General features: G+C 36.2%; 6 protein-coding genes and 1 long non-coding RNA gene across 11 annotated transcripts in view; 3 read left to right on the top strand and 4 right to left on the bottom strand.

The window, feature by feature from the left end:
- Positions 1 to 255: 255 nt before the first annotated feature.
- On the bottom strand, positions 256 to 5,606 carry LOC117405531 (chromosome alignment-maintaining phosphoprotein 1-like). Its single transcript, XM_034008648.3, has 2 exons — positions 5,406 to 5,606; positions 256 to 2,048 (listed from the first exon to the last, which is right to left on the bottom strand). Exon 2 carries the CDS (start codon positions 1,978 to 1,980, stop codon positions 931 to 933), a length of 1,050 nt encoding a protein of 349 aa, XP_033864539.1. The 5' UTR covers positions 1,981 to 2,048; positions 5,406 to 5,606; the 3' UTR covers positions 256 to 930.
- Positions 5,607 to 11,576: 5,970 nt separating this feature from the next.
- LOC131737995 (F-box only protein 36-like) lies at positions 11,577 to 15,611 on the top strand. The gene is made up of 4 exons (XM_059030553.1): positions 11,577 to 11,720; positions 12,659 to 12,767; positions 13,508 to 13,680; positions 15,297 to 15,611. The coding sequence occupies exons 1-4, from the start codon at positions 11,622 to 11,624 to the stop codon at positions 15,474 to 15,476; spliced, it is 561 nt and encodes a 186-aa protein (XP_058886536.1). The 5' UTR covers positions 11,577 to 11,621; the 3' UTR covers positions 15,477 to 15,611.
- A 692-nt stretch (positions 15,612 to 16,303) lies between these two features.
- Positions 16,304 to 34,139, bottom strand: LOC117405147 (regulator of nonsense transcripts 3A-like). 4 transcript variants are annotated; one of them, XM_034007971.3, is made up of 11 exons: positions 33,916 to 34,139; positions 30,281 to 30,387; positions 27,726 to 27,832; positions 27,197 to 27,295; positions 26,644 to 26,754; positions 25,844 to 25,899; positions 25,019 to 25,177; positions 24,517 to 24,662; positions 23,234 to 23,516; positions 21,372 to 21,449; positions 16,304 to 18,079 (listed from the first exon to the last, which is right to left on the bottom strand). In XM_034007971.3, the coding sequence occupies exons 1-11, from the start codon at positions 33,997 to 33,999 to the stop codon at positions 17,915 to 17,917; spliced, it is 1,395 nt and encodes a 464-aa protein (XP_033863862.1). In that variant the 5' UTR covers positions 34,000 to 34,139; the 3' UTR covers positions 16,304 to 17,914. The 4 variants fall into 4 exon arrangements, with proteins under 4 accessions (XP_033863862.1, XP_033863861.1, XP_033863865.1 ...); XM_034007970.3 differs by lacking the exon at positions 33,916 to 34,139 and adding an exon at positions 31,128 to 31,267; XM_034007974.3 differs by lacking the exons at positions 27,197 to 27,295; positions 33,916 to 34,139 and adding an exon at positions 31,128 to 31,267.
- A 7,345-nt stretch (positions 34,140 to 41,484) lies between these two features.
- Positions 41,485 to 61,087, bottom strand: LOC117406108 (cell division cycle protein 16 homolog). Of its 2 annotated transcripts, none has more exons than XM_034009927.3 (18): positions 60,818 to 61,087; positions 60,436 to 60,490; positions 59,515 to 59,612; positions 59,036 to 59,074; positions 55,278 to 55,418; positions 54,112 to 54,271; positions 52,909 to 53,003; positions 51,749 to 51,882; positions 51,466 to 51,545; positions 50,767 to 50,816; positions 49,866 to 49,939; positions 49,659 to 49,784; positions 48,105 to 48,257; positions 47,581 to 47,644; positions 44,171 to 44,232; positions 42,723 to 42,858; positions 42,248 to 42,338; positions 41,485 to 41,982 (listed from the first exon to the last, which is right to left on the bottom strand). In XM_034009927.3, the coding sequence occupies exons 1-18, from the start codon at positions 60,863 to 60,865 to the stop codon at positions 41,732 to 41,734; spliced, it is 1,857 nt and encodes a 618-aa protein (XP_033865818.3). In that variant the 5' UTR covers positions 60,866 to 61,087; the 3' UTR covers positions 41,485 to 41,731. The 2 variants fall into 2 exon arrangements, with proteins under 2 accessions (XP_033865818.3, XP_058885978.1); XM_059029995.1 differs by lacking the exon at positions 60,818 to 61,087 and adding an exon at positions 60,636 to 60,660.
- A 3,422-nt stretch (positions 61,088 to 64,509) lies between these two features.
- Positions 64,510 to 68,038, bottom strand: LOC117405520 (sperm axonemal maintenance protein CFAP97D1-like). The gene is made up of 5 exons (XM_059029996.1): positions 67,841 to 68,038; positions 66,983 to 67,063; positions 66,581 to 66,699; positions 66,037 to 66,229; positions 64,510 to 65,821 (listed from the first exon to the last, which is right to left on the bottom strand). The coding sequence occupies exons 1-5, from the start codon at positions 67,934 to 67,936 to the stop codon at positions 65,564 to 65,566; spliced, it is 747 nt and encodes a 248-aa protein (XP_058885979.1). The 5' UTR covers positions 67,937 to 68,038; the 3' UTR covers positions 64,510 to 65,563.
- Positions 68,039 to 68,067: 29 nt separating this feature from the next.
- Positions 68,068 to 82,936, top strand: LOC117405521 (uncharacterized). The gene is made up of 5 exons (XR_004544868.2): positions 68,068 to 68,148; positions 69,344 to 69,443; positions 69,583 to 69,693; positions 81,630 to 81,690; positions 82,239 to 82,936. It is a non-coding gene; the product is annotated as an uncharacterized LOC117405521 (long non-coding RNA).
- Positions 82,937 to 99,168: 16,232 nt separating this feature from the next.
- Positions 99,169 to 144,179, top strand: part of LOC117405706 (fibroblast growth factor 14) — a 172,315-nt gene continuing 127,304 nt past the window's right edge. Inside the window, exon 1 of the mRNA XM_034008998.3 lies at positions 99,169 to 100,009. Within this exon, the coding sequence (XP_033864889.1) occupies positions 99,802 to 100,009 (208 nt within the window). The 5' untranslated portion in view covers positions 99,169 to 99,801. The remainder of the gene's footprint in view (positions 100,010 to 144,179) is intronic.

The following is a 144,179-nucleotide window of genomic DNA, read 5'->3' on the forward strand; positions in this document are numbered from 1 at the left end:
ACGATTGCTGTTCTCCAGTGTCTAAGAAAAGCAGCAGTCATCAAAATCAAAGCAGCTGTTTCTTCACATGTTTCATTTTAATCAACAACAATGACCTGCACCTGATTGTCAGCACCTAATTTCAGTGGAGCTCAATCCGAATAATCAAATCATTATTTCATGCATCACTATTGTCCACATATGAATTTTATTGAACACATGCAGTGTGAAATGTGAATTTAAATGTGAAAAAAAAACATTGTGTAAAACAGTGAATTTTTTGTAACAATTTAATTTTTTTTAATTTTTTTGGGATTCTCCTATTCATTCATTTTGCCATACATTTTATACTTAAGGAGCACTGGATATTAAAAATTAATGGCATCACATAGTAATTGGTTATTTGGATTAAAATATTCATAAATTACAAAAAATAATAACCAAACGAAAAGATATGATATTAAACAGATTAAAAAGTTAACAAAAATAAATAAATAAGGGGAGTGGGGCATATTGGTGTAGTATCTCTCTATCTCTATGTCACACATACACTGGATAAATACGAATTAAACATATCAGAAAACATCCTAACCATTACTAACACAATATATTCACCAGATAGCCTACATCTTACAAAAAAGGACCATCTGTGATGTATTCAATAGCTTGGTATTGTTGCCAGTTTCATGTTTGTAGACTTTGAGGCTTTCAGCAAAAGCTGTGGACTGTTCGAGTTGCTGTGACAGGACTATGAAACACTTTGTTGAGTCGTATATACTATATACCGGAGTATTGATCAGTTTGAGATGGTTTCCCTGTGAACACAACACAACACAACACAACACAGGCAAAACCACAAACAAGCACCAGACCTGTGGCTCAGTAATCAAAATAAACAGAGATGACAGGAAACCCACTAGAGGTAACCGTGGTAACCTAACTGACTTCATTCTAATCATCCATTTGCTCATCACTGTCCCAGAGTTCATTGTCAGCACTCTCCCCATGCTGGGAGCTACAGTGTTTTAAATGCTTCCTAATACCTCGAAGAAAGTTCGATTCGAAAGGACAGTACGGGCATTTGTACAAACCCTGTTTGTGGTGAAGATGTATGTGATTATTAAGAAGGCTCTCCAGAAAAAAGGACTTGTCACATTCTTTGCAGGCGTAGGGTTTGGGAATATTATGTTTCCGACTCACATGATACAGAACAAAGCCTTTCATTTTTCCTCTCCAGTTGCAGATTTTGCAGTAGTACCTTCCTACTTTGCGTTTGACATACTTTGAAAGAAACACAGCTTCCTCATCCTGTGCAGCACCCTTTGATCCCTCTTGCTCGAGGTGTTTATTGGAGCTAGATGAACTGCCATTCGGAGAATAACCACGGTCGTCACAGTCTTCAAAGTCCACTGGCTGATCTTCAGAACTCCCGTGGAGCCTTTTTCTTTTAGCCGATTTTTCCTCTTTAGGTACATCAGGACTGTTGGAATCGTTGTCACCTGATTCCCGATCATCACTTTTTATGCTATTAAGTGGCGTGAACTTGGCCGGAGTTGTGTATAGGCTATCAAGGTCTGCATCATTCACTTTCTCACTGGAATTTTCAGCCACGTCTTCACTCGTTTCTGGCTTGTCCTTCTCTTCTTTTACAAACTCTTCCTGGATGCCACTAAGCGGTACCTTCGACTCCTCATTTTCGTTGAGCTTATTTTTTGATAGCAGAGTGTTGGGATTCCCTGAGAGGGAGTGGCTGATGATCACATGATCATACACACTGGTGTAGGTCTTGCCAGTGAAAAAGCACACCTGGCAGTGAAACAGTTTGGCACTTCTCTGATAAATTACAACCTTACCCAGCCTGCCTATATCAATTTCTTCACAGTGTTCTGGATGACATGTACCGGTATGAATTTGAAAGTTTTCATTGCTAATACATTGGTAACTACAATAGGCACATTGTAAATGCCCAGTTATATTAAGAATGTGCTTGTTAGCTTCCATTGTCTTTGATGTACTCTATAAAGACACACAGTAGAATGTTACAGCTCCATGGAAAAAGATGAATGTACCTGTAATGGGGGCGGGGGGGGGACACAAAGAAAGTATTAATAAAAACAATCAAACAGAATGACTACATTATTCACTCACTCATTTAGTCCGTTCCTTAATATTTCAGCTGATCAGGACCTCTGTGTCCATGTCTAGACTGTCGCTACTGGACAATGACCTTGCGACTTATTCATTTATTGTTTTGGACCCTGCCGAGTCTCACCGAATGTCACTGTGTGTCATTTGCATACATCTTTTTTTCCTCATCAGGAACGTGCCCGTTCAAATTACACTTCATTGGCTGTCGATTCAGATCACACTTAGCTTTAACAAATTGCATTTTTCTCTGAGCTTTACCAAAGAAAAGACTGGCTAGGATCATATGGAGGTTTTAATCCTATCCCTATATATGTTTGAGTTGAAATATTGTTTAGTTATCTACAAAGAAAACAATACATGTGAATGACATTACAAGACCATTAATTCTAACTGGTTGTAGTTGTAAATGAATACACCCTTCACACACCTATCAACTCTCTTATTTGCGGGTTTTGGAGACTCCTCCCAGACAACTCCTGGGACAGGTTTTTTTCACGTATTTTGCTCAAAAGACTACTGTTAAACGCCTTTAGGTCAGCAAACCTTAATTTATGCAAAGGTCAATTTCTCGCTAACATTTCAGGTACTAAAATCAAGGATACCATGTCATCTAAGGTGTGTGGTTACTGCAATTTTGAATACTGACTTTGGATAATGTTTGAATTCTGGAAACTTTTTTTTTTTTTTTGGTTTTGCTAAATTGCATTACTTTTTACGTTTTACGCAGTTCTGTGCATGGATAACATTTAGATTTAATTTTGCTGTTAGGTCGTTAATAGGAAATTTTACATACCGCTACAATACATACCGGATTTAAATGTATGTACTGTATTACAGTTAACGTGTCGTCTCGTTAGTTTTGGCAAGTGATATTTTCAGAATCACATCGTTCTGAATTAAAATACTACTTCTGTTAAAAATATAGTACTGTACCAACAAAACCAATACAGTACGTCTAAATGGAAGCCTACTTATTTTAAAACAGTCCTTTCAGATATGTGTTTTGATATTGGGTCATTACATGCCAACTCAACCAGAAAAGGGACATTTCGTTGCCCGTCCGTCTCAGATTTTCCTAGAAAAATTCACCTGGGGGTTTTCTGACATGCTGAGTTCAGAAATGATAGCCATTTTTTCCCCTTTTGTCCCCTTCGACTCGTGACCTTGCAAAGGTCAACTTAAAGTGAGAAAGGGACCTTATCCAGAAAAATCACCCTTTACCCTGTAGGGAATGTGGGTCCTACAATGTAAGTATAGCTGTAAGACCCTTAGGTACCAGTCTTCCAAATTATGTGAAAAACATTTGGTTTCAAGTCCCACCATTGGTCATTAAACCCCCTTGAAATTTGAATTTTTGCTATTTATACCAAGTTTAGGCCGTAATAACTTGCGTGGGGGACTCAAAAAAATCACCCAAAGATATGTTTGGATAGATGCTTGGAGCTGAGGGGTTATGAACTTGCATGGGACTTGGGACTTCTGTGTTACGATGACACATTTAAAACTACCAAAACCTTACTTAGTTGGGTTTTCTGGTCAAGGTCCCTTTCTCACTTTAGGTTGACCTTTGCAAGGTTACAGGTCAAAGGGCACATTAAAAAAAAAAAATGGCTAAACGTGTACTGCCTCTATACAGAAGACATGAAAAAGTCAATATGGCAGCCATGTTAGGTCAACAACACATTAACGATGGATTTACTGCATACTGTAACCCTGCAGTTATGAAGTCACTACCTAAAATGGTTTCCAAAAAAATACAGCTTTGACTGAGACAGCACAAAAACTGTTGTTTCTCTTGCATGACACCCACCCATCAAACTGAAAAATTACATACAGCGGTGCAACATTGAAAACTAAATAAGGGTCTATTTTAATGATCTAAACAGTGGCAAATCGAAATACTTTTAACTATAATCCAGCTTTCCCCCCCTGGTGATTTAGGGATCCACTCATTAACATTACTTCATATGATAAAAAAAAGAATGTACCTGAGAAACTGGGGAAAACCAGGGGGACTTGTAATTCTAATGTAAAATACTGAGTTATTTTATTTTATTTATTTTTTTCCCAGAAATGCTTTTTTTAAATCGAGTAGTGACATTTTGGGATTTCCTTTTGAGGGCTCATAATAATAATAATAATAATAATAATAATAATAATAATAATAATAATTATAATAATAATAATAATAATAATAGCTCTATGATGTACTGAATGGGGGTGCTATTTTATAATAAAACCATTTTCAAGTGCTCAAGCATGACACATTTCCAGCACCTGCAAAATCAGACTTGTGGGTTCACTGCTGCAGCCAGTGGGGTATCAAGGGGGGTTTACTGACATTGAGAACTCTCTTGCCCCCCCCCCCCCCCCCAGGAAAAAAAAATAAAAAATTGCTCCCGAATAATGAATGCATTTAAGACTCGGAGTTTCTATCTGTGCACTCCCTATCACCTCTACCACAGAACTCTATTCCTTCATGTTTGTACTTATGTGCACTGTGGTATTTTGGCAGGATGTTATGACTGAGTTTGTCATATGTAATGGTTTCACGGTCTATCTGAACTACACTAAAACGTGTCTTGTTGAAAATAACCTAATCAAAAATCCAGAGTTTGAGTTGAGCCAAATCAAAACCGTACACGGAAATCCTAAAGCAATCTAATGTGTTGTGGGCTTGCTCGAGTGTAAAATTGTACACAGTTACTAGTTTTAGAAGAAACTCACAGTGAGACGCTTGGTTCTTGTTCAATACAAAAAACTATGGGCACGAGTGTCTGTCGTTATTTAAACTTGCCCGCTATATCCCCCTGAACAACAGTAATCCGTTTTTTTTCTTCACAGACAGGCTGCTAACACGGTCCTGTTCTGTTGAAACGGCGCTGCCTCTCGTGAAACAAAGAGACACGAGCGACATACAGCAAAGGGAGGCAGAGGTGAGCTGTCAGTCATGCAGGCTAGCGGATTCCGGTACCTTATCTTAACTAAAAGAAGATCTCGAACTGTGTAAAAAGAAATAATGCCTGATAACAGTGTTTTTTTCTGTGGTGATAAGTGGTCAGACATATCTGAACAGCATTGTATCGGCTCAGAACTAACACTTTTAGATACGGTAACCATCCAGATGATCCCGTTTGTTCTCATTATATACGACTACATATTACATATCTCGATGTTATGCAAATGCATTTAGATTCTCTGAATATACAAATATGAGAAAAAGTCATAAGCATATTAAATTAAACAATAATCTGATGCACTAAAAAATGCAAGTTTACCTTCCCTTACAGTGCTTCCCCGACGATCCCGGATTACATAATCTCAAACATACAAAGACGTATGATAAAACACTGAATTTTAAAATTTATTTTATGATTATTATATAATTAAATGCAGCGTAAAAATGAGTAGAATACAGTACAGCTCAGCTTGCAATGTCCTCTATCCGCCGCGGTTATTTTCCAACCAATCAGCGCTTAAGATGTGCTACGCTTAACCGGAAGACAAGAGTGTGGAGCAAAAGATTATTATTTTTTTTTAAACCAACGTATTGTGGTTATGCAGTAAATCCGACTTTTGCGATGGCATAGGTAGGTTTTCAGATCTCACAATTCTAATTTACTAATTACAGTACAGAACATAATATTACACACACACTCACACACAGTTATATATATATATATATATATATATATATATATATATATATATATATATATATATATATATATATATATATATATATATATATATATATATATATATATATATATAACTGCAGTGTACAAAATTTAAGGAATATGAAAAAAGGTTTTTTTTTTTAATTGTGCACAAAAAGTTGAAAAGGTTAAAAAATATTTTATTTTCAGGACGTTTCGGGCAAAAGCCCTTCTTCAGCTGTTTATAAAGAAAAGTAAACACAGTGCAGTAAACTTGTTGTTATTCAAGAATGAGTAACATTCATGAAGAAGGGCTTTTGCCCGAAACGACCTGAAAATAAAAGATTTTTTACTCTTTTAAACTTTTTGTGTACATTTCTTCTTTCATTATATATATATATATATATATATATATATATATATAGAGAGAGAGAGAGAGAGAGAGAGAGAGAGAGAGAGAGAGAGAGATGTAGTCAAAAGTTTACATACCCCAATGGAAATTTATAATTTCTAAAAATTTCTCGAAAACAAATAATTATAGGAAAAATCTTTTGTAGCAAAAGTTTTGCTTGTGGATGAGGAAAAAATAATAATTAGATACAATTATTTATTTAAGCATTTTTTTGCAAAACTCCAAAAATGCTAATTCAAAGGTATTCATACCCCGACAAGGAAAATTGAATTAATATCTAGTTGAGGCACCTTTAGCAACAATAACCTCTTTGAAATGATTAGGATATTTGCCAGTGAGCTTTTGGCATGATTCTTTAGTGATTTTTGACCATTCTTCAATGCAAAATGGTTCCAGTTCATTCAAATTCCAAAGACTTCTCTTGTGCACAGCCTTCTTCAACTCATACCAAAGATTCTCAATCACATTTAGATCGGGACTTTGACTAGGTCATTCCAGAACCTTGATTTTATTCTTCTTTAACCATTCTGAAGTAGATTTTGAGGTGTGCTTTGGATTGTTGTCATGTTGAAACATCCAGTTGCGCTTTAAACCAAGTTTTGTAGCGGAGGGTTTCAGATGATTGGTCAGTATCTTTTGGTATGCTATGGAATCCATTTTACCACATATTTCCTGTGCCATTAGAGGAAAAACAGCCCCATAGAAAGATATTATCACCTCTATGCTTGGTGTTCTTTGTACGCCTCACCAGACTTTCTCCAAACATAACAACTATCAGCGTGGCTAAATAGCTCAATTTTTGTTTCATCACTCCACAGAACTTTTGACCGGAACTCGTATCCATCATTCAAATGCTGTTTTGCAAAATTTAAGCGATTGTCCTTGTGACGTTTTCCTTGGCCTGCGATCGTTGAGACCTTCACCATGCAATACTCGACCTATGGTTGAAATAGAAACCCCAGTCACACTTGCAGCCAATTCACTTTAAATATCTTTGACAGTCAATCTCAGATTGTTATTAACCTTCCTCACAATTCTTCTACTTGTTCTTGGTGAAAGAACTTTCTTCCAGACTGAGGGAGCGCTGTGACAGTACCATTAGTCTTGTACTTCTTGACAATAGAAACAATAGTTGAAATTGGGATATTCAAATGCTTGGAAATATTCTTGTATCCTTTTGTAGCTTTATGACAATAAATAATTTTCTTCAGATAGCTATTTACTTTTTCCCATATTGACTTATTGGTAATGACAGCAGTCATCCTATGCCTACCCCTTTTATACACCCTCAGAATGTTCATCTACAATCCTGCATTTTCTAGACTTTTCAAGAGTTAGGTTCTGCATTATCATATTGAAATGTCTAGCACCTTGTAGACAATACTGTCATAGCATCAAAGGGTATTAATACTTTTGAATTAACATTTTTGGAGTTTTGCAAAAGAAATTGCTGAAATAAATAATTGCAGACATCTATTTCTTGTATTTTTTCTTCATCCACTAAAGCAAAACTTTTGACTACAACTGTATATACACACACACACACGCAGCAAGACTAGGGGTGGAGTTTGTATTGTCCATTTTTTCTCACTCATACCCATTATTTACTAAATATCCTGGTATCCCTGAATAGATAATTGTCAGATAATTGTGTTCAGGTAGCCTCCTTCTCTAATCTGTTGTTGCAAATACCCACTGACTGTGTATACAGCACAGAGGTGTGGAAAGTGGCAGATATGGAGACAAATCCATATTATGTAGAGACATTAAAATGGCCCATGGTGTGTCCAGATTAGTGTATTTATGTGAGCAGACTGAGATGGACTTTCCGTAACTGTCCTGCAAGGGATTCCAAAAGATTTGGTTTGAGAGTAATAATCTCCAGGAATAAACTAGCGTCTTCGAGACACCCAGATTGTAACTGTGACAAGTGCCAGCAAAGACAGGGCCCATTTAAAAAGAGAGTTTGTACAGTTTGCTCCCCTGGAAGATGTTGTGCTTTTACTGAGGTTAGTTCAGGAGAGCCAGTGTTTAATTTCAATGGAAAGGAAATAATAAGAGCAATCTGCCTCAAGTGTAAACAGCCAGTAGACTGGAGAGTCATGGGAAGCATGGTATGTCTGCAGTGTAGGGAGCTTACTGAGGGAGTTGCAGTACATGCCATATTAGGTGTACATGCAGTACTAGGTGCCAACCAGAGAGAGATCACCATACCTGTGATGCAAGATAGTGGATGCCTGGGACCAGCTTTACTGTTGGAGGGAGAAGAGGAGCACTGAAAAAGATGGGGGTCCCTCTTGACCTGAAGAGAAAAGCTTGCTTGCTGCTAAATCGTTTTTCTCATAAAGTATGGTTGCATACTACATTTTCTTCACTAGCACCAGATTCTTTAAAAAAAAGATGAACTATAGCTGTCTTTTCTTTTAACACCTTTTTGGTGAAGCAGCAACACCTTGAATTTGTATAAACTAGGCAAGAGCTGGGGACTTTTTCTAACTAACCATTTTCTCTGAGAAATTAACTTATAACCCATACTATACTCGCCTTTTTAATGAAAAAATATATTGTAGGCTACTTCAATAGGAACATTAGCCTGCTATATTATATTCCTAATTAGGAACGGTTTCGGATAAAACATTGTTAAAAACTTTGTAATATTATCATTGTTGTTCTGGATTAAACATAGTCTCTCTGAATAAGATTGTTATCCTAATACAAGTATCATGTCTGTTTTTGTTTCTCATAATGTTTAGTGGATTCAATGTGTTCATTTCACTCGGGCCCAGTGCATGAAAATTAACCACTAGGAGTACTGCTTCCTCCTGAGTTTTACCTTTATAAGGCTTGAACGTGACAAATCCATCTCACAAGTTCAGTGGTACCCTTAATATGATTAATTTACTAACAATGCTGAATGACTGGTGAAGCATTTGTTTTCTACTTTACCCAGAAAATGAGCCTTCAGCCTATGCTCTGCTATACAGTACTTGTGGGGTTGCCCAAGGTTTCCCCGCAAACTACTCACGTCGACAGTAATAATTCAAATAATAATGTCCGTTCAAGCTGTCTTTCTCAGCTTGGCTTGCCTGTCTGTTCCCTTATCTCCAGACGCTGGAGATTTTTTTGTTGGAGTTGTTCACCAGCTCCCGCTGTCCTTCTTCCTATATGGGCAGGGCTGAGGAATAGCAGAGCATTATTTTTATAGGTCGAGCACCCCTCAAGGCCCGCCTCCCGACCACTCTGTGCACAAAATATAAGAATATAATGGAAGCCTTCTTCCCAAAAATACAAAATCTCTGCATAGACTTCTCAGACTTGCCAGACCCAGAAAAACTCCCCATCCTCCTCGGTGAGCACACAAGCTGTATAGAAGTGGCAGCCCAGTACACAAGCGCCTGCCACGGCCTGAAGGACAGGGAGTGACAATGAGGCTCCTCACACAGGGAGGAAAAGAAAATAAATAAATAAATAAATAAATACATACATACATACATACATGTTATGGAATACATATATAAATGTATATCATTATTGTTATTATTATTATTGTTGTGATGTGTTTGAAGTACTGTGTTGTTTTTGTTTTATTTTTAAAAGTTTTAAAGTTTTAAATGTTCATTGTAAAGATGGAATTTACCCATCATTGCTTTGGCAATGCTTGTGAAAAATCAGTCATGCCAATAAAGCACTTGAAATTGAAACTGAATTGAGAGAGAGAGAGAGAGAGAGAGAGAGAGAGAGAGAGGGAGAGAGATTGACAGGCGGACCCTTCAGGGTTCCCGAGCTCCTCCTGCAGGATCATTCATCATCAGGCAGCCAGCACACATCTCGCCCTGTTACACATGCACATTCTGTATGTTTGTTTTCAGATTCCAAACAATAAATTACAAAACCCAAGTCAATATTAAAACTGCTGGAAAGTTACCAACTCTTAAGGAGCTGTACACTTGTCATGTTATATATGGTGCATAACTGATTCATTGCTTTAGGCTTTATTGCAGTCAAAATGTTAACTGCCAACTTGAAAAGTTGGAAGATATTTCTTATAGAAAAGTAGTGCAATTGCTATTACTTTGACAGCAAAGTAAACATTTAGAAATGTCTCTACGTGGACTACTTGCATTGAAGCGGGTATGTTAATTGTTTCTCTTTTAAGGCTATGTTAATAATCATTAAGCATGTATCAACACCTACACTGGAAAAAAACTTGCACTTACCATGCAAATATCTATACCTAACACAAACAATGAAAGCACTGGAAAATAAAAAAGGGGGTGATTGATTTCGGCTTCATACATGCTTCAACCTGCCCCAGAGGGACCACCCTGACCTGGTTAACTGTCTGGAAATGTGCCTAGTGCCTGTTATGACAAATTGTGTCATAATCTGCGGCCAGCTAACCCAGTGACCTACACCCTGATTATTTTGGCTGAAAAGGGTTAACATTTTAATTCTTGTCATTATCAGAACAATGTCCATGCAAGTCCCTCATCATACTTCTATATTCTATAGCTTTCCTCATTTAATTTAACAGTTTCTGGTGAAGCCTGCTTAATCTGCCACCACACTATAGATTCACATGAAATATTCAGCTTTCTTTGGTGCACACACTCTATGGCTTTAAGAGGTGTCAGGTGGGCCCTAGTACTGTACCTGAACATACAATATCAAAAGTTGTTTTGCAAGTGAGAGGTACTGTAAGTAAGTGTTTTAAAGCATTAATCACTAACCTTTTAAATTGTTGTGGAGTAAACATGGCCATTCCTCCATGCTGCATGCCTCCTATAATAATAATAATAATAATAATAATAATAATAATAATAATAATAATAATAATAATAATAAAAAGGAATTAATAAAAGCAAAAATAATGTTTTCATTGATGTTTACATCATGATCAGGTGAACATCTGTACAGATCTATGTGTACAGCTATGGCCAAAGATTTTGCATCACCCTATAGAATGAACTAATTTTGCTTCATAAAGTCAAATGAAACCTGTTGAATAATGTTACATTAACATATTTGAATTGCATACCATTTTGTAGTTTTTCATATACTTAACGAAAAACTGACAAAAACTGAAAAATGTGACATTTCGAAATCTGACATGAAATACTGTAATGCTAGTATGGCTTCTGGTAGACTTTTGCAGTATCATTTTGTAGTTTCTTTGATTACATGATGTTAAATAAAATATCTAAATTATGATTATATATATATATATATATATATATATATATAGTTTTAATTATGTCTCAATCCTAAAATTCAAGGTGATGCAAAACTTTTGGCCATAGTTATAGGTGGGTTGGTGTGTGCATGCATGGGTGTGTACTGTACCTCCCCTCCTGATAACATACGGTACGCAGCAACACACCACTGAAGATTATTCTGCCTTGTGAGGGAATATTAGGTACAACATGGCATCGTTATTGAAAGAAGATAAACTGTATGAAACCAGTCAACAGGCTCCCTCCCCCTGCAAGGATTTCTATCAGCTTTTAGTTACCAAAAAAGAGGTATGTAGGCTCTTTATTTATATCCTTCAGCCTTAAGTTTTTGCTGCTGAAGATAGTTAAGTTAGTTTAGATTTTTGTTTTTAATTTAAATTACTGAAGATGCATTCTATTGTCTTTTTTTGTAACTAGTGACTATTTTGGAAAAAAAAAAATTAAACTAGCGCTCTTGAAAGTTTGTTTGGCTGATAGTACATGTAGGGTGCAATGCAAGCTTCCTCATGCGGCTTTACCAGTGCAAAACAATCCTGCCTTTCACCCAGGAGGACCTTAGGAATCAAGGGTCTAATTTGAGCCCTTACGTTGGTATACCATTGTAAAAGCATTGTAGAAGTATTTAGTAAAGCACAGTAAACGCGTGGTGAAAGTATATTATACCACAGAAAAGCATCAAATGCTGCATTTGTAGTGATGGCTTCAGTTTTCCCGTGCAAGATTGCAAAAGTAAACTACTGTATGTAACTTTTGCAAAAAAAAACATAGGTTCAGTGTCTTAAATAGAAAATAATTATATACAGTCATATCCAAGACCAGTCTGGTTAGTTATGCTGAGTGGAGCTTTCCTACAAATAACATTTGGAGTAGATTTATTTTCCTCCTTGTGTTGAAAGAGGTAACGTCATAAAACTAGCAAGCAACCCTTTGAACAATTGAACTATTCTGCCATGAAACTTAGTTGTTTGTTGTTAGTTTCATTTCAGAGGAAAAATAAAAGAAAATGTGGCTTCAAAATCTGCCCTGGGTTTTACATTTACAGTGTGATCCCAGTTGGTAAACGTGAACAAATATAGTCAAGCCTTGTTTTGTGACCGACTGAAAGTGATCTTTATAAGCAGGTGGTCTTTGTGTGAAAGTGTTCATTATAAGCAGGTGGTCTTTGTGTGAAGGTAATTGAACGAGATTTCTGCTGACTGTATCTGTGATCTTACTCTTGACTACAGGTGGTCTGGAGAGTTTGGAAGGTGTCTAATCCATACAAGCGCGAAAGGGCTCAGCCAGGGGAAGAAAGGAAATCTCACAATGACTTTCTAGTTGATGACCATTTGCAAGGCAAGTGAAGTATGTTGTACAGAACCATGAATGATATTCATTGCTTAGCTTCTACTCTGCTTAGTGTGGTTAACTGGTCTGTTGCTTTGAGTCTTATTTCCGCTAGACCTGAGGTCTGCAGTGTTAAAAGAGTTAAACACCAGGGCTGACACTGATGCTTCATCCCTGTACATGTGTAATGTACACACCTAGTCAGTTGCTTGCTTTTAAATCAAGCCTGATAAATGTCACAATGTTGCAACTTAATACACATAGCAATGGCATACTACAGAGTCTAAGGAAATGCAGATATTGTAAAAAAAAAAAAATTACAGTGTAGCACAAATGTCTATTTTCTTGTTGAGGCATAAATATCACAATCACCGTTTTTTAAATTAAATAACATCTTATTTATCTTGCTAAATCAGTTATCAGTGTATGTTTGACCTTTTTATTGCCTAACTGTATCATCATTTACAGTAACTTTAATATGCTGTTGATGCAACATCATCAAAGAGTGTGCAAGACTAAAGTAAACAATTTAAAGAAGATTCAATGTAATCTGTTTTTAGCTCTGTATGTACAGTAGGCATGATAAAATAAATCAATATATTCAATAAATAAATAAAAACGTACTTTTTCAGGCATGCCTAGACACATCTTAAATTCCCCTCCACTTATTATCAGGAAATAAAACTAAACCAGGATGTTGACACACAAATTGAAGTATTGTCAACCTGTGTTTGTCTTTCTCTACCCAGGACACATAAAGACAGTGTTTGGTTCAGAGATGTTGGAATACGTTATGAACCTCTGCCAACAGCGTATTGACTACCTTGTTCGACTGCCCAAAAGCATGGCTACACACATCCTCTCATTTTTGGATTGGGAAGATATTAAGAGTATGTCTAAAACCTGCAAAAGGTTTCAGCAGGTAACTTTTTTTTTGTTCACAGTTGGGTCATGATTATCTCAAAGGAGTGATAGCCAAAGTTTTAAAATGATGTTTCTGAATCTGGATATCTGATAATGATCCGCAGCCACTGCACTTTATACAGTACTATAAGGGCTGCTGACATAACTTTCCACCAGTTTCTTGCTAATGCTTTAGGAACACATACAGTACAATTGCTGTTGTTCCAGTGGTCTCCTTGTGACAGAGTGGTGCTGTATGCCACATACAGAACATAGTAGGCTGCGTGGCAAAACGCATACACCCACACACTAGCATATTGGAGCTACAGTTAACAATGTGAAACTAGGTGTATGTAGAGCTTCATGGTACCAGACCTGGTTTGCAAGTTATTTAAAAACACACGTCATTCACAGATAAATAGGTTAATTATTACCAAGGCATTTTAAGATGAAAAAGTCTGTGATAAAATCTGTTAATTAAAGGCTAAGGATGTCAACTGCACAAAAGAATAGACATGCTTTCTACTGTACTGTATACATTTTCCAACGGTTACCTATAGATTCTCCTAAACAAACGGATGTTGTACATGAAACTAGGGCAGTAGGGGGTTGTTATGTATGATGACATAAGAAAAATAATAATAATACATGGCCCCTATTACATTGCAGTGCAAGCCCTTGATGGTAGTTTTGTGCTTTCTTTTACCTTTTCATTTGTAAGCTAGAGGAGATTGGGGACAGTTTGAACATTTTTTCTCCATTACGCACAGATGATTTGAGCTAGTTTGACCAGACTTTAATACAAACAACTTACATCGGTCCTATACCAATCCCCATAGTTATCCTGTTTTAAGAGCTGATATACATATGGCAAGCGCTTGAAATGTAAGGTGTCCGATGCTACAGTTGACCCCATGGCCAGGGTCAGTTGTAATGGGGGGTGGGGTCAGATGTAACATTCTGTGAAAAATAATTAAATAAATAACAACACATTTCATTTAACTCAAGAATTGAATGTTTTATTGAATAAGATCAATATCCACATGAAGCAAATGTTTCTTTTTATTTAACTCAAAAACTGGGTATCTTTATTGAAAAATAAAAATGTTCTCATAAGGCAATTTTTTTTGTGCTACTTTTAAAACTTTTTAACATCCCTAAAATTATAGGCCTTATCAGGCAAGAATATGTCAGTCTGAGACACAATTGTGAGATAAGAACATTTTGTTTCCTTCAGTGCAAGATTAATGTGCCCAAATATAATTCAGCTAATAGTGTATGGGGTCAATTGTAACACATGTTACAACTGGCCCCAACCCAGGGAGCCATTACTAAACCCCAGGTTCCAGTAAGAAACAACAAAACTAAGAGCAATCAATTGTGTCAATTATAAATACAGAGATCAGGGATGAGAATGCTGACACTCTAGCTTGCTTCTGATTGGAGAAATTCAAGGTGTTACAACCGTCCCGTGTTACAATTGTCCCCAGTCTCCCCTACTGCCACCTGGCTTCTTAACATAGTATTACTAGCCAAGAAGTCATTTATTTATTTGAACTTTTTGTCTATGGATACTTTGTTCTCCTTTGCTTGTTTAGGTATAAACTATGTTTTTTTTTCTTCATTTTGTACCAGCTATGTAGTAGCGATGGGTTGTGGGAGCGTGCTGAAAGGTTGCGTTGTAGCTCGGGAAGTCTGATGATTGAAGGGGTGAGTTCAGCAATACAAAAGAAGCTGCTCATTTTCCACAGACGACATGCTCTTCTGAACCAAGCAAGGCAGCAGAGGAGGATGAGCACCAAGGCATTGAATTAGAAAAAGTCTGACTGAGATTATCTGTGAAGACAGGCTTTTAATATGTATGGTAAACGTGAAGAAACTGTACCGTGTTTCATATTACACAACCACTAATAATAGTAGTGCACTATAAATAAAGATGTCTAGACCTTGGTATGTCTGTTTGTGTTCTCATTTCCAGCTCTGTCCTGGTGGGAATTGTCCAAACAAAGGGTTCTCATTAAAAAATGTTGACCCTTTTACGCTGACCGTGTCAGTCTGTCTGTCATGGTGAGCATAACTGACTTGATTTTGCACCAGTGTTCATCAAACTGTCATTCCTAGGCTTCTGTAAACGTTTCGTATTGTCTGCAATCCGATAAACTCTTGACTTCATACACATATTTTTTATGTTCTTTCCTTAAGCAGTAGCATTACATCACCAGAAAGAATCTTGTCGCCCAATGAAAAATCGCATCACATCTGGTGTGTAGCGGCCTTCAGGCTTTATAGGACACAGCTGATCAAGTTTCTAAAACCGGAGTTGAGCGTAGTTGTGTTGGACCTTAACTAGAGGGGAGTGTGTGAGGAAAAAAATAACTAGGTTCAGATTTTAGTTGTCCATTTAAGAAGTATTCAGGTAAACAACAGCACAGTAATTGCAGACATCAGTATATATTAAAATGCAGTGTTGTTTGTGTTTGATATGAGTGACTCCCAGCAAGCAAACAACCAAGCAAGCAAGCCACACTGCCACTCTGAACATTTTTTGCGTTTAAAATGTAAAGGTGTAGAGTGTGGTTATTGTAGGGGAACAGCAATTTCAAAATAACATTCCAATGTGTATAAAACACTGAAGTCGGCAGTTTTATTTTCCTTTTCTTTATTTTCCTTTTCAGAAAAACAATACATTCATAATATGAAATAAATAAGTAAGCACATTTACATATCTACGAAGTAAATGAACAATAAATTCAGCAGTAATACATTTTCTAGTCAATTAGTAGCTCTCTACAGCCAAAGTATAGGGACTGTTTTGCATTGTATGAAGGATTCATTCAGTGAACCATCATTTAAATTTTAAATCTAGCGTTTTTTTTGTTTTGTTTGTAAAATAATGTTAAGCCATTTCATAAGTGCAAAAACACACTTGAAGACTAGGTTGTACTGATATTCCTGTACACCCTGTGCCTCACAACACGCCACAATATACTGAAAAAGCACACTATACTGAAAAAGGAATATCCTTGTAATCTTCATGTATATACTGTACATAGGTATGTGCAAAAAATATAAATAGAATAATGTAGGGGTCAGAATTCTTTATCACACAGTAATATATGTCTCGAGTTGGTTTGGGGCTGTAATGCACAAGCGGCACAGCCAGAAATGCGTTACCAGCCCAAAACCAACCAGAGACATAATATTGTGTGATAATAATATATTCTGACACATATCTTATCTTATATATTTTTGGCTTCTTAAAAGCAGACAAAAGTGAATAAAACATCAAACATTTCTATATGTATTGTCTGTTTTTCATCTGTTGCAAGAAATGTAGAATAAAGTGTTTTATTTATATTGTTATTCATAAACTGAAAAAAACTCCAAGAAATTTCATTTTTTTAAAATTTTGTTAGAAATATAAAATTATGTTGCAAAAATGAAAAAAAAAAGTTTTCTTCTGCCATAGCTTAGCCTTGTGCTTAGGTAGGTTTAGGACTGCTGTCTGTGAGAGTCCTGGAGCACAACACACCAACATCTCCTGCACAATAACCTTAAAAATACATTTAAAGGTTGTAATATTGTTCTCATACTTCGTATCTGGCAGTGACTGGTAAGGAACAGTGAATGAGAACTAGATCCTTGTAAAGACAAGGAAAAAAGACTTCCACTTACTACAATAAAAACAATTAGTAAAAGGCAATACATTAAAGCACTACAGCCATCAAGGCAATAACTTTAAATATAGATTTTTTTTTTTTAAATAGAGAACTAATTTTAACTATATATCATTTTTCATAAATATGAATAACTTAGATTTACAAACATATATATTACTATTATAAACATATACCAGAAAATACATTTAATAATACCATCTTATACCAAATGATGAGGTATTTTACTTTAGGAGACAGGTGGAATAAATGTGTGGGCAGGTAAAGTGCATCACAAGTAAACATTTCAAATTAAACTAAACACTGTATTATTTCATAGCATTGCATAAAGTAGTTGATGCACAAAAAACTTCTATCGGTAGTAAAGTCTGGCACTAATTTCATAAATAACAATGAAGACTTGTCAAAACAACTTTTCCATAGGTAGCTCCACTGAGTATTGCAAAGTGTGTATTGTCTTTTTAACATTTTTTCTCTATATAAAACAAATGTAATTTGAATGTGATACTCTTAGTAATGGTTACACTAAATGATGTTGAAAGAATTGTGCCTTAATACTCAGAAACTGCTGGGATGCTACTCTTCCCCACTCTTCTCTGATCCAGTTCCTGTAGCAGCTTCAAACTTCCTGTCGACAATGCGATCTGGAGACTTGCTGGAGCTGTCGTAAGATTTTCCACCAGATCCCAGGCGTGTTCTACTGCGGGCTCCGGGTTGGTAGAGCTGCATTGCCGGACGGTCCTATTAGAATCAAAGTGCAAACAAAAAACAACAAGTATCTTGAATATCTTTAATCCAAATGCTTTTTAGTTTTATTAGTTACTCTGTCAAGGACTTGTTTATTCATCTTGCGTATTGTTTTATTATTCAAATATAACTTCTTCTATATGCAAAATATGCAATCTATAAATATAAAAAAAATGGTTTGGAATGGTAAAATAAATACTGACAATGTAGAAATAAATGTAAATACAATGAAGGCCTGTAACAAAAACTATCTATCTATCTATCTATCTATCTATCTATCTATCTATCTATCTATCTATCATCTCTGAATAATACGTGATACTTTATGTGCATGTTTGGGTGTAGATGTGTGTGTATGTATGTACTGTATGTGTAGATATACAATACGAATGCATTTTACTTGCTTTAGAATCCTATACATTTTTGTGATGATAAAATACCCTTTAGTAAATATATATTTTCTGTAATTGTTAGAAGTTAATACATTTGCTACCATAGACAGTACCATCAGCTGCCAAGATTTAAATAGGATGCCACTTTCCACAGGTGTTTTTCACGTCAAAGATATTGACAGCAAAAGCCTGCATAATGTGTTGCAGTTTTCAGTTTATAGTATTTTTAAAACTGTTCCAAAGAATGTCCCATCCCTATTTGAAAGTTGTTTCTGTCATTCAAATTACCTTAACATAAATATTAAAACCAGAACAAAACACAACCAACTTTTTAATAAAGATGCAAACACAGCTCAGTGCTCATCTGAAAATGCTCATCTCTACTGACAATGGGATACAATACATAAGAGTTTAAGGAAGAAATACTGGAATTAATTAACAGCAGAGCAACAGAGCTTAAAACTGCCTCCAAAACATAACATTTTATATTTTGCTTTGCTATAGTCTTTTGCAAGATTAAAAATATATATACTGTATTTCAGTAGGGACAATCCCTCTCACCAAATTGAACTGAGGCTTCAGCTGTTTCCAAGATACATACATACCACTGCAGTGCTTGTCTCTAGAACGTTCTTGAACTTCTACTTAAATTCACAAGTGGTCTAGGATAGTCCATGGAGGTTACTCTGAAACACGGGGGGACACTACACTACAAACATAATTGTGCATACTGTACATGCAATGACAGCTTTACAAATAATCAAATCTTCAGAAATGCTGCACTTAAAAAAGAGAAACATAAGAAAGATTACGAACAAGAGGAAGCTATACGGCCCATATAAGGTCGTCTGGTTTCTAGTAGCTGACTGAGCTACTAAATTAGACTAAATTTATTTTATTGATACATTTCACAATTAAAGGAATACTTTATACAATCTACATTTTAAGAATGTTTATTTCCTGACCTGTTTAAAATCATGTGTGTTCTCTTATCATACCATGTTGTTGTCACAGCTTAGATAATTATTTATCTTGCTTATTATCTATTCCATGGTTTTCCAGCCATTTCTAAAATAATTGCTGAAGTGAAATGACCAGGGCATTTGCAGTTTGGTTAAACTTTTGGGGCTATTGATAATGTCTTCATAATGTGTTGTGTTCATAAAGTGAACATTTGAAATCATGTTGGGTAGTATAGTGGTGTGATAGATACATGTAGTAATTGAAGACCAACCCTTGTATTTTTTGGTATTGATGACGATGATGGACTTTCAACACCTCCCCCAGATGGCATTGATTCATTTATTAATTGAGAATAAACGAAATGGAAAGTCAACCCCTTTACAGCATTTTTGTTATAGATGTCACCCCCCACACTGTCTTTAAAGTGCAATAATTTGAGACAGTAGAGTTGTATTTCTTATTTCCAGACCCTTGCCAGAACACACTACTACATTTTCACCCTGACTTTTTTTTTTTTTCAACAAGAGCACTTTGTTTTTTAAAATAAATTATGTTACCTTAGGTACCCTGGGGTAAACTAAAGTGATTTTTGTTCACAATTTAACATTAATTATTTAACTGATAGTTATTATACTCAACATAACCAACTTCACCACATGGTAAAATAGTTAACAACTGCAATGAAAATGTCAACAGGTTGAATACTTTGTCACTATCGCACGAACATAATGAAAAAAAAAAAAAAAAAACACGGTTTAAAACAAATACAGTTACTGTTATTTTCACAGATTATATAAAATAAATGGAAAGAATAAATATATGCTGTAAAATATAGAGATTACTGTACATGGGATGTTACAGTTTATGCATCCATATACTTCTAAATAAACATTTCTAAAATGTAGAATATCACAAAATGAATTACATAAATGTATCAGATGCTTTCATTGTCATTTGAAATAGAAAATACAAACAAAGTTTTTGTTGGGCAAATCTGTGAACTTGGGTGTATGAGAGAGTGACAGCTGCACTATCTTCAAAGCAAACAGCCTATTAATCAAGCTGTGTAAGTAAAAAGAGGCAAGTCTGGCAGGTTCGCTAAGGGCTTGACTGGCTGTATACACAGTTTGCTGCAGTTTAATGATGGAATTCTGTAGTTACACAGCTAAGACAGGACGCACAGCGCAAAACGGAACGCAGCCAATGGCGGCTACCCAAAGACCACTAGGGGAATCAAACATAGCTGATTGAGGCTGCAAAGGGGTTAAGCTGTACAAGTGGCTTACCAATACCAGTACGAAAGAATGGTCTTTCGTACTGCAAACCGTCTTACCTTGTGGATTCTTCATAGCCCAGTGGGCCCAACATATTACTGAGGAGCGTCCCTAAATCAATGGACAGTATTTGACAATACATATTTTAATTTTGTGTTTAAGTTAATTCACAAATTATTTCACCTTCTGTAAAAACAAAACTAGCTCACTGAAGGTATGTTTATCCTGTTAATAAAAAAAAAAGAAATAATTTTAATGCATTTCACACAGGCAACCCCTTATTACAGATTGAGATAAACTAAAATCATGAGGGGTAAAAAAAACAAAACAAAAAACACATTTTTTTAATATAATTTTGTACTGTATATAATAAATAGTAAGCAGTGTGTTTAACACATATTGATCATGCATTTTTAGGAAGTATAATACTGTATTATATAAAATAAATCTGTATATCACGTCATATTTCCTTTTAGTGAGTCAAATTAAACACTTCCTTCAAACAAGGAGGGGATGGAACAAACTTTGCTTTCAATGTTTTTGTAAATGTTCTTACTTTTGCTGTCAAAAATCAGGCACTACCCTGGATTGAGCCTTCTCCCAGACGTAACAACATCATCCCACCCTTGATTAGAAATCCTCGAAAGCTAGCTGTACCTTCGCTGGCAGAGCCCCTCCTATCACGTCACGACCCTCTGAATGGGAGGTCCTTTTCTCTTGATGCACTAACACAGACTGAGAAACATGTTCCTTAAATCATTTTCAGCCCAACGAAGCCCTAGCTCATTTCAAGCTAACCGAATAATCACAGAGTCACAGAAACGCAAGTGTACAAAAAAATAACAAATATACACTGCTGTGCAAAAGTCTTAGACATGTTGCATTTTTCTACTCTGATGCATTAAGAGCATCAACAATTTACTCAAAGCCTCCACTAGTGTTTTCTACTATTATAACAACCTTGACTTGCATAAGAAGGAAAAACATTAAGTACAATGAAATCATCTGTAATTGACAAACCCAGGACTGGAAGCACCTTTGACTATCGTTCCACAGTCCAATTTCTGTGTTCTTGTGCATATTTTAGCCTTTTAGTCTTGTTCCCTTTTCTAAACAGAGGTATTCTTACTGCAACACATCCTTTGAGTCCTGATTTCAAGAGTGACCTTCATACTGTTGATTTGATGGACAATGACACCTGTGCCTTCTGCCAGTTCTGTTGTCAATTCAACACTTGTCTTCTTTCTATTCCTTAAGGATATTATTTTCAAGTATTACTTATCCTTGTTAGACAGCTTTTTGGGTCATCCAGTCCCGGGTTTGTCAATTACAGATGATGTTTCTCTGTACTTGTTGATTATGCTTCGGATACAACACCTTGAAAATCAAGTGATGTGAGCTATTTCACTCAATGTTTTTCCTTCTTTATGCAAATCAAGGTTGTTATAATACTAGAAAACACTAGTGGAGTCTTTTAGTAAATTGTTGATGCTCATAATGCATCAGAGTAGAAAAACGCAACATGTCTAAGACTTTTGTACAGCAGTGTATATATATATATTTTTTTTTTTTTTCTGTCACCTTTTTAACCATAGACTCCAAAAATATTTAATACAGCACCTAGATAAACAGACAAGCCACAAACAAATTGGTTTGATAAGGACAATTAAATTTATCATTAATTTATTTTTTATATTGTAAATATTTTTCATTAAACCACTCAGATTGAGTGGTATTAGAAATACATGGGGAAAAATAATAATGAATGCCCTAATGTAAAAATGTGTTAATGTGAAATTGTAATCTTAATAACAATACACGTGATTTTTGATACAGTACATATCAGCACTGCATTACATAGTACTTTACATATAAACAGTAAGTTGATGGATGTCTATTCAGCAGTTTTCCAACTCTAGAACAAACTATGATGTGGTGGTGATGTTGTACTGTAATTTGTTTTGGAGTCTACGTTATGTCCTACATATATGTTAAATAATGGACAAAAATGGATTCGAATATGGAAGATTTTTCCCTTGCGAGATACAGTAGAGAATGATCTGTAGCACTATGGTACTGTGGAAATGCAGACTTTCCTATGTTATAAGATGCTTCTATAACATGTATCCTATATAAATGTGGCAGAAATTAGGATTTGACTTTTCTTTTAAAAGAAGCAGTGACACTTTATTTATCAATTGCAAAATCCATCCATCAGTTGTCTAATCAAAGTCACCACCAGGTGTCTGACAAAAATCAAGCAATAACAGTAAATGTGTTTTTTAGTAACAGTAATTTTTTGCACCCTTCCAACATCCTTCTTTGTATCCTTTGTGTATGAAAAATGTAAATGGGTGAGACGATGAGAAATAACTTACATGTACTTCTGCATATTTATAATAATATTAATAATAATAATTCCAAGATTTTAGTACTGCAATAAAAATGTTGACACCACATATTTCTTTAATGTAGCTGGAAAATACAATACTGAAAGATGCACAACCCAACTCACTCACCTTGTTGCGGATGCGGTCTTTTATATCATCACCCCTGTCTTCTTTTCCCAGTTTGTCACCATCCAGACAATATGAATAACTGTTATGGATGTCTTTCTTAGCCCTGTCGTGGCAGTATCCCTTCCCCCACTTGGTCTCTTCCTTTCGTCTCATGAACTTGTCAAACTCGTAGTGGTGTCTCTGTCTCTTGCGCTCATCTTCACGGCATCTCGGCCTGTCGTGGTCCTTCTCTCTTAACCTCCTCCCATGCTCTCGCTGCTCTTTGTCACTCTCTGTCTGTACTCTGGAAAGAAATGTCAATTAAGCAAACAAAATATTACTGACCACCAACATTTTGCTGGTACAGTCAGCGCCACTTATATTAGGACACTGATAGTCAGTATTTATGCTTAAATAGGACAGAACTCTGGGAGATGGTTCTTCCCAATGCTATTTATGTTGTTTAATTGGGACGTCACTTCATTTAATTGTGATACAGTATTTTCAAATGATGAACGGAGATGGTTTTTCAGAGCATGACAGATTCGCTTAGCGCAGTGATTAAGTGATTACACTGTGGCTTGCGTAAATTGCATAAACCAGTGTTTTTTTCACCTCACCTGCCATTTGCGAGGTGTCATCATCATTGCTGTTTCAATTAGGGCTGCTGCTAAATCCAACACAGAACTCTCATGACTCATGTTTTATGACTCCAATTAGAAATAACAATTATTACATTTTGGGAAAATGCAATTATAAATTTGCATTTTTTCAATACTTTTTTTTATAGATGATTCTTTCCTATTATACAGTACCTTGTTCAACAGGCGTGGCTGCAGAGTAAGTAATAAGCGATTTATTTTGTTCAGAAAAAAAAACAAAAAAACAACTGACTTGTATTTCAAATGATGCATTTAGCATTTATTCATAATGTGATGTGATTTCATTGTTTTTCTTTCATCCGTGGGGGTTGAACCACCACTTTGGAATGACTCCAAATGTTGGCAATAACATAACAATAACTTCCCTTGTGCATATTGTAAATGCCTCTCGTTTAATTGTGTCTGTCGTTATGTAGGATATTTTTTACATCCCCCAAGGCGTCCCTATAAAGTGTCGCCGACTGTACTTCAAATATGGAGCTTGGCATTTACAATATTACATTGCTTTATCAGTCTGTTTTTGAGTATTAACAAAACACAATTACATTTTTATGATTTACAAAGAAAGACTAATTGTACAGTATGTGAGAACGCGCTGGCGATTTAATGAATGCGGTGGGTGACTAATACAAGTACACTTACTTCTCCTTTTGGTCTTTGGTTACAGTGTCTAACTGTTTTGATTTCATGTTTTTATCCCACTTCCCCTTTTCGATGTCTCCACAGTCTCCCTTTTCCTTCAGCTTGTCTAGGTCCTGCTCATCATCCTTATCAGGCTTTTTAAGGAGCTAAAATGTAAAAACAATTTCAGTGTTCCCTTCTTATTTTTCTAAATGACCATAGAAAAAAAATAAAACATTGAGGGTAGAGAATTAATGGTCCTTTACCCAGTAAACCAAATTGTCAAATAATAAGGGAGCACTGTAATTAAAAAAACAAACTTTTATGATTCTCAACCAACTAAGCGAATATAAATAAATAAAATGTCAGTAGATATCAAGAAAAATATTAAATTACTGTACATATGAATATAAACCAAACTAACCAATATTTACATTCATTTTTGTTTTCTTATTTATGCTTCTTTTTCTTTCTTAAAATGTCATACCATTTTTGAATAAAAGATGCTAAAAAGAAAGGAGACCTTAATCTTGATTTCTTTCTCTGCTAGCTTCTTCTGCTTTTCAGTTTCCTTCCTTTTGCGCCGTTCCTCTTCCCTGCGTTTCCGTTTCTCCTCCTCTCTCATGCGTTTTTTCTCCAGCTCCCTTCGTCTTCTTTCTTCTCGCTTCTCCTCCCTGATTCTCTAGAAAATGATGACTGAGTCATACAAGCTGTCCAAAATCAGGAGCTACACTAAAAAAGACTACTTTTTGTTTGTTTGTTTTTAACCCCCAGAAAAAATGACTCTCCTCGTGTCCCTTAAAAAGGGAGAACATGCACATAGATTTGCACATAGATGCACATAGATTTACTGTATATTTTATTTACATACTAAAAACACAAAACACAGCAATTATTAAAAGGTCATGTATTTTGGGTCTAAGCTTTGAGAACTGCATTTTAAAGATGATTGCTACATTTAAAAGGTAGAGGTAAAATAAATAATTGCATTAGATATTATTATTATTTATTTCTTAGCAGACGCCCTTATTCAGGGCGACTTACAATTGTTACAAGATATCACATTATTTTTTACATACAATTACATTATTTTTTACACATTATTTTTACATACAATTACCCATTTATACAGTTGGGTTTTTACTGGATCAGTCTAGGTAAAGTACCTTGCTCAAGGGTACAGCAGCAGTGTGCCCCATTGGGGATTGAACCCACAACCCTCCGGTCAAGTGTATCTAGTGGTACTGTTATTCTGATAACAATACATTTAACTTTATTTATACCTGGTGATCATGTTTTAATTGGACTGTTTTTACTTGAAAATCAATTCAAACAAACTTACTCCTACCTGTTTTTCTAGTTTCTTATTTTTTATGTATTCCAGAAGTGGTGTAGTTCTTTTAGCTGTACAAAAATAAATAAAAATACAGACAATCATTATTACTTTAAACACATCACAGTATAAGTACTTTTTTGTATCTATCTTCCTATTGATTACACAAATACAAATTATACAAACATGTCACTACATACAGTATAATCATATTTAAAATACAGGTTGTTGACTCGTCCAGGGACCATCAACACTTTGAATAGCATCTGTTGTACAGAGAATACTATATCAATTGTCCCTCTGAAGGATTGATTTGCAATTGTGCAATCTGATAGTGACTTTAAGATTAGGGTTAGGTTTGGGGTCAAATTGATTTAGGGTTAGGATTAGGTTTATATGTAGATGCTCCTGGAAGAATGGATGTTCCTAGAGCATTTTTCGATTCCTGACAAATCAACAACTACTTCACAGATCACACTGAAAAAATGCACTATTGTTAGTGTCATTGAGAAACAGTGATATCCAGTATTTTCAGAAGCCAGTGATTCTACCCAGAAACAACAACAATAAGCAAAAAAAAGAAAAAAAGAAAAGAAAACCACTAATTCTATATAGATCACAACAGAAAGCTTTCAGAAAAAGTTAATATGAAAAAGTAACAGTTTTGGATAACTGAAAAGTGATTCTTGTTCAGTTTGCTGTATGAACCACATCTGTAGCTCTAGTGAAATACTGGATTTATCTTTCTTCAGGACAACAACGCTAGTGGAACCACCACTTTGGAATGACTCTTGTACATTTTGGCAATAACATACCAATAAGTTCCCTGGTCTTTGCTTCTATCTCTCCAAGAAGTGTCTCAGGATTGGCAGTGGCCTTCTCTTCATCCCCACAATAACTCTCCAAAAACTTTTTGTATTCAGGATCTGCAGTTAGGAAAAACAAAGTCTACTGTTTCCACGGAAAGTGGGCACAGAACCACAAGATGTCATTTATCTGTAACCTGTGGCAAAGGTCAGTATACTTGGATCTAGAAATTATGGATAATAATGACTGCTGATCCAAAAGATCTGTGTTAAAAAATTTTGTTCACAGGGAACGTATTACTGAATATCCATGTGCCAACCTGTAACAGGTATGATATTTCATTCAAAATTCAAAAGATCCTTGATACCAAACATGCCATATATGCCTAAATGTTAAAAACCCAGCATAATAGATCATTTAACCATAGTATTTACTAAAAGAAACCAACTTTACAAAATCAACTCTGTCTCGTAAAGGACATTTAAAATCAGTGATGTGGTTTTCTCTGCCTAAAATACAATTAAAACCTTTTTAACTTTGGGCATGACATGTCTTATTTACCTTCTTCAATACTGCCAGATTTGGTATCTTTCTTTTTTAGCTTCTTTTTGGATATCTTTTGGAATGGCGCAAATTCCACAACAGCAGGATATTCCTGGCCTAAATTAAATTAAATATTTATTAAAATGTGTGCAACAACAGTCATTCTAATTTTGTTAAACATAATATTAATTTGTTAAGAAGCTTACTACCATCTTTTTCCCTGGAGATCTCGGGAATCCTTTTTTTTTTTGCCATTCATAAAGCAACGCCAAGGAGTTTGATATTTGGCTCTTTTCACAAAGCGTTGAAACTGTTCTTTACTGCTGTAAATAGTGTGCTTTGTGAATAGAGTCCATCATAAGAACTCTAGCTCTTGAGATATTAGACTACACCTTCAGCCTCATCAAGCCCCTTCATGCTTTTAACTGTGGTACCTAACAACAGATGATTTATCTTATCAATTTTTGTGAAAAATAATGGTATATTTTAATTACTTTTAAGTTAATATTAAATTGCAAAAACTGTACTACAAATATAAAGACCTTACCCTTGTGATCTATAAATACATATCCATCAAAGCGGTCTCTGAAGAGAACTATGTCTTCAGGGTTTTTAAAGTTGATGTATGCTCTTGAGAAAAGGTGTGGATAAAGGCTATAAAAAAAAATATATATTATTTATTTTGAAATTTCAAGTTCAAATGTGTTTAAAAATACACACACACATATATATATATATATATATATATATATATATATATATATATATATATATATATATATATATATATATACAGTGCCTTGCGAAAGTATTCGGCCCCCTTGAACTTTGCGACCCTTTGCCACATTTCAGGCTTCAAACATAAAGATATGAAACTGTAATTTTTTGTGAAGAATCAACAACAAGTGGGACACAATCATGAAGTGGAACGAAATTTATTGGATATTTCAAACTTTTTTAACAAATAAAAAACTGAAAAATTGGGCGTGCAAAATTATTCAGCCCCCTTAAGTTAATACTTTGTAGCGCCACCTTTTGCTGCGATTACAGCTGTAAGTCGCTTGGGGTATGTCTCTATCAGTTTTGCACATCGAGAGACTGAAATTTTTGCCCATTCCTCCTTGCAAAACAGCTCAAGCTCAGTGAGGTTGGATGGAGAGCATTTGTGAACAGCAGTTTTCAGTTCTTTCCACAGATTCTCGATTGGATTCAGGTCTGGACTTTGACTTGGCCATTCTAACACCTGGATATGTTTAATTGTGAACCATTCCATTGTAGATTTTGCTTTATGTTTTGGATCATTGTCTTGTTGGAAGACAAATCTCCGTCCCAGTCTCAGGTCTTTTGCAGACTCCATCAGGTTTTCTTCCAGAATGGTCCTGTATTTGGCTCCATCCATCTTCCCATCAATTTTAACCATCTTCCCTGTCCCTGCTGAAGAAAAGCAGGCCCAAACCATGATGCTGCCACCACCATGTTTGACAGTGGGGATGGTGTGTTCAGGGTGATGAGCTGTGTTGCTTTTACGCCAAACATAACGTTTTGCATTGTTGCCAAAAAGTTTGATTTTGGTTTCATCTGACCAGAGCACCTTCTTCCACATGTTTGGTGTGTCTCCCAGGTGGCTTGTGGCAAACTGTAAACGACACTTTTTATGGATATCTTTAAGAAATGGCTTTCTTCTTGCCACTCTTCCATAAAGGCCAGATTTGTGCAGTATACGACTGATTGTTGTCCTATGGACAGAGTCTCCCACATCAGCTGTAGAGCTCTGCAGTTCATCCAGAGTGATCATGGGCCTCTTGGCTGCATCTCTGATCAGTCTTCTCCTTGTATGAGCTGAAAGTTTAGAGGGACGGCCAGGTCTTGGTAGATTTGCAGTGGTCTGATACTCCTTCCATTTCAATATTATCGCTTGCACAGTGCTCCTTGGGATGTTTAAAGCTTGGGAAATCTTTTTGTATCCAAATCCGGCTTTAAACTTCTCCACAACAGTATCTCGGACCTGCCTGGTGTGTTCCTTGTTCTTCATGATGCTCTCTGCGCTTTAAACGGACCTCTGAGACTATCACAGTGCAGGTGCATTTATACGGAGACTTAATTACAAACAGGTGGATTCTATTTATCATCATTAGTCATTTAGGTCAACATTGGATCATTCAGAGATCCTCACTGAACTTCTGGAGAGAGTTTGCTGCACTGAAAGTAAAGGGGCTGAATAATTTTGCACGCCCAATTTTTCAGTTTTTTATTTGTTAAAAAAGTCTGAAATATCCAATAAATTTCGTTCCACTTCATGATTGTGTCCCACTTGTTGTTGATTCTTCACAAAAAATTACAGTTTCATATCTTTATGTTTGAAGCCTGAAATGTGGCAAAAGGTCGCAAAGTTCAAGGGGGCCGAATACTTTCGCAAGGCACTGTATATTGTGACAGAGTAGGGTGAGGAAAAGACATGTAGTTCTGAGGTCTAAGTGGGAAACTTAGACCGCCGGTTCATAGTCAAGACTTGTCAGAGCTTTTGGTTTTGTTTATTTTGTAACCAATAAAAGTATTATTATTATTTGTTTATTTAGCAGACGCCTTTATCCAAGGCGACTTACAGAGACTAGGGTGTGTGAAATATAAATCAGCTGCAGAGTCACTTACAATTACGTCTCACCCGAAAGATGGAGAACAAGGAGGTTAAGTGACTTGCTCAGGGTCACACAATGAGTCAGTGGCTGAGGTGGAATTTGAACCGGGGACCTCCTAGTTACAAACCCTTTTCTTTAACCACTGGACCACACAACCTCCCAATACCTGTTCAAATACCTTTTACTTTTTCTCCAGGTCTGACCACACAGGCCTCTAACCCAGAGGCAGACAGAAAACTCGTTAGAAATTGATTTTTTAAATAAAATAATCATGGAAAGCTTATTTTATAAATAATATTCATATAATGTGAAATATACGGTAAGACATACATTACAAAATACCATGCACTTGTCCGTAACATAAACACCATTTGATTTAATTTATTAATGTAGTAGGGCCTTTGTTTTCTTTTCTGTATGTATGTATGTACTTGTGTATTTGTTTATTTGGTCTATTTGCACCCACCTTTGATCAGCTGAGAAGAACTCAAAGTAGTCATAAGCAGGCAAAGGGTTAAGTTGCTCCTCAAGCTGTTCCTTTGACAGGTTGGGAGGCAGGCGTCGAATAACCACCTGTAATATGAAACAATATATTTTTCTGGATACATTATGTAACTAATATATTGCAGCTGAACTACTAAGACCTGAGACAAAAATATATACAAGCAATAACCCTACTTTCTAAGCCAAAATGTGTATATTAAAGTATATATCCACATATTTATTTATTATTATTTTTTTTGTATCTTTGTTATTCGCAGGCTCTGTTCTGCTTTCTGTTGGTGTCATGAAAGCTAACGTTAATTTCTATCTGTTTGGCCTTTTGGGGGAATTTAAAAGTTATTCACTTGTAAAGCTTGGACTCCCTCCCTACATTGGCATTATTAGTAACGTCCCTCAGCTAAACGGTTTCTTTGAAAGGCACTGCACATCTCATGTTTGAGTAACTAAAATATATAACTGTTTTAAACAGCTAATAGCAGAATATCCCCCATGGTAGAAACCAATAAACATACTGCGGTTTTAAGTAAATAATTTATACACGGACACCTACCACCAACAAGGGCTAGATTTTAAAATGAAGACGTGGCTGAACGACCAGTTTGGTCTACTGTTCTATTTTATTTTTTACGAGATATATTTATTACAATGTTCACATTTTTTTTTTCTTCCTATATTTTGTAACGCCACACTATATCAGCTACACTATATCGCTGTCTGTGGTGCTGATATCAGTGCCAGAACAGCGTCATCCAGTCACCTATATGATTCTTGCACCTCCGAACCAAACGGTGATGAATATGTAGTAATACCTTGGTAAAGACTTCTCTTTTCTCTTCTTTGTGCTTGATGTTGGCTGGGTTAGAATCTTGGTCCCTAAAATGTATTTCGACTATCTTTCTTTCCCTACCCCCGGTCATCACCTCCCTCTCAGACCTCATTGCTCTCTCGCTCTCGCTGTCAAGGAAACAACACACAGCTAAGCTCGCGAGAACTGTGCAAACTACCGCGAGCTTTATGTTTAATTGACATATTGAACTGCAATCCGCAGTATCGGTACACAGGGTAGCAGTGCTGGCTTAGTTTGAAGTTATCACACTTGGCTGCGACCGATTAGCACTAATGTTAGACTACCCAAGGTACAGTGGTCCAATATTAATGTCGACAGTAGCCGACAGTGTTTTGGTTGCACTCGTTTTAACCCATTCCATACAGGGCGGCACTGCTATTTGTATATTTTTCTGATTACATATTGTTTTTGGTCTGAGGAATAATATGTACAACACTGTAATAAATCTTACAATGTTATGTGCGTGTGTTAATACACAAAAAAATACATTAAAAAAAACGGAACTACAGTTGTAAGCAGGGTGACCACCTTTTCAAAATGCAAAAACGGAACACCTGCCATTTTATTTGTATTTTTTTTGGGGGGGGGGGGGGTTATATTTACACAGTTTATACTACTTTATATTTATTAACAGTATTTCAAAATCAATATCAACTTTGATTGCTTCTTAATATCGTTTCCACCTCAGTATTCAATTCTAAAATCTTTTCTACAAAACGTATCGAAAAAACTTGAAGATAAATTTGCACTTTTCCTAATCCACGTGCATGACCTAATCCATTCCTCTCTGAATTTGCACTGATGCTGCGAGTTGTATATTGTATGTTTTAGATTGGCTAGCCAAGATGTCAATCATTCAGGGGCTGTGTAGGCTTTGCACAATGATGGGGCTTTGCGCCAAACATATACGTTATGTGGCGTACACGTTTCAAATAAATTACTACGTGTAGTACTGCGATACACTACGCGTTCTACACGTACACATTTGGGCCAATCGGTTCTTTATAAATGAAATAAGACAATGAATATAACACTCAGCAAATTTATGCTTGCACCCAAAAGAACATCGCTCGCCGACATATTTGCAATATTCCATATTTTAAATGGATGTCTTCTTCTCTAAATGACACAGCAAAGGTTATTGGCTACTGTGCCAATTACGTTGTGAATAAGAAGCGATTACAAGTATGGAGGGCCATCTGGGTCAAAAACGCATTGTGTAGTACACGTTTCAAATATTCGCTACTGACAGGTACTCATTTGGACCATTCAGAGCACATAAATGACTACGTGTACCAATTTTAAATGGTACGTGTTATAAAAAAAAATGACAGGAGCTACGTATTTTGTACGTTGGTGGATAGTCATTTTACATTACTGGCTTGTCATAACAACGTATTCGCTTTTAATCGCTTCTCATGCACAACGTAATTGGCATATGCGTATATATACATATGCGTGGATAAAAGTGACTGGGTTCTGCAAAAAACAAAAAAATACGTTGGGAGAAAAAAGAGAACATGTTTATCTTACTTTGGCGACTTATTTCTCTTACTGTATGACAGGTATTGACTTTTGTTTCTACATTTCACCTAAGTATTGGAAATGGTGCTTTTGGCTGATTTACTTCTGCTACGCCAATACACTGAAAACATGTAACTATCCTTGTTGTAAAGAGTCTCTGACAGTTCTCGCTGATAACTTGGCGCGAGGAACTGCAGTATGGCGAGAAATAGCTATCAAAAATCCGTGTGTGCAGAAACGCAGTTTGTAATTGTAAAACTAAGTTTGTAACTGTAAAATGGGAAAAAATACAATTACGGTTCTAATTTACACGTACGGAACTCAGTCTACGCTTACAAATCTGCTTTCTGCTCGCTCGCCACTTTTGAGAGTGAAATTGCTCTAAAAAATCCGTGTGTGCAGAAACGCAGTTCGTAACTGTAAAATGAAAAAAAAAATACAACCTCAATTTTTTTTTTCACTTACGGTTCTATTCTACGCGCGCTCGAGTCCCTTTTCACAATTACAGTTTTTTTTGCGCACGCACGAAACTCGGTATACGGTTACAATTTTTTGTGAGAGTGATTTCACGCTCAAAAAAAAAAAACTGCAAATGTGTAACTCAAGCAGCCTAATTAGTTGACTGTCGGCACTGTTTCTGCGCACACGGATTTTTGACAGCTATTTCACGCCATACAATTCTGAGTCTGTACTGGCAATGAAGATCTGAGGCCCGCCTCTCAGAGTGACGTTTCATTTGAGTCATGCGCTGGGAATCATGGGAGCTGTAGTTATTTTACAGCATGGTGAAGGGATTTGGTGGCATGCAAAAGCAGAGCAGGTACTGTCATTAAAAACTTTCTAAATGTTATTGTTAATCCTTCTGTAGTTTTAATAATGCTCTTAAATATGTTTTATGATGAAATACTGATAGGTGGCTTCAGTTTCCTAGCCGCTGCCTCGTTGATTTTACATGTCGGATTTTAGCTTAAGTCTGAGTTGTTAATGTAAATGAGGCTTAGAATAATTATTATGCAATACAAAACCACGTTACCCAACTGCATGCTTTTAAACACCTTGCCCCACCCTAGAATTAATTCTGTGGACACCCATGCACACCGATGTGTGTGTGTAATAATATAGAATCCTAAAGAAACACTCTTCTCCATTCCTGAAAGGAAGGAATATGGATAATGACCCCAATGTCTGTAGAAAGATAACATAATAATAACACATTTTCAACACACCTGTAATATTCTGTCCTGGGTTATAGGTGCTTCCAGAGACTTGTAAATTGTAAGGGGCAGCGGTCGTTGAGGCTTCCACACCATGGCCAGGTTTCATTAAACTGCACGCAGTACTATCAGGGCTCCAGTTCCATAAGTGTACACTGTAGTGCTCAAACACAGTAGTACAAGACTAAACAAGGTCTGGCTCACAAACTCCATTCTTTTTTTTTTTTATTAGCTCCCGTTTAACTGCTTTTACAAAGCGAAATGAACCACTTTTCTAGAAGCCACGTTTTTATACTGTGACAGTTGACTTCAAAACGAGGTCGGGGTGGGTCAGGCAAATCACATTGAGTATGTACAGGTTTTTTTTTTAAAAAAGAGACACTGTTATGTCATGGAAAGAGAGAGGATTGCAAGCCAGTGAAAAATAAAAATACTTACTTCCTCGCAGCTTCATTTGAGGAAAGTGTAAGCAAAATACGAAGATAACCGTTTACATAAAACATGAAAGGTAACATCAGACAGATGGAATTCTGCTACCTCTCAATAGCTGGCGCTAATTGGATAAGCAGTTCTCAAGATCAGTGTTTCCCAAACTTTTTGACTGGCGACCCAAATAAAGTATAAACACAGGAATAATGAACCCACGACACAAATTTATTTACTTCTTAAATTTAAATACTTCTTAACCAATCAAAAAGTGACGTTTCATTTATTTGTAAGTACACTACACTATATAAACAGTCTGGCTTTGATAGTTTTACAGTTTGCTAAAATGTTTGCTTATCAAATTAATTATTATTAAAAAACAAACAAACAAACAAAACAAAAAAAACACACACACCGACAACAGTCAGTTGCAGAGGCGCTGGAACAATTTTTATAGTGGGGGTGCTGAAACCCATTGAACAAAACTATAACCTCCTATGGAAGCCATGCTGCAGCACCCCTAGCGTCCCTGGTCAGTTGTGCAGTTTTTTGTTTTTTGCAGTATGTATTGTAACCAGCTAGGATACATTCATCATCTTCTCTGAGTGATTTTTTAAAGAACGTTCATGCTGTTTAGCTAATTGATCAGCTTTCTTCTGGAAACACTCGTGTCCTTTCTCAACTGAATCTGGATGCCGTGTCTCAAGTTGCCGACGGCTCAAGGTTATCGCGAGCTAGTACTTCAAAACACATGACATGACACACGAGGACGCAGATCATTCTCGTCACCAATGTAAGAAAAAAACAAGTTAATATAAGATGGTAACTGCGAGTTTTGTTTGTTTGTTTCTTTGAGCTGCAAGTAGGATTATACATTTTTTTCTTTTTGCATCCATTTTAACAACTGTTTTCAAAATCACAAGTAACCGCTCATAAAATGCCCTCATGCTTTATTTTTTGGATCATATTTAAAGTAGAAGACTGGTGATAAAACAATACATTGTTTACATAATCACTGCTAATGATTTGTATGTGAATTATATTTATTTTGAATATAAGTATAAGAAGTTGTATAGTGAAACAAAATCTTAATAGTGTGCACTGAACATCATATTTTTTAGAATGTTTGGCAAGCCATATTTGGGTCGCGACCCCCACATTGTGCATTTGTTACACTTACATTTCAGCATAGTGTGTAACAAGATACTGCTTGTCCAATTGTGGATATTCAGCACATAACAGTGAGGGTTTCATAAATGATTTAGCCTCTGACTCACACAAAGATCATTTATCTTGAAAAATTATGATTAAACTTGAAATTGACATTATTTAGGGCAATATATTATTTCATAATCTGGGGGTATGGAGACATCTTGATTATCTGTGGCCTGTCTCTCTGTCCATAAGTCACAGATACAGTATCTCGAGATGCATTAATTCACTAATGATGTAACTTGGCAAGAACATACTTAAGCACATCAGAATTTGAGGCTATATCAAGTCATATGTGAAACTACACTGCGTATAGGTCATGTTCATCTACTTTCTCATGATTAATGCACTTTTTTGTCTTTAAAACTAAGTGACATGCCAGGTTCGATCCTATTTTAAATATTCAACGATGATGGTATTTAGATCCATCAGATGTTGAAGTTCCATTACAGGTATAACAAATTAACTGTGTAACTGCCACATTGTTTTAACCGTTGACCATATCAGTGATTGTGTTACAGACTACAATCTCAGACAGTGTCTCTACATTTGGTTCGCAGCTGTCATCCCTGATTCTCTGTCATCTTTGATTATTAGCGCCAACCAATAAAAACATTAGTGAAACATTTATACTTCCAAAACCACGATTACTTTGTACACATATCTATTTTACATGTTTACAAGCCATAGATACGCTATTCCCTATACATTATCCTGCTGCTTTTTTTCTCTTAAACATTTCTGGTTTGATTTCGTTTTGACTTCATTTATGTTTGTGTTGACCAAGATGGCACAAAGCCCTTTGTTCAAATTTTTAAACCGCACCCTCAAGAAAGTACATTTTTTGGTCTCACTTATTTTAAACAATAATTTAAATGTTTACATCCTCCTTGTGCACGCCTTCCTTCCCACATTCATAGTTTGCTTTGTACACACACCATTATGCGCTCTATCTACATAATCTAATAATAATGTCAGTTATGGAACTGAAAAAAAGTGTATTTTGAAATACACAGAGTCACCGTTAAAAGGTAAATAGAATGAAACATAACCAATGACAGGAGGCACTCCCTTTTTTTTCTTTCAGGTCCCCTATTTTACAGTATTACGATATACAATATGTCATCTACTGCATTCTCTACACAATAGTCCCAACATATTTATAATGAAAAGAATACCTTATTCAGTTTACTTGAGGTGGTCATTAGTCTTGGGCTCAGTGTTAAATGATCCCAAAACTAGGATATAACTTTAAACCAAATAAAAGGCTATACATCAATAATATAGGTTTCAAGACAGACAGTTCAGTGGTGGGGTAGTGGGGCAATTATTGCCCAGTTAATACAAAGTATAATAGAGATCTGAATTCCACTGGCTCTTATTTCTCTTGTCTATAAATTACAGGTAGGTGCAGTCATCCTGTTGTCCATACAAGGGGAAATTAAACATTCATTAATTGAGTATTCATAATTTAAAAAAAATGTTAATTTTTGTCTACAAAACGAAACAAAAGAATAACAAATGGAAATAAAAAAAGTAATCTGATAATATACAAGTATAAATCGGCATATTTTATTTTATGTACATATTAACCAAATACATTTTAAAGCGAGTTATTTTTGTTAACAGACATTTGTTATTTTCCATCTTTCTAATTAAAACTAACCAGTTGAATTTTGCATATCTGCCCACTTACAATACATAGAATAAAAAGAATAGTCTTTATCCACATGCATAACTTCCAATTTATTTGAATACTGTAAACATACATCATGGGGTCTGCTCTATAATATACATAGAACACACATCCACAGTCTTTAATTGTTCAAAACAGTGAATTGGGAGATCATTTTGCAACATTAATAATAATTATAACATGTAAGAAAACAGTATTACTTGTCTGCAAAATATATGCAAAACATTTGTTAAACAGAAATACACCAACTTACTAAACATTTAATTAAATTAACAAATATGTGGCTAAAAGTGCAAAGAATTTTATAACTAGGATTTATTTTTATTTTTTTTTAACCGTCTATATCAGCCCCTCTACAGAACGGGCATGCTGTATAATTCTGCATATTCTTTAGGTCCTGTCCAAATACCTATTGAAACCAACAGGGTGATACCCTCTGCAATCTGGAACCTGTCTGTTCTTGAATCCAGCAAGATTTACAATTGTTGTCTGTCTAAAATGAATGTGAATCGTACAGTGCAGTCCGGCACAAAGGCTTGCGATTTTTCTTACACAGCAGCATTGATGTGTAATACGCACATGTTGTGCAGGTATGGTACATAACGGAGATTGTGAAATAAAAATGATTACAGTCCTTGAATGACAGGATATACCTGGACAGTGCTTCTACTGAATGTAATGTAATAGTATTTTTTTAAATGTTCAAATAGTTTGTCATTTTTACCTTCTATATTTATTTTTAGGTACAGTATTAGATTTTTTTTACAGAACTTAACCCAGCACACTGAGTAATCTGGTACATTTCCCAGGTACCAAACGGGTTTTACTGTGTGTGTGTGTGTGTATATGTATGTATGTATGTATATATATATATATATATATATATATATATATATATATATATATATATATATATACACACACTTCTGTATACAGTTTACATGCATTCTTTTTCTCCATGTTGTAAAAAAATAGTCCTAACCAAACCCTGTTAAGTACTGTTTTAATTACAGTGCAGATATTCTATATACATATTATTAGCAAAAAGAGTACATGTGATAATATAGGAGTTATGTTTGCTCAGTGCTTCACAAGATTCCACGAAGCAGTGTCTTTTTAATGATGGCCCATAAGAGCGCTACATTGTTGATTCAAATACTTCTGTACTTTAATTGTACCTTTCATTAATATTAGAGGCTGAAATATATGTATATCTCCACAAGTGTAAGACATGTTATATCACACTACATTATGCATGTCAATTAAACTAGATAAACATTAAAACATAATTTTTCCCTGTATTTAGGAGAGGCTGAGAAACTGCAATTCCCAAATGCAAATTCTGCACCATGAAGGTAACAGTATGAATAATAAAGCTACTAACAACCAAAAAGCTACTAACCAAACGAGCAAGATGGGCTGAATGGCCTCCTCTCGTTTGTAAACGTTCCTATGTTCTAATAATGATTCATATAAATTTAAAATTCACGTGTCGGTGCTGTGAAGCAGAAAAGTCCCTAGTAACATAACGCATTGATTGATTTCCATGGGTAACAGTACTTCATTCTGTGGTGGTTTGAAAAACAGCCTAAAAAAACACACACAGTCATTTGAATTAAAAATAACAATTGTATTTTTTTAGATAAAGGTCGAAGTTATATCTGGGAAGCCAGGTCGCGGTCACCTTTTCTGCCTGCAAGGCGTCTCACTGTCGGATGAGTCACTGTCACTGCTGCTGGGTTTGATGCTTGGTCGGGGTTGGCAGAGTGGGCTATTGGCACTAGGGGTGCTGAAGGTGCTCCACATATCAGGGCTGCTGGGCTGACTTAGACTCCTGCCATGGTAGTCCCGGCAAGGGACTGGAGGCACACACACACACACAAAAAGAAAAAACACACGCAACAGGGTTAGGAAATAGACTTTCTCATTAATTTTTATTATGGGAGAGCATGCTAATTTGAGAGAACAGTTTTCATCTTGAAGTTGAAAGAAAATGATTCCATTACATTCAATAAGAACAGTCTCAAATACATACAATAAAGGGATCAAATATTTAAAAGTTTTAATATTGGAACTAAAATTATGCACCACAGAGATAACATCAGGACGTTTTAATAGAAATACAAAAATAAATAAACTACTAAATACACAACAAAGCAATAAACAAAATTACTTCTACATACAGGGATGCACAAGATCAAGTTTAGATGCTTAATCTTGATGTGTCTGCATGGCACCTTGGAGGAATCGTGACAGCATTCAGCTGTCTGGGATATCGCTACGTGCCTAAAATGTGATGCTAAAACACGCTTTGAATACTGTGAAGCAGAGCAAAGGTCTTTAAAGTATATGCAGAAGTAAAGAGTACTCACCATTTAAAAAGTTTTGTTTCATACTGGGGTCTTCAAAACAGGGTCTAGGAGACGGCCTTTCAGGAGTGGACACTGAGCTCTTGAGACCGGAGACCAAGGTGGAGCAGGTGTCCAAATCCCTCCAGACTTTGTCATGCGTGTAAGTGGCTTTGGATTTAGACGGCGTGCATCCCATCCCTGGATTCAGCATCATCTGTAAACAGGTCACAGATCTTTCTGTCTTGGTTGCATAAGCGAGTGATCTTTGTTTGTGCCTCTCGACTAGGTTTTGAAGTGAACTGATGGAGCTGCTTTGACGTAAATGCTCTTGAAAGACGTTTCTGCAGAAACGTCAGCCCACCTGAAGTGCATGTGTACAGTGTGTGGCACAGACTTCATTTACAATATTTATGACATTCTGCATGATTTGGCATAGCAATACTAGCCCTCCAATTCTAAATAAGAAGTGAACCTAAATTTACACACAGCATCCTAAAACCAAAATGCAGTAATTTTTGTCAGGTATAATGCATCAGATATTCAAATGTATGTATTTATGTAGTTTATAGTTCTCAAACTAAATTGTGCTATGGAAACTAGGTTTTGTGATACAAGTGCATACACTCACTATGAAGGATATATATATACTGAAAACACATTGTAGTCAAGATTTAGCCTATAGGTGTCACACAAAAAAAAAAAAAAATGGTACCACTAAAACCTATATCCATACATAACTACAAACCACTTAAATAGGTTTTAAGCAGGCAAATATACAGAGTATAGCAAGTACTTCCCTTTATCCAATCAATCAACTGAAAGAATTCCACAGGGCAGAGCCGAATTATGTTTCAATGATCTTGCCGTTTTAGATATTACTGGTTAATAACAAACTATGCATTTACAACTCTGCATTAAAAAAAAGTGTTTAACTTTTTGTTTTCATAGCATTTGGAATGTAATGAATTTCAATTATATAGCAGTATCATTCTTTTACCTGCCTGATAGCTCATGTTATTATATTGTGGGATTAGTCTGGTTGTCTTTAACTGTATCAGGAAGTATAATATGCAAACTAAAGAAGGGCAAATTCATGCAAATAACACCCCTACCATTCTTGTTACAAAAACTATTGTGAAGTGTAGTTACTAGAATGATCAGGTGCCAGCAACACTTGTTTTGTAGTTTTATTTTCCCGTTTTCTTTCACCTTTTGTCATTCATTATTATTATTATTATTATTTTCAGAGCACCTGTGAGTGCACCTGCATTGAACTGTTTACCTGTGTTGGTATTCCTGTGGACCTGATTACTGTTGCCGGTATTCAGGCCACAGACAACAGCGCCCTCTGTGGGCTAAAATAAATCAGTGCGCCTCAGCGGCGTTACAAATAAAGTTCTGTCTCCTGTGTGTCAGTGAATTGTCCACCACCCTTCCACAACAGGTATAATTACATTATTATGGGGGTGGTTTCACAGCCACCAATTGACACTTGACACTTGCTTTGCTGAGAAATAGGAATACATTTTGTTTGCCAACAGTAATGAGAAAGTTTAAGATTTACAAAGCCACATTCCATTCAGGCATTTCCAGTAAGCAGCCTCATTATACGTTAGCATTCAGGCACAACAAAACAATGTTAAATATAATGGAACAGAAGTCTAGTACTTAATTAAACTTTAGCTTTTAAGGCACCTCATACTTGGAACACATTGCCTGATTTGCTGAAACTCAATTCTAATTGAAGATTACTCAGTTTTAAAATGTACCCCCGTAAGTTTGATGCAATTACACACACAAAAAAACAAAAACATTTAAATTACTTTTTATAGTTTACAAAAAATAAGTCCAATGATTTTTAATAAATGTATTAACTTCATTCTCGTGTTGGACATATTTAAAAGTGGAATTAAGCATGTTTTATTTATTGAATTATGTAAAAATCCACAGGCATGGAATACTTAGTTGGTTTGCTCATGACCAGATTTTTTCCTGGCTGCTGTGCTTTTCTTCCTTGTAGGTTGCGTTTAACATACAATTTTCCAAACCTTTGATTATACGATATCATCATTCCGGGAGGATTCACTTGCAACAAGTTCAACAATAATCCAGACGTCAAGAAAGGCACTACGAATTGGGCCCATCACGTGCTGGTGTCAGACATAGACGTCTCTAACATCATATCACTTTCATACATCTCAAACTCTAAGGTTTCATTAAGTCTGGGAGCAGCCTCTATTGATTTCTCTGGATTTGGAGAAGTCTCCAAGGCCATGATGCCACTCTCCTCCAGTGGCTGTGTTCTGAGCTCATTGGCATCCGCTGGGTTTGTCAGCATTTTCATTAGTGCTGGAGTACTCTGAGTGTTTCGTAACTTGTCTTGGATGTCCGTTCCTAAAACAAGTTAATACATTTTTTAAAACAGTCACAGTATATTGAATATTAAAGTGGCCCCAAAATACACTACAATGTCATACTAGAAAGCAGCTAGATTACTTTCAAATTGGCTTATATTTTCCAACAAAGCTTCACAGAAATTTATTGCTGACTACATAATTACACCATTTACATTAATTAGAAAAAAAGCCCCATTCTAGCAAAATGTAGTTATTGCACATTACAGAAGAACTATAGTTCTGGCATCAAATGGGTAACATACCTATATATGCATCTGTATCTCCAATGTACATTTCAATGCAGTGTCCTAGCATTGTTACAGAAAATGTGTCATCTCTTCTGAGACCAAGGGCCTGCATTTAAAAAAAAGAAGTTGCAATTTATTAGTGTTGGTAAAACACTTACATGAACAAAAAGACACTGCAGATATAATATATAACAGTATACAACTTGAATTTTCATTTTGTCACTTATTTTCAGCCACGATAGATAACAGATAACTCCTGGTAAATTACATTTTAATAGCAGTTCATAAATCATCTGACAGACAATACGAGTTTATCAGAATAGTCATACATCTCGAATCAGGTGTTATGCACCACAGTTAAAGCTGTACCAAAAGGTGTTCCTGGAAAATGAATTTATGTAAGGCTATTACAAGTAAACTTGAAAGAAAATGGTTTTGCTTTTAATTGTAATGAGGGTGGCGGTGTATAGAAAATGGAGCAAAATCTTACTGTGTGGAAATAGTCAATAGCACTCTCAAAGTCGCCCATAAGACTGTAGACATATCCAATAGCAGAATACGTGGAAGCATGCTGGGGAATCAGCACAAGGGCCTGTCGGTGGTACTCCAGTGCTTGGTCATATTTCCTACAGAAGCAACAAAGTCTTTCAGTAAAATAAAAAGAGAGAACCAAGCAACCCTGCTTTTTTTGCAGGCTAGTATTTACCAGACAAAATAGTTGAATCATGAAAGCAGTAATTGGACATTTTGCTGTCCTCCATGGTACTTGAAATTTTCTACATCTAGTCCACGGCTGATTTGTTCATTGTACATGAAGAGATGCCTAATTAATTACAGGAACATCTGCTTCTCCTCTCCTGCTCCTTTTAAAACCATCAATCCAGTTTAAACCTGTAAATACGACAACACTAATATACCATATTAGAACCAAGAATCATGCAAAAAAAAAAGCGGTGTGCAATACCAAACAATACGTTTCCATGGAAACTAGGTCGCTGTTCGAGTTGGGGATTTAGCTACAAAGAACGAAGTCCTATTTATCTACACTCATGGAGAGCACAAAGGGGCAATGTGATCATCTCCTGAGAGAGGAGAGAGTAGTTTAGTATCCATGCCCACCTGCCCCCCTTCTCCTTTTGAGTTTTATAAAAGGTGAACAAATTTAACTTGTGACAATAATTTTCAACACAAACAAATGCTGCATTTATATATTATAGGTTATCTTGTGTGACAGTGATATTCGTTAAACAGACTGCCCTGATCTTGTTACGGCTTCATACTGCAAAGGATGAATAAGGAAGAAACATCACCTTCCTATTGTACTGGGCTGGCACCTTTCTGCATGTTGTAACCCACACTAGAATGCCTACTGTCGTGCCAGCTTGTGCTAGTCATCTCATGCATAAGCTGCACCTGGTTATTAGGACGGGTGCAGTATTCCATGGCATGCTTCTGACACACATTTAGCTGAATATTTGTTTGTCGTCATCTTACTTCATGACACAAGACTTCATTGTGGAATATTTCTATGCAGGTACCAGATGATATTAATTCTCTCTGGTCTGCCTGGGAGGATTGTGCAACATCACAGCCAAGACCTGCTGTGGCAAAATGATATTTAACACAATGTTACTTATTTTTTGGTGAGCTCTACTTCGGGTGAATTTGTTTGATATATTTAATTTTTCCCGGTATTGTATCGTAGCTAGATTTGTTGGTTGTTTGTTTGTTGTTATCTGTTTATTGTTAACTTGACAAAGAAATTACTCCAAATACAATGATAGCCAACATGACTATAAATATGTTAAAGTTACCACCTCTATTCAGATGCCTGGAAGGGAGCATATGATTGGGAAACAGCTTTTTTGTACTTCAAATTACATTTGATCTAGTCCCACCAGGCTGCCTGCATAAAACAGTACACAATTGTTTACTTACTTAAGTTTCCGACATACATGACCAAGGTTATTTAACAGAGGCTCCCATTTATCAACAGTCACCTGCGGGGGTGGGGGGGGGGGAGAAAAAGCTCTGGTCATTTTTTATTTTATCTTACAGATGAACACTAGCAAGTGTGATCCCAAAAAAGCAACACTTTGTGTGTCTATAAAACAGTTAATTATTACTTTAACATGCCAAACTACCTAGGTAAAAAAATATATAAAATCAATAAAATGTTAACAAGGGAATACAATGCACCAGTTATGGTCATGGTCTGCTAATTTGGATAATTTGTGTAGCTAGTTAAGGAACCTCCTTCATATTTCTGAAATGCAATTTACAATTTTGGCAGAGATTTTGTACAACACCGATTAGAGTGCACAATAATAACCTGGGCGGTAATATCATAGTAGTACCATTCATATTGTATAGTATAATGCACCAAGTATAGCACTGGTAATAGTACTATTTATTATTATTACCCAAAGCAAGAGAGACCAGGTGCAAATCTGGCAACAAGGTGCAGGCTGTATGACAAAAAAAGGACAATTATCTAAACTGAAATAACTTTAATACATATTCAATTAGGCACACCAACAACAATCTCTGCAGTAAAAGGCTCATTAATTAGTCTCCACTATCCAACCCCCTTTTGATTGAAGAGGCCTGAAGTAGATGTAAAATAACCTATTTTGGTAACAAGGCAACAATGAAAAAAAGTCACTCAAGTCTGAAGGAGGAAACATTTTCTAAACAGGCAAACCATTTATAAATCAACCTTTTTCATTTCAAACAAAACATTGAATTTATTTTTTAAAGGCTTTTGAAGACCTATTAGGCTGTAATGTTAATGGATTTAAAATCTAGGAAGCTGCCATAGCCTTAAAAATAAAATTTGAGCAAATTAGCTCCATTGAAAAAAACAGACAATCATGACTTGGACCGACTGTATGTATTTGTAAAAAATGAAGATGGTGGGAGAGCCGACTTCCTCCATATCAGGGCTCCAGACAAACATTTTGCCTTCTGAGCCAATGGCTCCTAGGACAAAAACAACTGGTCGCCAAATTCAACTGTTGGGTGACAATTCAGAAACACGTTGGTTGCTAACATATTTAACTGCTTCAAATGTAACTTGCCAAGACACTAGTGATACTAAAACAGTAACTTAATGGCTGTACTCACTTGTTTGTTGCCTCATTCTGATGAATGGATTAATCTATGCAGCAGTTGACTGCACTGGTCTCAGTGAGTTTGTTCTGCTTTTTACAATATTAAATACACCACAGTAAGCCCATTGTCATATATTTGAGATTTTCATTAGTACAATCTGAGAGCTTAAATTTAGTGAATGGCAGGTTGTTTTTTTTAATTTCAATATTTTTCTCTCTCAGCAGTACATTTCCTAATTACAGTTAAGTATTTCTAAGCCTTCTGGTTTCACCTTTCTTAAAATGGTCAGATTGAGAAATACATTTTGGTTTTCCCTGCAACAGCTGACCCTGCTTTAGTACAAAACTCACGCTACATTTCATTCGTTATTTTATTTAAAAAATCAATTTCTAACGAGTTGTCTGTCTGCCTCTGGGTTAGAGGCCTGTGTGGTCAGACCTGGAGAATTGGTAAACAGGTATTAGGAGGCTGTGTGGTCCAGTGGTTAAAGAAAAGGGCTTGTAACCAGGAGGTCCCCAGTTCAAATCCCACCTCAGCCACTGACTCGTTGTATGACCCTGAGCAAGTCACTTAACCTCCTTGTGCTCCGTCTTTTGGGTGAGACGTAGTTGTAAGTGACTCTGCAGCTGATGCATAGTTCACACACCCTAGTCTCTGTAAGTCGCCTTGTATAACAGAGTCTGCTAAATATACAAATAATAATAATAATAATAATAATAATAATAATAATAATAATTATGGGAATGTCTTAAATTACAGTGCCTGCTTCTCTGGATGAAGAGGTATCATCAGCTCATCATCTAACTAGGGAACCTGCTGTGCAATTAACTAATCCTTAAACTCCTGATGGTAAACAGTGTAACCGAATCTATTACATCTGGGACAGTTGTGGCTGCTAAAGAAGATGCAACAGTCGGAAAAATTAAAATCTGTTCTTGTTGACTCAAAACTTTATTTATGCACCTGTGGCAGGGTGAAAGCCTTGCCAGTGCACAGGTGTGTGTGTGTGGGGGGGGAGAGGAATATTGGGTTGGCAGGAAGGGGGATAAATTCTTCCCCCGCAGGAACACGTGGGAATGTGGCAGGAGCCGTAAATTGAGTAAGTGGTGATTAATGGTTAAGACAGGTGTATAAAGAGGGTAGTCACGGGTGTTGATGTTTTATTATCAGAGTTAATGTCAGTGTTGGTGAAAGTGTGTGTTGCTGTGCTGTTGGCGTTTAGGGGAGTTTGGCTGCCGTGTTTCCTTGAAAGCAGCGGTACGGCCTGAAACTGCGGGAGAGTTTGAAGTGTTTGTATTGTTTTTGTTCAACTGTTTGTTTCAACTGATTTTATTCGTGTGCTTATTGTTTTATTATTTCTTATTATTAGAGCACACCAGCGCATAAACTTGCAGCGTCTGTGTCAGTCTTCTTGGTAGTAACCGCCTAGCCAGTGGCGCTGTCCTGTTCACAGCACCCTATGATTTGACTTAATGTTGGCTTATTGAAGTTCACAAATAACTTTTTTTCAGTTTATTACAGTAACCTTTTCATTTCCTTTTTGTTTAATTATTGAGCTTTTTGCTGCATTACAGCCCTTCATTAAAATAATTATTTATTTGAAGTTTTCAGGGTATTTTGTTAATGGAACGTGTGCAACACACAAACCGTAAGTGTATTTTTTAATTTTTTGCTGTTCTTGTTCTAAATCTCTTGAATTTTTTATACAGACTGTTCATAAAAATATTGACATGATTTGAATTGGAGAGGCAGCATTTCTGTGTTACAGGCGTCAGACGCCTCACCACGAAAAAACAGGTTGCAAAAATGTTTGTCACATTTGTGACCATTTTAGGTGCAGTCTGGAGCCCTGCATATATGCCCAGATTCTGAAACTCAAAAACAATGGATTGATCTGAAAAGTTCTGATAGCTCACAAAGACAAATGGAAGTTAGCAGTTTCCAGGAAACTACGATGCAGTTTGTTTGTGTTTGAGAGAACTGGTTATTTCTCTTGGGGAAAGCCCATTATTGTAACAATTCAGTACATTCATTTAAATGACACTGTTCCAACAGGTTTCACATATAGTTGGATTCTGGAACAAAAGGAGACTAAATGACTCAGTGATTTACTGATGCAGTTGGAAATGTGGCACTACACTAAACATGGGGATATGCAACAAAAGGCATCAGCAAACTGATGTTGTGAAGTTGTTCTTTTCATTGTACAGTATTTAGGCAACAGCTGTATTTACCTCACTTCCAATAGCTTTTATTTTCTCCATCGCATCAAGAAACCATTTCTCTGCTGTCTTCCAACTAAAACAGTATAGACAATTGGAAGCAGTTATCACAGATGTATCAACACAATCAATAAATAGCCAAGATATACCAAATTTCTGTGAAGGCAGATGACTTGCGTTTATGATGATACTTTTGCTGTCTTTTCAAAATAGAATATAAACAAATAATCAGTCACTCACACAAACTATTAGTGCTAATGTAAGGGTCAATGTTTTGCAGGCTTTGTCCACAGCGAGTTACATTATAACCACATAAACAGAAGTTAAGGTATATACTGTAGGGAAAGATTCATTAAAAGATCCTTATACAAAAAAGGGCAACTATAAAATCTTACAAAACAAGTAACAAACAACTTAATTCAACAATTCAGTATTGTGTCTAAGTTCAATTTTAACACAGTGATAAGCTTATGAGAAGTTCTGTGGAAGTTCAGTGCCAGTAGATTTCGATTTGATCAAGTGCCAGTCTTACTTACTCTCCGTTCTGGAAAGCCACCACTCCAACTTCGTGCATGACAAACGGATCCTCCGGGGCGATACTGAGTGCCTGGCTAAAAAACCTCTCCGCCAGCTTAGAGTTATTTGTCAAACCATATTCAAGACCAATGTATAACATTGGAAGATGACATCTGTGAACAAACAAAAAAAAGGACAATTCACTAATTGATTACTGACGCAGCACATGCTAATTAACCTTGAATTTGTTCAACTTGGCTTGATTTTTCATATATATCCTTATGTGAAGTGCCTAAGTTGGAATCAACAACAACGGTTGGGGTCAATAAAAATAGGCTTACATTATTTATTTATTTTTAACAACTGTATGCGCACCTTTGTAAATGCTCATACAGATCGATCAATCGCTTGTTTGCACCTCGTTACTGAGCGACTACTGTACTGTGTGCTGAGAAACTGACACTGACAGCACCAGACGGGATGACAGAGGAAAACATTCTCTCAGCTCTGTTACCTTGCCAACCATGAAGCTCCGCATGTTTATTTTATTGTACATTACATGTGTTGCTATTTACAAAAATGCTGGCTGGCTATGAATTACTATCTACAATAATTATTGTACTCACACACACACGCGGTCTTCACTAAAGTCCCAATTTAAAGACAGTACGTTTCACTGTAGCCCTCGGGATGAAATTGTTAGCTAGGTGGCTAATTTTAATTAGCAGTGGGAGAAAAACACTCCAGCAAGTACAGTAGAATCTGCCAGAACTGATGGACGCTGTATCTACTAGGTTTAGATACTAATGAGAACATAACAAATACAAAAGAAAAACAAGGGAAATGCAGATCTTTTCAAGAAAGCTGGGAGACATTGTATAAATGGATTTTATATTTTTTAAACGCTGCAATAACAGTGCTGCTTATGAAGCATCCACAGTATAATTTCACAGAAGAGGTGATTTATTTGCACTATGCGGGACCTTATTTTCCCCCATTGGTGCTTGAGCCCTGAAGCACTCATGGAATCACCGCCTGTGCACCTATTATCAGTGATTAAAGCCTGGTTTTCAAACAAACCAATTATCGCTCACCAATACTGTATTGGTATAAGAAAAGTGTGTTTTAAAGTAATTTCAGCTTCCAATCACTTAAAATATGCTGACGATAATCTAAACAACCCAAAGCTACAGACAATCTTGCCCGTATTTTACAGAAACAGGCAGGAAGGATGGGCTAGTTTTAGAACCGCCACCCTTGGCAATGTTTTGGTAAAGAAAGAAGTGCACTTTTATAGTATTGTATGCAGCCTGTCGCTGGTCAGGAAAAACTAAAATAAAAATAAAAAATTTGCTGTAGGCTGCACATTTTATTTCTTCTTCTAAACATGTGGAATCACTGGAGAAACACAATCATGTAACTCACTTGAGAATGGGAAGGGAATTCAAAAGCTGTTGGAAGAAAGTTATGAAGAACTTTCATAACTGAGAATATTTAGCGAACAGCACTATAAAAGCAACATTTTAAAACGTTCCAGCAGAGAACAATAACAATAAAACCAGCGGTTAACATACCCTTTCATTAGCTGTGCAGCTGTGAAGTAGGCTGCCATGGCCTGGTCATGTTCACTTTCTACTGCAAATGAGTGGCCATAAGCAATCCATGCAGGTCCATAGGTCCTCTCTAGAGTGGTGGCTTTGCTGAAAAGGAATGCTCTTGAAATTAAACAACATTTCAATGGAACAAACTTAAAGTAGTAAATGGTTGGTGCATTTATATACCTGAGATATCTCCTTGCATGTTCATTTTTGTGACCGACCATGAGGTAATAACATCCTACTGCGAACCAGGACACCTGGGCAAAAGAACAACTTTAAAAGTCACACGCAGTATTTAATAAAAATCTATTTATACAGACATGAATGTCACACATACAGCAATTATACAATACTAGTATTTTCTCTCAGGGTGATATGAAACTAAGTTTATGTTTGTGAGATATGGTGCGTTGATGTGAGAAACTAACTAACTAATATTTTTTTTTTTTTGTAATTTAGCCGTCGGCAATTTTTTACCCTGGTTTTCTCCCCAATTTGAAATGCCCAATTATTATTATTTGATCCTGGTTCACTGCTGCAACCCCCCTGACGACTCGGGAAACAGAGGCTGGAACACGCGTCTTCCGAAACGTGCTCCTGCCAACCCGTCATTTTTCGCACTGCGGATCCACAGCAAGGCCACCAGACCTATAGTGGTTCCACTGCAGAACCGCAGGCGCCCTATCGACCACAGGGGTCGCTCATGTGTGGTGAACCGTGGATTCCCCTGCCAACCTACGCCCTCCCTACCGGGACGGCGCTCTGCCAATTGTGTGCCGCCCCCTTGACCCCCGGTCACGGTCGGCAGCGACATAGCCTGGCTTCGAACCTGCGATCTCCAGGCTATAGGGCACATCCTGCACTCCACGTGGAGCACCTTTACTGGATGCGCCACTTGGGAGCCCCTTAAACTTACTTTCTAATCACCCTATATTTTTTTATATATAATATCTACACACACACACACACACACCAGAAATAAATTTATGCTGGCAAAACAATTATTTAATACACAGGATTTACAGAAGTAGTAATACTTAATTTCTTAAATTAACAGTTATTTGTCACAAAAAAATTTACTTACTGGGCTATTTGGGTACAAATCCACCAATTTATGTGAAAGATAAAACAGTTCTGTGGGTGGAGGGGAAAAAAAGGCAGAGTGGATATTTGTTCAGGGGATCTGAACTGGTCGCAATATACTCTGATATTATATTACCACTTAGGAAATTTGGACAGTCATATATTAAAGGTAGTATAGTTCTAAAACAATAAGATTAAGCAGGAAATTAAAGAAAATAGTTAACATGTCTTCACATTATATATTTTAATCATTTTTTGACATACCTATTTCGCTTCACAATTTAAAATGAAGATGTTCAACACATTTCCTAAGCAGTAATAAGAGAAATGCAATTTGCAAAGAGATAGGAGGGTGTCAATTACAACTAAATGAAGATACAGTTCTTAGGTATTTAAATGCAACATAATAGTATGTCTGAACTGTTCTACAGGATACAGATAAAGGGAAGAGTAGATATGCAATGGTAAAGATACAAGCTAAATAAATGTTCTTTTTTTTTTTAGTACGCCATCTTGTCAGTAGGCACATTTATTTTGCTCATTTGTTTTCTATTAAATTTAATACTAATGTGCACAGTATAACCTTTGTTCCGTTACTGCTGGGGCTTTGCATATTTACAAAAAAAAAAAACTTTAAAAAGGAGGCTTGGTTGCTGCACACTGGGTGGAAAATTGACTAAGCAGCCAGATAGAATCTTACCATTTGCTTTGCTGAGTTCTACAAGTGTTCCTATATGCACAGGTAGACAATTTGCATGAAAAGGATCTTTTTCCATTACCCTGGGAAAAAAATGCAAATTACTTTATTATAAACCAGCACAATGCTGTACCACAAATTAAACAAAATATTTACATTAACAACCGAGTAAAATAGATGACGGAAGTTTCTACATTTCTATGGTCTGAAAACTAAAACAAGCATCAGACTGTGGGTATGCTCGATTGGTCATATCAGTTAAAAATGGCACTAACTGTATACTTACGTCGATGTGAGTTTGTAGCACATTTTAAAATCACAGTTATAATAATGTCTCTCTGCTAAAGACACAACAACGTCCAAGTTTCCCTGAAGACCATCAACTGTGTCCGTAACCACGGTTTCACTGGGTTTGTTATACTGTGAGAAGAAAAAAGGGGTGGTTGGTTCCAAAGCAACTTTGCAAAGCCCATCCAATTTCTCTATAGAAGAGAACTCTTGTACAATGGTCTGTTGTTGTACAAGCAAATATGAATGGGCTTATAGTATACTTTATTTAATGATATTCCATCAAGGTAGTTTCCTGTTCCCCCCTCTTAGAAATAGAGTAGATTAAAGGAACATAAACAGAGCAATGAAACATTATCCATTCTATGCAGCATAACACAGTCACGCTTTTCCCCCCAGAATTAATGTAAATATTGAATTTGCCCTAGATTAAAAAAAAAAAAATGTCCAGGTTTAGCTAGATACATAAACGTTAAACACATTCTTAAATTTTGAAGTGGAGAGATTGACTCTCGGAGTGGAAGGGCAGATCTGCAGCATACAATGCCAAATCAAACGCTTCAATGGATGGGGGCTCATTTCATGTTAGCTTCAGATTTAGAAAATAAATATTTATTTTGTGAAAATCCAGATTTATATTTTCAGATTTAAGTACTGAACAATAATGTTATTTCAGATGTACCTGTTATGAAATTGCCAAATGTAAAAAAGTTAAAGTAATGTATTTTTTCATGGATTTATTTGCTAGAAATGTTAGCTAAATGTGGACTCGCCAAATGTAAAAAAAAAAGACAGATTATAAAATGTTTAAATTTGTTGTACGCATTTTCAACATTTATAAATTATATCTGAAAAGTACAAATTTCAAAACTTAATGTGTTTGTTAACATTTAAGTATTTTTAGCGAAATCTGGACTTTGTAGTTAAACATAGGATTTATTATTATTATTTATTGATTACATTAAATCCGTAAAAAAAAAGTTAAAACTATAATGTTAAATTACAACGTTAAGTTCTAACATTTTAATATGCATGTCAGTTGGGGCCGCGCGCAACAAAATGTATGCTAAGAAAAGGGGGCGTCATAAACAAGTTTGTGTACCACTGGTCTACAGCACTCTTAGTGTGTATAGTTACTGTTTCTGCTGATCCACTTGCCTTTTTCAATTTATTTTCAAATAGAAAATGGAGCAGGTCTTCTTCTTCTTCTGTACACTGTTGGCTTAGAGGTAGGGAATCAAGAAATTCTTTTTCTGGGGGAACACACACACAAAAAAAATCCACCAATAAATCTTTCATTCTTACCAATACAAACTGTGTCTCTACTGTATACATTCCTGATAAGATATATACCTTAAATACAAAAAATATATGTCACATATTCTTAAATCACATATATTGTACCCCAACTCACCAATATATTCTCAATTTCATACTGGATGTAAAAATATATAACAATACACTACTTTTGACTAAAGCGGCATTCTATATTTGAGCTGATCACTCGTGAACAGGGCTGTAAGTAAATCAGTTAGTTGTGGTCTTCTACAAACAAAGCTTCGCTGTTAGCATAGCCTCATTGAAGTAATATGCAGTTGTGAAAAGGACTATCATTGATATATCCAGAGATTAAAAACAATGTGGCACGGAAACAGCTCATTTTAAGTGGTCACCACCTGTAATGGAACTTCGAAAATCACAGAATACAACTGTGTACAAACTATAAAAACCAAATGACTCAGTGAAAGGGTTAATTTGGACAAAATTGGTAATGAAAGCAAGAATCAAATACAGCTGTGTATCAATAATTAACATTAAAATACTGTAATGTTTCTATACAGCTGTAACTTAGTCACATGACCTCAATATGGCAGCTGTCTTTCATGGTGAGTAATGCATTTAGCATAAAGGGTTTATAAGAACCTGGAAATATGAAGTCAGTACCTCAAATGGTTTCTGAGATACAAGGTTTTGACACTGTGGTGACGGTAGCTTTGCAAACCAGAAAAGGGTTGTTTTTTCTTATACCACACCCACAATGGAACTTTACCTAGAGATCCACATAATACGTCTTTGTACCTATTATGAAAGCAGTATGTCAAAGCGTTTGGTCTTTATCATCTGGAAACCAAACAATCACAATATGTCAGCTGCAGCGCATGCCTACAGAGCTTCCATAACTCTGAAAAAAATGAAGTAGCCAACATATGATTCATGAGGTATTAATAATTGTGTTTACAGCAGTGGGTTTGCAAACACACACAAGCCTCCTTACAGGGATGCATCATCACAATCACAATAATAATAATAATAATAATAATAATAATAATAATAATAATAATAATAATAATTAATTCCTACCTTCTTGGGCAGTCAACATGTGATGCGATGTTAAAAGGTCGAATGCTTCAAAGCAGTAAACGTCTAGCTTCAAGGCCTCTTTGTAGCTGGAGGTTGCCAGGGGTCTGTTGTCCATGGCATCATAGATCTTCCCCCGTAAAAGGCAAATTGAGCTCTTGATCTGGATGAAGGCATCACAGGGAGTCACAAACAACCTATTTTTTACATGTTTCTGATAAAACAGCAAAACAAACTTTCACATTGTCTCTGAATTTCACTCGGGGTGTGGGTGGGGGGGCAGGTGTAGAAGGTCAGCGATGAAATGTTTGTCTGACCATCAAACAGGATAAACATTTCAAAGAAATCATGAGGTTTCAATAAAATATCAAGTTTTGGGACTGTTTCTAATCGATTTTCACATCTGTACCTTGGCAAAGCTTTGCCTTACACTTCCAACCAATTCAGTGGATACAGAACTTGCAGTCTCAATGTATGGGCAAGTCCACACCAGACACAGAATGTCGGCAGCAACTGCTGGGGGGGATGTTGCATGCTTGCCTTTAACAAATAACAGCACTCTGTTTTAGTAAGGAAGCAAGTACCACTATTTTTAGGCTTTATAGTGCTCCGAGATATTGTCTACTTAGGTTTAAGTAATGTTTAAACAGGTCCGCGAAATCCTAATTTTATTCCATAACCTACCTGCGAAAAATACGTAAATTTAACGCAATTTAAGTAGACCTCTACAAATAATATAATAGACTTTACTTGAATTGTAAGGCAAAGAAACAGCAAAAAGAGCTTTTACTGGAATTTAATTAGCCGGTAAAAACCTGGGGGGGGGAAGCTACTAAATTTACGACCACGTTTTTTGTTAATCGAGCACAGTCTGATTAAGAAAAACAATGCTCTTTTAATAGGGCTGTAATCAGGCACCATATTCGTGCAATTCGTGTTCTGCTTTATAACAAGAACACAAGTGCTGCTATACTTTGGATCAAGTTAAAAGGTCACATTGCTTTCTAGAACAAATAACTCAATATAATGTTTAGGCAGTTAGTATTCAACAGTAGAGTGGATTTTGCTGAAATCTATCTAGTCACAGCCATGGGGAAATAGATATTAGAGTAAGATCCAAAGCAATATAAAATAGAACACTACCACATTGACCAGGGTTTATCACTTACTGAAGAGGTAGACATTCCCCAGTCTTTAGTATAATCTTTGATACCATTGTCCTCCTTTGTGCTCTTGTCCAGTAGCCTTTTATTAATAGGTTCTTCCATGTCAAGGATATCAAGGGCTTGCTGGTACTCTTTCGCAGCATACTGAAAAAAACAAAGCATGTTAAAAGTATAATAATTTGTACACAATTAATAACTATTTCACAAAATTATTCACAAAATAAAACCAGAGCTTATGAAGAGGCTAATGAGATCCAACTATCTCTATGGCCTACCACCAGCACTGCTTGGAATCTGTCCAGCCAATCAAAAGTGCCTTGTTCACCCAAGGCATTATAAAGATTTTAGATTTGATTGTATAGCACCTTTGTATCCAGTTTACACTAGCCACTTTAAACCGACAGATGGCTTAGGTGAACACAGCCGTCCCAGGTCCAGCCATCCTCAAAAGTGGCCTGCTTAAGAGTGGGATCTGCGATAGCTTTGGTCTGTTTTTTGCTGTACTGTGAATGCAGCGGTTTGCCACGTTTGCCATTGGTGGGCGATACAACGTCATCGGGCATGCACTGAAGTTTAGGGGCTATGTGTGCGCATACGGGGCCAGAGCCAGGTTAGGCCTGTGCTTAAGTGTAAACGGGTAGCTCAAATGATAAGAATCCTTTCATCTGCTCGAAGCTACGCCAGTTCAGGTCCGAGTCGTAAGTGGAAACACAACATTAATGTACACGTCTGAAGGTGGTTTACATGATGGCGATAAAACAAAAATATTAAAAGTGAAAAGGCAACAAAGTTCATTTGCACCCATGTATTTTCTCTGTTAAACTGAACAGCCATTGTGATCACTGTAGACAATACATTTTAGAACAACCCACAAAGTGGCAGCTATTGAATTCTACAAAAAAAAGTAATAGCTAATTCACAAAAACATTGAGTTTCAGAACCAATACATAAATGAGTATCAAAGAAAAAGAAAGAAATTCTCTTGTATTAGGTTACGTAGTTCCCTTTTCCAACAGACAAATTATGTTTACTGGCATCATAGCGAGACTGACTGGCACCTCACCACATACAGTAATACAATCTGCTTTGTTTTCTTTCTTTCCCTTTTCTGCTCTGTTTTATTTAGACCGTCTTCCCTCCCACTGCTTGATTTTCTGATTATATTTTCACCTCTTCCCTATTTAGAGACTGTTGCAAATGTTTATCCTTTCATTTTAGGACAATCTCTGTTTTCTTATTTTTACTCCTATAATGATTTGTTGCATTTCTCTGTAGTGTGTCATACATGTTTAGTTAGAAATTAGACTCATATATAGCCTAAATAAAAGTGAAAATGAACTTCGACACAATTGGTCAATTGCAACGAACTTCAGAATGTAGTCCTGAGCTCTGTATTTAGTTGAATACTAGCTAGTACAGTACTCTCTGCAGATCATCCCCAGCTCTGTACTATCGTAGTATCGATTGCAATGAAAAAAACACAGGGAACAAAGTTCAGGATCTGCTGATCCACAACATTAGCAGACCTCAGAGTTAGACTGATCCCTTCTACTTGTATGGGAACTGGCAGCGAGTGGGCAGGGCAGGAAAGAAGTGCTGCATTCCTGTGTTGCAGATTTCAACTATAATTTTAAAGCTCTACTATTTCATCAGTTTTCTTCATTCTATATTGGCGTATAATTCTAATAGTACACTTCATGTGAAAATGAATAGGCACATTTTACAGTACGTTTTCAAATAAAACATTTTGACAGGTGATATTAAGTTACTGTCAGCACTAAAGGGAGTGAAATATAGATAACAATTAAATTTCTATAACATTCAATGCAAAGAAATGGGTTCTGAACATCAGCAATTGCTGTTTCATACTGAAGTACAATGGCTTTCCCGTGGGAAGGTTTTGACACGTTTGTTTGAGCTGAGACGAGAAGCAGTGTTTTTTTCTAGATAAAACAACGATTTCCTTATGCTGGACTTCGCCAAGATTCACAGCGGCTTGCAATGCTTGCTTATCTCGCGGATGTGTGTGATCGGCTTAATGAGCTCAACAAAAGCCTACAAGGACGTGATACAAACCTTTTTATGAATGACAAGATCGAAGCATTCATTCAAAAGCTTAATATTTGGTGTTCACGTGTGCAGGATGGCAGTTTTGAAACTTTCTCCCCGATGACAGATTTCATGAGCGAAAATTAATTCTTTGAGTTGAAGATAAAGGACATCATCCTGCCACACTTGCAAGGCCTACAAAACCAGCTACGGCATTATTTTCCTAAGGTTAGCTTTTTAAGTCCAGCATAAAAGATGAATTCTTAAACTGAACGCAGTAGGGATTCATGGAAATGCATGTACATGGATTAGTGAGTGGTTAACATGCAGAAAACAGAAAGTACTGATTAGAGGAGAAACCTCGAAATGGAGCGAGGTAACCAGTGGTGTACCACAGGGATCAGTATTAGGTCCTCTGCTATTCCTAATCTACATTAATGACAGATTCTGATATAGTAAGCAAACTTGTTCAATATGCAGACGACACAAAAATAGGGGGAGTGGCAAACACCGTTGAGCAGTAAAGGTCATTCAAAATGATCTAGACAGCATTCAGAACTGGGCAGACATGGCAAATGACACTTAATAGAGAAAAGTGTAAGGTACTGCACGCAGGCAATAAAAATGTGCATTATAAATACCATATGGGAGATACTGAAATTCAAGAAGTAATCTATGAAAAAGACCTAGGAGTTTATGTTGATTCAGAAATGTCTTCATCTAGACAATGTGGGGAAGCTATAAAAAAGGCCAACAAGATGCTTGGATATATTGTGAAAAGTGCTGAATTTAAATCAAGGGAAGTAATGTTAAAACTTTACAATGCATTAGTAAGTCCTCATCTAGAATACTGTGTTCAGTTCTGGTCACCTCGCTAGAAAGAGTGCAAAGAAGAGCGACCGGAATTATTCCGGGTTTAAAAGGCATATCATATGCAGACAGGCTTAAAGAATTGAATCTATTCAGTCTTGAACAAAGAAAACTATGCGACGATCTGATTCAAGAATTGAACATTCTAAAAAGGTATTGACAATGTCAACCCAAGGGACTTTTTCAACCTGAAAAAAGAAAAAAGGACCTGGGGTCACAAATGGAGATTAGATAAAGGGGCATTCAGAACACAAAATAGGAGGCACTTTTTTATGCAGAGAATTGTGAGGGTCTGGAACCAACTCCCCAGTAATGTTGTTGAGGCTGACACCCTGGGATCTTTCAAGAAGCTGCTTGATGAGATTCTGAGATCAATAAGCTACCAACCACCAAATGAGCAAAATGGGCCGAATGGCCTCCTCTCGTTTGTAAACTTTCTTATGTTCTTATGCAATAGTTGCTGTCAGTGTGTTTAAATCATGTGATTGAAGCAACGTGTTGTGGAAGGCTGTATTTGGTTTTGTTTTAATAAGTACAAACACAGCCAAACTATGTGAATTTATATAAGTGGTTGTATTTTTAAGGTAATACTTTGTGTAGATTTAAAACTAACATTAAAAATGGCATAGCGATTGCAATTTGTCAATGTAGTTCTTTTTTCTGTGTGATGTTTCATCTATGCAGCTGATCCCTTTCTCTACAAAACTTTCTTGCTACTGTACAAAATACATTTTTTATTTAAAACTAGGATCGACAATAAAACATGTGTCTTAAGGCTAGACATTATACAGTTTATTTGTAATGGCTTAAACAAACAAATAAATAAATAAATAAATACTTACATGACATCTTGAAGCAAGATACTGACAAGCTAAATGGAACTGTAAAACATGGAAACATTTTAACATTAAAATGTATTAGCCTTTACAATGTTACACATTAAAAATGTTAACACAGAACCAGATTTAAACCATGTAATATCGGTTGCGCAAGAGACTGATGTACCAAAACGTCTATATTATACACAGAAGACCTTTTTATTTGATAGACGTTTAAGCACTAGAAAGAAAACACTGTGAACAACTAACCTTCCTGATAATTATATTAATACAGCAACATAGGACTAAAGGTGGCATTGAGTCCATTATCAAAGAATAATTGCAAAACATTTAGAATCAAGGGGATTCAGAGACATCATGAACCAAGGTGTTCATGGTTTAGTGCTGCATAGTTAAAACATTCACTATTACATTTCAATCTGCAGTTTGCTTCAAAGAGAAAAGTATCTACTACTGAAAATGAAGTGAAAGGTACAACTTACCTTATCTAGTTTTCGTGACCGAAGAGCATGTGAAGCGCTATGATACTGTGATGTGAGATAAAGGCACTGCGCTAGCCAGTAAACATCTTGGGGATCCTCTACACAGAGAGTGTACAGTCAATACTGAGCTTGTTACTACATGCAATGCATGCATTCCATGTTGAATTAATGACAGATAACAACCAACTGGTCTACCTTTCTTCTTGAACTAAACTTTGCTTAATGGGGATAACTAATGAAATAATCTCCAAGTTGCCTGCTTTCACTTCCATTCTCAATGTAGGGCTCACATGCATAATTTGAAAAGCATTGCGTGTCACAGCAAATACACACTGAGTGCTGCACCCCAATATCCCGAGGAGGGCCCGGGAATTGCAATGGACAAACTAGGGGAGTCAGTCCACCGTGACCGCACAGAGGTTGTTTAATGTCCAGAACAGAATAGAAGGTGTAGAAAGGCAGGGAGAATTTCACTCTCAAAGTGCATGTGCTATTAAGATGGTTATAAATAACAAAATACATGTTTGATGTAACATGTAGCCCTATTTCTTTTAAAATTGCAGACCTAGAGAAAGGTATGGAATACTTTCATAAGTTATACCCCTGAATAGCCAACATGTTCGTGTCTCCCAAAAGTTCACATCGGCACTTTAACAATGGGATCAATAAAGGTTAACATAATATCAAACTCCCCCCCACCACCCCCAAAAAATCTGCCTCAAACTTGTATTATCCCACATGTGTAGTCAGGATAGGGGTCACACCCATGGCAAAAGTACTACCAATTAGAAGTTAACTAACTCATGTGTGTGGTACAGTAAAGAGGCATATGTTGGTGACAATCAAATACTAAGATGTAATATTAGGACACTATTAAGGTACTACCCACCCACCCAAAAACATAATATTAATAAAGCTTACCATGAGACAGCGATGCAACTTTGTCTGCCCAAAATAAGGCACTCTGATATTGTTGCTGTAAAATAAAAAGAATATGCTGCATCATTTCAATCTTAAATACATAAAAACTATGCACTGGACAGTACCACCAAAAAACTAAAACAAAAGATACTGACTTAAGACTGAGGCCTATTGCGACATAAATTAAATGTCGTACATACATTTTCTGACTGGGCTTGTATTAAAATATAACCGAAAGCATTCACTGAAAGCAATAAAGTACACTTACAAACACCGGGTATTTATTTATTTATTTATTTATTTATTTAATTAATTAATTATCTATTTATTATTCATTTGCCATACAGCCCCCAATTTACTGTCATCAATGATAAAAAGTTACCTGATCGATATACTGCCGGACGCGTTTCCGCAATCCCTCCAGGTTCATGTTAATAACTCCGATTAGCAATTTAAACCACACAAACTGTCCATACTAATGAGAACACACAAATGCAATATTATTTTTGTTCTGCTTTAACTGAAAACACAAACCAAAGCCCCAAGCCCGCCGCTTCTATGAACCTGTGGTGTTACACTTATGTTTGTCCTCTCGGAAACGGGTGCTGATTACAGAACCAACAACATACCATGGACACAGGTCTCTCTCACTCCCTGGCAAATCAGTAGACATTTGATGTAGTGGCTGTAGTGTCATTGTTTGTTGCTGTCACCTACTGTATAACTTAGAAGTAAACTTAACAAAAATGATGGTTAAGACTAAATTATAAACATATTAAATATTTAAAGAGATTACATAGCCTTCTAACACTCAGGTGGTACTGGGTGTTCCACCCACCAGTGAAAAGAACACATTCGTTTCTAAAATTAAAAAGGGTAAACGTTCAAATCTAAAGCATTTAATCCTGTAGTTTTCTAAATGTCTGTTATCACGTTTTAAGGAATTTGTTTGGAAGAACTTTTTTTTTATTTTCTCAGCACTAATACAATATTGTAGCGAACGCGCTGTAATCAAGAGTCGTGATGCAGGTATGCGTTTCCAAACATCAGGTCTTTTATTAGGTGCATTTCAGGATCACACAACAAATGGACAGGGCTCTTTCTCAGCACTTCTCTATACACTCCACCACACTCCAACCAGAGTAGCTTGCCGGCTCTCCTTAAATACCCGCCCCCAACATTAAACAGCAACATTGTACACACCAACCGATCAGAGCCCCAAAACCGACAATTCCCCCATGCCTAGATTGCAAGCCCCGAGCTCCATGCAACAGGAGCTCAGAGTCCTGCAGGTACAGTGCGTCTTTTGAACAGTCCCACAACACAACACAGACGCAGCACAGCCCCCATCCTTAATTCTTCTCGTCCCCGAAAGGTGAACACAAAGTTCCGAAGATGATAGGAGAGGCGTCTGTGTTGATGTGGCCGATGCAAACCAGTGGCAGGGACCTTGACAAGTATGCAAGCCCGTTTGCAGGCACATGCCAAGATATTAAGTTTATTGAATATTATTGTAAATCAGTTTAATTACAAAACATTTTTATTTAAACATTTAAATCTTCTATATTTTTGCAATTTCTCTCAAATACAGTAAAATTGTGTAAACAAATTTCAATCCCTATGTTATTCCATGGTACAGGGAAGCAAGGTAATGCATACAGAAGTATGATAACTAACACTTAAAGTCTAGTAGAGTTGCAACACATAGTAAACTGCAGTGCAAAGTGTGGTTGTTTAAATATACAGTGGTGGGACATCTATTCTTAGGTGGAGCAGTTTACTGTAGATAATTATTCAGAAAAAAAGTCTAAATGGAGAGAAAAGCAATGGTACGTAACACAGGGGTGTTGCTAAAAGTGCAAGGGGTGCTGCTGCTCCAGCCTTTGTCTTCCATCACACTTCAAAAAGGGACAAATATGTTAACATTTTTTAAATTTTTCTGTTCAAAATACTCATAAAACAGCAGGCCTAACAAATAATGACAAATGGGTTAAAGGACTAACTGGCACTTTTCTACTAGGCAGCAGACACCGCCAAGTACCCTACCGCCAGTAACCTCAGTTTTAACCCTATAGTGGCACATTAAAATGACCATATATGGGTGTGGATATGACCACTTTTTGTTACAGCCCTTGTTTCTCAACCATAAATCAGAAATTAATTTCAACTGGCTGACTGTGACTGGAGGAATTTCATATTCAGGTTCTTTATATTCGGGGGAGCAGCACCAGTGTACAACCACAGAGACAGAAATATATTTCGAAATTTTATTCCAGATGCCAGTAAACAAACTAAAAGACAGCCGCCATAAAATTAATAAGAAAATAAAACGAAACCCTAAATTAGACAATAAGACAACTAACTACAACCTATTAAAATATATTAAAAAGTCCCAGCCAAGTCCCTCTACTGAGTGATGATCCACATAGGCCACTTCCCGTCTCAGCAGGAACAGAGAATGACATGTTGCATTAAAACTAGAATCACACGTGCAAATCATAATTGTGATAAGTACAAAATAAATCGAAGTAAATAAAGTGGTTAAATAATAATAAAAAAAAACCCAGAAAGGGCTGAATTAACTATACTTGTCACACCTGTGACATGACTATACTTATCAATGACAATGGGGACAGATCTGAACTATATATTTTTTCATTTGTATGGTTCTGAGTATTTTGAATTGGTTTGCAGTTTTAATCGGTTTGCTTAAACTTACTTCACAGAACTGCTGCCCCTTCAGGAGAGCTCACTAAAATGGCAGTGTCCAACATTTCACCTTTCTCCAGCCCCAACAATCTGAGTGTGCTCAATGCCACAGCCTACAGTAGTCACAGCAACTCTGCTTTGCACTACTCTATTCAGGCCCTCGTTTCAGGAGTGGGTTGCATCACACTGATCATTTTTGGAGGCTGCATCCTGTATGTGATCCTCTCTGATACTGTATTTAAAGAAGAACTCAAATGTGCTCTTGGTTAATTTGCTGCTGAGTAACATCAGCTATTTCAGTTTGAAGTGTGTGATAACTGCCGTGTATTCTTACCAAGTTCAAATTGTGAGGCCTGTGTGTTCAGTTTGCAATATTTTCATGAAAACCTGCATGAGGAGTGAGACAGACACTTTGTCCACTATGGCTCTGGACAGATACATGGCTGTTTGCTGGCTCTTTAAGCATTACAATTTACTGGCGGTGTGGTTCTTCTCAGCATTGTAGCCAGTGGTTTTCCTGGTCACAGAATACATATTCAGTGCCTCAGAATTAAGTCACCTCTTCTCAAGAATGCTCACTTGTCATATGGTTTCCTCAATGGCTGATGAACATTTCCACCTTCGCAATGAGTTTGTTTTTGCCCTGTAATTTATGTTTTTTTCCAGAGACATTAGAATTAAGTGTTTCAAAAAGCTTAATATGTTCAGAGTGGGCATAGCCCCACAGGAGTGAACAAAAAAACCTTGTTTACAGCAAAAGAAAAATCAGAAACGGTTTACATTCATATATTATAATGCTTAAAGGGCCTGCTTGACAAATCTGAAGGAGAAACACACATAAAACAAAGTAGCTGATCACATACTTGTAGCATACAGCTGTTCACCATTTTGGGTTGGAAGAGCCATACTGTTGACCAGGAGGTTCCTTAAGTCATGTAGATATATAAAATATGTTTGGTTTAGTAAATTAAAATAGCTGGCTCCAAAATATTTACTTATTTTGGACAGTTAATATGTCACTTATGGGGGGAAATCTCTTTTCAAAACAAGTGCAATAATGAGTACATCATTTTTTTTTAGTGCATATGTAACACCTTTCGGTTATAGTTTCTTTTCTGTGAAAAACACTGTTCTGTCTGTTGTCAGTTTGTCATTTGTATAGCAAATGTCCAGTTTGGGTTTGCAATGGTTTATCATTGTCTTGGTATGGTATATGGTTCTGGTGATGCAAATGTTTAATGTATAATCCCTGTAGAAACCTGTGGACCTGAATCTTAATGCCACAGTCAACAATTTCTACATTTTCAACATTACACATAATACTTTTTGTGTATATTAAATTAATAAAACAAATTGTCATTATAATGGTTTCTATAAGGCATTTAATAAAATAAAGTATGTATGTTAACTTATGGTAAGACTGTTCATGATGACTACACTAACAAGGGCATCATTAATCAATGGTTACTTCAAATAAATCCGATATGTATTCAGCAAGATATAAAATCATTTGTAGAATTGGGTGAACTTTGCTTTTCTTAACACTTTGACATGTTTATGCTAAACCTTCAAGGGACCAGTTACTAAGCTTCCATCAACTGACAATAAAGCTTTGTTTTGACAGCATCCCCATGGAAACAAGATCAGTATCTGGAGGTAAGTAGCCACCTGGAGCAAAATGAAAATAAAAGTAGGAACACAATAAGACCTTGGATTAAATCAAGTGGAAACTGGAGATGTGAATTTGTTGCTAACCTTTCATCTCTACTGCTTTACCACATTATTCACAGCCTAGGAATCAGCTCTATACAATGGTTGTATAAATCCATTGGTACCACTTGCACTAAATTAACTAACGTGATGTAGAAGTTTTTGAAGAAACCTTTTCTCTGAGAATTAAAGTGTTAAAATAAACATATACAGGTGATTAGCACAGTGAGAACAATAGGCAGGTAAAATGCTTTTCAAACCTTTCAAGTGAGTGTTGTTTAATTTCTTGTAATGGGGTGGATTATCATGCAATGTGTCACACTCTTCAGTAATTGACAGAAGTGTCAAGAACAAGGTTATGGAAAAGGTATTTGTTTAGTCAGGTACAGTGCCCCTATAACCAAACATAAGTTAGTAACAAAAAAACAAAACAAATAGGAATGCACACATTTCTACGATTATTATTATTATTATTATTATTATTATTATTATTATTATTATTATTATTCAAGATTTCTGTAAAACTGCATATGGTTAATGTTACTTTCATTCTCTTCACATTCTAGTACGTAAGGCTTTGCTCAAATACCCAAATGATATTGCACTGAAATCAACTACTATAAAGCTCCAAGCATATTGTGCTATTTCATATGACCCTGTTAATGACTGCTTCGCAGTATTTCACCATGTTGCCTCACTGAGATGCATTCTAGTTCACTTTGTTTTCACGTTTGTCCCCTTCTTCCTGTTTGTCTTCATGTTCATGTTTATCTTTGCTTTCACTTTTGTCCTCATTCTCATGTTTGTCCCCTTTTTCAGGTTTGTCCTCATCTTCATGTTTGCCTTCGGTTTCAGGTCGCTCTTTGGTTTCCTCAACGCCAGTACCTTCTACTCCCTCTTCACCTCCTCTATCTTGTGATTCATGCTTGTTCAGCTCATTGTTTTTCCTAGCTGCTCTGGATTTATTCTAAAAAAAAAAAGAATATGAAATATAAATATAAAAATACATTAGCGTATCAAAGGTGGACACTCTGACTAGAGGTGGTTATACCATGCATTTCCCATAGTTCACCATGGTTTGCCATATTTTTTACCTATGCTTTGTCATGCTTTCAGTATGCTTTATTTCACTTTGCTATGCTTTTACGATGGTAAACACTGATAAGGGCATGTTCTTTGCACCTTGTTGTGTTGTGCACTGTCGCAGCCCCGGGGGTAGCGGGCAATGTTTTCCATGTATTTCTCATTCCTCTGCCAGTCCTCGTGCCACCTCTTCACGCTGTATTGAGGCCCGCAGCTCGAGAGCCGCTCCAGGATGTTGTGGTTCTCTCGGGTCACTCGGAGCAGCTCCTGCTGCCTTTTCTCTCTGTTCAGGCTGATGGCAAAGCAGGGATTACATTCCCCTTTCCGAGTGTTAAAGAAGCACCCTGGAAAACAAAACCTGTCTCTATCCAAGGGCTTTCTTTAATTGGCACGGAATGTATCGTTTTCATCAGGGATAAATATTTACTTTTACTTAATTATATATAGCAACGATACTGTAAAAACGAAAATACATACAAGAAGGTATTTTCCCTGAAACATACTGCATTATAAGTGATATATATATATATATATATATATATATATATATATATATATATATATATATATATATATATATATATATATATATATCGCAATATTGTATTATAGAAACTGTAATGTTACCCTGATATTGTGGTACCTTTTATTCTCATAGTCATTTTTGTTGTCGATGCGACCCCTGGTCCTCATAATGTTAGACATCTTCTCCAGCAGCATGCTGTTGTCACGTTCAATAGTAGACAGCCGTTCTTCCTCCAGCTTCACAAAACCCATGCAAACATCATTTTTAGTCAATGTTTTTTTTTTTTTTTTACTAACAGAGCAACATAGTAAAATGTTGGTTTATGCTACTATTGCTTGACGCTTCCTGGAATTTACTGTTAAGAATAGTAAGCTGCTCTTGCCATCTAGTGGAGAACATTAGCATGTCATAAAACGTGGTACTGTAATATATATTTACTATCAGGTAAACACAATCACAGTTGAAGCCTTAAGTCCTTAATATAACTACTTGTAATATTAACGATAATGTAATTATTACCTTGAGCTTTTTCATTTTGAGATGAAGATGGCCATATGTTTGTGGAGTGGTCGTGTTCACCATAGGTTTTGCTGACTTCACCTAAAGTGTTTGAAAATATACCAGTATACTGTATAATTAAAAACAATAACTGCAATAGAATCTATGTACCTTGTGCTTGAGGTCAAATTGGCCAGAGTGACTTAGCTCATGTACCATATGAAGTTCCCATCACTTTCTTTTTTCAAAGTGGAACTGAAAGACTGGTTTCAGTCCAGAAATAGCTGGTAGTGTTTAAAAAAAAAAAAAAAAAAAAAAAAAAAAACTGAAGAAAAAAAATCTTAATGAGAATGTCATGGTTCCTTGAAAAAGTGTAGTAAATATGGCTCATTTCCCTTAGAAAAAAACAACTTTAAAAGCATTCCTTTTATATGAACATGCTTCATTCACTGCATGGTTTCCAAAAATAATTTCACTTTCTTATCGTGCTGCTCCCCAGTTGTCATGGTGCCCTGATACATGTAGTGGGTATCTACAGTATTAATTGAATTGCGAAGACCCTTTTATATTTTGTGTAATAATCTTTCTATAATCATTCAGTCTATATTCATTTTATAACAATTGTTATTTACATTAATTTAGTGATTGTATTAAGAGCAACAGTGAAGCTGTGCTTTAAATTATATTTATTTAAATTATATTTAAAACGATATCGACAATGCATCAAATAACAATGAAGAGACATTAAGATAATTGCAAATTAGAAATACAGCACCAGAACAAGCGCACACATGCTGTGTTAAAATTTATTTGACAGTGTACTGGTACAAACCATAATCGCCCAGAAACATGAAAGGGTGCATGGATGTTTTAATTTACCTTTTTTCTGTGTTCATCATAATATGTTTTGTCCCATTTTTCTTGCAGGTATTTGTTTCCACACGGCAGTACAGGTTGATAAGCACGATGCATCATAAAGCCCAGAGAAATCAGTGGAATCTCGGTGCTGCACTCTTATCTGCCGTTACACAGTGAACAGCTTCGCTGCAGTCTTGTAGATAGATAGACTGCAGTGTGTTTTCAGTTCGTCATGTGAGGTTGCTATGACAGCAGTCGGGAAAAGATGAATAGCTTTCGTTTGGTATATACAAGAGCGTGCAAGTTAAACAAGTTCAGCAAGAAAACAGGTAATATGTTTAAATATGCATGAATAATCTTAAATATTAAAAAAAGCTCTTTGGGACTGACTTTCAAAGTTGCTATTACTTTACTTTTTCTAAGTGGAATACACAAATTGTTCACTCAGATATCCAGAATGTACATTTACAGATAAGTTGTTTCCTTTTAGTTTTTTTTTTCTCACATTTACAGTACCCTACTGACCGTGACAAAGCAGAGACCACTAGCTTTGTAGGATTCATTACAACTTTAAATGATGTATTTAATAGGAAATGTATTACTTTCTCTAAATGCATTTTCACGATGATTTCCTGGAAACACATTGGGGATTTTGAAATTCCACGATGTGGAATAAAACAATTACTGATATGAATTATATCACACATTCTCTCCCATTCGATTATATTCAAAAGACTGTTAACAGTTAAATATATATTGAATGGAACTCAACATTGTCAATTGCATATGTTGCTCTTCTTTTAACTAAAAGGATTTAGAATATGTACAGTTGAACCTGCATCTTATGACATACTTCTTGCACTTGCGTTTCTTACCACTCAAGAGAGAAAGGGGCAGCTGGAGGTATTAACCTATTGTAGCAGGTTTTGAACAGGCGCTGGCGCTTCCTACACAGACTCACAAAAGAGCCACGCTATAATGTTTTCAAGAATATGTCATGGGTATGGATGTGTAACGTTACAGGGTTAACTGGGGGGTTTATCAATATGCTTTGGAAAAGATATCTGTCACCAACAGAGGGCATCACAATGATGCCTTGTGATATTTAATTGATCATCAACTTATGAGCCAATCGATCCTTTATAGAAGTTTACCACAGTAAAAGCATAGCAAAGTGTAATAAAACAAATTGTAATAAAGCATAATGAACGCATAGCAAAACATAAGTTAGCAGGGTATGGTAAAGCACATTATTTAACATGGCAAACCGGGGTGAACTATGGTAAATGCATAGTATAACTATGGGAAAAGCATGGGAAAACTGCAAAAAATACAGTGGTAAACTTTTATAAGGGATGAACCAGTGGGGATTTGCTATACAGACCTAGTACAGTATTACCCTCTTTATCCTCCATGGCTGGCACATTAATGTGATAACTTTTCTAGTGTGAGGCATTACAAATGTATGTCTAACAACAAATGACATCTGTTTCTGAATTTCCCAGCGTTTTCCTTTTTTCCCAGTAATTTGGCTTACTGTGACATTCCTTGTCCAGCAAGGACATCTGAGTAAGTCCCCAGCCGGCAGCTAAAGAGCCCAGTTTAAGACGTCACAGCTTGGGTGGTAAGTTTACGTTCACTGTAATGTTACCTTATTTTTTATTCTCTTCTCGTTGTGCTTGCAGCAGACAGTGCTGTATATAATACAACCACGTAGTACACAAATACAGAAGGAACAGAATGGAATTATTTTTTGTTTAAAGAATTGCACCCCTAAAGACAGCAGCTGCCTTGGTTGCAGAATTCCTACCCTTACTTGGGCTCAGTAAGAGGTGAAACAGCTAAGACTAAAGAGAAGAAGGATGTAGCTAATGGTAAGTGTTGCTGTTAAAGTGAGTAGAACTTATTTATTTATTTATTTATTTATTTATTTATTTATTTATTTAATGTTTTACTTAATGTACTGTGATAGACAATGCAGTTAATACTGCTAAGGTTATTCATAAAAAGTGGGTCAATGTCATTGAACATACAACATACCAACTTAACATTATAGAATTCTTAATGTGGATCAAGATCATTTGAATGTTTTGACCTGACAGTGGATTTATGATTACAATTCTTTCGTTGTTTGTTGTTTGTTCTTAGTAGATTACTGTAGATAGTATGTGGTGATTTTAATGTGCTGGTCAAACTGGTTATCAAAGAGACACACATCTTTTTTCTGAATCTGTTTCTTCAGTTGAATTGCAGTCTAGTAAAGAAGAATGCTTAATTCCAGATAGAAGCAGACCAGTTGTGTGCTGTGTATCATAGGGGAGAAGTCGTAAACTAGCCTGCATTTAAATACTAATTTGCTTCAAGGCAGGGAAGGATTATGTTGCTCAATTGTTAAAAACTAAGCAAGCAAATACCAATCTTACCCAGATGCAAACTGCATGTAATGCACAGTGTTGAAGTCATGAAATCACATTTCCAGGTAAGCCCTTCTCCCTTGCTCAATGACTTCATTACCCTGTAATTGTAAGTCTTGTTCTATTCTTTTAATTTAATACAGTTCCTTCAAGTAGGATCTGTTATCCGTAGTCCTCTAATAAAAAAAGTGCTCATTATTTTATTATACTAAGTTGCCATAGCGTGCAACATGTTATTATAAATGCAAAATAAAATAAATGTGCCATACAGTGTATGATGAATGCGGGAAGTCTAGTTTTTATTCTGTATTACATGTATCAAAAATAAATATATTACCAGTTGTTTAGGTAAGTCGTTAGAATTTGCTGTAAAACTGCTTGTGGTGTTATCAATAAAAATAGTACAATAGCTGAAAGACAGTATTTGTTTGTTATTTTGATTTTTTTTGTTTTTAAATCTATAAAAAAAAAAAAAAAAAAACAATTCCAAGCATAAGCAAAGCCATTTTGAAAACCTATACTGCCAGCTCATAATTTTGTGTTTGAATTAATTAAATAAATGCAGCTAACCAGTCCACATGCTTTTACCCATACATAGAGTGATCTTTCATGTTGTAGCAAGGTTAAAGTTATTTTAGGACAATTCCACAGGGACTTGGCATCTTCAGGAGCCCGTTTTGAGTGGAGCAGCTATATGTTTAATGATCTGACAAAATGTTCCCTAAGAAATGTTATGATATTCTTATTTGAACTTTGCGTGTCCTTTAAAAACATTACTCTGCTAGGTAATATGATTTTATAAAAATGTGACAACTTAAAATATATATTGATTTGTGAACTTGAAAAAAAAAAATGACTATGAGGAGAAACAAAATATGCCTGTGAGGCGGAGAGTGCCAAGATACAAAAAACAGGCCAGATTGTTAAAGGCAAAATGTATCAAATAAATAACTTTTATTCCTAACTTACCATTATCTGTATATCACATCTTAAACATGATCCCCCCCCCCCCCCTTCTGCTTATTTCATACTTTTTATGGGCCCAATATCTGGAAAGTATTTGTGCACACATGTAAATATATCCCTGAACGAATGCCCTGAAGAATGAGACTAACACATGACATAATCAATAACCATATATTAGACACTGGACTCAGGGAGCATTTTCACTTTGAGCCAGTGCACTTAAACAAATTGGAAAAGAAGAATCCATTCGTGAATAATGTTTGTCAAATAGCTGTCAGTCACAAAACAGTTGCTAGGACTTGGCAACAACTTGGCAATCTCCCTAAGATAAGTACATGAAGGCAGTTTTAACCATAGCAACTTTAAGTAAACATAGCAGCAACAATGAACCTTTGAGGCAGCAATACATACCTGCCAAGTGGTGAAGGGTTATGTTAACAAAGAAAAAAGTGTAAATCAAAATCTAGCTGAATAGTATCTTGATATATATTTGTTAGGTAATACTATGATTTGTAGATTTATTTTTGACTAACTGTAACTAGTTATCACATTGTGTAAAATCATAATTAAAACAATATTATTTTTTATGAACAATATAACAATACATATTGAAAAATAAGAAAGCAGTTGCTGAATTGTATATGATTGTATTATTCCAAAAGTACAACCAGTTTCCCACTACACCGTTTTAATAATTTAAAAAAAGGCACAGTTAATTACACTACAGTAATTAACTGTGCCTTTTGCTCTACCGTATAAACATCACAGTATTTTACTCATTCTGTTCTCAACACTATTCTTTATTGACTTTCCAGGGTATTCCCAGGGTATTTAGTTGACTTTCATTTGAACTGGGGCAGAGAAAGGTGTCCACTGCCCAGGCCTTATCAGCACAAACCTGATTCAATGTTAACATAATAAACATTTTTAAAATGTGCCATATAGAATTGCTTCATACTGTATTAGGCTGTCGCTGTTTTATTGAATTATTTCAACCACCAAGTTTGTTTTTGTAATCATACCAAGGATGCCAATAGTTATGAACAGCTCTATAAATACACAGTGCATGCTGGGTATGGTTCTTCTGATCTGCCAGGCCCTTAGCAACATTATAGTAAGATTACCTAGTCTGTGGTGAGCACTATTGACTAAGTACCCTTATAAAGGTTTACTGAGCTATAATAAACTACACAGTGAAAGCATAAAAAAGCATTGTCAGTGAAGCACACAATTAAAGCAAAGAACATGCAAACCTAGTATCTGTATATCATAAATCAGTATGGAAAATAATTATCCACCATGGTGAAGAACAGTAAATTCATAGTTTTAGCATGGTACAGTCAATATTACAGTGGGCTGTTTGTATATAAGGTTTATTTTTTATCTTTTAAAAAATAACAATGCTCATATAGAACAAGGTCTTTTTTTTGTACTTTCAAGTTACCTTCAAACATTATCTACCACAGATCAGGACATCAGTGTGAGTTTTCTTAGTGCAGTAGTATTATTGTAGGGTACAAACTCTGTACAACAGTGACATCTTCTGGATGACAAAAATGTTTTCAGAGCCCAGTTTAGTCTTTAACGAGTTTGTGTATTGCTACTGCCCCCTGGCACCCTAGAGATGTGACATCAACATGTTTTTTTTTTTTTGAATGAGCATCAAATTAATTTGTTGGTGGGCTGTGAAAATTCTAGATGACTGCAGTTTTTACTGTAGTTGTATGTATGGGTGTGTGTGTGTGTGTGTGTGTGTGTGTGTGTGTGTGTGTGTGTGTGTGTGCACTGTCTGAGGGTCATCGTTTGAGTTGGATACAGCATGTTTTAATTAACCCTTTATTCTCTATGCACGTTATTTACTTTTCAAACCACTTTACAAGGTAATTCGCCTAAGTCTTATGAATGTCACAATTCATTACTGCATTCCCATAGGCAACATTGCATTATTGCTGCATTTAATTCATGGTTTAAAATAAAAATATGATTGTTAATAATTTAAATAGTTATTATGAAAGTATTTTCTCTGTTCTTTCTCAGACTTTTATTGCCAAAAAAAAAAAAAAAAAATCACTATATTAGTGAGAACTTCTCTGTGTATATATACAATATTCAAATTATTTTCCCACTCATATTTTTAATTAATGTCAGTTTTAATTAATGTTTATTTAGTCCAGTAGTTCCCTGGCTACCTCCATTGTCTGCTTCTCTTTCACACACACACACAGGGTGATTTTCAAAGCTGTAAACAAGCGTGTTATTGTTGTGCAATTTTTTTCCATTAACCCCTTCAGGACCAATTACAAGTATACCAACAAACAAATCCACATGAGACCTTGCATTTGACATCTCTAGGCTGTTATAAACTTGTTTTACCCTGAAAGATGTGTTTTGTTTTATTAAAGACACAAAAGGGATAAAAGGGCTAATAATGGAACTACAAAAATAAAAGTTTGTATGAAAATAAAATGATATACAAAAAAAAGTAAAAAGGCTTACAAAAATACACCAATCTGATTGGTTGATAGATAAGCTGCACCAGCCAGAAGTTGTGGCTATTTCCTCAAATTGTTCTATATTTACATACCCTATATATTTAATTACACTTCTTAGTGTCCAGTCATGAATTTTACTGTGAAGTGCAAACCACATAGTAAAAACTCCAGTTCAGATCTACCAAGCTGAACTATTTCACACACAATGACAATGCAATGTTCAAATAATTAAACAATGGTTATTAATACAGTTATTCACACTTATTCACTTATTTTATTTAATGATTTTAAAAATAGAGTAAATTATGTTCATTGTACTTTGTTGTATAATTAAAACCTAATGGTCCACAATCACTTTGAGGAGGGGAATAAAATGACCAGTTAGCAAAAACACTGGAGAAGAAAAAATACAAAATGTTCAGAGAAACTACAACTACACAGAGGCACAGAGGCGCTTGATTTTAATGAAACTTGACAAAGTTAATGTTATATTCTGCATAGTCATAGTATATTATCTGCAGGTGTTCAATAATATTAATAATAATAATAATAATAACAATTATTATTATTATTATTATTATTATTATTATTATTATTATTTTAATGCTGCAAATAACACCATTATTCACCATTATTCATACCCACTTAGGTACAACATTTCTTTTTTTACAGAAGAGCCTCAAAATAATAAAATAAAGAAATTTAAAAGAAATTACCAAATTTTGTTCATCTCTGTTTTCTATTCTGCTGCAAGTGTGTGAAGGGGGCAAGGGATAATATTCAAAATGATGATTGACAGAACAGGAAATTGAAGTACTCATTTACTTTCCAGAGGCAGCTATTGCCCTAGTGCGCAATGCCAGTCCCTCTCTAAACTAGTATGCCTCAGCAGCCACCCTGGAGAAGCCACCTTTCCCATGAGTCAAATGGTGATTAATGGACTGTGCTTACTCATTCGAAAACCACTTTGGAACTGATAGTTCAATTCACGGAGTAGTGTTTTTTAGAGGAGAAAGGAAAGTTTCATCATTGAACAAGTTTGTCAGTATCATACATCCCCCACAATGGCTGTTAATTCTAAAGTAAAGCTATCAGTCTGATGTATACAAGCTGATGACCGTGATATATATATATATATATATATATATATATATATATATATATATATATATATATATATCAGTTGCATGTGGAATTACTGCCCGTTTGAGAGGCCTAAAATCAAAATCAAGTGGAGATTATTGTCTGGTGATGCAGTGATCAATCCGGTCCTGTGCATTCTGTCATGTGGTTTGCTGGTTTTAAAACTCACCCTAGTGTCACCTGAAAATGCAATCTTCATCCTGTTTGTTGTTGAATTAATGTCCGATTTATGGCATAGTAATATCTCCCTCCCTTTTTTGAAGAACAGTAATATCGAGATAACTATTATACACAGATCTTTTAACACCAGAACCCCGCTGCGCACAAGGTGTTGAGGGTGACTTTGAGAAGCTGAATCGCTGTGGTGATGGTAACCCACACACAAGTATCAAAGTGGATCAGTGGAGAGGCCTGTTCACTAATCCATCCAACATCCAAAAATATGTAAAAAAATGTACAGTGCAGTCCAGAGTTCACCTAGTTATATATTTCTTTTTTTATATATATAATAGGAAACCCCCTTTGTAATTTATAAGAAATACAGTAGAAAGTGCCTCACATATTAGCTTGATCATTATGAAAGGGTACATTCAAATATTTTTGAATTCTAGAAAAAAAAACAATTTAGTAAGCAGTTTTATTTTAACAGCATTTATTTATTTATTTATTTATTTATATGTTTGTTTTGCCTAAATCATTGGTTCACATTTGTTTGGGAAGAACATAGTGCCAGGATGCACAGTATTACATTTGGCTTTCAGCGTGTCTTTTGGAGGAACTCTGTATTTGCCTTAGGGTTTGAACATATGCACATTAATTGACTTTGCTCATTGGACACGAGGCAGGGAGGAAGTTCCAAGAGATTATTCTTGACATGCACAGTTGCTTCCTTAAAACCAGAAAAAAACAAATAGTGTCTCTGTTTTTTGTGTGAAATGGCTAAACTATAGCCCGTGGGTTACAAAAGTCACCTTGACTGTACAAGAACTATAGCACAATTCCAATTTTTTAACCTTCAGGCTAAACAGTACTTTTGTTAAAAAAATACCAGTTGCCTGTGAAGTGTGCCACAAACAAGCCCTCATATCAAAGTGTCACATACAAATTCTTTTAGTTTTTAGTCCTTTAAGAGGGTCGTCATCTGCTCCAGACCTGTGAAGAGGATGTACAGGCACTGTGAGCCGAGCAAATAACAACTACAACAGCGACTTCCTCCCAAAAGAAAGAAAACTGAGCAGAACTTAATAACACTTCCAGTTCTGCAATGCCCAGAGGACCAGTGAGAACAGTACTAATTAGGACTGGGAGTTATCTGAGCCTACCAGAACTTTCTGGGCGAGAGTCTTTTTTATAATAGACTTGCTGCATAAACTGTGAAGTTGTGAGTTTTATTTGTACTTCTGGTAGTCAATTGAACGTGAACAACACTGCATTATATCTTTATCAGTAATGCCCTGTGTTTAAAGGGAATAGTAGCTCTTGTTCTCCACCCATCGCCATGGTAGCATTTGTCAGTAAATGGGACCTCATTTACTGACAACATTCTAATGAAGTCACTACCTTGGTTGGAGTTTCTCAATACACCAGACAGGTCATTAAAACATGGAAATAGTATTAAAAGTGCTATAAAATGAGCTGCATAGCCATGTGTAACCCTGTGGTATTTGTGATGAAAGCAAACAAAGTGTATAGAGTGGACCAAATCTCTTTCTTATTAGATTAGCCGAACTTGAAATCTTAAAAATATTTAAATATTGCATTAATTTTAGCTTAAGGTACAGAAACTCTATTCGAAATCCCTTTTAAACATTTCCCAAAGTTAAAACATAGCAAAGTGTAATGAAGCATAATGAAAGCATGGTAAAGCATAGGTAAGCATTATAAAACCCAGAGAGGTATGGTTAAGCATATTAAAAAATAGGATAGTCTATGGTAAATTGTATAACAATTGTATAACAATGGAATGAGATGTTGCTTTTCAATGGAGCTATCCTGCTTTCTTTCATCTATGGGCTGGGGTCTCTTTTTTTAAAACTTGCTAGGATAAAAAAAAAAAAAAACCTGTTCTTGATGTAAGCAGTTTAAGAGCACCTGATCTTGGGAACTCTGATAAAGATATATATATATAATTTGGTACCAAATGTGTTTGTCTTTCACATGAAATAGGCGTTCTTATTAAGGCTATTATAATTTGTATTTTTCTTTTTACATTTCTTACAATCCAAACTCCAGTATGACTCAAATGAAAGTATGCTAATTAGTGAACCAGCAAAACCATGTTGCATGCAAAGCAGCTTTCAGAACCCCTCGGGAAATATTCAATTTCATCATCAAAGGATTTAATGCATCTCTGAGGGAAGCATGAGGGTGCAGGTTATTTGCCGGATACACTGGGTAGGGGGGGAGGTGGGGGGGTGTGGGGGGTGCTTCAAATCATTGTATTCAAAAGTGAGAAATATTCCTTTCTTTTCAACAGATAATAAAGAGTACACCCCTTTAAGTTTAAGATTTTTTTTTTATCCTTTCAAAAATGTAGTCCATTGCACAGAGATGCTTTGTCATCTTAACTAAGCCAATAATACCTACTGTACATAATAAGTAACCTGCAGAGTAGCAACGGTGCTTAACTAGGCAATATACTAGAATTGCTAAATCTGCCATAATACTGTCCTTAGCAACCACCTGGATGAGTGAACAAGCCTCCCAGGTAATCACTTGGTTACCAGTGTGCGGGTTATCATATAACTGCTCTGTGAGGCTGTTACATGCATACTTCATTGTTTCTGGTACAACAGGCAGCACCACCGCTGTCTCATTAACATAATCATGAATGGTATTGTTGAAACAAACAACTAGGGCCCACTTTTAATTCAATAAATTAACATTTAGTTTCTTGCAATTAACTGTTTTATTGTACTTTATATATAAAAAAAAAAAACAACAATATGCTTAAAGCTAGTCTAAATTATTCAATCGCAGAAAGATTTAAATTGAGGATGTTGTCGTGTCATATTTTCCATTGTTTTCGCTCAATATCTCACTCATTTCCCCCAGGAGGAAGAATCGGGCTTGTTCTCACAAGACCAAGATTGTTTTTCACCCTTGTGAAAGGTGTCTTGGGTATTGCATCATACTTAGTGAGGAACACTAATTCACTAATGGTGTTCCTAACAATGTCAGATACATACCTGCATTAATATTCTTGAAATGGCTATTGCTCATAACAGAGGCAGAAAGTTGATTATACATTTTCATTTCTAGTTTTGCTTTCCAAAAGATACTTCCTCTCAGGTCAATCCACTCATATAAATATTTAAACACCATGCAAGAAATGCAACTTCCTCCCAGAGGTATTTATTTGTATATTTAAATAATCCTTTGTTGGAAAATACTGTACCTTAAAGAGAAATGGTTTGAGTATGAATTATCACAGTTATCTGGACTACCTCACCCTGGCCCCAGTCAATGTACTGTAAGAAATACCACAGAAATACCACATTTCCTGCTGATGTATTTACAGCATTCACTAAAGGGGGGCAGGTAACAGTTAAACTCAAGTGTACCTGCGGTATTCAGAGAGAAGACATGTTTGAAAGTCCTTAGAGGCCACAGGGGTGCTTTAAACTTTTAAGTTTTAAAAAGTCGCCAGGATGTGACACATGAAACAGAAATTGACAACAAGACTAAAGAAGAAGAAGAATACATTTAAATATACCATATATATCAGGTTACATTTAACATCAATAGTGAGTCATAACCAATTTTATGACTGGATTTAGAACAACGCAAAGTGAAAACTAAAAAAAGTTGCTATATTTCTATATATAATTATAAAACGGCAGTTTACAGTATTTTTACACACTTCCTTCCACAATGCTGCTCATTTTCTGTTCACAATATGGATATCATGAGCAGTGTGGAGTAGTGGTTAGGGCTCTGGACTCTTGACCGGAGGGACGTGGGTTCAATCCCAGGTGGGGAACACTGCTGCTATACCCTTGAGCAAGCTACTTTACCTAGATTGCTCCGGTAAAAACCCAACTGTATAAATGGGTAATTATATGTATCAATAATGTGATATCTTGTAACAATTGTAAGTCGCCCTGGATAAGGGCGTCTGTTAAGAAATAAATAATATACTAAGGTACTCATAAGATACACTCTCTTTCTTCGGGCTAACACTCCAAAGTCGAGAAATGTATTTCCAGCTGGTTTTCCACAATGTGTTTCCAAGATTTCTTTAACATAAACATGCTGAGAAGTTTATCTCTTTTCCTAATGGTAAAATAAACCTTTCCACATTTTTTTCAACATTTAATATAGCTGACAGGTTCATCCAATAGATAATTTTATGTCCTTTTTCAGTTTCTGATTAACAATAGTATCTATGTGACAGACTTTCCACACGTTATTGGTCACTCTTCACGTATACAGTATATATATGATTCATTTATGTTGTTGTCTGGCCTCTTGCTGCCTCTACCATGAAGCTCACTGATTAAACTGTCCCTGCTGTAAATATGCATTCATGCACATGCAGAACAACTTTTCTAACTTCTATGCTTCCACACACATTCCGATTCAAATTTTAGATTTATTGCCTGGTTTCCTTGTGAAGTACTGTACATTTTCTTGGTTGGACAGTCTGATATATTTTCTTCAAGAAAGCACATTTATTTGATTATTTCTTACCCCTGAAGCTGTATCAGTAAAAATGTTTTTAAATGCAAATTTTTGCAGCCAAGTTATGTTTTATGTTAACACAAAAAGCAATATCGTATGCTGAGAAAAGCTGTTATTTATCATTTTTACTCACTCAAGATACTGGTTAAACTTTAATATCTTATGCTAGTTAGTTAAATAAATACATAGATGTATTTATCACATACAAATTTTAATTACATTTAAGGCTGTGGGGCACACTCAGCTAGATAACATGAATAGTCACTGATCCAAATCTTTAAATTAAAGCCTCCTTCACCTCCTGAATGATGCCTTTCATTTATTTTACACCACCTGCAGGACACCTGAAAAGCTCATCTATATTGGCTGTTCAGTAGAAGAGAATTTGGGTAAATTACTGATGTGAGAATATTTGAGCAATTCTATCGAAATGAGGATATTGAATGTCAATTTATTTCTGTTTTATTTTTAATGGTTTGCTAGCCAATCAGATCAAACAAATACTCCGCCTCATTACTATTTTGTCGTGATATTCAATCAAAACTTTTAGAGGCGCAATACAGTGTATATGTGTTTTAAAATGAAATCTTAGTATCTAAGTTTTAGTATGTTTGTTTGCAGTGGCATGCCCCTGATGTGTCCATCTACTGTGTGTAAAGCAGTGCTGTATAAAGCAATCCTTTTAATTGTAAATTTGCATGGAGATTTGTCAATTTACTATGCTTTACCATACTTAAATGATTTACCATGATGTACTATGAACCATGCTATACCATTATGTGATGATTTTTCTTTCTATATTTTACTACTAGACACTTTGCTATGCTTTTACCATATATACCTCAATAAACTTTTATAGGAGGGGTGGGGCATTTAGCACTGAGATGAACTCCCTCATTCCCAATCAAGTGGCCACACCTTGTAGCACATAATGTACCATCAAACCTGGTGTCTTTCCACTGTGATACACATGCGGTTTGCTGACGGCCCTTGAGGGTGTATCTAGAATTAAGCCCAGCTGCCACATTAATTTATGCCCCCCTGAACAGATACTCCAAAAAAAAACCAAAACATTTTACCCAGAAAAACAGATGCCACAGTTATTTTGTCATTTAACACTGACATATTTAAAAATTCTAAAATATCAAGATACTTATCTGAGATAGGCGTCTTTGTTACCTTTCGCTTGTCTAGGGCTGTGATGTGAAACAAACAGTGAGTAATTAGCCTTTATGACTTAAAGGCACACATGAGTGACAGGGCTGCTCTGACAAGGGTGTAAGGCTTGAAGCAGGTGACAGGTAACAATTACATTTGATGTAAACAACTGGTCCACTGGGTCCTTTAGAACACACAGAGAACAAAAGTTCATAGTCATGTGGCTGCAGAGTGGTTGTTCTTAGGCAACAACAGCAATAGAAACTCTGACAAGATTGCACCTCTCGATGTGTTAATGCTAAAATAGGCTTTCGCTAACTCAACAGTACAAAATCATTTTTGTTTTCAAATTAATTTTTGTTTCAACTTATATGTACAAGATAAATTAAAACATTGAGGGCCATCTAGTTTTTGCAATTGCGTTGGGCCATTAAGGCATGGAAACAACATAGCTGACGTGAGTAAGGATCACAAAGCGACACAGTGTTATTAGCGTTGTCATCAATACAGACGTCGTCACTCAACTTGGGTGGCTTTGTTGATGCTCACTTTTAAAGTCACAGATAATGAGCACTCTCAAGGCCTTATACCTGGTAACCTTTTATAACTGTGTAAATATTAAAGAGAGAAATATTAAATGGCTTGAAATGTGTCTTTGCTTACATTCCAATCCAGTGGTGTACTGTACTGCTGTAATTGACAGACTGAGTTCAAGGTTCTATCTAAAGAAATGGTTGTGAAGAGGCCATAAACAGAGTTTGAAAGTAATCCATGTCAAAGAATAACCTGTTAAAAATTATATATATATATATATATATATATATATATATATATATATATATATATATATATATATATATATATATATATATATATAAAACATCTGTGCAATTCAGCCTGAATTAAAAAATTAAAACAGGTTTTTCCTTTCTTTTTCCCTAATTCCCCATGCAGCTTTTCTCTCAGTGTGTTCCCTGCAGAAGCGCTGAGCGTCAGGTTACCGTAGCCAGCCAGAGTAAGTTTAAATTTCCTTCCTGTGCACTGCTCTGAACCTTAGTGAGACAAATAACTTTGAAGAGACGATTCTGATTGGTTGCCTCACCAAGTTAAATGTAGTATTGGTCCACTTCATAAAAAGCATTACATATTGTTACTGTATGCTCACACGTGGGCTAAATCATGTTTTGGCCACTGTGATTGATATATAGTGACATGTGTCTGTAACAGGCACTCTCAGTAATAGAAAAGGGAAGCATATTGACAGCCTTTACATGTAACTAGTTAAAGTGGCTTTGGGTGGTCCTTCAATGATGCTTTCTTTGTAGTCTATAAAGCTTAATTATTTATTTCATCAGGTTATAATTTTTTATTCATTTAGATACATCTGAATCACTAAAATCCAGATACAATGAAAATACATGAAAATGCAGTTTAATGTGCATATACTATATATTTACCATTTACCATAGTTAGAATTTTTTTTTTAATTGCATTACCATACTTGCCTACTTTTTTTTTTAATTTAGAGTGGCCAATTATTATTTTTATTTATTTTTCCCACAGTTTGGAATGTCCAATTATGTTTTTTCTCCTCATCGCAGAGGGTCCCCACACAGCACAGACGTTCTGAGGGCGTGCGAGCGTCCTCCGATCTCACAAGCCTAAAGCCAGAATTGCTTTTACTCTGAATGTACTCTGTGTCTGGCCAGTAGGGTTTGCTGTTGTGCGATGAGGAGAAAGAGTCCCTGCCGGTTTCCCATCCCCGACCCCGGGAGTGTCAGAGCCAATGTGACGCCCCGTTCGGAGTCCCCAGCAAAGTTCGGCCTCTTTACAAAGCCCAGACGCTAACCGGCGTCGTCCAAGCTGTATGACTCATCCTGCGCTCCCTGCAGCAGTGCTTTAACTGGATGAGCCACTCGGGGACCCCTCATACTTGCCTACTTCTACCATAGTTTTATTTGTCTTCATTGAACATTGCCATGCTATAACAAGTACCATGGTATACTACAGTTTATTTTTATTCTAAGCAGAGGGTGTCCGGTCGTAGCATGATATCTTGGGTACATTGTGATGTTCTCGATGAATGTGTGCTGAAATTATTACACTGGACTTTTCTAAATTGGTTTGTAAATCTCATCCAATTTATAATTTGAACCTTTTAATGATATTCACAGTTATATGTATAGGTTTTCTAAAAATGCAGTGGAAAATCAATGTTTAAATTGTATAATAATGCGAATAATAAAAACAAAAAAATCAATTTCTCATAAGGCTACATCTAGCTTCTCTGTGTGAACTTTCTTTACCTTCTGTACCTGGCGTCTAATTCATTCAGACATATTAGCTATTCTGCCAATTGCTACACTAAGAATAGGAAGGAGGTTAAGCTTCCTTCACAGAATTTTGCTGATCAGCTACTGCTGATAGGGTTATAGGGCTAGCGTATTGATTTTTTGTGGGCACACCAGAGAAGAAGTCAATTTTATTACTCCACATAGCTGTGTGGACACTGTAAATTTAATTAGAGCTAAATTGAGCTGTGCATTACAGCTGACCAACCCAAAAATGCTGTAGTTGTCAACTGTATTCTATAAAAAAGTAGTGCAGTCATGACTCTTCTGTTAATTGTAGAAACAGTGCTGAAGAGCAGAGAAGTGCACTCACAGCTCATTGCACTCTACCCCATCTGTATACAGAGCATTTAACTGCAACCACCTGTGCTATTGTGAACTCCCTGAAGTACAGGACTGAATGAAAGCCTGAATGTGGAGATTGTGAGGTGGTGCAGGATATCTTAAAATAAAAATATCCAAAACTGTTAGCAAACATTCATGAATATTGTGATGTTGGGAACCATGTCAATAAATTGTTTTCAGTTACAGTAGTTAGTGTGTTTAATGCCTTAGATAATGCATACAGTATTTTTACCACCTTTTCTACCTGATTTGAAATTCTAAATTTGAATGTCATCTCACTGCTGCAACCCAATTTCTAACCATGGGGACAGAAGATCTAAAGACACTCTCCATTTCCACTGTCAAGCCAAATGCCTATTTCCAAACCTAAGCAACGAATGTTGCCAAGCTACTGAGTCTTGGAGACAAGGAAAATTTTGTTTTCACAGTGGGTCTCCGGCCAAGACTAGCAACTCAGGAGATTCAAGCCCTGCGGTAGTGCTTTTACTAAATAAGCCCCTGGGTCCCCATTTCTTATGAATAATAGATATTAATATTTCAGACCTATCCTTCCTATGTGGGACGGATTATAAAAATATATTAAAATTAAGTGCAGGTTCTAGTCTAATTCATGCTTCACCAACTTGCACTTTGTTTTGTACACATTCTACTGTATGTCCAGCTTTATTGAAGAAGCTCATGTTAAATGTGCCATAGAGTTCAACATTACACTTCCAGTTTCCAGTGCCCATGATGGCTTTGTCCCACTTTGAACTTGAATGTAAGACATTGTTGTATCTCATGAATGCTCATATGTCATTCTGAATGGGACTGTGACAGGGTAGCATCATGGCCAAGCTGTTACCGGCAGGTAGAGAGACTCAGAGACACAGAAATCTGCAAATTTAGCGTTAATGCACAATTTTAATTCACAAATACAGTACTGTAACGGGGAGAGATCTGTACTGGCTATCTGGCGTATGCATGATTCTGTAGGGGAGGGGTTTGGAGCCCTGTAGGATCCGCCTGTCAATCATGGCGATGACACAGAGAGGTTGGGTGAGGGTGTGTTCTCTCCCTCTCTCTGAGTGGTCGGGAGGCGGGCCTAGTGGAGGTATAAAAACTGAACTGAATTTCAAACTGTAAAATAGCGATTTTTATTTATTCATTTATTTATTTTAACCTGGACTGTGGGCCCCCTCGCAGCCCAGGGCCCTGGACAAATGTCCCGGTTGCCTCCCCCCCCCCCCCCCCCCTTAAACCTGGCCCTGCCACGCCCCAATTAACCTGTGATTGCTGGCAGGGACAGATTTAACCCCATCCCTGCCAACCTTGCATTCCCCCACACACTATTTACACCTGTCACACATGCTTATAAAAGTCAGCTTACAGTTTTGGTGTGGGTAGGAATATGTACTGTTACTGCACTTTTTGCAGATATCAGCCAAACAAAAAAAGAATATTATACACAAGAACCATTCAATTATTTTTTGTCACAAACCTCAACTTTATTATCGCCCGCTGGGGGTGAAGTCCCATGCGAAAGGGGGGGTGGAGGCGGTTATATGTAAATAATGTTAATGTCACTTCACACTTTTTTGCATACAGTATATCTAGAGAACTACTTATTCAATTGACATGAAACTTTGGTACTAGTAACATTATATAGCTATTGTGAATATACGTTATTGTCTGTACATCTGTACATCTGTGTGTCACACTTACATTTTTGCATATCTCCTGAGAATTGCTTAGAAAATTGGGATTAAACAGTTCATTGATCACTCTTATTTTATTCTATTCTGTAATACTCTTTTTCACCATCATTTTGAATATTTAGCCAAGGCAGGGGAAATTTATTACTAAAATGCTTGTTTTACTGCTGTATTATTCTTAGTATCTTCTGTTCACACAACCTCTTGGTCACTTCCAATGAGACTGTGAGGAGCTTTGAAGCCCATTCAAAATAATGATGCCACCTCCAAGTAAAGCAAATGCGATCGCTCTTACCGGCATATGTAATTTCAAGCGTGATTTGAATTCTTATGTAAGTGTCTGTTACAACTGATTTTTAAAATCAGTCCCTTTGGGAGTCACTTCAAGTATGTAAAAGCAAAGTTACAGATGTATATTTTATTCCAATGTCATGTGGAGGGGGATTGGAAAGCTAACGTTACTGGCATTGCGTGATCATGTATAAATTACTGTAGAGTGTTTCTGAGGCCAAATAGTGTTGTACTGCATAGAAAAACAACTTTGCAGTATAGCAGACGTTTTGTGTTTGAACTTTTCAGCACATACTGTACTGTAGGGATCTTCAAACAATTTGAAAAGCACATGCTGTACCTGATTGCCTTACTATATACATGCTTAGACTGTATTTTGTATTATTAATTTTTATGAATTAGTCATTTAGCAGACACTTTTATCCAAAGTGACTTACAGAGCCTAGGGGGTGAACTATGCATCAACAACTGATGCTGCAGAGTCACTTACAATAGGACATCGGTTTTACGTCTCATCCGATGGACCGATTTTTAGAATTGGTACTGTTCCACAAGAATTATTCATGCAACGTTTGATTGTTTGTTTTAGCTGTGTTTTTTTCTACGTGTTTATCAACTAGTCTGTAGTTCTCAATTAAATTCACAGTGTAAGGGTTTCATTATAATATAGTGCATGTGATCAGTTTATCTTACTATACAATTACAGCTCAAGAGATTCATTAAAACATGAAATCAATACAAAGTATTTTTTTTTATATCTTAGGCAGCTTCTAATTTAATTGATGGTCGATGGCAATTATTGACTGGACACATCATGGATTAAAAAAGTTGCCAGGTTTCCATAAGTTATTGCTGCTTTGTGCATTTTGTTACAATGCAATCAACACACCTTAAAGTAGACAGCTATGTATTGGGTCCTATTTACAAAGCTCAGCCCTAAGGGTAAATTATCTGGGGTTTTTTTAATAATTAGTTGTTATCCACCAGAACGTGTAGATTTTGGAAAGCCCTTCATTCTTCAATCAAGTACATTATATATGTAATATATATTTTACATTTTAATTCATTTGGTAATGCACTGAGGTCAGGTTTGGTCTATGGGAATTAGTTTAGTCATAATCTATGAATGAAGACTTCAGTAACACACATAACCCTCAGTTAGATAACAGAATGACTCACAGTATCCCTATAGAGCAGGACAAGCAAAATGTGCAACACCTTTTACCAACACAGCACAGTATTCCAGTGTATTAGGGTTTTTGTATACTGATAACATTTAAGAGGAACTACAGTACAATCTAGTAAAAGCATTCTTAAAACTATATGGGACACTGCAGCATTATAACTTAAAATAAATAAAATATAGCTAAATGGCAAAATGTCCTGAACATAGTTGCCCAGAAGGTCCAATGTGTATCATCTTTTGCTGTGTCTTTATTTTTTAATGTAAAGCCTTTTGTTTTCTAAAGGTGTACCACGTAAGCAAGCATAAAATTAACAAGATTGACAAGGTTATTGTCAAGGACTTTAATTTAGCAATGATCAAGCCCATTAATCCTGCTGCCACACTATAAACGCATGTCCTGTGCAGCAGGTATCAGGATCCCACATACTGCATAACCTGGCATGAATTTGGGAGCATTAATTAAAGCATTAATACTGTAAATTCAGCTGTGGTTTATACCAGTCAGGATGTAAATTGATCAGATTGTCTCCTAAGTGCATCTATGGATGTGCAATGTATCAATTCATTACTGTATGTCTTTTCCCTGACTGACTCTCTAAGTGGGTACACTCAGTTTAAATATTTGCATATTTGTGTTTTTCTGTGTTACATACCTAGTGAAAGAAGCATCAACCCACAACATGGACACATAGGGCCTGAGTTTCAAAAGGAGCAAAATAAGAACTAGGTCACAAAGTGATTTTTAAAACTTGATTTGGGTCACGAAACATATGGCTTTCAAAGGGTTGATATAAAATTCATCATGTATCCACCTGTTGAACCCTTAAAAATATAAACAACTTGATTTAGGTGCATAAATCAGGTATTAAAAATCGTTTCACGACCTAGTTCTTATTTTGCCACTTTTGAAAATCAGACCCATAATATCTATTGCAATGACAGCCTTTATTCTTTTTCAGAAACCATCAGCATGTCAATATTAATTGGTTCTTAATAGATGCCTGAATAGGTTCCAGCCACATAACACCATCACAAGCAATATTGACCCAGTACTTGCCATCTCGTCGCTTGGCTTCATTTTATTAATTAGAGCCGTCACTGTAGGTTGGATTTAAGTCAGGTTTTGGTGTTCCATCATGTATCCACTTGACATTAATCAGAATGCCACGTTTCCATCTGCCACTGGGATTTGAGAACTATTTCAAACCAGTCCCTTTCTGTTCCATTGGCAGCAGCCCAAGATCAAACCGTTTTGAGATAAGACTCCATTATCCTCAGTTTCCTCAAGAGGACTGATCGAGGAAGTTACCTCATGAGTGTCCAATAAGAAGGATGCAAGGAAGGATGTATAAAACCTCAGACTGCAGATAACAATAGGTAGGCAGAACGCAAAGGTAGTCAATAGAATGTATAAATCGTAATTATACAAAAACTTAATACATAGATCTTTTTATCTGTAACATCCTGTTTTAGATTAGATTGTAGACTGCAGATGGAATTGGTGTCAGTCCCAGTTTGATATTGGAACTAGATGAGACTGTTTTATTGATTGGTTCCATGGTACGGATTGAAACATGGCATAAGTTAGTTCTGGCTAACCTGTGGCCTGTGGCAGTGTAGCACATAAACTATACAGTAAGGAAATTGCCATCTAGGTAAAAAGGCATTGCTGATAGTAACCACCAAAACCACAACTCTGTTTTCATTCAGTGGCAAATTCCCCAAATATACACTGCACCTGCAGTGGAGATGGGAAGACCTCAGTGTGCTTTGTTCAACTTCTTTTTTTATTTTTGTGCATGTGGACCATGTTTGTAAGAATATTTTAATGACTGTTTTTTTAAGTGTTTATTCTTCGAAAAGGAGAATAAACAAACCCTTATCTTGAACAGTTTAAATGGGTTTAATGAACTGCAAGCTTGATTGAATTAATCAAAATGGGCTTTACACCACATTCCTAACGGTCCTAAAGTTTTGTGATTACGTGCCAATAGCTGGAGGTGCTTTGAGTGGAAAGACTATTATCCTATCCAGGGCTTAAATACTATAGCCAACTGCAAACAAATTAAAACCAGTGATGCTTTCATTGGCTTTCTATTAGCAGCTGTGTAGTATTATATTATATTTCATAACTAAACTGTACACATTTTAAACCTACAGAACATACAAATTGACTAAACATAACTATAGTTACAGAATAGTTCCATGAAATTACTCCACCATGCTCATCCATTCATTATACACTGTATTTTTCTAGTGTGCAGTTTTGAACGAAAAACATGTTATAGCAAACATGTATTTTCATTTTAAAACACGATATCTGGTACTACACAAGGTTAAAGAAATTCCTGCTTACAAGCCATGCTTTTACACTGTCTTGGACTTCCTGAGTCATTTCACCTGGAGAGTAATGTTTTAAAATCCAAACACATGTGTTATAATATGTGTTTATTTAAAAACGGCACATTTGAGACCTATGTATTTTTATTTTTATTTTTTATTTAATCTTTATTTAGCCTGGTGAGTCAGTTGAGAACAAATTCTCATTTACAATAACGACCTGGCCAAGAGGTTTGCACTACAGCAGTAAAAAAAATGCAACAGAATACAATACAAACATACAAATTCACATAACATGTTTTTTTTTACAATAGCAGTTAAAACTTGATAAAATCACACAATTAGCAAGCACAAATATCAGTCAGCAAAGATTTTAACCTACAGCTAAAGGTTTCCACGGAAAGAAAGCTATGCAACTTTAGCCTAAGTTGCAATGCATTCCAGTCGCTGGCTGCAGCAAACCGAGAGTTGCGACCAAAAGCTGTAGCAACCCTAGACGGCACCAATTTAATCAATTCACTGGAATTTAAATTATAAAATGAGGAAGAGATTTATAGTAATTTCTGCAAATAAATAGGAGTTTTACCAAGCAAACGTCTGTAAATGATCAAATACCAGTGAGTCAGACGTCTTGTGTATAAAGAAGGCCAGTTAACCAGGGAATAAAGATCACAGTGGTGAGTGTGATAAGGAGCACCAGTCACAAATCTTATAGCGGAATGATATACGACAGCAAGCCTCCCAAGAGTCTTTTTAGAAGCCATTTTGTAAATTATGTCACCATAATCAAAAATGTTAAGGACAGACATTAGATCTAGGGTGTACTTGGTAGAATTAGTAAAACAAGACTTGTTATGATATAGAAACCCAAGTCTAAATGTGACTTTAGCTTGTATAGTATCAATTTGTGTATTAAAAGTTAATGCACTGTCCAATCAAATACCCAAGTATTTGTAAGTTGAGATTTGCTCCAATTCAATCTTATTGAGAGTTAAAATCTTTCGGTCACCGTTACAGATTCTACTGCCATTTTTTCTATTAAACATCATAAATGTAGTTTTATCAGTGTTCAGCAGAATATGCAGATCAGAAAAAGCCTGCTGAACACTGTCAAAACCAAGCTACAACTGAAGACATGGAAGAGCCTACTGAGTAAAGAATTGTGTCATCTGCATAAAGGTGGATAAAAGAACTACCTATGACCTGAACCACATTGTTAAAATAAATAGAAAAAAGAGTTGGACCCAAAATAGAACCTTGTGCGACTCCTTTTGTAACTGTAAGATATTGAGAGACAAATGTATCTGATTTAACACACTGAACCTGATCAGAAAAATAATTATGAAACCATCTAAGGGAATCTTCACTAAAACCGATATCACCAAACCTTTTCAAAAGAATTGAGTGATCTACAGAATCAAATGCCTTTGCTAGATCTATAAAAATAGTAGCACAAAATTGCTTTTTGTCAATGGCTGTTATAATATCATTTAAAACTTGCAAAGCAGCTGTAATGCACCCATGCCTGGCACGAAAACCAGACTGCATATTCGATAAAATGTTATTACTATTTTAAAAAAGTGTATCTGCTTATTAACAATTCCTTCCATAACTTTGGACATACAAGGTAACATTGAGATTGGTCTGTAACAGTGTGGATCTGACCTATCACCCCCTTTAAAAAGCGACAGAACAACAACAGATTTCCATGTTGCAGGAATTTCACCTGCTTTAATTGAAAGATTAAATAAAATAGCAAGAGGCATAGAAATGATACAAGCCACTGATTTAAAAAAAAAAAAATGAATCAATTTCATCACACCCTGCTGACTCACTAGGATCTAATTTAAGCAAGTGATCTAACACCTCTGCTTCTGTAACGGTTTGCAATGTAAAGCTAAAAGGACAAGGAGGGAGTTCAATGTTAACAGATCTTACCAAGTATGTCAATAAAATGATTATTAAATAAATCAACCATACACTTTTTATCTGTAACAACTACATTTTCCTCAAGTCCTTGAGATAGGTAAGTGAGAAGAAGATGATTTATTCTCCATAATTTTGACTGTCTGCCAGAATTTCTTAGGATTATTTCCAAGGGTAGTGAATGGATAGTTATAGTAATTAACTTTAGCCTTTCTAATTGCCTGTGTACACTTATTTCTGATTTACCTAAAGAAAAGCCAATCACCATGATTCTTTTAATTTCCTTGCCTTTCGCCAAATCTGAGTTTTTTGTGCAAATAAAATTGACAGTTCAGGAGTACACCAAGGGCTGCTACGATTTTTTACTCCAAACCTTTTTAAGGGTGCATGTTTATTAATAATGTTACTAAAGGTGTCTTTGAAAAAGGCCCGTGCCACATCGAATACAAGCTATGAAACAGTGATCGCTCAAATCCTGACAAAAGACAGACGATTGATATTTCAAGGGAGTGTTAGTAAGAATGATATCAAGCAGAGTTGACTTGTCAGTTGACTTGATATCAATTCTATTAGGTTCTAATATAATTTGAAAAAGATTCAGTGAGTCCAACTGACACTTAACAATGTCATTAGGTTTAACCATATCCCAGTTTAGATCTCCCAGTAAAACAAACTCTGAATTTAAGTAGGGAGCGATGAGTTCGCTAAATACAGTTAAGGTGTTTGCCAGGGCTGAAGGTGGTCTGTAGCTGCCAGCAACCATTATTATTATTTATTTCTTAGCAGGAAAGCAAATGTATTATCTCAAAGCAGAACATAAATTCACATTTTATTCAAAATTGTATTTTTATATGCCCTACTTATAAAATTTTGTAGGGAAAAAAAGGGAACAGTGAAATACCCATAGGTGCATTACCCATGAACATTTGACCTTATTGAGGGTTTTGGTAGATGGAGTATGATTGTGCTCAAAGTAGATTGTGCCCAAAGTAGGACTTGACATTTATTCATCATGCCATTCAATAAGAGGTGCTTCGTTTTCTTTGATCAAGCAAAAACAGGGGTTACCAAAATGCAGTTACAGGCCACTGGTAAGTGTCACTGCAGCCTTCTGCATTCAAGGCCAGGGCAATCAGAAAGGAGTATTTTAATGATGCCCGACAACATTGTCAAATGATATCCTCAAGGGTGTAATGATGCATTACATAAAAACAGATCAATAAGCAGTCTGGCTTAGAAAGCCCCAGTAGGCTGTAGTGGTTCTTGCTCTGCCAGAATGTTTTCAAGGATTTAAACTACATAGACATTCCCAGGGAAAGTGTGAAACTGTACTGCTCCATGGATGTATCTTCATCTTTATGTGAGGGACAGAGCAAACGCTGCTTCCTGTATTGTAGCATAGTATACCAGCAAGAATTGCTTGTCTGGTAGTCATTGTTTCTTTAACATGTAAAGAACACGTCTATCACTGTTTGCTGGGTCACCTGTTATCTGTTTACCCCATTATAACTTTGTCTGCCCCTGGATGTAAAAGGTTGTTAATGGAATCAGATGAAATGTCATTTCATTTAATTCTTCGTTCTTTGTTATCAGCTGCTGTTCTTTTTCTAACAAGATTTTCAATTGGATTTTAAAACAACTGTGGCCTGTCCAAAGGCAGACACTGATTATTTTTTAATTCAGTCAAAATATCAACGAGGTGTAGCAGCGCAACACGTTTTCTGTTCTTGTAAACATCTCAATCAGAGACTCCAGGCGTCACTCAAGGAAGAGACTGGCAGTTTAAAATGAAACTTTGTAGATGTTGTCTTTTTGTTTGTGGCAGAAATGGGATTTGTAGTAACTTTAAAGGGTATCTTTTGTGAAATCGTTTAATGTCAGGAGGATCTTCTAGTCAGAGTACAATGTTCATTTTGTACACAACAGTTACACTCCCATCCCATATACAGTATATGTGTATATCCATAATGCTAAATTCCTGTACCAGTTTATATGAAAAGTCTTATTCCAGTCATTCTATATGTAAACTGGTGCTTGTTGTGAATAGTGCCGTTTTTAACCAAACCAATATCTGTATGCATTAAATCCACCACAACACTGTATACACGGAAATCTTATCACTGTATACACTTGACAAAAATCCATTATTATATTATGCTTATTACTACGTATTTCACACTGATATATCTACAAAGTGTGGAACCTATATTGCTCTCTCTGCCACATAACAAAATGCATTTTGAAATGCACTAATTTTTATTCCTTTAGTTTCCCATTTTTTGTCTAAATGTGTCATACATAACTAGATAAAACACAGTACTGTAAGAAGGGAATCCTCTAGCTGGGGCCATGCACTCAGTGGGGTGTCGCAGGGTTCTCTGTTTGGACCCCTGTTGTTTCTTATCTACATCAATGCCTTAGATCAGGGGATAATTAGCGAGCTTTTAGCCACCAAGGAAATCCAAAAAGATTTAGAATGCCTACAGAGCAAATGTGGCAAATTAAACTGAATGTCAACAAATGTAAAGTGTTACATCACAAAAACGTAGATCCGAATATCAGAAAACAAAAACAGACTCACCAAGAGAAAGATGTTGTAATAGTCTCATCACTGTCAGCAACCAGACAGTGTGTGCAAGCAATCAAAAAGGCAAACAGAATGTTTGGGTATATAGCCAAAAGTGTAGAGTACAAATCCAAGGAGGTTAGGATGAGGTTGTATAATGCGCTGGTGAGACTGCACTTAGAATACTGCGTCCAATTCTGGTCGCCACAGAGCAAAAGTGCCCTGGAAAGAGTCCAACGAAGAGCAACTGGACTAATCCCACTGTTTAAAGAAATTATCTCTGAAGATAGGCTGAACAAATTGCCCCTATTTAGCCTGGAATAAAGAAGAATTAGCAGAGACATGACTGAAGTCTTGAAAATCTTAAAAGGAGCTGACGAGTTAGCCCTAATCCAAACCAAACCAAACGCAGTACAGAAACCAGGACTAGAGGACACAGTGGTCAGGGTATGGAATGGGGTACTTAGTCAAGCTGTGCAGGCAGAATCACTTGGATCCAATAAGATCAGCTGCTAGGAAGTGGACACAATTAGATGGGAGAAATGGCTTCTGGTCGCTCTTACATTTTCTTATGTTCTTATGTAACATGTAAACAATATAGAGGAGTTTACTGTTTTACAGGTCTTGTGTAGTTCTTTTTTATCAATGGGACTGTGGAAATTATTCCTCCTAAATAAACTGTATTCACAATGCAGAAATTACACTCATTAATACCTCATTCAAATCAAACTAAGTTAAGTCATTTTTATTTAAAAAATCTACAGTAATACCAAAATGTTTTCCTGATTGCTGATGGAAAGTCTGTTGGTTGTCTGTCTAAAGGGAGAAAACGATTCCCTCCTCCTCACCGTTCAAGGTTGCAATGTAACCAAGGGACGCACTTTTCAGTGATTAGAAAATCTTTAAAAAAAGGCCTTGATTGTTGAACTCTTTCAATGTTGCACAACCTTTCCCATGTTTATCTGCAGTTGCTGTTAAGTCAATCCTAAACTGATGCATGATTTGAATTTTTAATAGCTGTGCTACAGTAGGTGCACAGATTACTCCACTGTTTATTTTTGTATTTTCTATTAGTCATCTTATTCAAAACTTCAACTTGGTCAGGAGTTTTTTTTTGCACTGGCTGTAATGTTTGTTTGAACACCCCTGTGATATTTGATTATTAATCCTCCATGTGAGTACTGTCCAGCCTTGAAAACTGTATGCTTTTGGTAGAACAGCATATATATCAGCATGTACAGCTCATTTGCCTGTAAAGCATAAAAGGTTTAGGTTCTGCACTGGTTGCATGTGTTTAATAACGTGTTTAGTAGTTCAGTATAATCAATAGTAATACAAAAAATGTGCAGGTAAACATATACTGTACAACAGGTCAAATTTACTATGGTTTTATGTCTTAAGAAATCCTTGACTGTATCCCTTTTACCTCAGAATATGTCAAGAACCATTGAAAAAACCCCTAACACTGTTTGTGTTGATCTTTAATACAATTCATTTCTGCTGTGAATTTCTCTCATATTGATGTTAATTTGCCTGCCTATCATCATTGACTAATTTCACCTGTCTGTCATCATTGACTACCTATTTAATCACAGTCACAGCTCAGCTCATTCTCTTGCATTTTGCTTTTTCCTTCCTCCTCCTCCTCACTTTTTTCATATGCCGTGTGCCTCTTTGTTGGTCCCCTCTGGGGGGACAGTGAGTCTCACTTCCCTGACCTGGAATTCCAGTAACGCTGCAGGTTCTTCGCATGGTCAGAGGGTATTTTTTATCAGCTCCTGCGCTATAAGAAGGCTCGGTCTTACTTCCTCCTTTACACTCCTGGGACGTGGTCCTCATGCTATTAGTGCTTGAGTCCCATAACTAACAATTATTTGTGTTCTTTCTGATTCTTTTCTTCCTTACGTCAAAGCTTCGTATGAGCCGTTCCGTCCTCTGAGGGTCGACCCCAGTCACTAACTGGGACCCAGTTGTGAGGCCGAAAAGTCAGAAGACTCTTCGAAAAGTCAGAAGACTTTGTTTTTTCAAGGGCCCAAAGGCCATTAGGGCTAGCCTCGACTCCATTGCAAAGGCTCTCTCGGTTGGAGTCTGGCCCATCCCTCCTCTCTCTCTCTCTCTCTCTCTCTCTCTCTCTCTCTCTCTCTCTCTCTCTTTCTCTCTCTCTCTCCCTCTCTCCCTCTCTCTCTCTCTCTCTCTCTCTCTCTCTCTCTCTCTCCCCTGCTCGAGAGGCTGAGCCTTGAATCCCAAGTTGCAAAACACTCCCTTCCTCTGTCATCCCTGGTTCCTGTCCCATGAATTACGTGTTACAAATGACAATGACACCACATTTTAGAAACGATAGAAATGTCAGTTCTTGAATTGTTCTCCAAATGATTCCCTAAATGTGTGGACGGTCTTACTTTTACTGACAGAGTCATTTCTAGAGCTCTATTATGGCAAACATTCACCTTCCCTTGGTTCCCATTTAAGGGGACAGAATGATTTATTTAATGCCTTTAAAAATGTTCCATTTCACTGAACGAATGACAAATGTTAAACCTTCAAAACAAAATAGCCTGACATCAACACACATACCTGTCACCCGAATAAAAACTACTGCTAGAATATTTTATGACGTAAACAAATGGCCACATTTACATGAATAAGCACAATATATGTAGACACAACAAAGAGAACAATTTATCTAAATTATAACCCATATAACTATGTACATTTTCAATATAAGATAATTCATATTGTACATGAAACACACTTTTATTCATGCATTTGTATTTAAGTCCTGCAAATCTTTACCAGTGATAGGAAAATTGAAAACTGCTGCCCAAATATATCCCCTAAATGAATGACATTTAAAAAAAAAAAAGAAAAGAAAAACCTAACAAGCAATAATGTATTTTCCATGTAGAAAATGAAGCTTATGGACAGAAGACCAAACATGCAGGGCCCCTGGTTGTCTTTTTTTTTATTCATTCTTATTAAAAGCATAACCATTGGCCTGACATCCTTGAAAATATTACAGATGTTATCCAGGAAAGTGCTAGATTTGAAACCTTAAAATAAATAGGCCAGTTATTCCTGCAAAATAAAACACTGAACGGTGCAAGCATGGTCACTGCTATCTGTAGATAAAAAGCTAAAGGATTAGTTTGGGACTTCAAATGAAGAGCCTTGAGAAATGTGGGGTCTACTTTGTACCTCTGTATACATTTCCCAGGGACTTTTAAATGACACATTAAACTTACAGTAAACGACAATGTCAGACATGTGCTACAAAACCCCAGGCTGGAGGTTACCTAGCTGATTAATCAAAAACGGGCTGTCACTACAATGTTTTCCTCAGTACCACCTATTATATGCTTAGCCTCTGTAACCCATCGTCAGCCCGTTCAAAAAGAAAACACAATTCACAGTTCTGGCTAGTAATTTATGGCTATGATAAGAACTGTGAATTACGACTGATTGACAGCAGTGTAATGCACTGACAAAACATCCCCTTCACAGACTCACTCCATTTCAACAGCTATTATATGACATGAGCCATTTTAACACAATACTATATCAAAATAAACACCACACTGTGCATCTCAGTATGTTGTTGAGTTTCATTTATTCTACATGTAAAATACATCATATTAATATTATAGTGTTGATGCCTTTATATCTATATCTATATCTATATCTATATATATATATATATATATATATATATATATATATATATATATAATTGTTGGCAATATTTAAATCTAGGTTTTGACCTTTTTCCCAGTTATTTTTATTGCAGCCTTTAATATATATATATATATATATATATATATATATATATATATATATATATATATATATATATATGTTTTTAATTTAATTTAATGTTTTTAAATTATTTTATTTCAGGAAGTTTTGGACAAAAGCCCTTCTTCAGCTTTAGTTTTCTTTCTACACAGCTGAAGAAGAGCTTTTATCTGAAACATCCTGAAATAAAATTAAAAATATATCATTTAAACTTTTTTGTGTACATGCCAAGACAAACCTTTTCACTTCAATCATTTTTTCACACTGCCACCTTTCAAACCTGAGAGCGGATGTCTTACACAGCTTCCTTTTTGTTATAATATATAGTTAAATGAGAACAAAATGAATGTATTTTAATAGTTAGAAAATGACTGCAAGGACATGTCTGTATTTCACTCTTTGCTGATATAACACTCTTTGCCTAAAAGAAGGGCAGTATATAAAGAAATCCCTGTGCGTACTGTAACTACACAGAACAAGCAGATACCAAGAATTTCCTGAGATAAACCAGCAAATTCAGGCAGCAAACAAACACGGTGCCTCTTGCCTCTTATTATGGATGAAGGAGGAGAACATGAGACCAGCAATACATAAACAGAGTAGCCAGGAGCAACAGTGACTAAAGCAACTGGCCCTTGGGAAACTGATCTTCAGAACATAATAGACTGCAGAAATGACCTAAAATCCAGGGCGGGGGTTGGTGGTGGTTATGCTCCTGCATTTATCAGAGCTTTTCCATATTAGGGTGTTCTCCAAGACCAACCCCATGGCTGTTGCATGATTACCTCCGTTATTTTCACATGCGTCCAAGCGATGACTGCATTGTTACCCTACTGTCATGAAAATTAGCATTGAGACGCGTCCATTACCGGTTAGGGTAGGCTCTGTGAAAGACATACCACCCCATTAAGCACAGGATTTGCCCCTCATTTGTTGTTCCTGAATTGTCCTTGAATCAGCTTTATGATTCATTTTCAGAGCACCAGATGCAAATTCACCTTCCTCTGTACCATACACTCTCTCACACACAGTGAGGCACCACACACACACACACACACACACACACACACACACATATATATATATATATATATATATATATATATAATTGCTCAGTAACAAATGTATTTTAAATCAAAGCTGTGCAGCTAAAACCCTCTGCAAAAGGTGCAATTAAATTATGTCAACATCAGTGTACCAAACATGAGCTTTGTAGAGAGGCGGTCTGATCTGTTGAAACTGATTAATAAAGTCGTTTATTTGTATTTCATTCTCGTTTAACCTTTGGTGGCTTAGTTATCTATATACTTCCTAACACAATATAATGTTTATTCTGGACACATGTGTTAGAGCATGTTGATGTGTGAATGAGAATAGAGTAGTCAAATGCTTCAAAGCTGGTATCTCAAAGGCTTCAAACCAATTGCATTTCATGAAAACCCACCTTTAATAAGGTTCTTAGCAAGTTTCATCAACATCGGACAAGTGGTTGTCTAGAATTACTGTATGTAAAGATACAAGTGTGGATAGACAGACAGCCTCCAAGCACCCCAATATTATGAATTCATTCAATAACGTCTGTTAAAAAGAGTTTGCAGGTTTCCTAACTGCACAGGTCTCTAGTTCTAGTTTCAGATCCCATTCCACATTATAACACAGTTCATTGATCTCGCTATAAAATTAGGTTTGATGCGGCGATTAAAAAAACAAACAAAACAAAACAAAAACACATTGACTGCCTCAGTATTAAAATAATATTAAAAAGGCAGCAGTTGGAGCCCTGAATGCACGGCTACATCTTTTTGTTTTTCTAGTACTGTCTTGCAAGCGTAGATTTTGAAGTAATCAGTCTCATGTTCCCAAGCCTTTCTTCCTTTGGAAGGAATCCTGAAACAATCTTTTGTATTTCTCCCTTGAAATCCTGAAAACGTCTCATTTGTGACGGTGTTCAAACCACGTGTCTACGTAATGGAAAGCCAATCTTTCAATTCAACCCCTCCTCCTCCCCATCTATTTTCTAACACACAGACCCAAGCAGGAGAGGAATAGATGCAAATATTTCCCGGATCCACTGTACTTTTAGAAAGAGAAAGAGATGTCAGAGGTTAATTGGTAAAAGCCAATTAGAAGATACTGCTAAAAAAACAAACAAATCCGGGTTCACTGAGAGGTCCCTTTTTATAAGAATGAAGCAGCAGATTAGTGGGCATTGATCTCGGCAATAAGCGGCTTTAAAGGTGAACATTAAAGTGAACAGACTTGATTTTGCTATGTGTTGTTCTGTTGGGGCTACCGTTGCAGTCTTTCTATAGGATGAATCCTCTGTTGGCTTTTGATGCTCTGCAGATCCACCCTTCTTCATACTAGTGATCAACTAATAGGCAATGGTTTTCTCTTTGGAAATCATCAGTGTTTTACTGTTTTCGATTTAGTTCTGGTTGTTTACGCCTCGTACCTTGCTTCTTGTGCAGCATATGAAACCTACTGATTATTTTTGTACTGACTGACTGGTGTTTACAGAGGGAACAGTATTTCTCCTGGCGGAAAAAAATAACCTTCATTCAGAAGTCTCAAAGAAAATACTGAGCCACGTGAACGAAAACGGGAGAAGACTGGAATATAATATTTTGTTTCTATGGTAAAATCGGTGTCCCTGACCAGGAGAACTGATCCCTGTATATTATTATGCAACCGCAAGGATCTCTTCGTACCCAGGGTGTCTAAACTGCTGGATTGCTTTTCGCCCAAATCAATGTGGTTTCTTCGGAACATTTTCAGCAAAGGAACGCATATGCTGCAGTGTCTTTGTGGCAAGAGTCTTAAGAAAACAAAGAGCCAAAGCGGTAAGCCATAGTGTGTTACTTATTTTTCAATGCCTGCACTGTGTTTATACATTGTTCCTATCGCTGTTGTTGGATCTGCATTCATATTTGTGCAGCAAGTAAATGCAGTGGAACGAGGGAATAAGTTATACAGCACTGCTTGCTGCGAGCCGGGCAAGACACAGTATTCTACCAGAAAATTCTGCACCATTCAGCCAGATTACCGTAGTGTCTGGGAACTTTTTATGATAGCGCTTTATCGTATCTTATATTATTACTTTATATGTATACATATATAACCGTGGCACTGCTACGATAACAAGTGATATGTTGCTTTGTTTTATGCCCCTGGTGGTTCAGGGCTTCATTCTTGGTTTGCTGCAGCAGCATTTTTCTGCAACACTTTTTGGTTCCTAATAGATCGCCGTTTTTTAATGTATCTGACTGCATTTCTCGGATTTTTGTAATGTTTCCATACAGTAAATAATAAATAATGTAGGTAATGTGAAAATAAGACGAGCCACCGATCCGAGCAGTGGAATCTTTAGTGCTTGGTTGTGTCTGCCTCGGGATATGCTTTTTTTTTTTTTTTTTTTTTTTTTTTTTAGACTAGCGCATACAGTTTCTCACATATTTAAACGAATTGTGTCAGCACCATGTCTTTTGTCAGTTGCAGATATGGAGCTTGATAACACTATCAATATAATTGTCAGTGGTTGTTGCTTCGTCCAAGTCTTTGTCTTAATTTGCTCTCGTATGTGAAACGTCAAACGTGTGGGAATCGGTTGCGTTTAAGTGAATATTTCTTCATTTCATGCTTTGTGGGAGGCTTGTTTTTGTTCGCCTCATACGTGTTGCGTCAATGAAAAAGAAAACACAACAGGTATGTTTTTCACTGGCGATGGTTTTTACTGGTTGTTACAGAAGCCTAATGTGACTTAAAGTTGACGTGGTTGTGGCAGTCATAATAAAGGCTAGAAAAGCCACTGCTTCTTTTTTTTTTTTTTTTTTTACTGACGCTGGCACTGCAGTGTAGTAGATCATAGCTCTTTTGCCTTGCTGATGCCCCATGATTGACGAGCAGAACCATTACAATTCCAGCCCACTCAATAACGTACACATTTGGAATAAAAAAAAAAGTACTAAGGGTTACATCTCGCGCAAATGATGGTGAGAAGAATGTTGAAGGAAGCGAGCGTCCTGTTGAAGCTACAGTATGCATTTCGTTTAGGACCTCCCCTTTGAAGAAATGTGCTGCAGCACAACACCAACTTCAAGAATCAAAGTAGCACTCGCTGGAGACGTTGTTGCAAGTCGTGTATACAGTGCGTCATTTGTTTACTGTTGCAAATATGTGCAGTGGCGGCATTGTAACAATGAAACAGCAACCCCTCAGAGTAACACGTTTTGACACTGGTGAGACCATTGGATGACCGCAATAGTAGTCAAGTAGTGAGCAGTTCTTTAAAAGACTTTGTACTATTTTGAAAACATATTTTAAAACATTCCCATGAAAAGCATGACTTTTTCTGAAGATGTTTATAATTAAGGACTTCCAGTGTGTTTATTTATTGCACAGACATATAAACGCAGTAGGTTTTTTGATTGATATACACATCGCATTGATATAACATAAAAAAAGCCTAAACGACTGTGTACCAAGTTAAGTTTTAAGTTTGGTGTTTTGTAGTGAGCTGTGCATTTCATTGATTCGCATCATTTAGCCTGCAGCCTTTTCAGCTTCCAACCAGTTAGATGTACAGTGGCATGCATGTACTGCTCCACATTGCTGTCATCATCTGGGTGCGGAGGCCTATGTTCTCATAGCAGCTCTTCCTTGCGATATAAAATCAAGTTTAAACATTTTATTAGGCAGCCATTATATGTTTGCATTAAAGAATGCAGTAAAAATATCCTATGCCTATGTGGTGTCTCAGATTACAAAAAAAGAAGTTGTTCCCAATGCTGTTTTTCTCCCTGAGCTCAATAGCTCTGTTGCAAGTAGCAGCGACAAACAGGTTTTTAGGGTGGAGAAAGATTACCTTCTATTTCCAAAAACTACCTTAAAGAAACGTTCTGCTTTCTGTGCAGTGCAAAAGAGACTAAATTATTAAAGAACGTAGTAAAATAGACATCAAAGGGCTGTAATCACAAATCTACAACCAATGAATTATTTAAAGAATATTTATATGTATAAAACAATTACGAGTAAAATACAGTTTGATATGCACAAGACTTTCCTAAAGTGTAAAAGAAGCCAACAACAGTTTCATGAATATCAAATTCATAAAACAGATGGAGCTATTCTTTAAATAGCTCCTGAGTTCTGTGTATAGGGCGTATTGATCTGGGGAAACTGGAGCTTTAAATTATTAAATATAGGGGGTGATGTAAGGATACGCGCAAAGTGATTTGCGGGTGCAAAACCCAACATAATGCTGCCATAAATTGTGTTTAGCAGCCATAAAGTCTGATTTTACCGGCCGCTAAAAATGTGACGTATGTAAAGAATGGTGTTCACCTGTCATTCTGCACCCGCTATCAAAGTTGCACTTTGCCATCATTAATCCATTAAAATGACAAAATGAAAAGAGCATGGAATTGGGTGGGATTTGGATACTAAGTGGGCTCAAACATTATAATGTGATGTAAGGATTTTGCCTTGTACTTAGGCAATTGCTGACCCTCCAAAAACTTTACTCCTCTTCTTACAAGGTGCAAACTATTGTAGAAGCAAGTAACTAAGAGCTGTATAAAAGCACACACCTGCAGAGACCTGCCATTGGCTTCAGGATGGCTGCTGTGGTACACTTCCTGATGCGGTGACACTTGGCTCTTGTTGAGGAGAGGCAGGAACATGTTCGGAGAATGGCAAGACAAAGAAGACACTGCATATTCAAACCCAGGGTCACTTTGTTTGGGATGCCAGAGGATGCGGTGCTAAAGCGTTATCGTCTCACTCCCAGGTCATCCTAGACCTAATAGGTGAATTGAGGGATGAGCTAGACCCTAGTGTCAATCTAGGGACCTCTATCCACCTTTTCCACAGTACTAAGCAAATTTCTGGATGTCATGCTGAAAAGGGCAGGCCAATACATACCATTTCCTAATGATACTTGCATAACTGATGTTGGTTGAGGCTTTTCCAAACAACTCCATTTCATGCTGAGTGACCTCAGCTGTAAGGACTCTGAGCTCTTTCTCAGAAAACTTTTCTTTTTTTTTAGTGCGCCAAGAGGACTTTGGCGCTCCTCCTCTGACATATTATTTTTTATTGCTTTGTATTTTCGTGCTCCACAAATGTCATACAGCAGCTATTGCTTTATATACTCCTAACTCTGGAAGTGCTGCCACTAAATAGACCGATGTGCTCATTGAGACCCTCATTGTCATAATTGTGGATCTTTTTTTGTGCATGCAGAATAATTTGCATTGATCTTAAGCTTACATAGGGCACAGTGCAAAATAATTGCCTGGCCGCAATGCAATTTAAATTTTGCATCTGCAATTATTTGCACTGTGCCTATACTTACATCACCCCCATACAATGTAGTATAACCCTATTTAAGCTTCTTATTAGTTGATTTTATATTTTACCTTTTATGGGCTGTTTTCTTTTTTGGGGTTTTAGGTAAGGTAAACATTACTCCCTGTGAAGTTGTCATTTTCCAGTTTTCAGGTCGCTGATTATCGATAAATTAGATGTGAAACGTGACAGAAATGTACAGAAATGTAGAACACAGTTTTAATGTTTGAGTAAAGGTCAATAGTTACATTTAAATTCATTTTCTAAATTATGTTTTGTCGCTCCTCTTCTGTCATTAAACCATGACTATGGTTTGGTTCACTGTTTGGTATCAACTTGTCAACAGCTGACTGTGAATTTCAAAGACTCTACTTCAGAAGTTAGACAAGTTAGACTTTCATTTAATTCATTTTCTGCTGGTGGATGCTTCTCTGAAAACAAAGGGCCAAAAAGATTTACAAAGCATCACAAATACAAATAAATGCTGATTATGATTTCCATTACATGAGAGTAGATCTTAAAACTTCATGCTGATTTGAACTCGGCTCTCGCCAAGATAAGCACCAACTAAGACGTAGCTTTACAGTAAACTAATGTGATCCATCTGTGTCTCCATCCATTTGCGTTTCCTTCTGTATGATGATGTAGATATCCTTCTGCCTGGTGTTGATGGCTGAAGTGTAATGCTGGCTCCAGGGATCAGCTTATTTTGCCTCCCTAGTGCATCACCGCACACAATGGCTGTGATGCTGGCTCCGGGGATCAACCACAGTGCGGTCTCTTTCTGGATTGAGCTAAGTAGGGTACATCTCGGGGGTCTTCAAGTGGGCACTTTCCATCCTTGGTGTTTCGTCGACTAGCCCACAACACCTCAAGATGGCTTGATGGTGATTCCAGCATCCCAGCATCACCCCCCCCCCATCCCCCACTCAACTCAGCCCAGCTTACTTACCCCTACATCACCGTTTCTTTATTTCTATTGTGCTTGAAATCCACAACCTGAATCTTTCCATCTCAACCACAGCCAGTTGCTGCTCCTCTCTGCTGCTTCAGATAAGTTCTTCACTGTGCAACGCAACTCTTGACCACTGAATCTAATGTCTCTGAGAAACTGGGTTGTAGAGTGTGCCACAAATCCTCAACAACCCACCTCCACTGGGTAAACCCAGACTCTCCATCCTCGCTGTTCCGCTTCAGCTGCTAGTTGAGCATACCGCAGTCTGGGAGATGGTTCTTCCCAATGCTATTTATGTCATTTAAGTGGGACGTCATTGCTTTTCAGAGCAAGACAGGTTGCATAACACAATGCAGTGAGAATTTGATTACACTGTGATGTAAATTGTGTAAACCACATAAATTGTGTAAACCACGTTGAACTCTTGAAGGAGCTGGAGTCTTCTGTGGTTTCTCAGGCTGCTGTTGCAAAGAAAGTTGGTGTGTCAACATCGCCGGTGCCTCGCCTTGTGATAACATGTGATTTAATTATTTTTCATTTCATGTAGAAATAAAAAACAGCGATTCATTTTGTTTAGGAATAAAAAAACATATTTTATATTATGTATTTAATATTTAATCATAATGTGATGTGATTTCATTCTTTTTCTTTTCATTAAGAAACAAAAAAGTGTGACTAAGGTTGTCTCAACTGCCTCTCATTAAATTGGGACAGACGCCTATTCGGGATATTTTTCGCGAGGCGTCCCAATAAAGCTGCACTGACTGTAATGACATCAAGGATAAATAGTAAGGAGTTTTGTAACCAAGGAGAACTTAAGTGTTAAATCATGGTGACTTTACTGTTTCTTCCTTACCTAGCACAGTATGATATTGATCACAAAATGCGATGGTTTCCTACAAATAGAATAATGCAAAAGTGGTTAGAAAGCAGATAGAATCTCAAAGATTTGTATTGTTCAGCACAATTAACTTGTAGCTGAATGCCTTATACTTATATAACCAAGCATATATAGTACACTATCATTATAGCAAATGCTTAGTACAGTTTTATTATAGGTGAAAGTCTTCACACTGTTATCATAGTTGTTACTGTAGCAGGTGTAAGATTTGGAATTGAGCATTTTAGTCATACAAAACACTGTTAAAAAAACCCCACAAAAAGCTAAAATGTGTTTTATGAACAAAAAGGATGCTCTATTGAGTTTCCTTTTTTTGATGAACCCCTTCAAACCCCTAACAAAATCAAAGCAGTCAAGATAAACCTCTGTCCTTGCACAGTGTAACCGAGCAGAGCGCTGGATATCTGCTGTAGCAGTAGCACACCGCATGCAGCTGTATCTTTAATTTCAAATGATGAATTGCATGAATGTTAAACTGTTCTGATGTGTCCCCTGTGGCTACCCCCCCCCCCCCCCCCCCCCCCACATAGAATTAGTAGGTGTCGAGAGCACCAAACTACCCACAAGCTAACTTGGTGCGGGGGGAGAGGGAGTGTGGCGGGGGTGGGGGTTCTGATATTTCAAAGGGAAGATGAATATTCCACCTGCTAGTAACCTTTAACTACGCTTTTTGAGGGTTGGCCAGTTAATCTGTCTGTGGACATTTCATTTTACTTTTCTGTTTTCTCTAATAGGCAGTAAAGTTGAGTCATCTGTGCTCACGCTTTGCTTTCTTGTGTATTTCTTCATCTGCAAAGGAAGCCAAACAAAGAAAGGTTACACTTGCCAGACTTAGGCCTAACAATTAGGTCCATCCATACCGACTATACCATCTCACAAATGTCTTTTGTGTTTGTAGGAGATTTAAAAGTAAAATATTTTTTACAGATTAAGGAATTACTTCGACTCTCTTTACAAGGAATAATCTGCCCAAGAATGTGACGCTTTCCACCAAATTGTATGTGTTAAAAAAACAACAAAATAAATGAATTCCAAAACCTGTTTTGCTAGAAAAGTGGGGTTTTAATCTTTTAGAAACAGATCTGCATATTTAATTAAATTACAGACGTGCTTTTGCAATAACATTTTAGGATCATTTTAAATAAACAAATAAATAAAACAATTTAAAACCCAACTGTACTTTCTAATGTCTTCAATTAGAACAATCGCTTAACTTGTATGCATACAATGTGTTGTGATAATGTTTGTCAGTGATATAATATTATGAAAAGCTACATGGAAATCTGAATATCAATAGGAATGTGCTCTGACCATGGCAGTATTACGTTAAATATCAACGGAAGGTAAGTGAAGGAAGGACCAAAGTCATTTAAGTCTGGAACTGCACAACAATAAGGAACATGTTATTATGTAGTTATTTTAGTAGGTAAGCGAATGTTTTAAAGCTGGGGTCATTAAACATCTAAAAGTAAAACTAAGAAATACTAGAAGCCAACTTAAGAAAATCTGCAGTTATTTAAAATCTTTATTCGAAATAAACATTTATTTTACTCAGTCAGCTTTTAGTTGTACCTTTTTATTTATTACTTGAAATTTAGTCATCAGGTACCAAGGTTAACACTTCAATCAATAACAGATATGGTACCATCTCCATCACCATTAGTATACATTTAAATGACAAAGAAACAGTTTGTCAGAATGCCCACGTTTATTTCATTTTTAGTCTGGTTATGCAAATAAGGTGGTTAAGGGTTTGTGTGGGGAAGAGAGGATTTGTACTGATGGAGAACAATGTTCTTCTAATTAAAGGTAGTAAATAGTATTGGCCACATACATCAATTCTGTTTTTTATAAATAAAAAGGCTTACTAGTTTAAAATAACAAGATTGTTGCATTGTGTGTCTGTGTTTGCATATTTCTCATAACTTTACCAAATTGTACAGCAGATTTATATTTTTCACCTGACTGAGCAAAATCTGTGAAGATTTCTGTTGCGACTGATGATAAATTGGTAAATCCAATTTTAAACACTACATGAAACACTAATTATAGGTCAAGTCCTTCCTCTATTACAAGATGTCTACTGTACATATCTGGCGTGACTTTTCAGCTAGAGCCTCCACAGAGCGTATTTTTTTTTCCTAGTCGTGATACAAGGAATACAGAACACATACAGTAATACACCTGAAATCATAATGTCACTGTCACTGCAGGACACACATTGCTATGAGTTTTATGCTCTTCACACAGTCAAAATGACAGCAGAATGTGCTTGTAATTTGCATTTCTTTTTTTCCCAGTGGGCACATCCCCCCTAAATGAACTATTTTTTTCCCTCAATGTCCCTAACAATGAACCTAGTTCTTCCAATACTGTCTTTGTGATTAACAACAAAACTGTAGGAAACTATAGTGCATTGCTTATGTTTTAACTCTTTTTTGATAAAGTGTGTTTACTTCTTCACAAATCTGAATTTTGCTCATGACCTCAGATCCTGCTTGAGTTAACCTACTTTCAAATGTTGGTGGTCCTGAGATTTTTTGTCGTTGTAATAAATCATTCATGGGTTCAAGTGCTCCATGTTGCTGATTTCATTAAACAATTATTTTCATATTGCATTAAATACGCTACATTAATCAAGTGTTGTTGTTCTATATCAGGTTATTAACTGGAATAAATCTCAAAACAATAATAATAAGAAAATAAAAAAACAAGGTTGCTAAAATGATTTACAGTATGATTTTCAAATGCAATAGAACCTTTAGATACTTCACAGAGATTTTTAGCCTAGTGTTCTTAAAATGATCCTGTTTGTAATCTGATATTGTTTTTAAATATCTTTAACTATGATTCTTCTGTCCTTATCCTAATGTGATTTACTAACAGAATCCCCCCAAAAACTACTTCATAAAGCAAGAAGATGTGTGCCATCATTGTATTACTTGTAAATAATTTAATTGGTTACTACTTTACCAGAAAAGCATGATCAGTTATTGATTCTATTTTGCAAGTATAAATTCCCTTCTTGCTACCTAAACAGCCTCGTAACTCATGTCTCTCCGAAACAGTCTTGACCTGAAATTGCTTATTTGCCCAGAATGAAGGACTAGGCCAACTGGTATTTTATTAATTTTTTTCTTAAAGAGCCTTCAAATGCTTAAGGAATTGGATTTTAGACCAATCGATAACTTAAATTAGTTTTAAACGATTATAGGATTTGTTTGAACACTTTGTAAAAATTATTTTATTTTTGTATACGTTCTTTTCATCTTTTTTGAGTGTTTCCCACTGAAAAGTATAGGAATGAAAGTCTGTTTCAGTGTCTGAAGAAAAAAAAACAAAACTTTATATTAGTACTAATAACTTTATACAAGCCTTGCAAACAACATTCAAATATCAAACACTTGGTAATTGATAAGTCTCTAGAGTATATACATTACTGAAGAGTAGTGAACAAGTACAAATGTGCAATCCTGGGGGAGGAGTGATGGAATAATGTTTACAGAGTATGTATGTAGTGGGGTTCTGAAAAATATGGCGTTACACATCCCCACTTAAATAACGTACCTGTAATTTTTCTTTTCATTGTAACATCCTGACAACTTTTTACATTTATAACTTTAAAATATGTTTCAAAGCTCTTTTCAAAATGTCTGCTCTAGTGCATTGATAGTGTAAGGAGTATTTCCACATTGTCCAACAGGTAACACAGCAATAACGATCCATAATGTGGTACGGAACAGAAAAGCCAGAGCACTGATAGTGATTTAGAGGACAGATATCAAACCCTAGTGCACTAGAGCGGACATTTTGAAAAGAGCTTTGAAACAGACTTTTAAAGTTATACGTTTCAAAATTTGTCAGGATGTTAACAATGAAAATAAAAATTACAGGTACGTTATTTAAACAGCTGTAGCAACACGTGAGGATGTATAATGCTTTCATTTTTGGAACCCCACTACTTACTCTTTAGTGGCATACTTATAAATAACTACATTAACTACATTTTGGACATAAAACGGTTAATACACACTGTTTAAAGGTCTTAGAAAACATCTTAAACCCCAGCTTCTATGCCACAAAAGGGTTTAAAGAAATACCAAAAAAGACCAAATAATTTCAGAACCCTGGACAGAGCCCAGTCAATTGGCATGGATAACTATACCTTAGCCCAGAATGCTCATAATTAGTAGAAATAGATGCAACATGTTTTACTAGTTTTAAAGGGTTACATATATTGATCTCAATTTTAATTGAAAGTAAATCACCCCCACCCCCTCCCACCCACAAATAAAAAAAAAACAAGCTGATGCTGTCTACAACATTGGAATGTGTGGTAAATGGGTTCCATTTATAAAGTGCTTTTCATGTCAAAGACTTGATGGCCTGATTCAGTGCTTTTTAAACGTGAATTCTGTGAGCATTGGTAACAGCTCAACTATGTATTGGGAGTGTATTGGGAATTGGCTCTAGATGAGATGCCTGGAATTATATAAAACATAGCAGCAATTAGTTTAAAAATGAACAAAAACCCCATTTAAAAAACCCAACGAATTCCCTTTGTTAAAAGAACTACAGACTGCTACATACCAGTCGCATCAGTTGCTCAGCATATAGTTGAGGCTCTTACGCAATCCTGCTATCACCCCCTCAAGCTTTAAAAGATAAGGCCCAACTATAAATATGAGTACTCAACAAAATCAAATAATAATTTGAAATAACTCTGCATACTCACCAGCCTCAAACACAGGTCTCAACACAGCAGCTAGGTTAACGCTCTTCTCTATGTCTGCCTTCCAAGAATACTCAGTTCCTGTAGCTACGGACAAAACAATCAAAGGTGCTTTCTTTCAAGCACCACCCTGTTTTTGGTCTGGGGTTTCCTGCCTTAAATACAGGGGCTTTCCCCCACACGTCACTAGCTTTCGAGGGTTCTTAACAGGGCCATGCTACATATGGAAATTTTATTTGGAAACTACTGGACTTGTCGTACTTGAGGTAAGAATGCACATCTCTCGTATATTACGTTTTTTTGTAACATAAAGGAAGTAAGCAAAAACATCAGAAGGATTTCAACACACTTACAAATGCAAGTGTGTGACAGGAACCCTTCCTTCTAACCCAAGTATTACACAAAAACGAATGACGAAACAAGCATTGTTTTGTATGATACTGATAGTCACTTTACTTCAATTGTTAATTATATTAATAAGTAGGTATTTGGAGCAGTTTTTATCACCTGATGTAAATGTTTATGTCTTAACCACAATCAAAAATAAATCTCCCGCTCTTCCTGTGTGCATCTACATTCGTACTGCGCGCCGGCTGAACAGCAGTTTGGTTGTTAGTAAGAGGATGTGTATGCTGCCATGTACACTGCAGAAAATGGTGTTCGCTTCTACAACACCCGCCACTTGCAGCAAATATTTTTAATATAAAGCATGTAAACTGTAAAGGCAATTCAGTATTGTTGATAAGGGGGCCAGTCCACTTGCCCCCCAAGCTCTGATATGATTGTCTGCAATTGGTATTCAAAATCATTACTATTGTGTTAAACTTCATTTGTCCACTTTTGTGCACCAGAGTTTCCATAGTGATTAAAATCAGTGACATAATCTCCAAGGTAGTCTGCAATTAAGATGCATATTTTCATGTTATTATGTTCTCTCAGTTTATAGATTTTTAATAACTAAATCATCCCCACATCTCTGTAGAAAGACTGATTTCCTACTGTGAGCTTTTCCTGCACAGCTGGTCTAAAAACTTTCAGAGGAATACAGCATAAAAGTATCCACATTACAGTACTGTTTCCAGACTTTTCTGTGTGCAATTCTCACTTCTAAATAAGTGTCAGCGCTGTTGTGAAATAAAGTAAAAAATAAATCATGTTAATGTACGCTGAAAATAGACTGTATTTACTTAATTATTGAGGTTACTTGATGAACAGAACCTTTACAATTAAAATAATGGCTGGGTTAAAAATAGCTTTGTATTCTGCGAACCACTGAGGCATTCATTGTTTAGTTGCATTTGATTTTAATAAGATTAACAATTAGCATTAATTTGCAAATTAGTAGCTTCAACTGTTTTTATTTGTTCGTGATAACCTGCAGTTAGAACCAGCTATTGTAGGTTTGGCTCCTCGTTATAAAAAAAGACTTTACTTATTCAGAGTGGGCTCCTCCAGCAAGGCCATGAATAGCAGAATTCCACTTTTCTTAGAAACTGCAAATAAAAAAGAGTGTCTGTCTATTGGTTAAAGCTGATAATCTTAACTTCTCTGGCATTTGTACCATTTGCCGTACTTGTCAGCTGTACAGTTTGGTGAAATTAACGTCTATTGTAAACCAGCTGTCTGCCAATCTACCTAATTGCTGCCAGCAGGAAATTGTCAATGGAAGTTGCTGTCTGGAGTCAAGCACTGGGCTCCTGGTCTTCATCTTGGTTGATGGTATACCATCTAATCTGCATAACTAGCAGATACTTTTGCGCTTCACACTATGTTGCACTCTTTGTTGCTCTTAAAATTACACTAAATGTTGTGCTTGCCAAAATACGTCTGAACAGTTAAATATTGAATCAGGGCTTTTGTTTTTAGCCATACAGTAATATAATTTTAAGAGCGTTCTGTGAGAGGCGTGCACTGTACCAAATGTTCAACACATAGAAGAACTTCTAACACTTCACTATCACAGTCAATGAAAGTTTCCAAGAGAGTAAAATTATACTATATAGTTTTATATGCTATTTTATTACAATAATGACCACAATTTCCAAATTCTGTACTTTTTGCTTACATTTCACTCATGTACCTACTGGTAACCTGAAAAACACCCATTAAATGTATTAAGCGATTTGGTGCTGTGACACAAAACCTCGGATTAGTTTTATATTGTCCCTGTTATGATGTTTGCAATCACTCTGAGTGGTTCCTATTGCAATTACTCAAATGTTGTGTTTTTTTTTATTTTCAGGTAAGTCTTTGTTAAGGTGCTTTGAGTACAATTCAGGAGCTGCTCATCAGTTTCAGTTACCTTCCATGGATAGTGTAGACTAGATCAGCAAACACATCTTTATATTCGTGAGCTAATCCTAATAAAGATAGCAATGATATACAAGGAATCAAAGACAGACATTTCTAGGATGAAAGTGAACAGTGTGTGTTACTGCATTTTATTACTAGCTCTCACTGGAGATGTGGTATTTCAACTTTTATGTACATACTGTTTTATAAAACAGGGTTAGATAGGAAATACCAAACATATATTATTATTTATTTCTTAGCAGACACCCTTATCCAGGGCAATTTACAATTGTTACAAGATATCACATTATTTTTACAGACAGTTACATTATTTTTTACATAAATTACCCATTTATACCGTTTTTTTTTTTTTTTTTTTTTTTTTTTACTGGAGCAATCTAGGTAAAGTACCTTGCACAAGGGTACAGCAGGGATTGACCCCATGACCCTCCGGTCAAGAGTCCAGAGCCCTAACCACTACTCTACACTGCTTCTTTTAAATGCATGTTCCACATGAAGTATTGCAGTACTTGGTAACATTAGAAAAAATAGTAAAAAGAAAGAAATACTGTATGTCTATGTACTGTACTCTACTGTACTGTACTGCATGTCGAAATGCGTGATTGATTTGGACTTGCCCTTTTAGATCAAAAAGGATGGGACTGCGGTTGATCGCCTGGAACTTATACATCCTTATTGTTTAAAACCTAATTGCTGTTGTAGACAAAAGACTGAATTGTATGATCAAGAGACTAAAATAATATTTTTTTCCTGGACTCCGCTGTGTGTTTGCAGATGCCCTGAGGATGCATTCCACCCTTGAAGCTCCTCGACCCCCTTTACATATTAAGCTGTGTAATTAAAAGAGGGTGTGAAAGAACAGCCATTCCTATCCTGCAAGACACGTTACAGTAGCTTTATTACATTTACATGAATAAGTATCTGCACCTGCTATTTGGGTAACAGGCATGTGATGTTAATTAATCATTCAAGATGCAACAATGTGGCTTTGGCATTTTTGTAGCAAATATACTGTACAAAAAATGTCTGAACCAAAAAAAAAAAAAAAAGTGATTTCTTTCTGTGCTCCTTATATTTTGAGCACTATTGTTTTCTAAGTAGAGGTATGCTTCCAGGATGAATGGTGATACAAGAAATCCAACCCCCACCACACACACGCACTTCACTTTCCACTCCCTCATTATATATTGGACATATTTGTCCCTTCAAAAGCATCTATTGCTTGGATCATATGCAGTTTGTTAGGCGTTTCATATTATACTGTATAATGTATTTTGACAACCCTATGGCACTTGATGCGTATGATGAATAGTTAACATTTCCCTCACCTAACATACTGTAACAGCCTGTAACATGCTTCTAACCTCTCCTAGTACAAAAATGGATTCAGGATTCATTTCAGAAATATTGTAGCTTGAAGATACTGTAACCAATTATCTGATAAAGAGGTTTTAAGGCTAGGAATAAGAACAATTAGCACCCAATTACCCTAGATACGTGGCAGCATTGGCCACTAGATGATTTAAGGTGGTCTCATGTAATTGTGGTTAAAGGTAGTATTGCTAGTGAAGTTTTTAGGTTGAGCTGAATGAAATATCAAAACCAATTATTTTTACATAAAAGTAGCCAGGTAAATGATAACGGGCAGCAGTGTGGAGTAGTGGTTAGGGCTCCGGACTCCTCACCGGAGGGTCGTGGGTTCAATCCCCAGTTGAGGACACTGCTGCTGTACCCTTGAGCAAGGTACTTTACCTAAAATTGCGCCAGTAAAAACCCAACTGTATAAATGGGTAATTGTATATAAAAATAATGTGTAAAAAATAATAATGTAATTGTATGTAAAAATAATGTGATATCTTGTAACAATTGTAAGTCGCCCTGGATAAGGGCGTCTGCTAAGAAATTAATAATAAGAATAACTAATAATAATATCATTTAGAAATATCACCTTAAATGGTCTTCTATGAAAGTCTGGTATACCTTAAGGAAGTCCAGTCCAAACAGTTATATATTATTATACACATAATGGTAGGGGTGTTTTTAAATACTTAGAAACAATGCATATATTATACTGCTAGACCACAAGAATTCACTTTTTAACTTATACATGGAAACAAATCGATCAAACCAACATAAGAAACCAAATCGTTTTTTAGCCCCAGACCAGCACTTTTGCACCAAGACAATGAAAGCCCCAACAAATTAAAAATGAGCGAGTTACCTTATCTGTTCAAGTCAGTATAATTTGCAGGAGCAGATGAGTCATGCCTTGGGTGTAGATTCAGTAACATTAAAATGCACATCCTTTTTGGTTATAATAGGATAGAAAAATGTTGCTGCCTCTTTCAAAATTATTATTTGCTTGTTTTCAGTATTTTTGGTAACTGAAAGTTAAAGATCTCTTTGCAAGAACACAAACATAAGCTGTAATGGAAGCATACATTCTTAGTGTAAACAATTAACTTTTGGAACTTCCATTTATTCTTAAGAATGGAAAACACGTGTGACTGTAGTGTCACGTGTCGGTAACCTTAGCGGCAACGTCACAAGTGTTGCCTCGTTGCCAGAGCAACAGGCTGGAGATACATTAGAGTGGTGGACAAATTGTGTATTCTGAACCAGCCTTGATAGTAGCTATAAAAGTAATGTTGAGAAGCTTCTGATAGTGAGCTATTTGGAGAAACACTGATACAGACCTCTGATGTACACATCCTTACCTGTACATTCGACTCTCAAAGGGTGGTGCGATACAAACCGTAGTACAGCCAGCAACCTGCATCCCTAAAAGACACACAGTGAAATAGAATTGTGTCTTAGAATACTACACTTTTTCCGGATGGTAAGTAACAATGCATGACACTTAGACCAGATGTGTGTGTGTGTGTTTAATTTCCAAGCTGCAGTATGTAACTACACTGGATTCTAAAGCAACTATTATATGAGATCTGTCTTTCAGCCATGCTCAGCAGCTAGAAGAGGAGATGAACAATACCTATGGGAGTTGCATGCTTCATTTTTTATATCGGTAGATGCTATTTCTTATGCAGCAAAAAGTCTACCTTTATGTTTGTTTGTTTCATTGCATCCCAAGAATGCACCTCACGTGCATAACACCAGGGCTGTGATTTTTAAACATACACATTGACCCTAAAGTTTAATAACAACTTATTTATGGGTTCAGGGCATTTGTACTGCTCATTTAATATGGTGGAGCTGTAATAGCTTATTGACTGGTGCAGAACCAATGGTGCTTTGCAGCTGTAATGAGTTTGCCTGCAATGCATTAAGGTCACATATTGTTATAAAGGTCAGCAATACTTAAAATTGGAACATATACACTGCTGTGCAAAAGTCTTAGACATGTTGCATTTTTCTACTCTAATGCATTATGAGCATCAACAATTTACTCAAAGCCTCTACTAGTGTTTTCTACTATTATAACAACCTTGACTTGCTTGTAAAGAAATAGCCCACTCTAAACTGCAAATATGAAAACAAAACAAGGAAAAACAACTGCAAAAAAAAAAATTACAACTTCTGTTAAGCCCCATATTATTCTCCAAGGTGTGCATCAGTATTATTTATTTCTTATCACACGCCCTTATCCGAGTTACAATTGTTACAAGATATCACATTATTTTTACATACAAGTACATTATTTTTTTACACATTATTTTTTACATACAATTACCCATTTATACAGTTTTTTTTTTTACTGGAGCAATCTAGGTAAAGTACCTTGCTCAAGGGTACAGCAGCAGTGTCCCCCACCTGGGATTGAACCCACAACCTTCCGGTCAAGAGACCAGAGCCCTAACCACTACTCCACACTGCTGCACACATAAAATAAGTGTCCATTTGGATATAAAGAGTTAAAATACAATTACGACAACTTTTACCCCATTTCAAACCGCTTAAAATGAAACACAGACACGGTAATGCTTGATACAGAGAAACTATGACAATTTTACTAGATAGATGAATCCCTGATATAAGACACGGCGTGTCCAATCGTAACGTTTGGTTTCATAACCATTCAGTTTTGTTGATGAACACGGTACAGCTGAGGGAAAGAGGTGAAAAACTCTTGTCAGTTTACCCTGGATAACCCTAATTCTGACAAACAGTGGCTAAAACAAGTAAAAGCAAGTGTAGAAAGCATTGGAAAGTGTGTGAGACTGAATGAATCCTTCCATCAGCATCAAAAATGTTACTGTATAATTCCACAGTTACAGTGTTTTTGCATAATAATGTAGTCGCGTATGTAGAACTTCTGTGGCATATGCTTCCAGTGGCTCATTCAAATAAGGGATATATTCACTGACTTCTAAAACAGCAGTGTGCAGTACATACTGTACATTGATTTGTTTTAGTGTCGTAAAATATAGAAATGACATGTACAGTAATTATGTAATTGGTAATGCTATATTGAATGTCATATTTGTGACTCATACTAAGACGAAGTTAAAGTTGTCTTTGATGACTAAATGAAGACGTTAATGTGCCCATAGGAACACTGTAAACACTGAGATTTTTTTGTTATTTGTAAATGAATGAGAGGCGGCCATTCATCCCTTCTCTCCATGTCCCTTTGGTGCTGTGGTGACCATTGGACACAGTAGCCTCAGTGCGGTCTCTCCAGTGCATTATACAACCTCATCATAACCATCTTGGATTTGTACTCTTTTGGATGAGACTATTACAACACCAATGTCTTTCTCTTGGTGTGATCTGCCTTAGTTATACTGTATAAGTTATTTACAACTATATCCATACAAGTATGGATGATTCCAAACTTTCATATGGGTTAGTATGGGTACTGATATTGTAGGTATATAATAGTACAAAACAAATACTAACCATAAGCCTTTCTTTTGTGGATTAATTGTGTTCAGAATAGAATAGGGATTCTTTCCAGAAGGCAGCTGTAATTTTGAATATAATATGATATTCATGAAACTGTTCTAGACTGCGTTTCTTTATTAAACAGTCTGGAATTGTTAATAAAAAGCAATCTTAATTGTATTTATAAAAACTGAAATCTTTGTGAATAGGTGTACTGTAATTCATTCATTCATTCATCCTCTTCGTGCCAGGTGGCACATAGGGCTCGCATGGTTTCCTGCCACCCTCTTCTGTCCTGTGCTGTTTTGGCAGCTGTCCCCCAGGTTAGGTTAGGTTACTGTAAGTAAGCATACATTTGAGTCAGACTCAACATGGTTTGGCCTAGCTGTCAATGTGGTCTAATTTCCATACTGTATTTGCAACATTTAGAACAGTACAGAGTCGACCATCTTGACGTCTATTACCTGGGCTGTCAACTATCTGGTTCCAATAAAACAAACAAATACATAACATGAGGTTGACTTTATTGAGTTTTGCAGGTTACAAAGGTCAACGAATGGCAACATTTAAAGCACACAAAGCTCTTGCAGTAGGTTTTAGTTCTGTAATGCATCCTTGTTACTTTCAAGTAATGGGTCTATTATGGACACAGTTTAACAGACTGCTTACACCTCCTATTAGTTTTGTTAGATAATGTTGTATCATATATAAATTAAGGTTCTTTTAATCGTTAGATATTCTTAATTTGTTCCACTTTAAATGGATTCTGTATTTCTGTGTAGCAAATACAGGTACAATGAATGGTATTTAGATGTATTAAACCTTATTTATTCTCAAACCTGAGCATCTTGCAGTACATTCTTTTAAATATACTACTACTAAACAGTCAATGAATCTTTAAAAGTTGACATTCAGTTTTTTTCTATTAAAAACAAAAAACTTTTTTTTAGTGAAGTAGATTTTGTACTTAAAAAAGCCACCATACTAGATGTGCAATTGTAAAGCCTTGGGCTGCTCAATATTGACATATGTTCTGCTTAAACAACTGTACTGGAAAGAACAAAAAACAAACTTGCTAGATGAGTTAAATTTCAGAAAATCCTGATCCGGTCTACCTATTAGTCCCTAGCCATTTCAGATTCAACAGAGGTCACAATGTAATAAAAAGTTCAACTGGATTTGCAGTACAGTATTAAGTTAAAGGTTTTAAAATGCTATTTTTTCCCCAAAGACCTGAATGTTATGAAGTAAACGATTATGGCGGTCTTGTGTGTACGATATTCTGTTTTACACCCGAGTGGAATCAGGCACAAGAGTCACACTGTAAACCAGTGATTGAGATGGGAAATTAAACCAGAATTTCCGCAGTTCTAAATCACTAGAGCACATTGGCTTATCCACTTCTACTTGGGGGAGAAAGGTTATCTAGGCCCAGTGTTTTATCAGACCTGAGGCTTTTTGAGCAAAGATTGGCAATTGTGCCTAATTGTGTTATAGTATTTGGTAGATAATTGATGCAGACAATAAACCTCCAGGCAGCACATTGAGACAGCCAGCACCCTTTCACTTATCTGAACTTCAGAGCTGGAAGATTGTGTTTTAGCCTATTGCACCTCCTTCATTTCAGTAGCTGTCTGAACATTAGGCTGGCAGTTCTTTTGACTGTACTGTCATAAGCTTTCAAAACATATTGGTTTCCACGAGTAGGTTTTTGCCATTCCTCATTTTTGTAGAACCATCTATTGGTTCTGAAGGATGCACCATTTTTCTCAAGTGAAATGCTGCTTTGTTTCTTACAATTCAGTTTGGCCTTGGCAAAGCTTTTATTGGCTAGTTGTCAGGTTTACTTTAGTTAAGTTGCTGAGGAGAGTGCATGTTACTGTTACCGTGCAACAACATCAAATCCATCAGATCATCAGGATTGGTAAACACTGACAAGATGGCATTTGTAACATATTAATGTACGGTTAAATGTACTGGATTGCAGGACATTAGATTTTCATACAGAAAGTAACCAGACAAGGATTTTGTGAAAACCGAATGAGTCAAGGTTTTACATTTTTATTGTCTTTATCCATCTGTACAGTTCCAGTCCCTATTCCTTCTCTCATAGATGGTCTCTCTATCATTAGACTTGCGATTGTTATTACTGCCCAGTTATGATTTAGTGCATTTCTTCACTGAAAAATAATGTTCTATACATACTAATGTAATAGGCTTGTTTCCTGTGATTGTAACAGATAGTTGTATAATCTGAGTACTTGGCATACTCCTAGGTGTTCTGTTCTACTTCCTACAGTGTGTATATGCACTCAATCTTATAAGTATTGAAGAAGTTGTGTTGGGATCCCAACTGTTTGTCCACTACACTGATGTCCTGCTGTGATTTTTTTTTGGTTTGTTTGCAAGCTCACACATGGAGTGGTGTTTCTTTTGTTGTTCAAACCAGAAAGCCTCACCACCTTCACACTTTTAACTCCTTGGCCTTTAATTATTGTTGGCAGTTTTCCATCTAGAGCCAAGCAACCTCAGTAAAATGTCATCAATTTGCAGCCTCTGCATCTGCTGCTGCAGGCTTTGTACAGCAAGGATCGTATGCATTAAGTAGAGTGGTTTTAAAGGAATAGTGGGCAATATCACAAACAGACGATTCCTGATGCAGAGAGACAGACACAAAATAAATGATTCCAAACAGTTTAATATCTCGGTCTGTACATCCCCTGGGTTTAGCATGTGGGCACATTACTGTGAATGAACTATTTAAGATCTATTCAATACAGAATGACAAATAAAGGACATTGCAATAAAAGGAAAATGAAAATTGTTATTCAGTCTCCTCTTATTCTGCCTATATTGTATTGATGAGATCATCATTCCCAGTCATCAGTGCCATGGCAAGTTTGAATACATTTCAATTCATCTTCATGTCTCTCCACTCTTTCTGTTGTGAAAAGTGTCTTCAGTAGTGCCCTGTTTTTACTCTTTGTGAACAAATTGAGACAATAAAACATAAGTGGAATATTCGTATGCTAGGGTGTACGATTTAGATTTAAAACATACATATTTAATTGATGTTTGCTGCATATGCTTTATGTTTAAATGAGAGCATATGTGTAATATACATAACAGTAAACCGACAATACAAATATGCACAAGCTAAATAGGGTTCTTAAAATCTTATTTTTGCTTGAACTTAAAAACTGTTTGAAGAAATCTTGCATCTGTATCTGCTTGATTCACTGGCTGGACGATTCCAGTTTATTGAAGCAGGGGTCTCATCACCAATAAGTTATTTCAAGTTTCATTTTTTCATTACATCTTTTTTACACATACAGTAGTTTTAACAGTACAGTAGTCTCCGGCTAAGAGAACACCCCTCAGGAAGCAAGCAAAGTGTTTTCTTAGCCAAAGTGTTCTCTAAGATGGAGTTGACCGCAGACACAATATGAATCAATCAATAAATAAATATGTATTACATGTCATGACGCACGTGCTTCAACCTGTGAAATGAACTGGATACATAAGAGGAAAGCAATAGGCTAGTGTATGTTAATAAACTATAATAATAAAGTAAGAGACAAACTAATGTTAATAAACTAACTGTCAAACTAAATTAACACAGCAACCCTACAACCGTTAAAAAATGCAGCAGCAGCTCTAGATTAATTATGAGTACATGTATTCAAGACACTTACACAATTATTTAACAGAATGTTCAAGCAATTCACCAGAACGGGAAACACCAAATTTCTCGGCGACTTTTCAGATTCAGGTTTCTCGGCGACATGTCAGATTCAGGTTTTTTTCAAGGGCTCGAACAATTTCCAACTTTTTGTAGCACGAGAAACATTTGTTTCATGCCATTTTGTAGCGATGAGGTGCAATCATGGAAATCAGAATACACAACAAGACAATGATAAATTGAAAGATTAAATAAACCAATCAGTGTTCCTCAAGACACTCTAGCAATGACAAGTCAGTTTTGAAAAGATTGAATAAACATTTTAATTTAAGTCTGATGATGATGAGTTATCATATTACAAAACAGTACTGTATCAGTTGCGAACAAATCAGTATCGGTGCCAAGAAGGTGTTTTTTACAATGGGAATCTGTTTCACCACAAGCTTGTTCTTTTAGCTGAAGTGTTCTCTGAGGAGGTGTTCCTATATGCAAAGACTATTGTACCTTAAACTGCTGGAAAGGTACACAGTGGAAGACCTAAAACGTTTTAATTTCAGTTCCACAGTACTATACAGCTTTGGCCAAACGTTTTGCTCGATTTTTAGGATTGAGACTAAAATTCTATACTATATGACCATAGTGTGGAGTAGTGGTTAGGGCTCTGGACTCTTGACCGGAGGGTCGTGGGTTCAGTCCCTGGTAGGGGACACTGCTGCTGTACCCTTGAGCAAGGTACTTTACCTAGATTGCTACAGTAAAAACCAATTACCCAACTGTATAAATGGGTAATTGTATGTAAAAAATAATGTGATATCTTGTAAGTCGCCCTGGATAAGGGTGTCTGCTAAGAAATTAATAATAATTTCAATATTTTACTTACATCATGTAATAAAAGAAACTATAAAATGATATCGCAAAGGTCTACCGAAAGCCGTAATAGTAGTACAGTATTTCATGTTAGATTTTGAAATGTTCCATTTTTCAATTGTTGTCAGTTTTCTTTTAAGTATATGGAAAACTACAAAGCGGTATGCAATTGTATATGTTAACATAACATTATTCAGCAGGTTTCATTCTACGTTATGAAGCGAAACAAGTTAATTCTATGGGGTGATGCAAAACTTTTTGCCATAGCTATACATTATAACTAATACCAAAGCCTGTGGTTGAACTGGTATGGTGAGTCTGTGGCAAAGTTCTTGCCTTTAAATTGTTTGGCTAATGAAGACTTTGGGCTCTGTTCAAAAGCTTTAACTCATGAGTTAATAAAGGAATCAACTAAGTGAAACAGTTTTTACTCCTGTTTCAAATCACTCGGTAACTTTACAGAATGTTAACAAGCACTCGTTAAAAACTAGGCGTTTTTCAAAGACTTCTGAAGTGAAGAATGATTGCTGATTTACAACTCATTATATAAAAGTCTGGTTTTCAAGTGGGATTCATCAAACGTTGATGTTCAATCATTCTATAATGTAGTTGTTAGTTTAGTGCTCCTTTTTCTATATATATATAGCAGCAGTGTGGAGTAGTGGTTAGGGCTCTGGACTCTGGACTCTTGACCGGAGGGTTGTGGGTTCAATCCCCAGTGGGGGACACTGCTGTTGTACCCTTGAGCAAGGTACTTTACCTAGATTGCTCCAGTAAAAACCCAACTGTATAAATGGGTAATTGTATGTAAAAATAATGTGATATCTGTATAATGTGAAATCTTGTAACAATTGTAAGTCACCCTGGATAAGGGTGTCTGCTAAGAAATAAATAATTATAATAGATAGATAGATATATTTTTTTCAAACAACATACATGTATTCTGAAGCACAACTTCTTTTAAATGTTTTTTTTTGTTTGTTTGGTTGCTTATCTTTCTCATAACCCATTCATACAACGTCATATAATAGCGCCCATTATATTGCTCGAAAAGTAATACATGAAAAAAAAACAATGATACAACAGGAGTTACTTGTTAAAGAATGTTCAGTGTTAACATGTTTTTTTTTTTTTGTTCTCTTCCCTTTTCAATTTGATGCATTCCATGTTTTAAACTCATGAGTTACTTAATGTTATCTTGGGAGTATTTTGAGTATTTTGCAAGGGTTTCTTTATTAGCAGCAATAGATTGAGTTTATGGAATGTCAATTTTTTTAAAAAAGCTACTGCAAGTGTCTGATTTATCAGAATTCTCTAGGATCCTTTAGTCACACACATCTCTAGATAGATTCAGGCACACATACTATTAACATTTAACCTTTTCCTGGTTCCTTTCCTGGCTTCTGAACTCGACTACCTCCACCTAAACCTCCCACTACTCTTTCCATCTTACTGTGTCAGTCACTCATCAACTCACTGTGCTCTCTGCGTGCAGCATTGAGGACACACTGGTTTAAAGACACAATATACCTTTTAAATGGGGCAGTCAAAAAAGGTGTTCCACATACTGTGAATGTAGGTCTCAGTGACCTATTTGTTCATTGTATTGATACCTGTTTGGCTAAGCTACAGGGCCTTATAAGATCTTTAGAATGCTGAAGGCAAAAATGCACTAGTTTTTGTGTCCATTTTCATGTGTGGTGTTTGATGTGTGTTTTAGTTATTTGAAAAATCTATATGTAGTTCAAAAAAGCAGAGAGAAATACACTGTAGTTGGTCTTCAAATTGCCCATAGGGAAGTGTTTGATGCAGAAGCAATAAATCATTAGATAATTTGGCAACTCCAGTGTTCCTGATAAAAGGGTGTTGCTTATATTTTTTCCTCAAGACGTCAGGTATTCAGTTGGGACAAAAGACTACTGCTGCTTAAATAGGTTCCAGCTGACATATGTCACCTTTCAGCACTATTTTATGGTTGCTGGAGTATTTATCACATGATGCTCATGGAACAGCAGCAATTTTTAGAATCACACAGCACCATGTTCTCATTTAATCAGAGAAGACACACTTTTCCTCATAATAGATTGAGCATAAATAGATTGAGTTTACAGCTGGTCCCATTTAAAATATCTTGTAAGAAAACTCAAACCTGTACCTGATAGGTCACTTTCTAGTGTTTGCTCTTTCTCTCACACATTTTTAATTTGTTGCCACCTGTATTAACCAAGTAAACAATTCAATTAATATAGTTAAACAATGCAGCTATCTTGCACTCAGCATCATCCCTCAACATTTACTTTTTATTTTGGTGTTTGAAGGTTACTTCTGAGCAAAAGATGCAGCCTCTTTACCTTATTAAATCCAGCAAGGGCAGAGTCTCTTCCTTCTGATCAGCTTTCCAGCACTTGAAGTTCACATGGTTGTTTTTTTTTTTTTTTTTTTTATAAAACAGGTTCCTTTGCCACAGCTACCATCTTTGTATAATTTACACTTTTCATAAAATGGACAGGACTTTGCATGAAATGCAGTAAATATCCCCTAGACCCAGTATTAAAAGGATGTATACGATTGCACTACTTAAAATGGTGAGCATTGTATTGAAAGTGCCCTTTGTGTTATGTTTTCCATATTTTAATGGTGTTTTCTCAAAACCATATGGTAGTTTCAGTTTTATGTTTGGGTTCTTACAAGCACTGTTAGAACATTAAATTCTTGGCTAGTGGCACTGTGCTGTAGTTTCCATGATGATAAGCACCTGGCCTAAAGGGGAAGTCTCATTCAAATTGTTATCTTTCCTAAATTCAACTCCCCAGCTTAACTGTGCACTTTTTTCAATTTTTTCACACCTCTCATGTATTCTGTCAAATGTAAAGCCGCTTATGGGTCCTTGCTCGGTCTAAAGATGTGTATCTCTACCCCAATCCCAAACCAAGACCAACCATTGACTGAATTTGAGTAAGGAATGTTAAACTAGTTGGTTTGAGCTACATTTCAGAGCAATGCATTATGAAGCAGCTCATCCTATATGGTATATCTGGGTCCTGAAATAGTCTAAAACAAAAAAAAACATTTTAAATATCCGATTTGGGGTTTAACACAGGCTCAGTTCACGAGAAGGTAACTAGATTAGTTGAAAATAGTTTAGTCACAGTTCAAGCAGCCATACTGGTTTTATGTGACCAGAACTAAGCACATAAAGATTTCTCTTTTTTTATTGATTTATTTATTTTTACATTTATCTTCACATTAGTTATCTGCTTTCTTATAAATCAAAGCACCTGCCTGTACTGTGTCTCCATCTTTTAAAGAGTAACATAGTTTTCACTGGTTCCTAATGTGACTGTTATGGGAGAAGTGTTTGAGGTAGTGCAGTATGCTCTGAAAATTTTGGTGCAGTGCAGCAAGACTGTGTTGTAACAGTACCATTTTGAGTGTGTGTTTGGGTCTTAGCAACATTTGGAGTGGTGGAACAGTTTCAGACAGTTTTGTTAAAAAAAAAAAAATTAAAAAAAGCATAGCCTCTGAGTTTCAGATGCATGCATCATTGTTGTCAATCCCACTTCTTGGTTGGCTTCCATTTTTACCCTGGTACTTTACACAGCTTTGTCAACCTTTTATGCTGACCTATTGGATATTTATTCCCCTTTCCTTTTATTTCTGTGTTGCTGGGAACCTAAATACTGTACTGTTCTGTTTTCTCATTTGGTATTATAATGTAATATAAAACTGATCATCATTCACCTACCTTTTTAGTTACATTTACAAATGCCTGTTATAACAAATAACCACATACCATGATGAAAGTGTAGAGACACTGCTGGCAGACAAGACAGCAATGATACCTGACAAGTCTCCAAGAGGTTTTTTCTGACTATTCACCAATTGCATGTGCTGTGCTGTTGTTCAGTCGATTAGCAAGTAACAGGCTAGTAAGTGACTTTAATCAAGTTTGAAATAGTGTAATTTACATTACGAGGCACTTAATGAAGCACAAGTGAGCTGTATTGAAGATGGGCCGCACCCGTACCCATTGCATGTCCCAATACTTGTTGGATGGCGCTGTACTAGAGAGGAACAAAACCATGTCTTTGTCAGTGGAAGTCACTCCAGTGCTGTCATGTTCTTTTCATGGATTTTGAAGTACTGTATACAGTAAGGAGCAGGGGTGGGTCAGAATGCAGCCTGCGCACTTTAAAGCTGGGTTTCAGTTTATAAACCCTTGTTGTTGCCTGGAAATAGTGACTCGTGTAGCTAATATTACATTAATGGAAAGTATACCTTAACAATTGTTCCCGACCTGTCTAACTTTGAAGTATGTGTCCCTATGAACAAGTTGTGTGACTTGACAGGGTTTCAGATAAGCCAGGAATTTCAGAATGCATTGCTATAAAAATACAACTGAGACGTTTCACAGCAGTAAGTACTGTCCTTGAGTGCCTAGCTGCTACTCAGAATGTTTAGAATGAGCTGGTTTCCAAAATGTACCGTCATTTTAAATCAGTCAGTTGCGGATTGGTACACAAACAGTAACACAAGGTAAAGTTCACTCATATGGAACCCTGTGAACCGATCACTCCAGTCAGTGACTCAGCTGTAGTAAATACAAATGGGGTTGCAGGACACACATTCTAATACACATGACTCAACTGCGGGGGAGATTTGAATAATATATGAATATTTCTATGTTTCCCTTTTAAAGCTTTACAAGTTATGTTCTGCTTTGTTTCTACTGTAAAGGTGTTTCTATGGTACATTAGTTTACCAAAGACACCGACGAATATTGCAACTTGCAGTACTCTGCACTAGGGTACTGCCTCAGTGCACCTTTGTGACTGTTGTACGGTTTTATAGTGTACAGTAGCTCACAGTGAAACATTTTGGCTAAATGTCTCCTGTGCACTACTTTACTTCAGCAAGCCTTTGGGATTATTATAATAAAACCAGGCACAGGTTTTTCCATGCAACATAGTGTGTCAATTCTTTAGTACCTTTACACCTCTCCTAAATGAAAACCAGCAGTGAGCACTATAAAAACAATATCACCACTGGCATTCCCAAGGCCTCTGTAAATGGCACTGCAGAAATGTAGGACATGTGCCCCCTTTTCATAGTGCTGGCACCTGTAATGTTTTAATTCTTGGTAGCAGTTATTGATGCTTGAAACGTGGGTGCTTGTTTGTTTTAAATACAACACTTTCAGGGATGTCTCTGCTGAGAGGTAGCAATGGGCAACAACAAAAAATGTAGACATTTTAACAAAAAATAATTCAGTACACAAAATATGTCCAAAAGCTGATATAACGAACAAGAGCAAAAGCTCCGTTTTTTCTGTTACACTTGTATAGACAGGTATAGACATTTTAACGTACACCACTCTTGGCAAAATAATGTAAAATGTTGTTGCTAACAAAAGTTGTCGAACTGAAACTTGAACAATACTACTTTTCTTAGAATAACATACAGATAATGGAAAGAAACAGCTAAACAAGGTGAAATCTGTAGAAAGACTCATAATATTGGTCTCCTTGTGGTTAGTAGCCTCTTGTGGCCTGGTTTCATGTCTTTGACAATAACTATACTGTTTACAGAGCAGTGGAGTGCAGTAGGGAGAAATGTGACCCTTCTGTATTTGCAGCGACGTTGTGGGACCTTGTAGTTGATGGAAACTCTAATCAGATTTGTTTCAGTTTAGGAGCAGGTGCCAGAACGGAATCTTCCTAAATTAGCAGAGCTTCTTCTAATGTATCTGCTTGCAGCTGAAGGGGCTTTTAGGGTCTTGCTCCTTTTTATTTATTGTTTAATTGCACAGGATAAAAGAGCAAGAAGTCCAATTATTCTGAGTCATTTGCAAAAATGATGATACACCAAATGAAGAGTTTGCCATTATAAAGAATATTATTGTGTCCTAAAAATCACTACTTCAGCAATACAGGAAGGTTCAGAGATTTCCATATATTAAAACTGGGAGTGGAGTAGAGAGCAATAAATATTTATAGCAGGGATTTTTTTTTTTCAATTGTACGGCATTTTATAATAGTTTTTGTATTGGAACTAATTATTCTTTTATTTTCTGTAACAAATGGAACTGAGTAGCTGGATGTGGTATTTGAGTTCAGGAATGTAAGAGAGGGGCCTGTGCTTGCATGGGTAGGTTCATCTTACTGATAAGGAATGTCTGTGTACGTTTGGGAGAGTGCCACAAATACAGGAAGGAGGGATAATAAATGATGTCATTACAAGGGCGTGTGTTGAAAGCTACAAAACTAAAGTTAATGTTTGTTCGGGGCTCAATCTCACTGTAGCCCAGAGCTTGCAACTCTGTCCGTTTAAAATTATTCTTTTTCTGGCGTACTACATTGACCCTAGCGAATTACTGGGGTTCCAAATGGTAACGCACAGGGCAGCCTTCGGCTTAGCCTTGTAGCATTCCAATCATCTGCAATCTTGCCTTGTGTCGGCTTTGGTACACTCACCTATTTGGTTATGGTTACATTTCGTACTTGAATGGGAACGTTAGGCTATTATCATAACCCTGGTTCCCTGAAATAGAAGTGTTACCATTAACCTATAAGGTCGCTGCATCCATGATTGCAGCAGGCTTGAAGGAAAAATGACTCTTTGAGATCTGTGAGGATAGTCCTTTTGTTCACCTGAGGGCAGGGCCACGTCTGCGTCACAGGCTCAAAAGCAGCTTTGGTACACAATTTTCAGGATTCCGGTCTTTAGGAGGTAAATACCCATTCGGTAATGGTTACATTTCTATTTCAGGGAACCAGGGTTATGATAATAACCTAAAGTTTTACGCAGTCTGTGCCTGACAATGTTAAAGTATATGGCAGTGGAACAAAAGACTTGAGGATAAAAACTAAAGATAAGGGAGTCACAAGCATTTGAAAAGCATTTTTGAAACTGGTTTTGATGAATGAGCCCTATTCACAAAGCTGTAACTTTCGACTTATTAAAGACTTTTGGGCTGATTCTTAAAGCCATTTACTCCAAAAAACAATCTCAAAATAATGAGTTAAAGCATTGTGAATTGTACCCATTCATTCAGAATAAAACCTGATTTAAGTTATCAATGAAGAAAATATCAAATCAATTTTGAGGAAACAATTCCAAAATACCCTCTAAGCACCTAAAACCCTCAAGTACAGTACCTACATACATCACCATAAAATATCTGAGACAGCCATGAAGTAAATATACAAACACTCATAATCATAGTCAATAGCCAGATGTGTTTGAAACTGAAGTCCAGCACACAGTGGGCTAGATTCTCAAAGCTATGTACTCCAAAACATCATTAGCATGATATTTTCACAAAGTAATAGCACAGCCAATAAGATTACCAAACCATAAAATAACAACTCAGACTTTGGTGCTGGGCTTGTGAGAAGTCGTGTGTTGTTTTTGTATTCGTTCTAGAATTGTAAATGGTGTTTTTTTCCCATCAGACAAAAATAATGGTAATGACGGTTTGGAGTAAATAGCTTTTAGAATCTAGCCCAATGTCCAATAAACCATGTTCCTTCAGCCCTGGTATAGAAAAAAGATGCAGTGAGAATGGTCATATTGCTTACAGGACAAGCTCCTAGCAATAGCTAAATCTGAAAAAAAATACAAATAACTGTAGCAGCATGCACGGCCTACTTAGAAAGCATAGCTAAATTTGAAGCACAATTAAATCATGTGGTTCTGAGTTGGGGTGAGAAGAAAAAAGAGAATCAAATAGCAAATTATGCTGAGTTAAATTGGGAACAAAAAGTATTCATATAAATTGTATTGGGATGATAAAAAAAAAAGAAAAATACTGTCTTGCAGATAACACTTTTTAAAGCTTCAAAAGAAACACGCACACGCGCACACGCACACACGCACACACGATCACGCACGCGCACATGCACACGCACACACACGCACATTTTATTTTTGATCCTAGGCATATACAGTAACAGATTTTTTACATTTTTTATTCAGTAATACTATTTTCCTGATGCCCCGATATACCCTTACATCTGGGATTTAGTGTAGTCATACATTGTAAGATTCTGTTGCTGTGTGGCTAACCACTGAAAGAGTTAATACTGTATACAGTAAATGGAGCTGGTCATTTATCTTTTAAAACCACACTGTAAAAATGAAACCCAATCTTATGCAACAGATTTTTAAGCACATCTTTGTATTAATTGTATATCATTTGAGAATATACTTACAATGTAGCGTCCCTTTTATAACACAGACCGGCAGAGGTTTGTTGCATCATTTTCTAACCTGAGTGATTTATTTTTGTTTTGGTAAAAATAATAATAAACATATGTGGTGCCTCAGGCTAATAAAGAAATAGCACAATCTGCATTATTATTATTACGGTAATTGGAAAATGTGCAGTATAATATATAATGTATTCAGTCTATGTTTTTAATGTTCTAAAAATAATGTAACAGTCAGTATTATGAGCATGATGAATATACCCCAACCTTCGATTTGTTTTTCAGTGTTTTAAAACAACTCACTGAATAATCTGATTGCGTCGTATTACTTTCCCTTACCTCAGCATCATTAAATAGCTGACCATCGCTTCTTATGTGCAAGCATGGTGTTCTTCTGCAGTAGTATGTGCTGATTTAATCATGCAATAAATAATGAATGGAGCATCATCTTATAATGTGTACTTTTATTTCCCATGGTAACATAATGGATATTGTACAGTGCAATTTAACAAGCCTCAAACTATGCATTTAACAAGCCTCAAACTATGCAGTTAAGTAAAACATTTTTTTCCACCCATATTCATCTGTTGACCATGGTTGAGACTTAGCAACTTTGGCACATTTAGTATCTGAGTACCTGAGTGATATTAAGGGTTCTGACTATATATAAAAAAATAAAAAAAAACTGTTCAATATATTTTTCTTGTACAGTATTCCCCACTAGCCACCCTATGAACTGCACTGTATTCTCCCCTTTAGAGTTTTAAATAACAGCTTATCAGGAACTGTTTTAACAAATAGTTATAAATATATAAAGCTTGTACAGGTCATATGATACTGAAAGACTGTCAGTATACCTGACACTGAGCTGTGAATGTCTTTGGACAAGATTTCGATCTGTTTAAATTCGCGTAAGCACTCTGGTAACCCTTTCAAAGCAATACCTGCAATTGCAGGTACCTCATTTTGACCAACAGCGTTCAAACCGATCCGTTTTCAAGGATTAAAGAAGTCTGATACAGTGCGCATCCTGGACAGGTCTGCTGCACTGACGGGCTACTTTGGCATGCAATGAGGCACATGGGTATTATAATGGATCTCCTTCTAGCAGCTGATGAGGTAATAATACTGGCACGTACTGTAAGGCACATAACTTACCTCTCCACTACAGAGCTTGCTCTTTAGTTGAATGGTAAGGCTTTCGTCTTTGAACCGTATGGTTTGCGGTTTGTGTCCAGCCCCTGTCTTTCAATTGAATACAATGGGCTGAGATGCCAATTCATTACCGTGGCACCCTGTGGGAAAGAACCCTGACCCTGTGGTTGAAACAGGTAATAATGTCTGTGTTCTTTGCATTATAAGCTATAGCATGTATACTGCCTTGCGAGGCACATGATGGGTCACTAAGGATCTTGGGGGACGAGGAGTCTAATTAGTGTCCAATACGAAGGATGCAACTGAAGAAAATAAAAAATAAATAGGCTGTGCATATATTATACTGTCAGGGGAATATTCATTTATAATTTGAAATTTAAAAAAAAAAAAAAAACTTGAAATGTGATATACGCCTACCGTTGCATAGCAGTTTGAGCCATAGCTAGCCATAGCTTAATTAATAAATCTAAAACCTGCAATTCATCAAACTGCTCTGCAAAGGGCTTATTTTCATCCCTGAACATGGAAGATGAGGGCTGCAGGGGGTTGAGGAGACACTTGCATTTCCCATCCCCCTTTCAGCAATTCTGCTGCTGAATAAACACCAGGGTCTTGATACCTTAGGCGAGTAGCTGTTTGTCACATGTGCAGCATTGTTTGTGATGCTTGCAATTTATCTGTTCACATGATTCCACTAATTGAAAGGAACTGCACCAAAAGTAGAACAAGAGTGATGTATCCTAGCTGAAATATTGATGTTCAGCAATATTATCTGACACTGCTCATCTCTTCTTTTATGTGATAGTCCTAGGAGGAAAGATTACACAAGATCTCACACATACAGTGCTCTATGATGCTATCGACTCAGTTGTGAATACATATCTGGGCTGCTGCGAAAGCCAATCTTTATAGAGGAATGGCACAAGTCAAATTAGTGGGACCAAGAATACCCATGTAAGGTATGTACTTAAGCAGTAACTATGGGGTGCATTGAGTGTATGAGCAGATAAGTCTTCTGAGAGAATAAAATCGGAGACAGGGTGAATGCTTTTATACTAGCAGGGGGCTCCTGGTACACTGGATACGCCCTGTAGTAAAGCAAACACGGTGCTATATTACTGTACCATTTATTTTACAATGCAAGTATGTAGCGAGCACAATTTATTGATAAAAACATCCGTCTTAAAACAGTTGCAAAAGCCAAATGACACCGTTTTTTTTTTTTTTTTATTCTGTTTAGATGCAGGCTAAGTCTAGCTTTTTCTTTTCCTTTACACTAACAACTTTCCTATTCCTGATATTGAAACTTCATCATCTCCATGACAACAGCCATACGGCACCACCCTATAGAAGAAGAAAAAAAAAAATCTATGTAATTGAGCCACACCACCACACACACAGCATTCGCTGTTTTTAGATCTCTTTTTTTGTATCTTTATTTGTTCAGAGTAAAATAGGGAGAAACCATATGCTACCAAGCTTTGATCAATCCTGTTTATTATTGTTTAATGTATAAATACATTTGCCTGTCTAAAAAAATGTCTCTTTCTGTCTGCAGGGTCAAAACAGCAGAGATACCTGAATACAAGCATGCATATTAAAATACCTGAATACAAGCACACATGGTTAATCAGTAAATTAATAATGTTTAACACAGCAGTTATTGAAATTCCTTACACTGCTGCAGACAAACTAGATGCTAGCTGCCGGCTCCTATGCCCTGGATTTTGGATTTTGGATTGAATATTCTACCCCCCGAAATAACCCTTATAATTCCCTCTGTTGTTAGCAGATGTAACCAATGCTGCCTGCTTCCTGTAGTGTATTAATAACAGTCCCAAAGCATCATCATATCCCTTTTCCCTGGATGGTTTATTGTGTTCCCTGTGTCAGGTAATAACTACGTGCTGTAGATCCATCACTGAATTATGTATTTATCTGAAGCACCTGCATCAATCACCTGCACACGTGAAAAGATTATATGTTTTCAGTGACCACCTTCTGTACATTGTCAACATCTAAACATTAGATATATTACCTATGTAGGTGGTGTACATTAATAATGTAGACTTGTTGACGTTGCTACGACTTTTACTGTATAAAGCATTTGGCAATCCTAACCTTTTTTTTTTTACATATTTGCTGTGTTAATCCCTTGAAACTCGAAAAATATCAGCTCAAAGATCAGTGATACAATTCAGATACTGTATAACGTTATTATAAAAAACACCATGTATTTAGTGTTGAACTGAACATGATTGCAGCACATTGCAACTTTAAGTTGTTTTTTCCCCCCTTCTTGTTTGTTTTCCTGATGTTTGTTCTCAGCACACACTGTTAACGTCTACTGTTAGTGCGTGTCATATTATTTTTTTACCGCTTATTCCATTGACAACAGAACAGTTTGTTTCTAATCTTGTAATTCCCTTGGCTTGCAGTGTGCGTGGATCCTTGTGCTCTGTGTACAGGTGAATTACTGTCACTAAGTCCCTTCTGTTCTGAAGTTTGGAGTGTGTATTGTAATCAGTGTGTAATTTTTTTATATTATTATTATTATTATTATTATTATTATTATTATTATTATTATTATTATTATTATTATTATTGACATCATATATAATAGGACATTAAATGGGTAAGAAATTAGATATTAGGCAAATGTAGATGCTACTATCATAGACATAGATGTTCTACTTACTGTTTCAAAAGATACTCTCCAGGCTGGTTTACTTTATTCTGTGCCTGTGATAATCCTCCCTGCCACACCTGAGTCAGATGATGATAGATAGGGTCCCTGAGAACCTTAAATCATATCTGCTTCATACATACATTAAACCTGCTTAATAAAGCACTCATCTTTTTCTCCTTGCCAAGACACTTGATATTTATGGCACCGATCCAGGATAAAGTCAAAACAAAATCATAGTACAGTTCTATTCCCTTTTGGACAGTAGCTTTAATTGATAAGCACTTAGTGGCCTGGCATAGGAGGCCACTAGAGGCTGTTTCTGCATGTTGTGGGTAATAGATAGCATCACGTTTCAGAAATGCTTATCTGATTTCCCCCTTCTATTAGTCTTTTTTATATACTGAATTTGCTTCATGCAGCAGGGTCAGTGGAGACATGATGTACTTACAACTGTTGTGACCTAAAGTGTCAACTGAGAAGGATCAAATAAAAATATGTTTAATTCAGCTAATCATTATCATTATTGCTATCTAGGCTATCTCTGTAAAAGGTTTTGTATATAGTGAATACCTTGTATTTGTTTTGCCATTCAATTATGGTATTTTATTAACAACTAGTGAGAATTCATCTTTTATTTAGATACATTGAATCCAAAAAATATCCCCAGAACTATGATAGCAAGGGGGTTTAACACTATTTGGAGGTACATTTTGACAGACGTTCTGTCAAATGATACCCTGATATCAGTTATATGTAGTGTTGCCACCTGGCCCCATAATTCCACAACACTTTAAGACAGTTTTTTTTTTATCTCACCTCTGAACTACCAATGAATTGATTTTAATTAACATGTAATGTGAGTGTGAATTGCGTGATCTACTTCATTAAAATGATTTGCATCGTAAAAACATGGATTCAAATCGTATTGCTTGAAATTGTATATGGTTATTTCAAAATACAGTAGTCTCCGCATATAGGAACACCTCCTAAGAGAACACTTCGCCTAAGAGGACACTCTTGTGGTGAAACAGATTTTTCCCATTGGAAATGCTCCGCCTAAAGGAACAGGAACTTTGCTTAAAAGAACACCTTTTTGGCCTGGCTAGTGATTAGTTCACAACTGATACAGTTCTGTTTTTTAACCTGATAACTCATCATCTTCAAACCTAAATTCAAATGGTTTATTCAATCTTTTCAAATGTGACTTGTCATCGTGAGAGTGTCTTGAGGCACACTGATTGGTTTATTAAATCTTTCCTCGAGTCATTGCCTCGTTTTGTATTCTGATTTCCTCGAGTGCGCCTCATCACTACAAAATGGCATGTAAACAAACGGCAAAATGCACCGCTGTTTCTCTTGCTACAAAATGCTGGCAATTGTTCAAGCTTCTGAGAAAGATTTGAATCAGACACGTTGCCGAGCAATTTGTTTTCTTCCGTTCTGGTGAGTTGCTTCAACATTCTGTTAAATAAATATGTGTCTTGAATATTGCTCCTGTATAAGTATTTATAATTAATCTAGAGCTGCTGCTGCATTTTTTAACATGTGTAGGGGTGCTGTGTTAATTTAGTTTGACAGTTAGTTTATTAACATACACTTGCCTATTACTTTCCTCTTACTTATTCTTTTTATTTCACATATTGATGTAAGTGTGTCATGATAAGTAATAAATATTTACTCTGTCTTAAATTTTGGCTCAGAGAACACTTCGCTTTCTTCCTGAGGGGTGTTCTCTTAGCCAGAGACTACTGTAGTGAAATCACATCATTATAGAGAACTTGCACTCTCCTGCACTGTTTTTTGTTTAACATTGTGGTTCAATTTCTATTTATTTAATATTTCCTCCTGCTTCACACAGTCCCGCCCCGTCAGACAAATAAAGCAAATCAGCAAAATTATTGATTGGAGTGATCTTCGCAGGATCCCCATGGGCAGGTGTGTGCTTTAGGTAACTAGTAAGTAATTTAGTGACAGTTCACGCAATTCACACTCACATAACATGTTGTTTAAAATCCATTCAGCTGTGGTTTAGAAGTGAGTTATAAAACCTGACCTGTCTTAAAGTGTTCTGTAATTATGGGGCCAGGTGGTAGCCCTAGTTATATGCAGAGGGACCATGTGATTGGTACAGTGATAAAAACTCCTGTTATTATGCTAAAGACACTTTGTGTACCACAGAGCTGTTGGTAATACTTTGATGCACACTGAAACACAGTGTAGCAGAGAGGCCCATATCACACACCACTCATTTCAAACTTTACTATTCTTTTAATTGAGTACACCTACGTTGAATGGCAGAGGCCAGAAGCTCAGATGCAACTAAGGTCATAATGAAGTCTGAAATGACTTAAACCGATATGCAAGGGTATTATTTCTTGCACAATAATAATTCTGATGAAAACAATGTTTGTTTGACTTTCTGGTGCTATTGAGATTATGTTTCTAATATTCCAGCTAAGACATCTTTAAAGGCATGCTGTTCAATATTTTGCCTTTGGGGGGGGGGGGGTCCAGCTCAGAGTCCATTTTTTTTTTTTAATGACTAGACGTAAAAAATATAGAAGTGCCATCTACTCCACTGGGATTAGAAAAATATAAAACACCACAGTAGTGTGAACAGGGTCTTAGTTGGTTAACTGGTGAATTTGCACAGGCAGCACTAGTTACTACTTAGGGAGTAACTAGGACTAATTGGTCATTGTATAAAAGCTGTGCGAGAGAGAGACACAAAGGGTAGGTTTCATAGAAGCGACTGGAGTTAACTAGGAGTTGGTTAAGTTGTTTGATAGAAAAATACCTGCTTACTGGCTTTAAGTGTTGTTATCTTCATTTGTGTTCCCCCAGTTCTGCCACTAAGAAGCATGGACGAGGGCACAATTATGTTTCTGTATTGTTTGTTTGTTTGTGTTTTTCTTTTCCCTGGTGATAAAGGTTCAAGAAGGTAGCACTTTTCTTTGTCTGTTCTTTCTTTTTGTTTTATTGAAAACTTAACCCTACAAATAAAAGTATACTTTTTGAAACAGTGGCAGAGCCTTGTTCTTTTATACACATCTCTACAAGGTCTAAAACGAAAATGCTTGCAGGGTGTTTACAGTCAGCACTCGGATATCCGTTACTCAGATACACGTCAGTCGTGTTTTACCACCCTAGTATTAAGAATAAAATCAATCCCCATTATATATATGTAACAAATTAATGCACTTAACCGTCACATGCGATTTCTGACTCCATCACCAGTTTTCTGATATAAAGCCCATCTCTACAATGTTACAATTTTTCTGAATATCCGTCACAGCCCATGTTTAAAAATAAAAATAAAAAATTATCTCTAATGCCAAATCAGTCTGTCTGATATTGTGCAGTTACACAGCGCTTCCTCCAGTTTCACCTGACGAAAATGCAGCCAAAACAAAGCGAACGAGACAAGCTAGGGTAATTTAGGGTAAGAGTCATTAAACAGTTTTAGATACTGTGGTGTATTATTTCTTTTTATCTGTGATCTTTTGTTGCTTTTGTGCATTTTCATTTTCAAGTGAACTGTAACATTAGGTCCTTATCGAGCGCTATATTCTGCAATTTGGATAATGTTTTAATTCCGGAAAAAGCTAAATTGAATTGCCTTTTACATTTTACGCAGTTCTGTGCATGGGTAACATTTTTATTTCATTTTGCTGTTGGGTCGTTAATCGGAAATTTTACATACCGCTACAATACGGATTTAAAAGTGTCGACTCTTTAATTTTGACAAGTGATATTTTCAGAAGCATACCATTCTGAATTAAAATACTACTTTTGTTAAAAATATAATAAAACTAATACAGTACATCTAAATGGAAGCCTACTTATTTTAAAACACAGTCCTTTCAGATATGTATTTTTTATATTGTCAGTTTTTCAGGGAACACAAAAAAGATACAAGGGTTCGAATGGGCCTGTGAACAGGCTGGCTATAAGGGTGACGTCAGGCCAGAAATGAACACACAGATAGGCAGTACTGGCGGGTGAAACTGAGACACAATGACTGAGTGTGTTTACAAATAAAACAAATAAAAGATTTAAACAAAAACAGCACATGGCACTTGAGGCCAAAGTGAACAAACAAAACAGACTAACACTTAAAAAAACACTTACTATATATATATATATATATATATATATATATATATATATTAAGGGGTATGCTGTACAATGACAAATGTCTACTATTTGAATGGGAAAAAAGTAACTATTATGTATAAGGTTATACAGTTTAAAAAGGCTGTTGTTTCTGTCCAAAACTGAGGAAACAAAGTTCTGTTTAACAGTTTGCCCGTTTTTACACCATCAGATATTATTAGTACTAGCTGAATTCTTATCATCAGTCTTTGAGATATTCAGCTCAGCTCTATAAGCCTGCTCAGTGAGTCCTGACATGGTTTGGAATGGAATTTATAAACAACAACCATGTCAGTTAGATGTTTTTTTAATGGTTCAAAACAAATGCACCAGACTGTCAAAGAAGAATGCTGTCCTCGTCTCCAGACGTGCACATACATGAATAACTTATTTTGTCCCACATTTTTATCAACAGAAATTCACACATGGATCAACATGAATATGTACTTCCTAATAACTACTTCATACATGTACCGAGTGGCACACACCTTGTAATGTGTTAATTATATTCGTCCGCACTTAAAAATTGATTTAGGATTGCATTTGATTCTGAGAAACACTTGCACCTTCATTCCAAGAAAAATGTCTGTTAACTGATTTACTTCAAGAGTTCTGCTCTTTCTAAATCTATTATTAACTGCCATGTTATCTTACACAGGTCTGTGAAGTGTACTGTTCCTTTCTCAGACACTTCTGTTGTACAGAGTTGCATTGAAACACAGCCATAGCCCTCAGTGCTGTTTATTTTTGTATTTTTAGAACCCTTTCCCCACTTACGTGTCTCTCTTTTAGTTTCCAGTCCATGTTCTGGTCAGGCCATCATCCTGGTGCTCCTATTTGATGATTATGCTTTGTTTAAAGGTTCTGTTTTGCAAAACAAAGAACAAGTGGTGTGTTGACTGCTTACAAAAAAGGAAGAGCCAGTGAAAGAAACAAGCTAAACAAAATGAGGCTGCTGGAAGATACTAAAAAGGTAACAAACTAAACCAGTGTTCAAAAAGTAGTCTACACTACTTATTCCTGAAAACTGAACTGAATCATTGTAGAACATGGTTTTCATCAACAAAGCATGATTGCCAGAAATAACAGACTTTCTTCGAACGGGGGAGTTACTGTGTTTAGAGAAACTGCAATTAAGGCGATGAGAATGTGTATATTTTTAGTTTAAAATATCAAATCTATTTTATGTGCCATTTTAAGCTTTTTGATAAATGCTTCCTGTGGTGATTTAAGGATACACTGCCAGCTATATCTGTCTGGCTTATGAAAGATATACAGTATATTGTGGAGTGAAGTATAACAACTAAAATATATTTTAATCATCAGAAATCAATTCTGGTGCCATGTCACCTTCATGGTAACTTCCTAAGGCCTGTAACCCTCTCACATTTGCAAACCAGCTTTGTCCACCACAACAAAAACTGCACACGGAGAAGGCCAGCAGATTTTGGTTGAACTTTTTCCGTACTTTCTGAATTCGCATTTTGAGATGTGTGCCTTTGTCCGCACAGAACAGAAGACCAGCAACCAGCAACCAATGACCATGCATAAAGAGCCAGAAACAATGATTTTGGAGGTTAGCCAGGTTTTAACCGTGTGACATTTTTAGGAATAAGTATGTTTTAATGGGAAAAAGTGGAAGGAAACCCTGCAGAGAAGCAATGGACTGGATTATTGAAACATGTTCAGGGCAGCCCAGTGCTTTGGATCATTTCAGTCCATTTCAGTTGGTTCACTTGGTTGTGAGACTCAATATGTAAGGTCATTCAGGGATGACTGGAGGTCACCGCAGGGGGAAGTGATGTAGGCTAATTAAAATGGGCCAAATGGCTTTTTAAATTCCTAATATTTCTTATGTGTGATATATTATGGCTGAGGGATTAACTGGATATTAATTATCTTATTAACCACATTAATAAGTCTGCGTGACTGTCAGCTAATTCAATAATTACTAGCTGACAGTCACGCATTCTCACAAGAGGTATTTAAAATTTAAAACAGCAACAAACAATGGCAGACGGCACCTCGCTCGTCCTGCCAAACATAATACATAAAAATACAAAACATAATATGCACAGGGCGGGGAGTACCCTGTCACAGGCTGCTACATCAAAATTAAAGAGTATCCAGATATTTTGTGTACATTTACAGTATACAAGAATATTCAACCACTAAGAACCCATGTTTGTCCCAGCAGTACTGTCTTTTTTTTTATTTAAGTATACATGTAAAAAATAAATTTCTGTGTTCTTGCAGGGGGAATTTGAAGGATATGTTCAACTGTTTTTCGTTGGCTGAGCCACTGATCTCTTGACATGAGTGGTTTCAAAAGAAAGGGCCAGAGAAATACATTATAAAAGAACGACACAAGGTGATCTCAACCATGTCATTTAAACAAAATCTTTGAGAAATTTTCAGCTGAGAATTTTTTTTTTCTAATGCCACTATGCAGAGTTTTGAGAGCAATAGGAAATACAACAGACAGACAATAAAAACTCTGTTCATCTTGTTCAAAATCTGGGTTAACAAGCCTACCCATATTTAATTTATCCCCCTCATTATTATTATTTAATTATAAGCAGACACCCTTATCCAGGGCAATTGTTACAAGACATCACTTTTTCTTTTTCTTTTTACATACAATTACATTATTTTTTTACACATTATTTTTACATACAATTACCCATTTATACAGTTGGGCTTTTACTGGAGCAATCTAGGTAAAGTACCTTGCTCAAGGGTACAGCAGTAGTGTCCCCCACCTGGGATTGAACCCACAACCCTCCAGTCAAGAGTCCAGAACCCTAACCACTACTCCACATTGCTACCCTAGTGACCTCTCCTTCTACAATAGAGCAGCTTGTTGTCTCGTTACCCTAATTACCCTCCATATGTTTATTTTCTAATGCTAGGATTGTGCCCACAGTTGTATGCAACTGTTTCTATCACTGACATAAATAATGTGTTCATAGGTTTTAAGACACACAGCAGTGTTTTTTGTTGGTTAAAAGTTTTTAGCAAATATTTTATTTTGATCTTTTATTTAATCAATCGTCTATGGTAAGATGGAGTAGGGTCTTGCTAATGAAGTGTTTTAATTATATAAATTCTAATTTTCATCCCACATTGTAGCAGCCTCTGGAGATGGGACATGTTGTTTTCAAGGAGTGTCTTGGGAGACAAAAAAGCCAGAAGGCAATAACTCAATTACACAGCAGTTATCACACAATAACATGATAAAACAAACAACATCAAGTTATATCTGTATGTAACCAGACGGACGCTGGGTTGTGAATCGGCGCACATTAACAGTTCATATCTAAATTGAGCACCCCCAGTTATCTGACTGGTGTCTTGCACTTTCCTTTCTGATGTCATCTTCTGGTCTATGGTTGTCAGGGCGATTTGTTGATTTAAAAAAAAAAAATCCTGATATATTCCTGGAATTCCATCATATTTATCTTCTTGACCTTTTAGTACATTTTTACACATTCAAAAATGGAATTATATATATATATATATATATATATGCAATGTGAGCTAAAAGGAAAATATCTGTACAGTATTTTATGCAATATATTTAGAGGTGGCTGTAGGGTACAGCGATATTGCTTCCTCAGGTCTTATTTCCATATAGTAAAAAAGCTATCTTTTTAACAGAGCAGATGTTATTTTTAGGTTTAATGTAACAGTGAACAAACACATACATATTTTTGTGTACAATTGTACATATGTGTAGGATACTTCTTATTGTATGGAATGACAGATGTCCGGAAAAAAAAAGCTGTTGGTATTAGGAGTATAATAATAATAATAATAATAATAATAATAATAATAATAATAATAATAATAATAATAATAATACTAAAAAGGTTGTAGGCATTTCCCTTACATCTCCATAATTAAGGTGCATGTTTTCAAAATCTTTCTTTATATGGGCTACTGTATTCGTATTCAGCCTAGAGACATTTATTGGAATTTGTAACAAACAGACACACATCAGCCTGTTTCTCATTCAGATACAGAGCAGATGGCCCAGAAGAACAACAACGAGCCTGCAACTGCAGTTCAGAGCAAAACTAAATACAAATAATAATAATAGATTTTATTTACAATTTTAAGCATTTTATACTATATAAATCAATCATTTTTGTACCTTTCTGCATAATATAGCCCATCAAATGTACTGCAGTGAGCATGTACAGTACATGGATATTACCTGTCAATATGTTGTTGTCATGTTGCAATCTTTCACTTTTGTACTTTTTTTTTAGATCAGTTCAGATTTCAGTGGTTCCGCCCATAGAATCTGTGTGATGATGTCACTTGCCATGAATTATGAACTATGAATTATTAATTATGAACTATGAACTATGAACTATGAATTATGAATTATGGCTTCAACTAATACTTTAAATGTGTAATTGTTTATTGTTACTTTGTCATGCCTTGACATTAAAATAAAAACGTAATGTGTTTAATTGTTAATAGTCATAATAAAACCAACATACTTATATGGATTGTAGTATTCAGAAAGACGGTAGAACATTTCTTTCTAATATGTTAAATACGGTACTTTTACAAACTGCTGCTGGAATAAACCTTCAAAGCTTTTATGTAGGAGAGTCAGACATTGACTCTTCTTCACTAACAGCATGGAGACACACAACCCTCTCAAACTTGAATCTCATTGTATTCAATTTATGTGAAGCAACGTAGAGAAAGACAACAACTGTAGAGTTTAAGAGAGATCTGAGGACAGGAAAACAGAATTTAAATGTTTCATTTTGAAAATGAAAATTAGATAGAGGAGAACAAGCTTTGCATTCAGCTGCTGGCTGCAGTTTAATATTTTATTAATGTTGCCATCAAGGCTTTCAGACATTGAAGGCTTATGTCAGTGCAGGTTAATAGATCACAAATTAGCCTTTGTTAAAGACTTCTAGCAGTAAAGTAATGTTTTATTTTCTGTGGTACAAAAACCCCCAGAGCTAGACTGGCTGAGCTACTCAGATTAATAAATATTGGTTGTGTGTTGAAACGCACAACAATGTTGTAGACTCCATGGTGCTTCTGTTGTAGATTTAATTTATTTGGTTGTTTTCAGTGCACAAGTCAACACAATTGTCAAAATAACACGTAGTGGGGTATTTGCGAATCCATTTTTTGATTGGCTAAGAAGGATTTAAGTGTTATTGAAAAAAAGGTTCAGAGAGAAACACACTGCTGTGTTAAAAGAGCCACTCGGATGAAGCAGACAAACTTCTGTATTTCTGTATTACTCAGCTAGTGGAGATAAAACATGTGATAAAACAGCATACGCTGTTGCTAAATTTAAACAGTAAAAGGAAAGCGTTGTTGAGGTGAAAACCTTTGTAGTTTCTGAAGGGTAAAAAGTTAAATAAATTACCAAAAGGGAGCGGTTTTAATGGAGGTACATTATGAAGGACCCTATCAGTACCTTCAAGCAGCTACAAAAAAGCAAATACATTCTTATGGAAGCAATAAACTAATATTACTTGATCACAGCCTCTTGTCTTGTTAGCTGTACTTTGTACAGCTTCTTTACCTGTCTTCTACCTGTTTACCTGTCCTCTACACTCCAGACGGGATCCAATGTCTTCTTCTTCTCACTTGCCTTATTTGTAAATAAGACCCCTGATCTCACATTCAGGTCTGATGCCTGCTTTTGAATGCTGCTTTATTACTAACAGACCTCTATTACTGTAGGCTCATGAATACTGTTTTTTTTATTTTTTTTAACTCTCTCTTTCAATAAGTACTCACTTGCAATACCACTTCAACCTTTCTTACGCTAAGTCTTTCTACTTAAAGTAGGTGCTCTACTGTTTATTTAGCAATTCGTTTTTTTTAGTAGTGTGTCGTCTACTGTAGACTAACATGGAAAACCAGAGCAACAACTATATTTACCCTTTGGAGAATATACACTTTTCTTTGGTCATCAATATTGGTTATTTTATTCATAGGGTTGTTTGCTTTGTTTCTCATATGCCAATATAGTAACATTTAAATCCTCACCAACCCACTCCCATATATATGGTATTGGTGAAGCAATTGTAACACTAATAAAGTGGTTATAAAGGTTCTTTAATTGATATCTCATTTAATTGGCATGTGCATAGCATAATATATCATGTACA

Source organism: Acipenser ruthenus, chromosome 9, assembly GCF_902713425.1.
Source record: "Acipenser ruthenus chromosome 9, fAciRut3.2 maternal haplotype, whole genome shotgun sequence".
Taxonomy (NCBI): domain Eukaryota; kingdom Metazoa; phylum Chordata; class Actinopteri; order Acipenseriformes; family Acipenseridae; genus Acipenser; species Acipenser ruthenus.

Bases quoted from the DNA above. Each gene is read 5' to 3' on its own strand.
- LOC117406108 (XM_034009927.3), bottom strand. From the start codon at position 60,865: ATGAACCTGGAGGGATTGCGGAAACGCGTCCGGCAGTATATCGATCAG. The intron at 51,546-51,748 runs GTAAGTATACAG...TTTTTTTCCCAG, and splicing joins TGCTACAAACTCACATCGAC to GGTAATGGAAAAAGATCCTT. The intron at 44,233-47,580 runs GTAAATACAGCT...CCACCCCCGCAG, and splicing joins TAAAAGCTATTGGAAGTGAG to GTGACTGTTGATAAATGGGA.
- LOC117405147 (XM_034007970.3), bottom strand. From the start codon at position 31,256: ATGAGGTCTGAGAGGGAGGTGATGACCGGGGGTAGGGAAAGAAAGATA. The intron at 26,755-27,196 runs GTAAATAAGACA...TCCTAACTGCAG, and splicing joins ATCTGGCAGTATTGAAGAAG to ATCCTGAATACAAAAAGTTT. The intron at 25,900-26,643 runs GTATGTTATTGC...ATTTTTGTACAG, and splicing joins AAAGACCAGGGAACTTATTG to CTAAAAGAACTACACCACTT.
- LOC131737995 (XM_059030553.1), top strand. From the start codon at position 11,622: ATGGCATCGTTATTGAAAGAAGATAAACTGTATGAAACCAGTCAACAG. The intron at 11,721-12,658 runs GTATGTAGGCTC...TCTTGACTACAG, and splicing joins TTTTAGTTACCAAAAAAGAG to GTGGTCTGGAGAGTTTGGAA. The intron at 12,768-13,507 runs GCAAGTGAAGTA...TTCTCTACCCAG, and splicing joins AGTTGATGACCATTTGCAAG to GACACATAAAGACAGTGTTT.
- LOC117405520 (XM_059029996.1), bottom strand. From the start codon at position 67,936: ATGATGCATCGTGCTTATCAACCTGTACTGCCGTGTGGAAACAAATAC. The intron at 66,700-66,982 runs GTAATAATTACA...GGTTTTGTGAAG, and splicing joins TCAAAATGAAAAAGCTCAAG to CTGGAGGAAGAACGGCTGTC. The intron at 65,822-66,036 runs GTGCAAAGAACA...TTTTTTTTTTAG, and splicing joins ACAGTGCACAACACAACAAG to AATAAATCCAGAGCAGCTAG.
- LOC117405531 (XM_034008648.3), bottom strand. From the start codon at position 1,980: ATGGAAGCTAACAAGCACATTCTTAATATAACTGGGCATTTACAATGT.